This window comes from Melospiza melodia, chromosome 15 (genome assembly GCF_035770615.1).
Source record: "Melospiza melodia melodia isolate bMelMel2 chromosome 15, bMelMel2.pri, whole genome shotgun sequence".
Taxonomy (NCBI): Eukaryota; Metazoa; Chordata; class Aves; order Passeriformes; family Passerellidae; genus Melospiza; species Melospiza melodia.
Window position 1 is genome coordinate 20242573 of NC_086208.1, and position 121896 is coordinate 20364468.

At 58.2% G+C, this 121896-nt stretch overlaps 5 protein-coding genes across 8 annotated transcripts; 1 reads left to right on the top strand and 4 right to left on the bottom strand.

Moving 5' to 3' along the window:
• The first annotated feature begins 9438 nt into the window (after nt 1-9438).
• On the top strand, nt 9439-60006 carry FRMD5 (FERM domain containing 5). Its single transcript, XM_063170056.1, has 14 exons — nt 9439-9591; nt 43964-44068; nt 44691-44733; nt 45132-45210; nt 47031-47128; nt 47593-47716; nt 48357-48444; nt 51631-51719; nt 51846-51909; nt 52459-52550; nt 53412-53486; nt 54295-54363; nt 54546-54652; nt 57210-60006. Exons 1-14 carry the CDS (start codon nt 9490-9492, stop codon nt 57782-57784), a joined length of 1710 nt encoding a protein of 569 aa, XP_063026126.1. The 5' UTR covers nt 9439-9489; the 3' UTR covers nt 57785-60006.
• A 320-nt stretch (nt 60007-60326) lies between these two features.
• On the bottom strand, nt 60327-69311 carry WDR76 (WD repeat domain 76). The gene is made up of 13 exons (XM_063170055.1): nt 69237-69311; nt 68197-69045; nt 67683-67775; nt 67228-67283; nt 66665-66785; nt 65859-65960; nt 65729-65772; nt 64189-64342; nt 63349-63501; nt 62547-62761; nt 62004-62159; nt 61130-61183; nt 60327-60715 (listed from the first exon to the last, which is right to left on the bottom strand). The coding sequence occupies exons 1-13, from the start codon at nt 69303-69305 to the stop codon at nt 60463-60465; spliced, it is 2319 nt and encodes a 772-aa protein (XP_063026125.1). The 5' UTR covers nt 69306-69311; the 3' UTR covers nt 60327-60462.
• An 809-nt stretch (nt 69312-70120) lies between these two features.
• BLM (BLM RecQ like helicase) lies at nt 70121-84398 on the bottom strand. 3 transcript variants are annotated; one of them, XM_063170060.1, is made up of 20 exons: nt 84307-84398; nt 82717-82885; nt 82195-82307; nt 81713-81845; nt 80124-80824; nt 79251-79427; nt 78815-78933; nt 78055-78168; nt 77217-77315; nt 76981-77129; nt 76578-76684; nt 75664-75824; nt 74992-75187; nt 74067-74257; nt 73378-73525; nt 72844-73043; nt 72034-72226; nt 71771-71893; nt 71259-71460; nt 70121-70453 (listed from the first exon to the last, which is right to left on the bottom strand). In XM_063170060.1, exons 4-20 carry the CDS (start codon nt 81805-81807, stop codon nt 70270-70272), a joined length of 3159 nt encoding a protein of 1052 aa, XP_063026130.1. In that variant the 5' UTR covers nt 81808-81845; nt 82195-82307; nt 82717-82885; nt 84307-84398; the 3' UTR covers nt 70121-70269. The 3 variants fall into 3 exon arrangements, with proteins under 3 accessions (XP_063026130.1, XP_063026128.1, XP_063026127.1); XM_063170058.1 differs by lacking the exon at nt 84307-84398 and having other exon boundaries at nt 82195-82304; nt 82717-83973; XM_063170057.1 differs by lacking the exon at nt 84307-84398 and having other exon boundaries at nt 82717-83973.
• A 1343-nt stretch (nt 84399-85741) lies between these two features.
• On the bottom strand, nt 85742-92110 carry CTSH (cathepsin H). The gene is made up of 12 exons (XM_063170063.1): nt 92038-92110; nt 91875-91906; nt 91701-91806; nt 91542-91612; nt 90963-91067; nt 90619-90705; nt 90013-90068; nt 88914-88995; nt 88765-88833; nt 88276-88382; nt 87158-87283; nt 85742-86517 (listed from the first exon to the last, which is right to left on the bottom strand). Exons 1-12 carry the CDS (start codon nt 92108-92110, stop codon nt 86442-86444), a joined length of 990 nt encoding a protein of 329 aa, XP_063026133.1. The 3' UTR covers nt 85742-86441.
• Nucleotides 92111-92353: 243 nt separating this feature from the next.
• On the bottom strand, nt 92354-120802 carry RASGRF1 (Ras protein specific guanine nucleotide releasing factor 1). Of its 2 annotated transcripts, none has more exons than XM_063170062.1 (27): nt 120473-120802; nt 112532-112638; nt 111414-111561; nt 108846-108938; nt 107897-108150; nt 107232-107311; nt 106650-106843; nt 105900-106009; nt 105181-105299; nt 104610-104770; nt 103768-103831; nt 103378-103514; nt 103041-103123; nt 102175-102384; nt 101468-101838; nt 101037-101162; nt 100759-100929; nt 100375-100487; nt 99748-99860; nt 99168-99228; nt 97378-97481; nt 96934-97018; nt 95776-95973; nt 94950-95029; nt 94178-94295; nt 93858-93926; nt 92354-93441 (listed from the first exon to the last, which is right to left on the bottom strand). In XM_063170062.1, the coding sequence occupies exons 1-27, from the start codon at nt 120746-120748 to the stop codon at nt 93349-93351; spliced, it is 3738 nt and encodes a 1245-aa protein (XP_063026132.1). In that variant the 5' UTR covers nt 120749-120802; the 3' UTR covers nt 92354-93348. The 2 variants fall into 2 exon arrangements, with proteins under 2 accessions (XP_063026132.1, XP_063026131.1); XM_063170061.1 differs by having other exon boundaries at nt 102175-102423.
• Nucleotides 120803-121896: the final 1094 nt, after the last annotated feature.

Sequence of the window (121896 nt, forward strand, 5' to 3'; positions counted from 1 at the left end):
GTGTCCTCCAGCCCATCCCAGCAGGGCTGTGCCATCCCTGGTGCCATCCTGGTGCCATCCTGGTGCCATCCCCAGTGCCATCCTGGTACTATCCCCAGTGCCATCCTGGTGCCATCCCCAGTGCCATCCCCGGTGCCATCCTGGTGCCATCCCCAGTGCCATCCCCGGTGCCATCCTGGTGCCATCCCCGGTGCCATCCCCGGTGCCTCTCCAGCCCATTCCAGCCGCAGCAGGGGCCGCTCCCCTCCCAGTGCAATGTTCCAAGCTCTGGAGCCAGGATTTCAGAGCAGGAGGGTTAATTGCTATTTGCTTTCCCAGCCTTCATCTCCCGTTTAACTCCTCTCACTTTCATCTTCCCCTCTGCCTTTTGAAGAAGCGCTTTCAGAGAAGTGTTCCAGGCTCCGCAGCAGCTGCAGGCTCAGGCTCGGGCCAGGGAGAATCGGCAGAGGAGGCTCCTCTGCAGGCTGGGCTGCTCCGTGGGCAGGCTCCTGTGCTGCTGACAGTCACACGTGTAGGAGCAGCATTTAGGGGAGTCACTGATCCCAGGGTGGCCTGGCCTGTGAGCCCCAGCCCCAGCTCCCTGCTGGCCCCGTCTCTGCCTTTCTGTGAGAAACAAAAGCACCATCAGGTGCTTTCCTTACCATAAAGATATTTACACACTTCAATAAAGGCGGCTCTCAGCATTGCATCAAGTCAAGCAGATGGAGCTCGTGGGGTGTTTTTGCAGCCTCTCAGGGGTTTTACTCATTCTCTCTGCACTTGCTGCACATCTCTGCTGAGCACTCAAACTCCAAACCTGAGTGCAGATCTCCAGGGCAAGCCTAAACACTGGGTAATTGAATTTTCCATGGGCAAGTTCACTGCCCTGCTCTCCTGGCTGCCGGCCTGGTTTGCCAGGGCACACCCTGGATGCCCCTGGTGCGTTGTTTCTGCCCCCATGCTCTGCCAGGGCTCTCCTCCAGCCCCCAGCATGGCCCAGGGCCTGGGCATGGCCGGGGTCCTGCCCTGCCCTCTCCAGCCGGATCCCAGGCCCGCTGCAGCCTCTCTGCTTGGATGAGGGCAGCGTTTGGGGGCACTGTGTGCCTCAGCTGCTCTTCCTTGTTAGTGCCGCTCCTGCCAGGCTCTTAATCACCCATATGTTTTATCAGCAGCGATCTTGCATTTGCTAACAATCTGCAGATTAGGAAAAAATTATCCCCAGTCCCTGGCGAGCCCCTGCACAGGCTGAGAGCGCTGGTGGTGCTGTGGCACGGGCATGGCACAGCCCTGCCAGCTGCCAGTGCCACCCACCCCAGCCCGGGGCTGCTCTCGTCCTGCCAGCCCGTGCTGGGGCACACCTGCGCCACACACTGCCACGGGGCAGGGTGAGATGGATGCTGGGTGTGTGATATGGGATCAGATTCCTCCCTGGCAGGGTGTGAGGCCCTGGCACAGCTGGGGCTGCCCCTGAGCCCTGGCAGTGCCCAGGGCCAGGTTGGACGTTGGGGTGGGAGCAGCCTGGGACAGTGGAAGGTGTCCCTGCCATGACAAGGGTGGAACTGGACAGGCTTTAAATCCCTTCCAGCCTGAACTATTCTGGGTTTCCTTGGTTCTATGAATTGCACTGACCTGTGATCTTATCAAGCAGTGGAAGCACATTTATTTGACAGACTCTACTGTCTATAAAGCTGTATTAGCAACAGCTGTATTTTTGTCCCTTAACTCTGTCTCAGTTTTTCCATTACTTTTCCTGTCTGGAAATCTGCCAGTCTGCTTGATTCTCGCTACAGCATCAGCGCTTTCTTTCTGATTTCCCCCTGCATTCAAAGGTGTATTCAAAATCAACAGCACAGGGTCAACTCCCTCTTTTTAGATTCTGGTGCTCCTGATTGTGGCTCTTTCACATCAATGGCTTTTTTCATCAGTTTTCCTCTCCCCCTGTTTTCTCCCCAGTCTCTCTGTGCCCAATTCAGCTCGTTAGAAACAAGAAGTGAATAAAAGCCTGACCCGTGTTAACGAACCTGCCCAGTGAATACCTGTGTTTGCTGGTGGGTTTGGAGGGGCTGCCTTCCTTCCAGCTCATACAGATGCCAGTTGCTTTCCTAAATGTGCTTCCCCCAGGGTGCTTTGGGCTCCAGGAGCTCTCGCAGTTCTCCTGCACATCCCCACTTTTTAATTTCTTCTCTGCAGCTCGACGGAGGCTCCGGCTCCCAGACAGCTCTCGGGGCTCCACGGGGATGAGAGGATTTCATATTGACTCTAAATGAAGGGTAGTGCTGCACAGAGGAACAGGCATATCCAAACAGAGCAGCAGCCATTGCCCGCAAGTCTGGATGCACAATGAAGATAATGGAGCAGTAAATATCCAGCCCAGGCTCTGCAAGTCGTAGCTGCAGCAGGGTCCTGGGAGTCCATTGCTCAGACAACAGGGTTCTGCGAGAAATGTTTGGAAGAAAGTAATTTTAAACATATTTAAGAGAAAAATAAAAGCAATCTAAGGAAAGCGATGCCCATTGCCTGGAACACCTCCAGGAAAATGCATTTCCTGTGGTGCCCGAGCGCTGGGTTTGGGATGCTGAGGGTGATGGGCCTCCCCCATCAAACATGGCTCAGATGTGAGCAACGAGGCTTCCCTGGGGTAAAATGGGTGCCCTGTGCTCTGGCGGGTCGGTGGGGCAGCGCTGTCCCCCAGTCCTGCCCCGCCCTGCCCCGCCCTGCCCCGCCCAGTCCTGCCCAGTCCTGCCCCGCCCAGTCCTGCCCCACCCAGTGATGCCCCACCCAGTCCTGCCCCGCCCAGTCCTGCCCCACCCAGTGATGCCCCACCCAGTCCTGCCCTGCCCAGTCCCGCCCCACCCAGTGATGCCCCACCCAGTCCTGCCCCGCCCAGTCCTGCCCCACCCAGTCCTGCCCCACCCAGTCCTGCCCCACCCAGTCCTGCCCCACCCAGTGATGCCCCACCCAGTCCTGCCCCACCCAGTCCTGCCCCACCCAGTGATGCCCCACCCAGTCCTGCCCCACCCAGTCCTGCCCCGCCCAGTCCTGCCCCACCCTGCCCCGGGCAGCTCCGTGTGCCAGGGAGCCAGGGCTGCTCACCCCCAGCCCCTCCAACCACGGCAGGCATCGAGCAGAGGCCAAGGCTGAGATGCCAGGAGTGGTTTAGATTAAATACAAATTAAATCCAAATTAAATCCGAATTAAATCCAAGGCTTGTCACTTGCGGCCACCTTCCCCTGCATGAAATGCCACCTGGATTCCTGCAGTGCCTGCGGCCTCACATCACCCTCCCACTCGTTTTGGGCTGTTTGGATGCTGGCTGTAGCTGGCAGGGCTTTTCTGGTGCCCACTGGTGCCCCAGGAGGTGCCAGGACAGGAGCCCTGCACACACAAGGGTTACCATGGGCACTTAAAGGAGGGGGCTTCAGCAGAGCTGAACAGACCTGGGGCCCAGATCTTGTAGGACTGGGGGCCCAGATCTTGTAGGATTGGGGCCCAGATCTTGTAGGATTGGGTGCCCAAGTCCTTCAAGCATCCTTCAAGCATCGATGTAAATGAAGTCTTTATTTACAGTTAGATTCCTGCACACACATCAGGGCCAGCATGAGCAAATCCAAGCCTGCAAATCAGGAGCCAGGGGTGCAATGCCTGGGATGGAGAGTGAGAACCCCAGGGCTGCTGCTCCTGCTGTCTTATCTGTGAGCCCTGCTGAGCACCCTCTGGGCCATCTGCCTCTCACAATTTCCAGCCTCCTTTGACAATCAGCAGAGAGATTTTTATTTTTATTGTTTTTAACAGAGTCTGTGATTACTTTTCATGAAGAGCAGGAAGTGGGACTTTGAGGAAAACACCACTAAATGTCACGAGAATGGTGAAGGAAGCGCAAGTGCTGGATGCTGGTGCCCAGCTGTGGGTCGTGGCAGAGCTTCCCTGGCTGTGCTGGGCACACACAGCCCCATTAATGTGCTTTTATGACCCCCCAGTCCCCAGCAGAGTCCCCAGAGGCAGAGAAATACAAAGATACCCTCCTCTCAGCCTGTTACAACATTTACAGAAACAGTCTGAAAATAGAATTATGGGAGTGTTTTAAATGGATTTCTGAGCTGGATTCAGAACTATTCCCTGGTTGCATTCCCTAAATATAAACCAGAGCTTATCTTGCAGGCACAAAACTGCCGAGAGCGTCTTTCAGCCTTACCTCTGTGAGCACCCGAGGGGGCTGGGAGCTGGATCTGCACTTTTTAGGGACTGCTGGGGTACAACTGCAACTCAGGGAGGGACTCAGGGAGAGGAGAAGGCCCTGTGCCCCATCCAGGCAGGAACAGGGATGGAGCATCCAAAGGGGAGAGTGCTGTGAGCACATGGAGCAGAGCTGGTCCTGCACCCCTGAAAAACACACTGAGCAGAGCTGGTCCTGCACCCTGATCAGCACATGGAGCAGAGCCTGTCCTGCACCCCTGATCAGCTCTGCCAGCAGGAAAAAGGGCTGGAGTGAAGAATTCCTGACCTGAACAGTAACACTGTCTGTGTCCTGCGTCTAAGTGTCTCTGCTGTATTTCAGAGTAAAACCAGACAACTACAAACCTTAGTCTGGAGTTATTTGGTGCAATGATGGAATGATAGAATCCTGGAATGATTTGTGTTGGAAGAGACCTTGAGGCTCATCCAGTGCCACCCTGCCATGGCAGGGACACCTTCCTCTGTCCCAGGTGCTCCAGCCCTGTCCAGCCTGGCCTTGGGCACTGCCAGGGATCCAGGGGCAGCCACAGCTGCTCTGGGCTCCTGTGCCAGGGCTGCCCACCCTCACAGGGAACAATTCCCAATTCCCAATCTCCCACCCATCCCTGCCCTCCGACAGTGGAAACCATCCCTGTGTCCTGCCCCTCCAGGCCCTGAGCTCTGTCCCTGCTCCTTGCTGGGCTGTCCCCAGCCCTTCCCCATCCCGAGAGCCTCTCTGGTGCCTGCAGCTGCAGGGCAGTGCAGGGGTGGATGTGGTCAGCTCCTCTGACCTGCCCAGCAGCACAGGCTCTGTAATTACTGCCTGGAATATCTGCCTCGAGCCACAAGTTGTGTGCTGGAACTGGAGGAGCCTGTGTCTAATGAGCCTGTCCCTGGACGTCAGCAGTAATTAATGTGCATCGCCCTGCAGGTTCCCACCTCCTCTTAATAGGCTGAAATTTTATCCTCTGGTTATAATTGCAAATTATGGTTAAAATTTTACATGGCTGGCAGTCAAGAAGCTGGATGCTCCAGCTCATTCCCCTGTGGGTACACGTGGGGATGTTGCTGAGAGGGTTCCAGCCCCTCCCTTCACTCCTGGCCCTCTTACACTTCCATCCTCATCAGCCTCTTCTCCTCTCATTCCTCTTCTCTCTTCTCTTCTCTTCTCTTCTCTTCTCTTCTCTTCTCTTCTCTTCTCTTCTCTTCTCTTCTCTTCTCTTCTCTTCTCTTCTCTTCTCTTCTCTTCTCTTCTCTTCTCTTCTCTTCTCTTCTCTTCTCCTCTCCTCTCCTCTCCTCTCCTCTCCTCTCCTCTCCTCTCCTCTCCTCTCCTCTCCTCTCCTCTCCTCTCCTCTCCTCTCCTCTCCTCTCCTCTCCTCTCCTCTCCTCTCCTCTCCTCTCTTCTCTTCTCTTCTCTTCTCTTCTCTTCTCTTCTCTTCTCTTCTCTTCTCTTCTCTTCTCTTCTCTTCTCTTCTCTTCTCTTCTCTCTCTCCCTTTGTCTCCTCCTTTCCTTGCCTCCTTTTCTGTGTCTGAGGGGCAGCGTTTGAGCCCAAATCACTGCAGCTTGCTGACCTCATTTGGCAGGAGGAGACAGCTCAGCTGCTGGTCCAGGCGCTCCCTGTGGCCATCAGGGCCCAGCTGAGGGTGAAGATGCACAAACCCTCACTGAGGGGCTCCCCTCTGCCCAAACACCAGCTGGTGGCACAGCTCCTGCTGCTGCACCCCTGGAAGGATCTCCTGTCTGGAACCAGGCTGCAGGGCTAACCTGGCCTGGGGCCAGTGCCGAGTGCCTCGACTGTTGCCATGGCGTTATAACTGTTCATTATTGTAGGGAAATATTGCACAGAGAGGGGACAGGCATTGAGCCACACCCGGGGCAGGTACGTGGGGAGGAGCTCAGGGGCTGGCTGCTGTAGCCAGGTGAGCCTCTCTCAATAGGAGGTTCACTCTTCTTTTCCAAACCTTTTCACCAAAAAAAAAAGTAATTAAGGACTAAGAGAGAATTTGGGCTTTGTTCCTGCCGATCCTCAGTGCACAGGAAGCTGAGAGCAAACGTGAGGTGGTGAATGATGGGTGAGGCAGCCTGGAGAGCTGCCCAGGGATGAGCCCAGCTGCTCTGGAAGGCTGATGGCAATGCTGACAGCACTGTTGGCCATTGAATTACGGGCGGGCCCTGAGAGCTGGGCCCCACTGGGACATCTCCTGCAGCCCTGTGCCGGAGCTCAGAGCTGAGAACAGGGTGTTTATGTAATTTCAGCTGCAGGTAGCGGTGGAAGGCAGAGCAGAGCTGACAGCCCTGCTCCCAGCCCCAGGAAATGCTGCATGTGCCCAAGCGAAGCAGGCTGCACTCAGACAGGAGCAGAGGGCTGTACTTTGGCCGTTTCAGCACGGGGAGCAGTTATTGCCCACAACATTTGCACCATTCAAAGATGAACAGGCAGCCTGCACCCCTGTGCCTGCTGCTGGGGTCTCCAGCCAGCCCCAAGCCAGCACTCAGCATCCCCAGGCCCTGCTCCAGCCCAGCCCACGCCTTGTTCTGCCCACCTCAGACAGAGCTGCTCTGCTCTCAGAGCCCCAGCTACCTGTGGGTGACGTGTTGTAATGGATGGGAAGTGCATGGATTATGTACAGAATAGAAAATGAGCAATATTTTCTATTGAAAGCACAGAATCCTGGAAGGGTTTGGGTTCAAAGGGACCTTAAATCTCATCTCATTCCACCCCCTGCCATGGGCAGGGACACCTTCCACTATCCAAGGTTTCTCCAAGCCCCATCCAGGAGCTGGAACATTTAAAGGAATCTGGCAGACAGAACTTCCCTGGGCAGCCTGTTCTTAGTGAAGTTTAACCTGCTGGAAAACAAACAGCTAAGAATTCACTTTACATTTGGAAAGCTGCATTTTGATTTTTTTTTAGCTGAAAACTGCAAGTACCAGAGAATCCAAATCGGGCGAATTTGTAGGATTTACAGTATAAATTATTAAAGGGGAAAGAAGAAGACGTTACTCATGAAAAGCGCATTTTTTCTTGTCGATCAAAGCTGCAAACAGAGAGTACTTTTATAAAGGCATCTGCCAGCCTTTGATACGCTCTGTGGAAGCCTTGTCAGGTATTTTGAGAGTGGAGCGTGGAGCTGTCGGGCTGCAGAGCCGTTCCCTGTTCCGAGGACAGGGGCAGAGAGGGGGGAGAGCTCAGCCGGGGTGCCTGGGCGGCCTCGGGAAAAGGCAGAAAACGGCAGAAAACCTCAACAAAACCTTCCCCGGGTGCAGGAACAAAGTTCCAGCGGGGCCGGGCTGCCTTGAGCGTGAGCTGATTGAGCGCTCAGCTGGCTCAGCCCTGCTGCTCGCTGAAAGCAGCACCTGCCAGCCCCCGGTCCCATTCTTCAGCAGCGCTCAGCTGGCCAGAGGGGAGCTGCGAGGCAGATGAACAATTTATGCAGAGTGGGATCCGTGACAAAGTGGCAGCTACTTTGGTGAATACAAGCATCTTTGTACAAGTGCCCAGATGGTTGAGGAGCGGGGCCGTGGCTGTGAAAAGCGCCCTTGTTGTTGGGGCTCGGCAGCACGCCCCTGACAACGTGCTGGGCACAGCCCCTGGGCCCGGGAGCTGCGGGATCCAGCCTCCAGCTGAGCCACACAGGCCAGGGCCTGCCTCTGCTGGCATGTTTGCTGCAGGGTAACGTCCTCCCCGGGGCTGCAGCACGCCCTGTCCTCTGCCCCAACTGGACCTTTGCATCTGGGGCCTGTTGGACACCGAGATAACCAAGCCTTGGGGGTCCCTCCACGGGCACAAGGGTCACAGGGGTGCCCAGCCTGACAGGCAGCCTGGCTGGGGATGGGGCAGCAGCTGGGAGAGACTCACCTCTCATCACCCATCACGGGGTAACCCTTGAACCATCCTGGAGGATCCCAGCCCCACACACGGGAGGGTCAGGGATGGAAGGGCCTGGAGAGCCACTGCCCTGAGAGCAGCTGTGCAGGGAGACACTGCCCTGCAGGCAGCAGTGACCTGGAAGGGCTGCTGGGAACAGCTGGGGAAGGTGAGGGGTTTGGCTCTGGCTGGGAGTGCAGGGAAGAGGCAAAGCTGGGGCACAGGAGTGTGGGGAGAGGCTCACAGCTGTGGTCCGTGGAGGCTGGTGCTCCTGGGGGAGACTGGGAGCTGCCCTGCAGCCTGGGAATGCAGCAGGAGGACAAAGGTGGTGCTCGAGGCAAAGGGGAGCTGAGCCAGGAAGGCGCAAAGGGAGCAGGGCCTGTGGTGCAGGGAGAGCTTAACAAGGGTTCTCACTGTGGCCTGTTTGATCTGGGTGTTGGTGGGTGCTGTGGGGAGCACTGCTGAACCTCTCCGTGGGGCCCTGGGGAGTGTGACACCCAGGCAGGGGCACGGCTGGGGACGCAGGATGCCCATCCTCCCTGGGTGATGCTGATGCTGCCACCAGGTATTGACTGCTCCAGGACAGCACCAGCTGCTTCCCATCAGCACTGATGGCTCTTGGAGTCCATTTTGTCTAAAAGCCAGAGATTTAAAGGTTCCCTTCCATGACAAATGAGCACCAAGGGACAAGCTCACGTCCTGGGGGCCGCGTTGGCACTTTGGCTGGCTCTGCTGGAAGGACCAGGGCAGCTGCCAGCCCTCCAAGGGGATTCCAACCGAGTAATGAAATTGCGCTCTGACAAGAGAGCTGGGCACAGGTTGGTCCTTTGGCAGGGACCGGCTGGGTCACGCCCAGTCCCCTGCTGTCCTTGGGGAGCCCCTGGAGCAGCCCCCGCCCCTCTGCCCGGGGCTCTGAGTTGCGGGTACCCCCTGCCCCATGCCCGACCCCGCTGGCCATCGCGGCAACGCTCGGTGCCACCGAGCTGGGGGCACCCCGCTCCGTCCCGACCCGCTGCCCCGCGGCGGGGGAGCCCTCGGTGGGCGCCAGGCTGCGGGCAGCGGTGCGGAGCCCCCGGGGCCGCGTTCCCCCCGCGCGGGGCTCCGGCGGAGGCGGCGGGGCCGCGCCGCCCGTGCCGCATTGGTTTGCGGCGGAGCCCGTCACGGCCGCCGCGCCGAGATTGGCCCCGCAGCGGCGCCGAGCGACCCCCGGGCCCGGCCCGCTCCGCCCGCCGAGCGCCGCGGCCCGGGCAGGGCACGGGCACCGCGCTCCGCTCGCTCCCTCCGCGCCGCCCGCAGCGGGGGCCGGGCCGGGCCGGGCCGAGCCGGGCGGGGGGCGCGGCCACAGCCCCGCCCCGCGCCGCCCCGCGCCGCCCCGTAGCGCGATGTGAGCCCGGGCTCGGCAGCGCCCGCCGCCCCGCGCCCAGGGAAGATGCTGAGCAGGTGGATGAGTGGCAGCAGCAGGAACCTGGACCGCGAGTACAACTGCACCGTGCGGCTGCTGGACGACAGCGAGTACACCTGCACCATCCAGGTCAGCCCCCGGCGCCGGCGCCGCCACCGCGCCCGCGCTGCCCCCGCAGCCGCCGCCGCCGCCGCCGGCCCCGGCAGACAAAAGGAGCGGAGCGGAGCGGAGCGGAGCGGCGGGGGCGGCCGGTGCTGCCCCGCGCCGCCAACAAAGGCGCCCCCCCGCTCCCGCCGCCCGCCTCCCCCCGGCCCTCGGCGGCCACCGGAGCCGCGGCTGCCGGCGGCGGGAGAGCCCCGGGGCTGAGCCCCACCGCACGGGCAGCGGTGCGGGGATGGCGCGGAGAGCCGCCCGCTGCCCCCGGCGCGGGGATGCCCGCAGCACCGGAGCGGAGCGGGGCAGGGGCAGCCCGGCACGGCCGCCCCGGGGCCGGGGAGCCGCGGCCGTGCCCGCCGAGCCGCTCGGGGCGAGCCCTCCGTGCCGGGCGCGGGGGCTGCGCGCAGCGCGGGGAGGACGTGGGTGCCGAGCGGAGTACGGGGGATGCTGCGGGGCAGGGATGCTGCGGGGCACGGATGCTGCGGGGCACGGATGCTGCGGGGCACGGATGCGCGGGGTGCTGCTGCCGGCGGGGGGAACAGACCCTGCCGGCCCCGCCGCGGCCGGGGGCCCGCTCTGCCTCCCCCGTTAGCGCCCGGCTCGCCGTGATGAGCGCTCGGGTTTTGTAATCGTCCGGAGCGGCGGGGACGGGCGCCCATCCGCGCCCCCGTGCCGGGAGGGACCGGGACCGGGACAAGGACCGGGACCCGTGGTCGGGGCCGTCGCCCCTCAGCCGGTCGGTCGGTCTCCCTGTGCTGCCAGGGCTGCGAGAGATTTGTGTCGTATTGCTGAAAACTAGGGAAACGCACTCCCGGGCTCCGCTGGAGCGAGTCCGGGACCGGGACCGTGTGACCGGGGGCTGAGAGAGGCGTCCCTGGCTCCGGCTGCTCCTGCGCTCCGCTCCTGCCGTCAGCATCATCCTCGCAAGGGAGCTCACGAAAACCTGAGCGGAGCCGCACGCGCGGGGATTGCTGCTGGAGGCGGCTGGCCCCGGCCCAGCCCGTGGGCGATGGAAAATTCGGGGCAGAGTTTTGAGTAAAGGTGACTCAACGCGTCAATGGCAACGGCTCCCCCCGCCCAGCCTCGGGGGCCCCCAGCTCTCCCCGGCCTGTGATGCCAAGGAGGGGCGAACATCCTTTCATTTCCAGGCACCAACCTGCTCCTGGTGATAATGCCAAAGGACGGTTACCAAGGGTGCTGCAGGCTATGACAGGCACCGTCATTTTGGCTTAAGGAGCCTAAAATCGATAAATAGGGTGATTTGTGCAAATACCACTGAAGAACGGTGGTAGTGCTGCCGGTCCCCGACCACCTCCCCCGCCGAGGTTGTAAAGTGTGACCCAGTAAACGGCTGGAGCAGCAGCCCAGTTTATTTTGCATAAGCCAAACTAATTCGTCTCTCAGAGGTTGTTTTTAATACTAATGAAACGGGGAACTGTAGTTTGGGAGAGAAAGTGTGGGCAGAGCAGTTCAGAAAAATCTGGATTTTCTGCCCTTAAGACAATTTGACAAGGTGTCGTCATTTCGCATGTCAGTTTTTTTTAAGGAGAAAATATGACTCGGTCCCATATTCCGGTTTATTTTACGTGTAGCATAGTAAACAGGGATTCCTGGCATTTAGCATGAGCGACCTGAGGGATGGAGAATTTGCTCCTGCTACCCTGACAAGCAAGGTTACCCCACTTAAATGTTTGCTCTCGCTCGCTTTCATGCTGCCTTATGAGCCAAGTATTTATAGTCCATGCGAAATTAGGGAGAACATAGCAGGAATGTGTAATGTCTCGCAAGTGAGGAGCCGTCACCGCGCAGGCTGCGAGCGCTGAATGAGTTTTGAAGGTCATTCCCTCACGAGCGCGGAGATTTCACATCTCGCCCGGATCCACGGTGTCTCCTCACCCCGGCTGGTTCTGCGCCTGTTGGATGGAATTTATGTCTTTCTATTTTTGCTGGGATCCGGGGAACCTGGCCGGAGCGGCTCTCGGCAGTGCCGGGTGCGTCTGGGGCTGGAGTTTGTGCCTGTGCCTGCTCTGCTGCTGTGCCCCAGTGTCCTCCCTGGCAGCAGGGATGGGGAGGGCTCGCTGCCCTCCTGGAGCCTGGCCTGTCTGCTGGGTCAGCTGGCTGCGCTGCTGGGCAGGAGGGAGCAGCGCTGGAGGCAGGGCTGCTTTTTGAGAAGGTTTATTTACATTTCTGATAATGGCACCGGTTAAATCTGTCATGAAATTAACCTCTGGCTGTGCCTGATGAAGGTGTGTGAGTAGGGGTTTGCTGCTGCCAGATAATACCTGAGCGCTCTGCTTCTAAATAAAGCCTTTTTTTATTTGATTTTCCAAGGTTTGCTTTGTTCATATTCCCATGCAGAACGAGCAGCTCATTGTCTGAGCTGGGATGAATCCTTCCTCTTTTTTTTCCCTGAATTTTCACTCCTGAACAGCCCATCCAAGCAGGCAGAGGAGCCTGGAGGACTCATCCCTGGGGCTGTTGGGGGGACAGAGATGCCACGGGCACAGTGAGTGGGGCGCCATGAGTTGGGATAGCAGGGTTGGCACCTCCATGAACCTTTTGTCATGAGGTTTTTTGGTGAATTTCAGTGTTTGCTGGTTTGGGGAAGCTGCTGTCACAGCATCTGTCAGGGTTGGTCCGTGTCTGCCAGCAGCAGGGCTGGGCCCTCAGGGACTCACAGCAGCTGCCTGAGCAGGGAGATGTTGGGCTCCTGCCTGGGAAGAGCTGATGTCTGACAGTGCCACAGGCCACAGGGCCCCTCCTCAGGCAGCAGAGGTGGTGATTTGTGCGTGGGGCCCACCAGGCGTGGGAAGGCAGCGATGCCATCCCTGCCCCATGCCCTGGCAGGTGCTGGCTGCCACCTGTGGGCGTGGGCACCCTGCTCACGGGTGTCGCTGTCCCCAGACGTGTCCCCGAGGAGAGGGGGCTCCCAGCGAGGGGCAGCCATTCCTGAAGGCGTCTGGCTGGTCTCCGTGGTGAGGGGCCGGCGTAGCCGAGTGTTTAATTGGAGTTTCACCCCTCGTGCTCCGCGGTGCAGGCTGCTGGCCGGGCTCCTCGGCATGAAAAGGGCTCTGAGACTCCCAGCAAGGCTGTGGTTTGCTGTCAGTGAGTTGCTTGTCTGAGGAAATGTTTTAAATTCTTCGCTGTGGTGTCAGTGGTGGCATAAAAGGCTCGAAATAATTAATGATTTGCCGTTGCTCGATGCATCAAGCGTTTTCCTGAAAAGACAGTGGTGTTTTGTTTCAAACCCCAGTAGAACGACAGGAACGCGGAGATGTGAGAAAATAAATACATGGTTTCTTAGATGCAGAATGTAAGAACTTTCTTGCCCGAGATTGGGAAGAAATGAAAGCGAGCTCCTGGCTGCACTGTGGGACAAACCCCCTGCTCGCCACTTGGAGCACGGAGTTCTTTGGGAGCCCTGACAGGATCATTAATATCAGGCAGCAGCACAAAGGGGAGCTGGGGGTTTGTGGCAGTGAAGGTTATTTGTTCATTATCTTTTTATCTGCTGAGAGTTTCCAATTGCCTTTCCCGGGAAGTGGGTTAGGAGACCGCAGCTTCTGCAGGGGCGGCTCTGCCCGGAGCCCCGAGCACAGGGGCACAGCTGAGGGGACAGGGCCACAGCCAGAGCTCTGCGCCCAGCAGCGCTGGCTGTCTGTCTGTCTGTCTATCTGTCTGTCCCAGAGCCCTCCCTGCCCTCCACAGCTGGAGCCCGAGTGCGGGGACAGGGACCGGGGCCAAAGCCACTGACAGAAATGCGGCGTGTGGTGGGCTGGGGATTCCAGGCTGAGGGTCCCTGGCTGAGGGTCTCAGGATGAGGGTCTCAGGATGAGGGTCCCTGGGCTGGGGGTCCCAAGCTGAGGGTCCCGGGCTGGGGGTCCCTGGCTGAGAGTTCTGGACTGAAAATCCCCGGCTGAGGGTCCCAGGCTGAGTCCTGGGCTGAGGGTCCCAGGCTGAGGGTCCCAAGCTGGGGGTCCCTGGCTGAGAGTCCTGGGCTGAAGATCCTGGGCTGAGGGTCCCAGGCTGAGGGTCCCGGGCTGGGGGTCCCTGGCTGAGAGTCCTGGGCTGAAGATCCTGGGCTGAGGGTCCCAGGCTGGGGGTCCCAAGCTGAGGGTTCGAGGCTGAGGGCCAGCACCAGGATGGGTGCCCCGAGCATCCCCTGCTCTCCTGATCCTCCAGAGCCCCCGAGCAGCCCCAGCACAGAGCAGGGAGGGACCCCCAGGCTGGGGCAGCGGGCACGGGGTGCTCCGGCCGGCGGGCCCCAGGGAGGGTGAAGGCGTCGGCACGGCGTTGCTGCTGGCTGCTCAAAGCCATGTTTTTATTCATAGCCTTTCATAGGAAGCGTGTTTGCAGCAGAAAGCCGTCGCTGTGGCTCAGCTGTGGCTCTGTGAGTGGTGCTGGCGGGGCAGCTCCTTTGCCCCTGGCTCCAGCATTTGCATCCACTCGGTTTTGTAGGCTCGGGAGGGAACTGCCTGAAATGCACAATGAGTTTGAAGGGAAAGCAGCAGAAGCTGCTGAGATGAAGGAAGCATTTCATCTCCTTTTCCTCTCCAATTTATGTCCAAAAGATACAGAAGGCAGCTGAGGAAAGCATCCACTAAATGTCCACTGAAAATGAGGGACAATATTCACCCACAATTCAGTGGGAGCAAAACCCCAAGTTGTTTTGCAAACCCGTGGAAAACATTTCTATTGTTGCTCTTTCCCTGTGAGCCGAAATGTCTGTTTTCTGTTCACTTTTCATACCTGTTTTACAACGTTACCTGCTGTGAACCCGCCGGCTATTCCCCTCTCAGGAGCCAATTTCCTGACAGAACTACTTTGCTTATCACTTTCCCGTGGAAGATGCTGAAGGCAAATATAGACACAGAGGCAGATAGAGATGTAGATGTCCACACGCACAGAGGTGCCATTGCAGAGGGGTGTGCGGCGCAGCACCAGCAGAAAGGGATTTGCTCCCTCTGTCGTGTCAGGATTAGGTAATGTGCAGCAGGAGGCTTTTGCTGAGGCGTCTGGGGAATGCTGAGAGTGCCGTGAGCAGCCCGCTTATTTCTGGATTTTGAGCCAGCCTGGGAGCCCAGCGGGGCCGTGGCCGTGGGGATGACGTTGGTGGCCACGCGCTGGCAGTGCCAGGACTCACTCCGTGCTCGGTGTGCCCTGCACAGCCCAGGGGCACTGGCAGCCCCTGAGAGCCCTCTGTGACCTGGCACAGCGCTGGCACCTCCGAGCTGGCTGCTCTGGGGGCGTGTGTGGGGGGGACAGGGACGGTGTGGGGATGAGACCCTCCCGAGGTGCCACCAGGGCGGTGGGCAGGCCCTGCTGGAGGTGCCCCCAGCCTGTGGAAACTCCCCCCAGCCGTGCAGGGGTGGGGTCCCTGCAGCGTGGGTGGCATCACGGGATCCTGGAGTGCTGTGGGCAGGGAGGGACCCCAAATCCCATCAGTGCCACCCCTGCCATGGCAGGGACACCTCACACTGTCCCCAGCCCCAGTGTCCAGCCTGGCCTGGGCACTTCCAGGGCTCCAGGGGCAGCTTCTCTGGGCATCTGTGCCAGGGTTTTGCCCCTTGGCTCGGGGGGTGGCTCCTTGACGGGCCCTTGGTGTTCCAGGATGGCTTGTGCTCATTTTTGTCTCGAGTCATGTGCCACTGAGAACGCCAGGAAGAAGCCAGACCAGGGTTTGCTGTGGGGAAGTGCTGGGGTTTATTTGCCATCAGTTTTGTGAGAGCAGACAATCCCTCCTTAGCCTGGGGTCAGGCTGGGGACTGTGGCAGAGCCCTGAATGCTGCCACTGCCATCAGCCACTTGTTAGTGGGCAGAAAACCCAATTATTGTTTGGTTACAGCAAGCTCTGGACTTGTTTCCGCAAATAAGGAGGTTTCAGGTCAAATTCTTCTCTTTGAAATGTTTCCAGGGTAAATGATTCCAGCAGTAGGGGAGCACTGATGATCTGGAATTGCTGTGAGGCTGGTGTGTCCGCAGTGAGTGTCTGCAGGGACTGTGGCTCCTGCACAGCACAGGAGATGGCAGCAGGTTCTGATGGACACTGGGCTGCCCTGGGCCACAGTTTGTCATGCCAGGGCTGGGGGTGGCTGCAAGGGATCACTCAATCACAGAATCATTAAATGCTTTGGGTTGGAAGGGACCTGAAATCTCATCTTGTTCCAAGCCCTTGCCATGGGCTGGGACGCCTCCCACTAGAGCAGGTGGCTCCAAGGGTTGGGCTAAGTACCCTCCTCTGACAGGGTCAGTGGTTACTGAGTTTTGGCTATTCCTCTTCAGAACTCAGGAAAATAAATCCTATCCTGATTTGTGGGCTCTCCCCTTGTATTGCCGTCAGTGTTGCACCCACTGTGGCATTTGGTCCCTCCGTAAAATCTGATTTATGTGGCACCTTTGTCACCACAAGAGGCGTCTCCCTTGTGCTCAGCCCACGCCAGCGGAGCTCTGCCAGCTGCTGCCCAGCCCCAGCACAAAGGCAGACACACTGCCTGGTCACAGAGGCAGGAGCACATTCTGGAGCGTTTCTGGGGCTGCCACCAGAGGCAGGAACACACAGCGACACAGTGCAGCGTTTTGGGGCTCACAGGGACAGGAACACACAGTGCAGCGTTTCGGGGCTCACAGAGGCAGGAATCCACTCTGGAGCGTTTCTGGGCTGCCATCCCTGGTCACAGAGGCAGGAACACACAGTGCAGCGTTTCGGGGCTCACAGATGCAGGAACACACAGTGCAGCGTTTCGGGGATGCCATCCCTGGTCACAGGGACAGGAACACACAGTGCAGCGTTTCTGGGCTCACAGGGAGCAGCAGCAGCAGCAGCACCTGGGGCGGGCAGGCTCCGTGCCCAGGGCAGGAGCAGCAGGAGCAGCTCGGCCCTGCAGAGCCCTGCGCTGCCACAGCTCCTCTGCTCCGTGAGGAAGAGGAGCGTGAAGGGCAGCGGGCCGGGAGCACGCGAGCTCCGTGAGGGAACCCCGTGCTCGCTGGGGCTCAGGGACACCAAATGTGTGTGTCACCGTGCTGGGCTGGGCACTGGGCAGGGACGGGCACAGGGAACGTCCCCCCCGAGCTCCGTCAGCGTGTGCAGCACGGGCACTCCTGGCAAACAGAAATAAAAACTGAAAATAAGATGAAACCGTATGAAATGTGTCACCCAGCAGCGTGTGTGTGCCTGCATGGTTTGTGTCAGGGTGCCACGGGGTGCTGGGGCAGAGATGCGCCCGCTCTTCTGCCCAGATCCTGGAGACCGGCTCCTTTCTCCCCAAAATAAATCCTTTGTAAGGGTGTTTCCTTCCAGAGGGCAGGGATAGGTGAGATATTGGGCAGGAATTTTCCCTGGGAGGTTGCTGTGAATGGAAACAGCTCTGTGCAGCCTGCAAACCTCCCTGTTCTTTGTCATGTGCCTCGTGCTGGGACAATGGAGAGGTTGGGAAGCTCCTCCTGGGGACGTGCAGGCATTGCTGGCTCTGATGGTTTTATCAGGATAATTTTGCCATGATAATTTTACCATCCTTTCTTTGGCTGTTTGAGCTGGGAGCCTCCCTCCATTCCCCCAGTCCCACCACAGCCAAGCCAAGGCTGGGTCACATTCTCCTGTCCTGGCAGTGCCAGGTCTCTGCACTGGGCAGCTCACTGGAAACTCAAGGCTCACACATGTTTTAACCTTTATTTTAATCTTACACATATGTCAATCACATATTTTAATCTTTCCTGCCTCACAAAGCACACGAGCCCTGGGCTGCTGAGCAGGGACAAACCCTTGGGCTGGCTCGGGGGGATGCAGGTGGGCCTGGCAGGTGCTGGTGTCTCACCACACAGTCCAGGTGGTTTTTCTCCACGTTGATTAACAGCAGCTTGCACAGCCAGCAAGGCCCCAGCTCGTTAATGTGTGATGTCAGGATCTGATCAATGCTGCAGCCCAAAATAGAATATTTTGGCTGCATAATGGCTGTTGCCAAAGACGTTGATTCTAGTGGCATATCTGTCACATCGATGAGGGGCTTGTGTTTTTCAGAGGGTTTACAGTGGCTGTTTCGTGCTGGCTCTCACCCTGGAACACAGGCTGGGGTCCCAAAGGAAATATCCATCCAGCTGCCTGTGGGGGATTTTTCTTTAATAAAAAAATGACAGAAATTGAGTCAGCCATTCTGGAGCTGGAAAGAGGCTTTAAGAATACATGGATCAGGTAGCAATTGCAGCCATCCCTTATACACTTAACTCATGGAATGGGCAGTGTTTTGGGACTGGGGGGAAAAAGCTGGAATCCAATAGACTTATGTTTGGAAAATAATAAATTTGCTGAGCAGGTAGTTTTCACGAATCGATCTAGTTCTCATTAGCCTTGCACTGTACAGTTTGCTGACTAATATTTCTGGCTTGCAAGTAAAAATGGCTTTCCAAAGGAAATGTGGACTGAGAACAGAGTGTTTTTGGGACCTGAAAGCCTGGAGCTCCTGGGGAAGGGAAGGGAAGGGAAGAGCTGTGGGGCAGCAGAGGAGAGGCTGGGCTGCAGCGGGGCAGCAGAGGGCACGGAGGTGTGGAGGGCACCGGGGCCATTCCTGCCGTGCCAGCCCGTGCGCCTCCACCCGCACAGGGACACTGGGGCCCCTGGCACTGTGGCACTGAGCCTTGGCTCTGGCCCTCGCCCTGGTCCTGTCAGAGCTCCCTCCTGTCCAGAGCTCTCCTGGACCAAGATCCTGCTGAGATCCTGGTGATCCTGGGCTCCTTCTCACCATTCAGGCTCTTCTCCTAACCCCAAGCGGACTTTTCTCCCTGTGGCCATTGTCACTGCTGTCCCTCCTTTCTCCCCAGCATTTATTGCCTGTGTGGTCTCAGGCTGGCCCCGTTCCCATGTGCAGGTTGGTACAAACCCCAAAGCAGCAGGGGATGATTCCCCAGCCTGCTGAGACTCCTGGAGCACATGATGGGGCTTTTGTCTGCCCGTGATTTCTGCTTTGCTGACAGATTTCTGCACTTCCAGGCCGAATCTGCACATCCAGGCAGGAGCAAACCCCTCCATGGAGCCCCAGCTCCACGCCTGGGCATTGTTCTGGGCAGGGGCAAGGTGCTGACACAAGATTGATCCAGTGGGGCAATAATGGAGCTGTGCCATGCCCAGTGTGCTCTGGGGGTGCTGGGGTCTCAGAGCCCCCACAGGAGCTGTGCCATCCCCATTCCCATTCCCAGGGTGTGGTCTTGGGGCGCTGGGGACCCACAGGAGCTGTTCCCATCCCCAGGCTGTGCTCTGGGGTCCAGCAGAGGAATTACAGCCCTCTGGCTGCTGCACTCTTCCAGGTGAGCAGCCTGGCAGTGCAGGAGCCTGGCACGGAGCGGGCATGGCAGGGCTGAGTGCTGCTGGCTCCTTTCAGGTGTGCTCGGGAATGAAATCCCTCTGATAAACTGCAGAGGCCCCGCCACAGCACTCCTGTAAGTGCTGCAATTACCCTGGTCTTTATTTGGACACCAGGGAGCCACAGGGATTGGCATCCTGGCCAAGGGAAGGGCCGGGGGGCACTGGAGCTTGCACAGCGCTAGAACAGACTCACTCAGCCCCTTCAAATATTTATGGCCTTGCAATCCATACACATTTCCAGCGTGTTTGACATCCTCCTGCTCTGCTCCTGCTGCTGGGGAGGCTCTGGGAGCATCTGCCCGGCCGTGGGGGTGCCCAGGGGCCATGGGGAGCACGTTTATGGCTGGGATTTGGGAAGAACCCATGGGATCTGTTCCTGGAGGCTCTGCACAGCAGCCAGGAGCTGCAGCCCAGGGCTGGGATGCAGGATCCCCGTGGATGCAGGGGTCACCCCGTGCTCGCCCACACAGCTGGAATTGTGGCAGGATGCCCCAAGGCACCGCTGGACCCGCGGCCAGGCCGGCAGGGGTGTCCCACCCACTCAGAAAGGACAGGAATGGCTTTTTTAGCAATAAAAAAAGTCATTTATAGCGAGCCCGTTGCCTTCCTGCCGGAGGGACAGCTCTTGTCAATCTGCCCCGTTTTACTCTGAGGGATAAAAATAGAGGCTGATTCCAGGCAGCACCGCACATCCTGCGGCCCTAATGAGCTCTTAAGGTAATTACCTCTGGTGGGAAGGGCTGGAGAGGGCGTGCTGGGCTGACAGGGAGCACGGCTGAGAAACGGCTCTGTGCCCTGGCAAAGGGCTGAGGGACCCCTGAGAAATGGCTCTGTGCTCTGACCAAGGGCTGAGGGACACCCGAGAAACGGCTCTGTGCACCCTCCTTGGTGCCCATCCTCAGCCCATCCTCTCCTTGGAGCCCACCCTGTGCCCACCCTGTGCCCACCCTGTGCCCACCCTCTCCCTGGCGCTGGGGGCTGCTGGGGCAGGCTGCACCCACCTTTCCCCCCCTGTGTCTTTGCCCTCTCTGTGGTCCATAAATAATCTCTGGGAGCACTGCGTTGCCTCCCTGCTCCGTAAATCAATTTGCCCTGCTGCAGAATATCCAGGGTTTGTATGGAATAGGTAAATTGCATCTCCTGCTGTTCCGTCTTCCTAACGAACTCGATACCATCTTAAGAATATAAACCAGGAGAGCGCTTTTGTCTGGCTCAATTTGCCTTTGTGCAGCAGAGGGCTGATCTCCTGAGCTGGGCCTTTCCCCTCTGATCCTGGGGCTCCTCCTTATCACAGCCTGAAAATTGTCCCCAAAACTACAGCCAGGTGTGTGCGCCTGTACCAGGTGTGTGTACCTGCAGCCAGGTGTGTGCCCCTGCAGCCAGGTATTTACCTGAACCCAGGTGTGCCCCTGCAGCCAGGCACTGCTGCTCTCAAGGTGAAGAAAAGGGAAGTTTATTTTCTGACTCCAAAATTTATTGATTTCCAAGAGTGACAGTGGATTGGAGGGTGACAGTGCCACCTCTCCAATGTCACTGCACAAACCAACAGTCCATCAAATTTCTCCTCCTCCATAAAAGAATGCAAAACAATCAGTTATTTACAGAAAGCGTGTGAGAGAGTTCGCTACAAGAATGCCAACATCAGAAGGGTTAGAAAATCTTAAAGGATCAGGGTGACAGTGTGCAATGGCAGTGCCAGGGGTGCAGGTGACACCAGAGCCTGGTGTCCCTGTGCTGTGGGACCTGGGATCTGTGTTCCCTCTGCCCGTTCCACACACGGGTCTGAGCCCCTTCGTGGTTTTGGTAGGACAAATAACACATCAGAGTGTTCATTTGGGCTTAAAATATTCAGAGAATCATGGAATGGCTGGAGTTGGGAGGGTCCTTGAAGCTCACCCCATCCCACCCGTGCCATGGCAGGGACACCTTCCACCACCCCACGTTGCTCCAAGCCCTGTTCAGCCTGGCCTGGGACACGGCCGGGGATGGAAGGGGCAGCCACAAACCTGTGCAACAAATCAGTGTGCAGCCACAAACCTGTGCAGCCACAAGCCTGTGCTACAAACCAGTGTGCACACAGACCCGTGCCAGTTGCACAGCTTTCCCTAGGCCCACAGGTATCCCAGAGGTTTAATTCCATGTGTGTTCCTGCAGCTCTCCCGGAGCATCCCTTTCCTTTAGCAGGGCTGCACTAATCCCTGGTGAAACCCACTGGGATGTGAGTAACTGGAACAGACAGGCAGAACCTTTCCTGCACTCATCTGGAGACAGGGAAACTTGTGCACGCACAGGGCGTGATCCCTGACATGATCCTGGTTACACACACAGGGTGTGATCCCTGACATGATCCTGGTTACACACAAGGTGTGATCCCTGACACGATCCTGGTTACACACACACAGGGTGTGATCCCTGACACGATCCTGGCTGCACACACAGGGTGTGATCCCTGACATGATCCCTGTCACCCCCAGTGTGATCCCAGACCTGCTCCCTGGGTGTTGCACACCTGGAGCTCCCTCCCTGCCCTCTCTGGCTGCCTTCAGAGGGGCAGCATGAGACAAGGAGCTCGCACAGCAGCAACTTCTCCATCACCGGCAGCAGCTTGGATCATTAGGCCTGAAATAGTTTTAATTGGATGCAGAACTTGCAAGAGATTTTTTTGTGCAGTTCCTCATCCACCACCAGGCATGAGAGCAGGGGAGAGGGGAGAGGCCCTGCTTGGCTTCAGGTGCCTCTGGATCGGGGGCTGTTGGGTCTGTCTCAGCACCAAACTGGGTTAAAGATGGAGAGATAAATATTTTCTTTGCCTTGGCATGGATTGCCCCCCTGGGAAAGCCCAGAGTGGTTGACTGAAGTCCTTGACAGGAATTCTCCAGCTCATTGCAGTGACAAGCTGCTGACTCCTGCTGCCGTGGGTGGGGATGTGGGGAGGAGCACCCCCAGCTCCGTGGGTGCTTGGGGGGTCAGAATGCAGTTAACCATTCTGTGTGTCCCCATTAAAAATGAGGTGCTTGTCAGTGCAAATGGGTGCTGGGTCTGTGCCCCTCGCCCACACGGGCTTTCCAGGCAATGTGGACAGCAACAACACATGGGCTCTTCCAAACGAGCCAGGAATTAATCACACTGAGGTGATTCAGTGCAGCCACTGCGCAGAGAGGCGAGCTGAAACATAAACATCAAAATTTCAGATTAAATAGAGAGCCCTGGTGGCATTTGCAGCCCATCCCCATCCCCTGGCTGAGGAGAGGCAGGAGGAGGCTGCAGAATTCCTGGGGATTACAGCAGGACAGGGAATTCCTCTGGGGATGGTTTGCTGCCAGCACAGGAGTAACCAGGGCGTGTTTTAAATCGTGGACAGAAAAGTCCCAGAGGGCACCAGAGATTTAACTGTGTTTGAGGAGGATTCAGGTGCACAAACAGCCCTTGGTATTTGCTCCATGGTCTGAATTCCTTGCTGAGATTGGATGGTGGTTATAGAGCCCTGGAAGGGTTTGGAGGGGACCCGGTGCTCCAAGCTCAGCCCTGGGCACTGCCAGGGATCCAGAGCAGCCCCAGCTGTGCCAGGGCTGCCCACCCTGCCAGGGCAGGATCCATGTCCTGACACAGGCACAGGTACAGGCAGTGCCCTGCAAGGTGGAACCGAGGTGCTCTGTGCCGTGTGAGGTTTGGAGCTGGGCAGGGAGGGAGCCAGGAGCGATTCCAGAGGGGCACAGGGGCTGCAGGAGGGGCAGGAGGGCTGGGCTGGCACAGGAGCGGGCATGCAGTGCCAGGCTGAGCGTGGTGCCAGCCCCAGCCCTGCCCTCATGCCAGGCCCTCTCTGTGGGCGTGTGGCGAGCGGCTTTCGAGGAATCGCTGCCACACCTGCAGTGCCACACCTGTGCTGCCACACCTGTGCTGCCACACCTGCAGTGCCACACCTGTGCTGCCACACCTGTGCTGCCACACCTGCACAAGGAACAGTGCCCGGTGTGACAATGGTGCCATTTGTCCCCAAGAGCCCCAGTGCCCCCAGCCAGCCCTGCCAGCCTGCCCTGCCCTCGGGAGGGCTCTGTCTGTGCTGCTGCATCCCCAGCCTGCCTGGGCACTGGGGTGTGATGGTGTTCACAGGAGTCCTTGGGCTGGGGAAGAGACGAGCATCTGACTCCATGTTTCAGAATAAATTTATTATCATTAGATTTATTATTTTATGATATATATTGCATTAAAGCTATACTAAAAGAGTAGAAGAAAAGGCTTCATCAGAAGGCTGGCTAAGAATAGAATAGCAAAGAATGATAACAAAGGTTTGTGTCTCAGACAGAGTCCAAGCCAGCTGACTGTGATTGGTCATTAATTGCAAACAGCCAATCCCAGATGCACCTGTTGCATCCCACAGCAGCAGATAACCATTGTTTGCATTCTGCTCCTGAGGCCTCCCAGCTTCTCAGGAGGAGAAACCCCAAGGAAAGGCTCTCCATGAACGATGCCTGTGCCACGGGGGGAGCTGGGGTCCCCTGGCACTGGGAGCAAGGCCGGGCTCAGGCAGCTGTGCAGCTGCAGAGCTGCTGCTGACGCCGCTGCCCCCGCACCATGAGCTCAATGCTTAACGAGATGCTTCAATAATTAACGCACGCTGCTCTGGGGCTGAGTGCCTCGGGGATGGGCACTGCTGGCACGGGGAGGCAGGGATTGTTCTGCTCCAGGAGGGACCCGAGGGGGCACAGAGCCCTGGCGGAGCTCACCAAGGGAGCCGAGGCTGCTCCTCCACGGGAGTGCCCCTCCTGCCAGGCCCCCGTGCCACGGAGCCCCACAGGGGCTGTGCCAGGCCCTGCCCTGCTCCAGGATGAGGGCTGGCGCTGCTGGCCAGCTCCCCAGGCTGTTTGTCCCCACGTAAGCCAGACCCCTTCATGCACTGGGGCCGGGGTTTGCTGTGGGAGCTGTCACCACAGCTGGGCTGGCAGCTGATCCCAAAAACAGGGCAAAAACAGGACAAAAACAGGACAAAAACAGGACAAAAACAGCGACCACATCCAGAAAGTTACAGATGGCCTGGCGTGGGGAGTGCTGGAGAGAGGAGCTGCTCCCTGCTGGCGTCCAGCTGCAGAGAGCTCCGGGCTCCCAGCACAGCTCCCAGCACAGCCTGTCCTGCCCGGGCTGGGCATGGAGGCACCACGGGAGGGGGCACCCCTGGGGGCACAGAATGGCACTTGGGGCATGGAGGGAATGGGGAGCACCACAGGACTCGGGGAAGAGAAGCTAAAGGGGCTTTGCAAACCAGGCCAGCAAAGGGAAACGATGTGGGTAAATGGAAATGGGGGTCTGGATTCGCAGGGTCCCATTCCTGGGGATGAGGGTGGTGAGTGTGTGGAGAAGAAGAAGAAGGAGGAGGAAGCATTCCTGGGTTTGCATGCTGGACCCCTTCCCAGTGCCCCGGGGTGCTGGACGTGAGCAGGCTCTGCTCAGCTGCCAAGCAGCAGTGCCAGCCCCCAGGCCAGGCCGGGCTGCTGCGAGCCCAGATCAGAGCAGGAGGGCCCTTCAGCTGCTTTATTTTCCTAGGATTAGTAATCACCATCTTCATTATGAAATACTAACACTCACAAAATAAAAACTCCCAAGGCTGGGCTCCTCCATGCCAATCCCATCGGTGCCAGTGCTCCCGGCTGGCAGCTCCTGCAGAGCCTTATCTCCAGGAGCAATCGTTACACAATCCTCATTCTCATGCTGCAAGCGGCTCCTGTGGAACCCGCACTTCAAAGCAGACCCAGAAACAGCCAAGTTTCTGTTCAGAATCCAGGATGTTCGGGGAGGATCGGGATTTGGGCTTTGCAAGCTGCTCCGGACAGCAGGTTGGGCTCCATCCTGAGCATGGCAAGCACCTCTTGTGTTTGTGAGGGGAGAGGAATGTGAAAATCCTTTAGTGACCCAGGAGGTGCAGGGGATTAACCAGGAGTGAAGGTGAACGGTGTGGAACAAGTGAGCAAAGAGTCTCCATTCTGCTGCCTGGGCAGCGGGGAGGAGCTGGGCTGGCAGAGCGGGTACTGGAGTGGGATGCTAGATTGGGGTATGGGAATGGGATTCTGGAGTGGGTACTGAGCAGGATGCTGGGGCGGGATGCTGGAGCAGGATGCTGGAGCAGGATGCGGGAGTGGGATTCTGGAGTGGGATTTCAGAGCAGGATGCTGGAGTGGGGAGAGTGCTCCCTTTGTGTCTCTCTGCCTGCATTCCTCCCTCCAATGCCCAGAGGGCTGTCCCAGGGCCAGAGAGCCCCACAGCTGTGATCCGTGGGAGGCTGCAGGGTGCAGTGGTGCCGTGCCAGGGGGAGGCTTTGCCAGGCTGCCCCAGGGCTGCCCAGGGCTGTGCCTCAGGAGGTGTCTCCGTGCTCCAGCACCCACCCTGCATCACCCTGCTGTAAGGAGCTGCTCCCCCGGTGCATGCACAGACTGATTTGGCTCTGTCTCCCGGGAATGAGCAGGGAATGGGGCAGTGGCCCGTGACCCTGCTGGCTCCTGAGCTGCTGGGAGGCCGCTGTGGCTCGGCCAGGGTGACCACATCGTTATCCCTGCCGTGCCATTAGCCCTGATGGGAGAGAATGGCTCTGTAGCTTCCCATTAGAGCTAATGGGCATCAGCAGAGTGCCCGGCTGGCACAGGGAAGCTGTGCCTGGCACGGGGAAGCCGTGCCCAGCACACAGAGGCCGTGCCATGCCATGCTGTGCCGTGCCGTGCTGTGCCATGGGGAGCAGGAGCAGGGATAGCCCTGCAGGGACCTGCCACACGTGGGCAGGGGTTGATCCCCACTGAGGGGGATGAGGAAGGGACACAGCTTCCCTGAGATGCAGGTCCCAAAGCTCCTGGGCAGTGGGGCTGCACCAGACCCTGCGGGAATGGGTCACAGCCATCAGATCCCCACAGTGACCACAACCATTCCAGAATTGTCAAAGCAGCTTTTCATTTCGGGGGATCCATGATAGAAGAGCCAAGGCCACAGGTCCTGCCAGGCCTGTAATCTTCACACCAGCATCAGCACCTCAGCTGCTGGATTAACCTTTGTTTCCTGCTTTTCCCTGAGCAGCAGGCAGGGATGCAGTGCAAGCACAAAATGCAGCTACCTTTTCCTCCAAAATTCAGCATTTTTGATGAAGCAGGAGCCCAATCAAGGTCAGCCTTGACTGGTTTTAGCAAAATAATTTCCTTCAGATTTGGATGAGGCTCAGAATTTTGGAATTGCACAGTGGATCCAACATAAGTACTAATGATTTGATGTGTGCTCCCTGGCAGAGGGTGGGCTTAAGTGGGATACTGGGAAGAAATTGTTCCTTGTGAGGGGGATAAGGCCCTGGCACAGGTGCCCAGAGCAGCTGTGGCTGCCCCTGGATCCCTGGCAGTGTCCAAAGCCTGGCTTTGGATGAGACTTGGAGAAGCTTGGGATGGTGAGAGGTGGGATGGGAGCTCAGGGCTGGGATGAGAGGGGCTTTGAGGCCCCTTCCAACCCAAATCTGTGGTTACTCAGTCTCCATCATTTCTTCTCTTGCCCAGTGGGGCTGGTGAGGTGAGCAGGGCTGAGGGCATTGGCAGGGTGAGCCTGGCTGTGTTGCTGGCACAGCAGCCCATGCCCAGCAGGGCAGATCTCCCGGGCACGGCTGCGGACAATGCCCACGGTGTGCCCGCCACAAAGGGGCTGTTCTTGCCCAGAGCACACCCGGGCACTCGGTTCAGCTCCTCCTGCACCCAGACAGCGGCAGGGCACCCTTCCCTCGTGCTGGAATTCCCTCAGCTGCCTGGGGCTGTGCTGAGCTCACACCCGGGGGGCTCAAACCCTCTAAACCCCACCGGGTGCTGGTGGCTTTCCCACCATTGCACATGTAATGACAGCAATTAACAAAACCTTTCCATGGTAGAGCCACCACTGTTACCTCCCTGAGCCCCTCGTGGCCCAGCCCATCCCCAGCACAGGGAGCTGGGCTGGTGTCCCACAGCTGCTGCTCCTGCTTGGTCATTCCGCTCAGGAGCTCGGCACTGCAGCCTTTGACAGTCTCCATCTTTATGGCTTATTTCATGTTTTGAAAGATTTATTTGAATAAATTGCCAGATGAAATACTGCTTTCAGCTGGCTGACCTGCTGGGCTGCTGTAGCCTCCCAGCAGTGCCATCAGGGAAAATTCCAGCCTCAGAAGTTCTCCCGGTGTAAACGAATTGCCTCGGAGGTGTTTTGATGCAGAGCTGCGTTAAGCAGAAAGGGGGTTTAGTGACAGTGCTTGTTGGTTAAAGAAGAAAAGAGAACTTCTGTGTGTGTTTGAAGGGCCGGGTTGTTTGCCATGGCTGGCACGGGCCCCTCAGGGATGGGGAGCTGGGAATGCTGAGCAGGGATGGCACTCAATGGAAACTGAATGGAAACCAGGGCTGCTGCCTGGCTCCTGTGCCGGGAGAGTCACACTGCAGTGTGTCATTGCTGGGATGGGGAGCTGCTCTGAACACGATGAAATCTGACAGAACAAGAGGACGCAGCCTGAGGCTGTGCCAGGGGAGATCCAGGAGGAATTTCTTCCTGGAGAGGGCAGCTCTGCCCTGGCAGAGGGGCAAACCCCAGATTTGGGAGCAGCTGGGCTGCACAGAGGGCGAGAGGCTGCAGAGCTGGGCCTGGCAGCCCCTGCTCCCTGCGGGTGTGGATGGCTGATCCCTCATCCTCAGGGATGCAGCAGCCTCTGGGGTCTAAAGCGGCAGCACAGAGACCTCAGCTCAGCCAGGACGGGGTGGCAGGGAGGGAAGGGGGGTGAAAGCACCTCCAGGTCAGCAGCAGCACAGACCTGAGGATGCTTTCACCCCAGTTCACTCCCTCCCATCTCCCCACACACTGGGAGATGCTGTGAGCGGCAGATCTGCAGGGAAAAGTGACACAGGGAAAAATGACAAAGGGAAAAATGACAAAGGGAAAATGGACATGGGGAAAATGGACATGGGGAAAACTGACCCAGGGAAAACTGACACCCATCCAGGAACAGCTTCCTCCTCTGAACAGGGCTGGGCACATTTCCCGCTGCACGGTGACATTTGTGCTCCTGCCCAAGCACTGAAGACAAGGCCCTGGCCACGTCCATCCAACAGAATGAGCTCTGGAACAGCCCAGGACCACAACAAACACCATCCAGTGTTGCTGCTGTGCTCAGACACTCAGAGCTGCCCAAGTGCTGCTGAATCCTCACCTTTGCCTGCGTGGGGCTGTTCTGGGCTCCCAGGCACCTTGGAGCTCCCTGGCAGATTTCAGCAGCTGTAGGAGCACAGGGATGCTGAGGGGACAAGGGATTGGATTCCCTGGAGCCAGACCTTGCTGGGGAAAGGTTTCCTTCTATGCAGGAAATAATTTAACAGCTCGGTAATAATATCAAGGTGTTTCACAGAATCACGGGGTTGTTTCTGTGGGAATAGACATCCAAGATCATTGAGCCCAACCCTCTGTTAGTAGGAAGGTAATTCCAGGCTTTACTCACGTGGCTGTGGCATTACCCTGGGGGGCACTGGGCAAATTTGTGTGCACACACAGCCATGCCCTGTCATCCATCATCATCATCATCATCCACCTCAGCTGATCCTCCCCCAAACCGCAGCACTGTGCAGCTCCAGGGCAGCAGGCAGTGCCAGGACAGGGCACAGTGGGCAGGCTGGGGGTGCCCATGGTGTGTCCCACCCTGGCAGGGTGAGGAGCATCCCCACAGCCACAGCGAGAGCTCCGGGGGCGCCAGTGGCACAAAGTGGGGCAGAAGGTGTGGTTTCAGTGCCCTGTTGTTAATAGTTAATCAGGCTGCCGTGCGTTTCAGAGCGTGCGGGCATTGCAGGGAATTGCCGGCGAAGCAAACCACTCCACTCGGAGTCGCGTTTCTGGCGCGGCGCCTCCGAGGAAACGCTCTCCAGGAAAACCTGGAGAGCTCAGGGCGGGCACCACGAGGGCCCGGGATAGACGGGATGCCACCGTCATTAGCCGCAGTCCCCGGGATCGGGGCTGTGCAATCCCGGGCATTTGGACAATGGAATCCGTCCCCGATCCGCGGGGCGTGCTCTCCCGTTGCCATGGCAGGGGCATCCTCCAGCCATGCTCCGGCTGCTCCTCAGGCCTGGGCCATCGGCCTCGCTGCCACAGCCCGTCCCTGTCACAGGGTCCCCACTCATCCCTGCCTCCTTTCCCACACGGCGGGATCCGCGAGCGGAGCGCCCTGCCCCAAGGCAAACCCGTGGAGAGCTGGCTCCAGAGGGAGAATTTACTGCAAATTGCATCCTTTGGCTTTGTTTAGAAATCTGTGTCCGTGGAAATCAGTGGTGGAGAGGGCTGGGTGCCGTGGGCCACCTCCCCAGCTTTTCACCTCTCCCCCTTTGCACAGAAGCCAGGTGTGTCACCGCCTGTGCTCATGGAATCCTGGAATGGTCTGGGCTGGAAGGGACCCTAAAGCTCATCCAGTTCCACGAGGGAGCCTCATGGGGGCAGGGACACCTTGCACTGTCCCGGGGTGCTCCAGGCCCAGCCCGGCCCTGGACACTGCCAGGGAAGGGGCAGTGGGTGACAATGGCAGCTCGCTCAGAGTCTGCTGCAGATCAGGACGCTGAGCCCAGGGCCGGGCACAGGGAGGTATCCTGGGTCTGTGCTGTGCCAGGGACCATCCTGGTGGGGCTCCCAGAGCCCTCGCAGGAGCTGGCAGTGCTGCGGAGGCACCCCGGGCTGTGAGCAGGGCTCCTCTCCATGGCACTGCCAGCTGTGGCATCCACCACCCCAGGCCAGTTTATTCCGCCACTTAATCGCTCTTGTCGTTAAAAACTGCATCTTGTTCCTCATCCAGGCGCGGCTGCTGCAGCCCCCGGGGGCTGGGCCTGCGCTGCCTCTCTCCACCTGATTGAAGAGCCCTGTAGCAGCTGATATTTTCTCTCTGTGAAGGCATTTGGGGATGATGGCCGTGTCACCTCTCACTCTGCTCTCTGAGGGATGAGAGGCTGAGCTCCTGGCGCGCCCTGGCAGGTGTCTGCTCCCATCCCATCCCATCCCATCCCATCATCCCATCCCATCCCATCCCATCATCCCATCCCATCCCATCCCATCCCATCCCATCCCATCCCATCCCATCCCATCCCATTACCCCATCCCATCCCATCCCATTATCCCATCCCATCCCATCCCATTACCCCATCCCATCCCATCCCATTATCCCATCCCATCCCATCCCATTATCCCATCCCATCCCATCCCATTATCCCATCCCATCCCATCCCATCCCATCCCATCCCATCATCCCATCCCACCCTGCAGATTTCCTGACTGCCTGAGCCCTTTGGTGCCCGAGGGAGCTGCCCAGAGCCTGCCTTGAGCCTTGAATCAATCCCCTTTATTACCTGAGTGCCAGAGCTCAGTGTAAAGCACAATCTGGTGTCAGTATTTCCTCTGTGCTGGAGAACAGAGAGGAGCTCACAGACCCAGCTCCTTCAGCACAGCCCCCAAAGATTTACCTTCAAACCATGAGGAGAAAATAGCAATGGGGTAAATTGAATAAATGAGGAGTGAAAAGGGGGGAGAGCATCGTTGCTGTGGGTGCTTCCACGGCAGAAGTGACCTTAAAGCCCATCTCACCCACCCCTTCCATGGGCAGGGACACCTTGGAGCCAGAGCAGGGCTCCAAGCCCCATCCAGCCCACCTGGAGCACTTCCCTGGGGCAGGGAGGAGGTGCCCTGGGTGCTGGGGTGCTCCTGCAGTCAGCAAGGAGGTGTCAGGGCTGGCAGCAGCACTGTGGATCCAGCCCCTGGGCCCCTGCAGGATTTCTCAGCTCCTTGCTCACCCGATGGGTTTCGGCTGGGGAAATCAGTGGAGGTGAAAATTTAAATGCAAACACGAAGCAAGGCTTTGGAGTGAGCAAATTGGAAACCCAAGGCAGTGGAAGAAGGGGAAGAGGCCGTGACATGAAAGAGATTTTGTGGTCAGAAGCAGCTCAGCCAAAAATGAGCTCGTTGTGGTTTTTTGCCTCAGGACAATTAATGGATGGTTAATTCCCCTGTTTTTGTGGGATTTCTGCGTTACTCTGCCCACGCTGCTCCCTCTGAATCTGATTTTGAGGTTTTGATTGTAGCAGGGCTGCCCTGGCAGGTCTGGGCTGGGGCTGTGCCCGGATCCCTGCGGTGTCCCAGGCCAGGCTGGACAGGGAATAGAGCACCTGGGACAGTGGGAGGTGTCCCTGCCCTGGCAGGGGTGGCGCTGGGTGGGCTCCAATGTCCCTTCCCACCCGGCCCAAGCCATCCTGTGATTCTGTGATTGTGACATCCCCGTCCCATCCCACCCCTGGAGCCAAACCCTCCTCTGGGCCTCCTGCTGCCCAGGCCTGTGCTGCACCTTCCCCCTGCTTTCCCCTGCCCCTGGGGCATTTTGGGACGGGTGCAGTAAATGATGTCGCTGGTGGGCGCTGCAGGGGCTGAGTTAATCCTTGCAGGCACCGCTGGAGTCTGAAGGGGCACCATTTCCTCTCAGACGTGTCTCTGTTTCACTCTTGCAGAGGCTGAATAATTCCCTCTGACAGCTTTTTGCTTTTTATAGCAGCAATTAGTCAAAAGGCATCGGCGTGATGAGCGCTGCCCTGGCGCTGCTGCTGCAGGCACGGGCTGGGGAGGGCACTGCTGCAGAGCCGGGGCTGGGACGGGCCGGGGGCGAGCTCTGATGCTGAAATGGGCAAACCTTGGCCCTTTCTCCTGCCGAAATTTGCACTTGTGTTCCAAGGCACCTGGAGGGATCTGGGACGGCGGCTGGGGCCAGGCTGCCCATCCAGCCTGGAGTGGCTGCTGCACAGAGCAACAGAAAGTGCAAAACAGAGGACTAGGAACGGGGATTTCACGAGTTCAGTCGAGGTGGAAGGGGGCAGAGGGATCTGGGGGAGAAACCAGGCGCTCACTGTGGTTTGATCCCAGCTGTGCCCAAAATGCCACCAGGTCTGGTCACAGGGGTGACGTTGGTGTAACGCTGGCGGGACTCGGTGTCACCTCAGCAGCGAGTGTCGGAGGTGTGGGAAGCATTTACTGCGGGAAAGGATGGAGTTTGTGTGTCTGTGTCTCACTGAGGCTCCCAGAGCCACGGGCCTGGTTTATCACACGCTGTGGGAGTGCACGGTGTCATTTGGTGGGGGTCCTTGCCTTGTTCTATTCCAAAGATAAAACTGGAAGTCAGAGTTATCTGGTGGCTTCAAAATAGCAGAGTCTGGGTGGAACTGGCGTGGTCTGTGGCTCTCTGCAGAAAGCCAGGATGGAAATAATCAGCTGAATGCTGCTTGTGCAGCGTGGAGCTCTGGAAGGGGCAGCCACCGCAACATTCCCATGCAATATTCCCACACAATACTCCCAGAGACAATATTTCCATACAGTATTCCCATACAATATTGCCTTACAACATTTCCATACAATATTCCAGAGACCAAATTCCCATACAATACTCCCAGACACAACATTCCCATGCAATATTCCCATGCAACGTTCCCATACAGTATTCCCATGCAATGTTCCAGAGAGGTGAAAGGCAGGAGCAGAGCAGGCCCCTGGCTGTCCCCACAGTCCTGCAGCTGTGCCACAGAGGGGTTTGAAGCCATGGGGCTGTGGCACCTGGGGACGCTTGGGGCTGGTGGTGGCACCTGGGGACGCTTGGGGCTGGTGGTGGCACCTGGGACAGGCCTGGAGGTGGCCCTGGCAGTGCTGGGGGAGCACTGGGACAGGAGGATCTCAGAGGGCATCTCAAGCATAAACCATTCTGTGATCCCACGTCCAGCCTGGCCTGGAACATTCCAGGAGATGCTGATGAACATTCCAGCTTGGACACTGATTTTTAACCTGCATTTAGTTCACAATTCCAGTTGCTCTGTACCAGTCACCTGGCACCTCCCTGCTCTCTGCCAACTGCACAGCACTGCCTTGGCTTCTTGAGGCTTTTTGCTCAAAACCTTGGGAGCTGGAGCTGTTTTCCCTGTTGAGGATGCCTGTTAAACCACCCAGCATTGCAGCATCCTAATTGTGCTGCAGCCAGCCTTTAATCCTGTTAGCGCGTGTCATGTTGCTCTTGTATCACTCTAATTTTTAATCAAAATGTCATGCCATACCAGGTTAAGTGTCTGCCAGAGTCTAAATCTATTACATTGGCACGGTTGCCTTTATTAACCAATTTTTAAACTCATCAAAAGCTCAAACAGATTTGACAGGGTTCATTTTTCACCAATTTTGGTGCCTGCTCTCTGCTATCAGTGGATCGGGGTCAGGGGATGAGTTTGCCCATGAAGACACTCATCCTTTTTATTTATTGCCAGAATCCTGTTTTCCATCAGATTTTGGAGCCCTTTCCTGTAGAGGTGTAAAATAAAATCAGTTTCTGCATAACCCTGAAGTGCCAAAGTCCCTGTCCCAAAGAAATTCTCATTCAAATGCTCAAACCTGGACTTTGCCAAGAGTTTTGTCTTCCCGAATGCAAATATCTGAATCCTGCCTTCGGATGCTGACTGGGAGCTGGGTCCTTGCTCCACAGGGCAGGGGAAAGCTAATTAGGCACTGACTAATTATTGCAGGTTTGGCCACATTGAGAGCCACAACTGAGAGTGGGATTGGGAGGGAGAGGTGTTTATTGTTATTTATTGTTATTTATTGTTATTTATTGTTATTTATTGTTATTTATTGTTATCTATTGTTATTTATTGTTATTTATTGTTATTTATTGTTATTTATTGTGTTGGAAGGGGTGCCAGTGCTGGGCTCTCCTGTCAGATGGAGCAGATATAAGCTAGGTTTGTGGCTTTTCCTGCAGAACCTGTGGGAAAGCTCCTTCCCCCCATCCAGAGCCTTCCAATCTAGCCGGGCCTAATTCATGATAATTATTTTTCATATTGCTTTTATGTGGCCGTACATTGTCTGAATTCCACAACAATGCAGCAGCAGAGTTTCCAGGCTGGCTCTGGGCTCCCCGAGGCAGCATTTATTAAAACCTCCTTTTGTCCATATTTCATGTTTATTGCTGCCATCTTTAATTAAGGGAGGTAAATATTGCCGAGGGGGGCTGAGGGCCCTTTTTAGCGTGAATAATCAGAAATAATCCGTGGCACAGGATGGTGAGGGAGGGGGAAGGAGCTCCGGGGTGCCCCTGCTGCTCTGGGATGGGGCAGCTGGGCAGGGTCTCTGCCCCAGGGACCGGTGATGTTTACAGTGAGCAATGGGGGAGGAGTTGAATTCAGCTGGAATTGGAATTTTTACAGATGCACAAAGGACATTGCGGCAGCAGGGGCTGGGCTGGGAGCAGGGGGCTGCAAAAAGGACATTTCTGCTGGGAGAAGGTGGCTGCCCCTGGGGGCACAGGGAGCAAAGGGATGTCCCAGTGGAACGGCGAGCCCAGCAGGGCCCAGGCTGTCCTGGCAGTGATGGTGGTGATGGGCACTGCTGGCCCTGGCAGTGATGGTGGTGGGCACTGCTGGCCCTGGCACTGCCCAGGCTGTCCTGGCAGCGATGGTGCTGAGGGTCTGCTGGCCCTGGCAGTGATGGTGCTGAGGGGCACTGCTGGCCCTGGCAGTGATGGTGATGGGCACTGCTGGCCCTGGCAGTGATGGTGGTGATGGGCACTGCTGGCCCTGGCACTGCCCAGGCTGTCCTGGCAGCACTCCTGACTCGCTGAGCAAAGGGAGACTTTTCCTCGGGGACTCATCTTCTGTCAGCCCTGAGATAATCCGATGTGATAGTGCAGGCACGATGACTTCATTACTGTAATTATTTTTATTGCCTCTGCAGGCCTCTGCTTTAAAATAAACTCGAGAGCCAGAGCATTCAGTTCCATCCCAGTGCTGGGGGCAGGCTTGGATGCTCGTGGAGGGCATTTCCAACGTAAATGTTTGCATGGTTCTACCACCTTCACCTCCTTCCTTTCACTGTACTGAGGGCCTGAGTGCTCAGTTTTGCCCAGTGCACCCAGCTTTGCTGCTCTTTGCCCTCTCCAGGTGCCTGGGTGGGCCCAGGCGCTGCCACACAGGGCACACCCAAACCAGGGGGTTCAGATTGGGGTACAGGGTGGGGAATGTCCCCTGTGGCCCTGGCAGGATGGGCAGTACCCGTGGCTGGGTCACCTCAGGCCTGGCACCAGCCCTGGCTTCTCCTGATCCCAGCTGCCCCCCTGGCTCCGCAGGGCTCACCTCAGCTGGGCTCCAGCTCATCCCAGAGCGTCTGTAGGGAACGTTGGGCTCACAGACAGCGGAGCTGGCTCCTCAGAGCGTGCCCTGCTGCAGGGAGCTGCTCTGGGTGCAGGGCAGGAGGAGCTGTGGCGTGTGCAGTGTGTGTGTGCAGGTGTGTGCAGTGTGTGTGCAGGTGTGTGCAGTGTGTGTGCAGGTGTGCAGTGTGTGTGCAGTGTGTGTGTGCAGGTGTGCAGTGTGTGTGTGTGCAGGTGTGCAGTGTGTGTGCAGGTGTGCCGTGTGTGTGTGTGTGCAGGTGTGTGCAGTGTGTGTGTGCAGGTGTGCAGTGTGTGTGTGTGCAGGTGTGCAGTGTGTGTGCAGGTGTGCCGTGTGTGTGTGTGTGCAGGTGTGTGCAGTGTGTGTGCAGTGTGTGTGTGCAGGTGTGCAGTGTGTGTGTGCAGTGTGTGTGTGCAGGTGTGCAGTGTGTGCAGTGTGTGTGCAGTGTGTGTGCAGTGTTTGTGCAGTGTGTGTGTGCAGGTGTGTGCAGGTGTGCAGTGTGTGTGCAGGTGTACAGTGTGTGTGCAGGTGTGTGCAGTGTGTGTGCAGGTGTGTGCAGGTGTGCAGTGTGTGCAGTGTGTGCAGGATGTGCAGGTGTGCAGTGTGTGTGTGCAGTGTGTGTGTGTGCAGGTGTGCTCCCTTTGGGATGCTCAGCCCCATCAGCTCAGCCCGTGCCCAGCACAGCCTGTGCCCAATATCCCATCCATCCCCGTGCCCTTTCCAGGCTGGCACAGCCCCTGCCCTGTGCCCTTTCCAGGCTGGCACAGCCCCTGCCCTGTGCCCAGCCCAGCCTGGCACAGGCTCGGGGAGCTTAGGGCCCATCTGGGCAGGGAACAGAGGCTTTGCCCATCAACACGAGTAATCCCTGCCTGTAATCCAGGCTGCTCTGCGCTGCTGCCCAGCGGCTCCTGGTGCCAAGGGACAGCCCGTGGGGCTGTGGGGGCGCTGGGCACAGCCCCTGCCCCGCTCTGGGCTCACGGGATGGGGCTGGGGGCTGCAGCAGGGCCGGGAGCTGCTGCTGTCAGCACAGATCTGTCCTGGAACTCAGGCTGTGAGCGAGCTCAGCTGCTCCTGGGCCCCTGGGAGAGCCCTGGGCCGTGTTTCTGGGGATTATTTTTATCTCTAAATATGAAATTCTCTCGGAGCAGCATTTAGAGCCGTGTCACTGCCCTGGCTGTGGTGGCTGTCTGGGACACTGACACAGACGGGGAATTCAGACAGTTCCTTCTCATGCCTCTGATTTTAGCGTTGCCAGGAGCTGGTTCTCAGCAGTGATGAAGGAATTTGAGCTGGCTGGGGTCTGTTTGATGAGCTGGCAGAGCTGGTGGCGCTCTGTCCTCTGCAACCCCACATTCTTTCCAGGAGCAGAAACGCTCCAAGGCTTTGGGGCCCTGGAGCACTCCCTGCCTGCCACCCACAGGTCTGGGCAGTGGGAATGGTTTGGATTGCGTGTGGAACGGAGCCCAGTGGGAGCTGCGTGTGCTGTGCCCGTTGGCAGCATCCCCTGGCTGCCCTGGGGAGAGCAAGGGAGGCTGTGGGGTGAGCCACACCTGCAGGGCAAGGGCTGAGCCCTGGGATGGGCCCAGGTGGGGCAGAGAGGGCAGGTTTAAACTGAATAGAAAGGGATGGGGATGGGCACGGGCACGGGCATGGGCACGGGCACGGGCACGGGCACGGGCACGGGCACGGGCACGGGCATGGGCAGGCGCTGTGCTGGTCAGGGGGCAGCTGCTGCCCTGCAGGGACCCTGCCCTGCCTCGCCCACCACCCTTGCTTTGGGGAGGGGTCACAATGGGCTGCCCGGGCCTCCGGAGCTCCTGGACCTGCTGCCTTTGTCCTGTGTGCCACCGGAGCGTGGCATTGCCCCCGGTTCCTGTGTGTGCGGCAGGGGATGGGTTTGGCACACGTGTGTGATGTCTACGGGGGCCCTGGTGATGGCTGTCCCTTGGGGACACCCCTGGCTCCGTCCCCTCTTTTGGGGACACCCCTGGCTCCATCCCCTGCCCGGGACACCCCCGGCCCCTCTCCGGGTGCCCGCCCAGCCCCAGCCGCGGTGCTCTGTCAAACACGCTCCCGTGGAGGGGAGCCGCGATCCTTTATTCTGGGTTTGATGTGCAAAGCAAACACGTTAACATCAAGGCAGCTTCCCCGCGGCGCCGGGGATTTGGGATTTGGGATTTGGCTCCTGCTCCGCGTTGGGGGGGCTGCTCCTGGGGAATGGGGGTGCTCAGAGTGATGGGGGGGCGTTTGGGGGCTTTTCTGTGAAAACTGAGCTGAGCAGAGCCCATCCCATGGCCCTGCTGGGGCTGTCCTGGGCTCTCTGCCCCTGCACACCCGGCCCTGCCAGGGCTGCCCATCCTCGGGAAGGACACGGGGGCAGCAGGAGTGTGACAGTGTCACAGGGGCCTCAGGGTGAGGGAGGAGACGAGGGTCTGACTCCATGTTTCAGAAGCATGATTTATTATTTTATGATATATATTACATTAAAACTATACTAAAAGAGTAGAAAAAAAGATTTCATCAGAAGGCTGGCTAAGAATAGAATAGGAAAGAATGATAACAAAAGTCTGTAACTCCGGCTCTCTGTCTGAGCCAGCTGACTGTGATTGGCCATTAATTAGAAATCACAGATGCACCTGTTGCATTCCACAGCAGCAGATAATCACTGTTTACATTTTGTTCCTGAGGCCTCCCAGCTTCTCAGGAGGAACAATCCTAAGGAAAGGCTTTTTCATGAAAAGATATCCGTGGCAGCATTCCGTGGCCAGCGCTGTTGGGTCCCTGCTGCTGCTCAGGGTGTGTCCCATTCATTGGGAAGGTTGTGCTCCCTGCCCCTGTCTCAGCGAGCATCATTCCCACCTGGCCGGGCTCTCCTGGCAGTCGCCCCTGTGGCAGGAGCCCTCTCCCGGCTGGGCTGGCCCCGGCTGCCCCAGCCCAGCGCTGCTGTTAATATTCAGGGAGCAGCACCGCCTCTCCCAGGACAGAGATCCTGCCGTGGCTGGGCAAATCAGAGTTCATTATCGTGTTAATCTGACTGATTGCGGCCTCCCAGAAGGGTTCCACATATGGTCATTGCTGCAGCACAGATAAAGCTGCTGTGCCTGGCTCACAGGCTCCAGCTCTGCTCTCGGTGCTCTTTATCCTTGAGGTGCAGTTCTGGGAAATGGAAATGTGAATTATTTTTTAACCTGCGCTTAGTTTTGAGTCTGAATTGGGGTTTTGAGCATCTGCCCTTTGTTTGCAGTCAGGTTTTTCCCTTATTTTGTTGTCTTATTTTGGCTCTGGTTTTAAACGTGAAGCACGAACTGAGCGCCCTGCACAATCTCTTGCAGGGATCCACATCTTTCCTGGGAAATCATTTGGGGCAAGCTGTAATCCTTGGCACTGGCTCTGGTGGAGCCATGGCATGCAGGGCACCCCTCACATGGGATTGACCTGCTTGACCGACACTGCTGGCCCGGGGCTTCAGTCTGGCAGCTCATACTGAGTTATTCCACTGGCTTTTGTCATTCAGGAACAAGGCTGGGGTTGGTCCAGTGTGGCCTGGGGACCCTGGGGCTCTTTGGGGACCCTGGGGCTCTTTGGGGACAGTTTGGGGACCCTGGGGCTCTTTGGGGACCCTGGGGCTCTTTGGGGACAGTCTGTGACAGCAGCCTCCAGGCTGAGCCCCTTCCCAGCTCCCCCAGCCCCTCCTGGCAAAGCGTTCCAGGTTCCCAGCCCAGGCTGAGGGAGCAGAGGTAGGGTAGCCCCAGCAGGCAGGGGAGAGCCATTCATTATTGGCCTCCGAACAATTCACGCCGCCTGTGCCCTGAGCCTTTCACTGCCGATGGCAGGGGAGCGCCAAATTCAACAAGAGCCACATGGAGCCACTCCAGGCTGCACGAATGAAGAAAAGGGAGTTTGAGTTATTGGAAAAACCAATTTGGCTTTATGGAGAGAGGTTTTCTGTGCCTCTCAATTACAGAGTTATAAATTCTAAGTGTAATTCATAAAAGCTGCACGGCAGCAGAGTGAAGGTGGCGTGTCATCAGTCACTGGGAGGGAAGGGCTGGAGAATATTCAGAATATTCCCTGCATCCTCTGTGAGTCCGTGCAGGATCCAGGCTGGGGCCAGCCCTGTCCAGCTTCCCTTGGTTGAAAACATAAATCCTTGAGGTGATGTTCATCTTCCCTTCTCAAGCTGCTTTTCTCTGTTTTGTTAAGGTGTGAGAGAAGCATATTTCCTTTATATATATCCCAAAGCTATAGTTTCAAGGATACAAGCAATATTCTAAAATTATCCTTCAAAAGGTTATTATTGCAGAGCTCTTTATGGATTAAATGCAAGCAAAAAGCAACATCCTTAACACTTTAATTCCAATGCTCCTAAACAAACCAGGGTTAATTGCAAAGAAAGGATAGGTGCAAAGGCCTTTTTCCATGCTTTATTTTCCTCAGTTATGATTAGAACTCGCAACTGTCCCACTGTTGGTCTCCACACATATCACAATCACAAATACACATGTTTGCACCTGACACGAAACACAGCTTTGTATTTCACATGGGCAAGCCCTGGGGAAAGCACAGAGTAAGTTTTGCAAAGCCCTTGGAAAGCTCAAGACAAAGCCTCTGCAGGTGCTGTGGGAGCTGTGAAATGCTCCTGGCACAAGTTCCTGATTATTAACGGGTTTAAAAGTGCTCAACCGCTGTCCCACTGCAGACTTTGCTAAATGAGGACATCGGGGGCTGAAATCCCATGATGGAGAGCGTGTGGATCCTTCTGCATAGCCAGCACAAAGGGCTGGAGACCTGCTGGGCATTAAGAGGAGAATCGATAATCTGGGGTTTGAGGCTCCGTGGGCCCTTCATTAGGAACTTTCCTCCTCAGGAGCTTTACAAACTTCCACGTCCAGCTGCCCAGATAAGTCTGGAAGGCAGAAATTACTGTGTCAGCGAGGAGGAAGGATTAGAGATAACAGGGAATTAATACTGAAATGCATATGCTATAAATATAACAGGATTACACTGGAGTTATGTAAAAGCCCTTTTCCTTCCCCGAGTCTCCTTGGGTGGGCAGGTGGGCAGCCCCCTGAGCTTCTGCCCTCGCCTGGGGCTGCCAGGGCATCTTTCCTTAGCAGGACACAGGGGATGGCTTCAAACGGGCAGTGTTCAGTGGGATTTGGGGCAGGGGTTTTTCCCTGGCACAGGTGCCCAGAGCAGCTGGGGCTGCCCCTGCATCCCTGGCACTGCCAGGGCCGGGTTGGACACTGGGGTTGGAGCACCTGGGGCAGGGGAAGGTGTCCCTGCCGTGGCTCTGCTCTTTGCAGTGTGTGTTTATTTTGCAGGTTATTGTTTGGCTGTTGTTTGGTAGGTTTTGGGGCTTTTTTCCCCCTGCTTTTGGAGTGACACAGACTTGTCTTTGTTATTCAGCTGGGCCAGGTGTGGGTTTATCTCTTTGCTATTTAGCTTCTTTTCTGCCAGGTTCCAAACCCCTTCCTCCCACATCCAGCTGTTAACCCCTCCTGTCCCGAGCAGTTTTCCTCCCTTGTATCCCCTGCCCTTGTTCCACCCCCAGTTCTCCCGATTAGACTGGGGAGTGCAACAACGAATAAAGTAACCCAGTTATTCCCTGCCTGCAGATGAATATTCTCAGGCCCATTTTGCCCATTTCCTCCTCATTCCAGGGCTTAGCAGAGGCTGGGAGCTGTCAGTGAGGACTCGGCCCTGCCTGCAGAGCCAACATTAACTTTGTCTGAGGGATGATAAATCCCGGGCTCCTGCAGCACGGTGCTGAACTTGGAAAATGAAGCATTTAAACCACAATATTGCAGTCAAATTGCTGGTGAAAATCTCTTCATGTTGGCAGTGGAGCTGGAGGGCCTTTGATCTCTCCCAGCTCAGATGTTGCTGCCAAAGAGACTTAAGCCTAAACTTCACTTTGTAAAATAGACTTTTTTTGACGCTTTCCTTTAAAAAAATAATCTCCTCCTAAGCTCAGGAAGCAGGGACGAGTGGGCAGCCCACAAGGAGATTTTAAACCCAAATAACGCAGGAAGGAGCCACTTTCAGCTGCTTCCATTGCTTCTGTAAATCCTGGGCTTAATCCCTGGAGCAGCTGGGGGGGGACGTGGCATTTGAGCCTGGGAGCTGGAGTGAAACAGCCCCCAGCCCCTCGTGGGGCAGGCAGGGATCCCCTGGAGCACTTGGAGCTTAAATGGTCCATGGTGTTACCCCTGCCATGGCATGGGGTAAATGGTCTGGGAAAAGCTGTGCCTCCCATCCCTGCAGCCAGGACTTGGGACAGGGCTCATCCTCGGTCCCTGGGGTGGGACTGAAGGCTCCTGCCTGAACTGAGCCCTCTGCTCATTTGCAGATCAGCTGCTATTTTTAAATATCCCTTTTTTGTTTGTTTGTTTGTTTATTTTTCTATCTGGATGACCCTAAATTTGGCTGAGGAGCTTAGGAAAGCAAAGAATGCAAGGTTGCTTTAATCTTCTTAAAGTTTGGCACCCTGCTCCGGGCGCCCTGTGCCAGGGCCTGACCACCAGGGAACAGTTCCTAATTCCCAATATCGCACCGTGTGGCGGTGGGCAGCCTTTCCCCTGGTCTGTCACCGATGCAGTTCGTGATGGAGAGTCCCTCCTGGCTGCCTCGGAGGCACCTCCAGACACTGAGAGCCCTTGGCAGGTGCTGGCACTGGGAGCAGGCCCTGGCGCCAGCCTGGCACGGGGCACCCCAGCGTGTGCCAGCGCCTGCCCGAGGTGTCCCATCAGCCTGGGCACCCCAAGGGCTGCCCTCAAATCCTGCGGGCAGACAGCAGTCTCATTTTATGGGAACATGTAAAGATCCAAACATGGACTATTTAAGCCGGTGTTATGCAATGGGAGCTCTTTTAAGTCGTGATTTGTAAAGGCAGTTCAGATAATTTCCTGAAAGACATTCTGCTAATGATTAATTTAGAATATGTTTAATTCAAGTTAGAGAGATCAAAGAGGGAGCATTTTCCCTGTAATGCCATGCATGGTTTCACACTTTCACCAGATCCCAGGCACCGGGGGGTGTCTGCTTTGTCCTTCCCTGCAATTCCTCTGTGGAGATGGCAGAGGAGAGCATTCTGTGCTGGTTTGGGGCAGGGAAGGGAGAGCAGCCTCGAGCACATCCCTGTGAGTTCTGTTCAGAGGAGGGACGGGATGCTGGGGATGCTGGGGATGTGCAATCCCCCCTCAGGATGCTGGGGATGCTGGGGATGTGCAGTCAGCCCCCGGGATGCTGGAGATGCTGGGGATGCTGGGGATGTGCAATCCACGCTCCCCTCCCGTGGCACCGGCCCCAGGTGGGGCTGGCACTCCTTCCTTGAGGTCCAGCTGGGAATTGTTATAAATGATCGAATCGTGAGCCAAAACTATCAAAAATTTAGCAAAGATTTATTAATTTGTCTGCGAGACCGAAGTTCGGTCTTCGAAACCACCACAGCCAAAGGTCCAGCGTCGAGGCCGGGATCGGAGCCGGGTGAGGTCGGATCTGACCTCCGAGTGCCAGAGTCTCCCCCTCGGTTCACGCCCGCTGCTTCTTGCGGCGGGGTTTTATCTCGCAGTTTATTCTGCCCGAGGCAGAGATGACCGAAGGCAGAGATGACCGAATGTTCTTTGTGTCTCTTCACAGAATGATTCAGGAGTTTGAGCTCCCGCATCCTGTGCGGGGCCGGGCTGCAGCAGCAGCAGCTCCTGCTCCTTGCAGGGCGTGCGGCTGCTGCCCCGAGCCCTTTTCCCCCCCCGGTAACGGGGCCCGGCTCCGGGCTGGGGCTGGGTGGGCTCGGTGCTCTCGGGGCCCTTTTCCACCCCCGGTAACGGGGCCCGGCTCCGGGCTGGGGCTGGGTGGGCTCGGTGCTCTCGGGGCCCTTTTCCCCCCCCGGTAACGGGGCCCGGCTCCGGGCTGGGGCCGCTCATCCCGCGGGCGCACCGTGCGAGGCGCGGAACCCTCGTTATTTCCAACACAACCACATTGCTGCGCGGCACCGAGCCCCGGGCACGGGCTCCCGTGGGCTTCCCCCGCCGCAGCGCGCGGCTGCCGATGGCCCGTTTGATCCGATAGCGCGCCCGTTTGATGCGATAACGCGCCCGTTTGATCCGATAGCGCGGGTGCCGTGTATGTGTCAGCAAGCCGTGCGCTCGGGCAGGCAGGCAGGCAGGCAGGCAGGCAGCGGCTGTCGGGAGCAGCCTTTGATCGGCGCGGATGCGGCGGCTCCGCGCACCGGGGCTGCCGGAGCGGGAGGGAATCGCCGGGGGAGCGGGATGGGAGGCGGTGATGGCACAAACCGCGGGCACTGGCACAGCTGCGGCATCTGCAGCCCCCGGCAGAAGGGAGGAGGAGAAGGAGGGGAATTTTGGGGTTGTGGTGGCCAAATCTCTGCACGGAGCGGCCCAGGGCAGAGGGGGCTGAGCACACAAACACACCTTTGTTTGACAGCGGGCTGGGTGTGGAGACAGGTGAGGAGAGGCCGACGCGGAGCAGATCCTGCAGGGGGATAATGGTTTTTATCAGGGCGATGATCTCCCCTACACAGCCGGCTCAGGTGTGGAACTGCCTCCCCGGGATGGTATCGGCACATTCCCGCCTGGGCCTGGGGGTTTTCATCGCTTCTGATGGGGCATGACCGGCTCAGCTGCCCCTCCGGTGGGATGGCAGGAGGGTCCGGAGCCGAAAATGTCCCACCGGGAGCTGTGCGGGGTCTGGGCTGTCCTCGGTGTCACCTCGCCAGCTCCGGAGCCCTCGCACCCATCCCCAGCTCTGCCCCACCGCCCCCGGGCTGCCGCTGACCCTCTTTGTCCTGCAGAGAGATGCCAAGGGCCAGTACCTGTTCGACCTGCTGTGCCACCACCTGAACCTGCTGGAGAAGGATTACTTCGGCATCCGCTTTGTGGACCCCGACAAGCAAAGGGTGAGAGAGAGAGAGAGAGAGAGAGAGCCCCCACAGCGGGCAGGGCGGGCGCAGAACGAGCTCCGGGGCCCTCCAGTCCCTCCTTACCCTTGGAGCCCCGGGCCGTGCACGGGAATGGCAGTGCGGGCACAGCTGTGGATAGCAGTTATCGATAACAGCTATCGGTAACAGCTGTGGGTAACAGTTATCGATAACAGCTATGGATAACAGCTAGGGATAACAGCTATCGATAATACCTATTGATAACAGCTATCGATAACAGCTATGGCTAACAGCTAGGGATAACAGTTATCAATAACAGCTGTGGATAACAGCTATCGATAACAGCTATCGATAACAGCCCCGTGCTGCGCTCTCACAAGGCTCAGGACAGCCGATTGCTGCTCCCGGGGCTCCTCTGCTGTCACAGGGGGCCCCGATGCTGGGCCAGGAGCTGGCACGGAGCTGTTCCCTCACTGTGGATGGGGCCCTCTGAGCCTCCTGCTGCCCCAGCTCCCTTCCAGAGCCGCTCACCCACACTCAGAGGGCTTTTCTCACCCGGAGCGGGACCCTCCTCTCCCTCGTCCTGCCCGCCTTGCCCAGTCACGGCTGTCAGGCGCTAATTGCCTTCTTTTCCTTGCAGCACTGGCTGGAGTTCACCAAGTCGGTTGTGAAGCAGATGCGGGGTGAGTGCTGCTGGAGGTCTGGGCAGCCTCTGCTCATTCCACCCTAGATTTATTCCCATTTTCTCGTGCCTGTCCCCTCGGGGGTCCGTTCCCAGCCCCCGGGCCAGGAGCAGCTCCCCCAGGAGCTGTTGTGGCGGGTTGGAGCAGGGTTATCCCCACCAGCCCCACAGCCAGCACGGGGCAGGTGGATGGGATGGGGAGGGGGCTGACACCGGGCGGGGGGCACAGAGCCACTGGCACTTCCCCAGAGCTCTGTCCGGACCCGCCCTCGCCACGGCCCTGCAGCGAGGAGTGCCTGCCCCTCCTTACCTGGGGGAACAGGGCAGGTGGGACCCGGTGTGACGGGGCTGCAGGGGACAGCCCTGGCCGCTGGTGACACGTGTCCCTGCTCTCTGCAGCCCAGCCCCCCTTCACCATGTGCTTCCGAGTCAAGTTCTACCCCACGGACCCCGCGGCGCTGAAGGAGGAGATCACCAGGTGAGGATGGCACTGCCAGGGGCACACGGGTGGGATCCCTTTGTAGAGCCATTGGGATTTCCCGGTGCTTTGGGATTGTTCCTGCTGAGGGGGAAAAGCACAGGAGTGCCCACCTGAGCTGGGTGAGCGCCTGGAGCAGCACAGGAGTGCCCACCTGAGCTGGTGAGCACCTGGAGCTGCTGTGCCTGGTGGGGAGCCCAGGCTGAGGGTGGGCACAGGGTGCCCAGAGCAGCCGTGGTGCCCCTGGAGCCCTGGCAGTGCCCCAGGCCAGGCTGGACAGGGCTGGGAGCAGCCTGGGATGGTGGAAGGTGTCCCTGCCATGGCAGGGGTGGGATGGGATGTGATTTAAGGTCCTTTCCAGCCTGAGCCATCCCTGGGCTCTGTGATTAAAGCCCCTGGCTTGGTCTTTGGGTGCAGTCAGTTCCAGACCCACACTGCAGGCAGAGCACAGCCCCAGCTCTGGCACAATCCCTGCTGCTCAGGCTGCTCCAGTGCAGGGCAGGCACTGTGCCCTGCCCCAGCTCAGTGTCCTTGCCGTGCTGGGCAGGGTTGGAGCACCTGCAGCCCCCTGGGATCCCGCAGCAGCCAGGCTGGAGCACCTGCAGCCCCCTGGCATCCCGCAGCAGCAGCAGCGTGTCCCTGTGACGTGGGCAGCGCCGCACAGGGCTGGCAGCACGGCAGGGCTGGCACAGCACGGCACGGCACGGCACAGCCTCTCCTCAGTTCTATCTTTAGGGGCTCTTCGTGCTGCTCTTCCTGCCAGCAGGAAGGGCACCAGGACCCCACGGAGCAGCTCTGGAGACTGAGCTGAGGGTCCCCAGCAGCCCTGGGCACTGCCTGGAGCCTGCAGGGAAGGGCTCTGAGCTGGCACCTTCGGTGGGGTGCCCTGAGAGCCCCCAGGGCCAAAGGGTCTCTCCCACGGGACCTGAGGGGCTGCAGTGCCAGCCAGGGGCATGGCTGCCCACTGCCAGGGCCAGGCTGAGGGGGTGTGGGGAGAAATCCTCCTCTGCCAGGGTGGTGGGGCCCTGCCCGTGGCAGGGGTGCCATGCAGAGAAGGATTTCCCCCAGACCCTGGTCTAGCTCTGCCTTCTGCCGCCCGCACAGGTCCAGGGGAGCTGCCCCTGCCTGCTGCCCTCTGAGGTGTGCCTGCAGCTGCAGCTGGAACCTGGGCTTAAATTCACCTTTCCCTGGACTGACCGCACTCTAATAGCAAGATTTCTCTTTAATGTACTTTATCTGTGAAAATTAATGGTTTACCTCATCATAAACTCAGATTTGAGCAATGAGGCGTGACCGAGGACTGCAGAGTGCAAGTCTGGTTATTTAAATTCATTTCTGAGCGCAGCTCCATTTTGCTCCTTCCCTCATGACTTATGTTTTTACCAGCTAAAGGTTTTCCCAAGCGCCACATGACGCAGCCCAAAATGTTACTTAGCTTTAAATTTACTGGAATGTGTAAATTTTTCCGAGATGGTTTGTCCTTTAGCTGGGCCCAGAGACAGGGATGGGGAGCACAGGAGGCAGCTGGCCCTGGGTGGTGCAGCGAGCACGGAGGAGGATGTGGGTGCTTACACCGGGACCCAGAAGGACACAGAAAGTTGGGGAAGGAGGAAATCACATTTTGGGGAAGCTGAACACCCAGGGGGAGTGCAGCAGGCACTGCTGGGCTCCAGATCAGGAGACCCTGGCCAGGGTCAGCCCAGCAGCGCCACGTTGGGCTGCTGGGAGAGAGCGGGTGCCTGGGGGCAGGTATCCCGTGTCCAGATGGGCTGTTTGGTAATCTGAAGTGTGCCTAACCAAGGGCTCTCCCCTGTGCCCAGGTACCTGGTGTTCCTGCAGATCAAGAGGGATCTGTACCACGGCCGGCTGCTGTGCAAGACGTCGGACGCGGCGCTGCTGGCTGCCTACATCCTGCAGGGTGAGGCTCTGGGGCTGCAGGACTGCCTTGTCCTGCCTTGTTCCGCCAGGCCCTGCCAGCATCCTGCACTGGCAGCAGCTCCCTGACCTGCCCTGACCGGGGCACCCACCTGGGCTGGGCTGGGTGGGGATGGGTGGGGATGGGTGCTGGGCGCTCACCTGTCAGGCCACACCTGCACGGGCTGTCCCCAAGAGCAGCCCTGGGCTCATCCAGCCCCTGGGCTCCTGCCTGCCCTCCTGCCTGCTCCTGCAGCTGGAGGAATTCATGAATTTGGGATGGTGACCCTCTGCTGCCGGGTGACAGCCGCACAAACAGCAAAATGAATGGGATGCAGTTAAACCTGGCAAAGGATGCCTCCAGTGGGGAGCAAGGGGTGGGAGGGCGTTCCTGGCGGGGATGGGGATGGGGATGCACGCTGTGCTCTGGTCCTGCCGCTCTCGCCCACTGGATCTGTCTCCCACCAGCTGAGATCGGGGACTACGACCCGGGGAAGCACCCAGAGGGCTACAGCTCCAAGTTCCAGTTCTTCCCCAAGCACTCGGAGAAGCTGGAGAGGAAAATCGCAGAGATCCACAAGTCAGAGCTGAGGTAGGGGAGCTGCGGGGTCAGCGGCACCCAGAGCACCTCTGTGCCCCTTTGGGATTGTCACTCATGTGTCACATCCAGCTGGGACCTGCTCCTGCCTCAGCCAGAATGGCCCAGGGACCCTCGTGGGGACAGGGACCCCTCACAAACCCTGCTGCCCTCACCCCTCTCCAGGGACGTGAGGTGTACAGACCACCAGCCATCCCCATTATCCCATGGCTCTGCTGATGCCTCTGCAGCTGTGTCCTGAGGGGTTCCCAGGGAGGGAGGTGGGTTTATCTTCCCAAAAACCCACCAGAGCTGTGTCCTGAGGGGTTCCCAGGGAGGGAGGTGGGTTTAAGTTCCCATAACCCACCAGAGCTGTGTCCTGACGTGCCAGGGCTGCTGCCCTCTGCCACCAAGCTCCCCGCAGTGTTTGTGCTGCAAGCAGGGAATCCATCCCCGAATTTGGCGGCTGCCTTTTGACCTTGCCAGGGCTGCCAGCTCAGCGTGGCTGCTGTGGATGCAGCTGGCAGAGAGGCTGGGCCAGGCTGATCCTGTGAAAATGCAGTGGGAGCGTGCTGTGGCGATGCTCCCTCGCTACCAGAGCGCCCGCCCTGCCTCTCACCCGCTGCCTGCCATGGAATGTCCTTTTCCCCTGCAGTGGGCAGACACCGGCCACTTCGGAGCTGAACTTCCTCAGGAAAGCCCAGACTCTGGAGACCTACGGGGTTGACCCACACCCGTGCAAGGTAAAGCAGCTCCTGAACCCCTTCCTGAGGCTGTTGCTGGGCTTGGGCTCCTCTCTCACGACCGCTGAGGGGCTGGGCACTGTCCCCAGTGCATTTGCCACCCACCAGCAGCTCTGGGGCTGTGCCCAGGGGCCGTGCTGGGGCCATCAGCCCTGCTCAGCCTCAGCCCATCCCTGGCCAGGGTGGGAGCACGAGGGACAGGGGAGGAGAGTGCTCTGGAACCCCCAGGGCAGCTCCAGGAGAGCGTTCCCAGCACACACAGCCGTGGCAGGGTGGTCGATGCCCTCCTGCAGAAGCAGGAATGGAGACAAGAACGAGGTCAGAGACGTGGCTGGGGAGCCAGCAGGCACTAATCTGGCTGGGACAGCCCATCCCTCTGCCCTGCCCAGCCCATAATCCAGTTTGCTGCTGGAAATGCTCTTTATTGACTGAGGATGTGGCTCTCTGCTCCCTGGTAATCCCATCACATGCAGATGGACGTGGGATGCAGAGCAAACAGAAAATTCTGCGCTGGGCTCTTCCCTGGGGCTTTTCCCTGGATCGTGCCACATAAACACACATTTGCAGTAAATTTGGGGGGGTTTCCCTGTTCATGGGCAGTTTCTGAGTACCCAAGAGGTTGCTTTGCTCTGAATTCCCTCTGAAGCAGTGGTCCTGCCAGCAGCCACCCACCTGTGACCTTTGCTGCTAGATCAAGTAATTGCCATCCTTTACTTCAAGAACCTTTTGAACATATTTGAGCTACGCTAATTAATGTTCCTATGAGGACAAACATACACTCCTGTATGTCTATCAGCAGAATTTGCCTAATTCATCAAGAGCTGCTGTTAATGTGCTTAAAGGACCTGGAAACCAAAGCTAAATGAAGCTAAATTCCTCTGTTCTCTTTTCCCCAGTGGACAAGTTTGGATGAGGGGTTTTTCCCTCAGCAGCCATCCTCAGTTCAGTGTCCCTTGACTCAATCCTGTCTGAGGTTTTCATGGTACTCTCATCGTAGATTTCTCCCCCAAAAAACAAACACAGAGGAAGATCTTCCTCTCTTAAGCAGGGCTGACTGAGTCCTGGGCTGTCCTTGGTGCTTGTTTTGTATGTAAATCCCTGTAGGAATGTGGGATTTGTGTGTTTGTGTGTGAGAGAATAGCAGGGGTCCCTCTGTTTCTCTGTCTCTTGTGATGGACAGAGCTTCTGGCCTGGCCAAAGAGAACCATGGAATGATTTTGCTTGGGAAAGCCCTCAGAGGCCACAGAATGCAGCCATCCCCCAAAGCCACCGCTATCCATGTCCCTGAGTGCCACATCCACACATCCTTTTGAGCCCATGTGGGGGCCTGTGCCCATCTGACACCCCCAGGAGGATAAACCCTTCTGCCAAGACTCTGCTTCCTTCCCTGGAGCTTTTCCCACATTTGGGGGTGAGCCCAAGCCCTTTGGGCAGCCAGGCCTGAGCTGGGGCTGGCTGGGGCACAGGCACTCAGGAATGTCCCTGCTGTGCCAGGCTGGCATGTCCCCGCTGTGCCAGGCTGGCATGTCCTTCCTGTGCCAGCTGGGCATGAGTTTGGGCTGCCCCCTGGGTGTGCAGGTGTGGGGCTGAGGCTCAGCACTCTCTGCCTTCCTTTGGCCATTCAGCCTTGACAGCTGAGATGGATTTTGCTCCTGAGCACCCTCAAAAGCCCTCTGGGGATCTGCTGGCCAAACCCCCCAGGATGGATCCAGCAGTGCTGCTGACCCACAGCTTCTGGGGGTGTCACAGCCCAGCCTGTCCCTGTGCCCCTCCCTGGGAGTCCCTGCCACTGGGCTGAGGGCTGGCGCTGATTGCTGCCTTTGGCTTTGGACTGGGCTGAGGGCTGGCACTGATTGCTGGCTTTGGACTGGCACTGGGCTGAGGGCTGGCACTGATTGCTGCCTTTGGACTGGCACTGGGACTGGGCTGAAGGCTGGCACTGATTGCTGCCTTTGGACTGGGCTAAGGGCTGGCACTGATTGCTGGCTTTGGACTGGCACTGGGCTGAGGGCTGGCACTGATTGCTGGCTTTGGACTGGCACTGGGACTGGGCTAAGGGCTGGCACTGATTGCTGGCTTTGGACTGGCACTGGGACTGGGCTAAGGGCTGGCACTGATTGCTGGCTTTGGACTGGCACTGGGCTGAGGGCTGGCACTGATTGCTGGCTTGGGACTGGGACTGGGCTGAGGGCTGGCACTGATTGCTGCCTTTGGACTGGCACTGGGCTGAGGGCTGGCACTGATTGCTGGCTTGGGACTGGGACTGGGCTGAGGGCTGGCACTGATTGCTGGCTTTGGACTGGGCTAAGGGCTGGCTCTGATTGCTGGCTTTGGACTGGCTCGGTGCCACCTGGGCACTGGCTGGGCAGGGCTCCCAGGGAGCCGAGTACAGCTGGGGGTTATCGTGTTCTGGGCTAATTGCTATATATAATATATATATATTTAGGACTTGGACGTCAGCGATCCTTGTGAGTCCCTTCCGACACGGGATATTCTGTGATAATATAAAAAATAACAAAATTAGACTATATATATTACAGTAATTATAGATACCGAATAAATAGCATATATCTATATAATAACTATATATACTTATATATAATAATTAGATATAGTTACAATATATATAGATATATAAACATGGACATTAATTGCATCAATTATAACATGCTATTATATTAATAGCAGGAATTCTATAAATGTCAATATGACATTTAATGTAGACAATTGCGGATAACTGTGACTCGGGATATTCTGTGATAATATAAATAAATAACCATATTAAAATATAAATATGATAGCAATTATATGTGCCAAATAAATAGCATATATCTACATAATAATTATATGTATCTACACAGAGTAATATAGTTACAATATATATATATATACATAAATAGATACATATACATATATATGTATATAAATATATAAAATATCTATAAATAAATAATAATTATGTTATATAATATATATAAAAATACACACCAATTGCACCAATTATAACATGATACTATATTAATAGCAGGGATTCTATAAATGCCAATATGACATTTAACGCAGACAATCACAGATAGCGGTGGCGCCCAGGGCAGTGCAGTGCCCGGCTGTGGGGCAGAGGGGACGGTGGCGTGCCAGCTGTGCTGGTGGCCAGCAGCTGCTCGAGCCCTGGCTGTTGCCTTGCAGGACGTGTCCGGCAACGCCGCCTTCCTGGCCTTCACCCCCTTCGGCTTCGTCGTGCTGCAGGGCAACAAGAGGGTGCACTTCATCAAGTGGTGAGTTCATTTCCCCAGGTGGTGAGCTCGCTCCCAGTGTGAGTTCACTTCCTCAGGCCCTGGGGGTGCTGGTGGGCTCCGGGCTGGGCTGGCACAGCTCCCACCTGCCTGTCCTTGTCCCTCCAGGAACGAGGTGACCAAGATGAAATTCGAGGGGAAGACTTTCTATCTGTACGTAAGCCAGAAGGAGGTGAGTGCTGCCCCTCCCCAGGACACCCTGGGCACGGTGGGCTCCCCAGAATGGGACAGCAGCACCCCCTGGCCCTGCAGGGCAGGGACGTGGGGACAGCAGCTGCAGCCCTGTGCCCCTGCTGGGGTCAGCTCCTGCTCCTGCTGCTGCCCCAGTGTGGGCACTGGAGCCCACAGCCCCCTGGCCAGGCCACACAGGGCCCCTCAGCTCCTGGCCGTGCCCTCCCTCGGGTTATTCCCGAGGTGCTCCTTCGTTGCCACCATCCCTCATTCAGCCAGAGCTCCTCTGGCTGGGGCTGGCTCCACAGGAGCAGGAATTTTTAACCTCCCCCGTGTTTCTGGCTGTTCCCAAAGGCTGGGAGCAGAGCGGGCACATCTGCCCATCCCTCACGCCAGGCGCCGCACCAGGCTGATCCCTGCACCCCAAGTGGCTCCCGAGCAGGATCTGTCCGTGCCAGTGCCACTCTCCAGCTCTGTCTGCTCCACTCTTTGTCTGTGGGATGAGCACCACTCCCTGCTCTCCCCCTGACTCCCTGTCTGTCCCCTTTAGGAGAAGAAAATTGTTCTCACCTATTTTGCCCCGACACCAGAAGCCTGCAAACACCTCTGGAAGTGTGGGATCGAGAACCAGGCTTTCTACAAGTACGTGCTGCTTGCTTTGTGGGGTGTGCTGCAGCCCCGTGGGTTGGTGCCCACTGTGGGCTCCATCCAGGCACCAGGGCTGGTCACAGGTCGTGTGGCACCTCGTCCCAATGGTCACTCACTGCCCCTTGGCCCAGTGGTCACTCACTGGCCGTGTGGCACCCTGTCCCAGTGGCCCTGGCAGAGCCACCAAAAGCCCCGGTGCCCTGGATGGGCTCTCTGCCCTCCTTTCCCAGCCCCTCTGTGCTCATCCCTCCCCAGCAAACTCCCATCAGGAAATTATAACTAATTATCTGGGACGAAGCTGGGAATGCCAAGCAGCAGCATCCTGTTGATGCCATCCTTAACCCAGGCCACTTTGTGCCTGGTAATGAGTTTTATTTTAATCAGCAAGCTGCGAGACAGAGCATGCGATGCATTCCCACTGGGAATTCTGCAATCAGCAGCTGCAATCAGCAGGTTTCACTCCTCATTACATGAACATGAAATGAAATTGCAATATTGCTTTACAAATCTCTCTGTGATTAATCGTGGCAGTGGATCGCTGCTGGCTCCTGCACCCTGGGCTGGCCTGAGGGGCTGCTGGGCACTGTTGGGGAGAGGGAGCAGCTCCTGTGGGATGGGGAGATGGGATGGTCCCTGTGGGCAGGCTCACCCACCCTGGTGAGTGCCCACCTGCCCAGGTGGGGCCGAGTCTGTCACCCTGCAAGTCCCGGGCCATGGGGGGCTTTCAGATCCTGGAGAGTGCCAGTCCCTGCTGTGGGTGTCACTGCTGGCCCCAGACAGTGCCAGTCCCTGCTGTGGGTGTTCAATGCTCCCAGAGCTCAGCAGGACTCTCACAGCGCTCCTGGGCTGTTGCAGGTTGGAGAAGTCGAGCCAGGTGAGGACGGTGTCCAGCAGCAACCTGTTCTTCAAGGGGAGCCGCTTCCGCTACAGGTAAATCCTGGCACAGGGAAATCCTGGTGAGGTAAATCCTTGCGAGGTAAATCCTGGCACAGGGAAATCCCAGCACAAGGTGAATCCTGGCGCAGGTGAATCCTGGCACAGGGAATTTCTGGTGCAGGTAAATCCCGGCACAGGTAAATCCTGGTGCAGGGAATTTCTGGTGCAGGTAAATCCTGGCAGGAGCAGATGCTGGGTGTGCTGCTGTGTGCTCCTACAGGAGCAGCTTGGGGCTGCAGTGCCCCAGGGACATCTCAGGGTCTTCCAGAGACCCCCCCATTGCAGCACTGACCCCACCAGGCCGCCTCTGCCACTGTCTCTGTGTGACAGAGGCCACCCCTGAGCCCAGGTCACAGGAGAGGGTTTGGAGGGACAGGAGTGGAGGATGGGAGGGTTGAGAACAACGAGGTGTGAAACAAATCACCACTATCCCTAAATTCCTGTGCTGAGCTGCTGGAGTGAGAGCTTGGACTGGGTGCATCCTGTCCGCAGGATGGGACACCCCAGTGTGTCCCCTCACCGAGGTGCACAGGGCTGGCACCCTCCTCGCTGGCACGGCAGGACCTGGCTGCCCGTGTTGTGTCCATCCCAGCTGAGGGGAGGTGACCCCTGGTGTCCAGCGCGCCATGCCAGAGGAAACAGCAAAATATGGAGGCAGAGGTGCCAGCCCAGCCTTCCCCATCGCTCCCGTTCCCCTGAGAAAACATTTCTGCTTTCCCTGGGGCTGAGTGGGGAGGGGCCCGGGCCGTGCACGGGGTGCTGTGCTCCTCTCCTCACTCCGCTGCTCTTCACCCACCTGCAGCGGCCGCGTCGCCAAGGAGGTGATGGAGTCCAGCGCCAAGATCAAGAGGGAGCCCCCCGAGATCCACCGGTGAGAGCCTGGCAGCAGCTCCGGGGTGGGAGCGTGGCCAGGGCACTGCCGCGTGCCCGCAGCGCTGGCAGCGTGGCCAGGGCACTGCCGTGTGCCCAGGCTGGCAGTGTGGCCAGGGCACTGCCGCGTGCCCGCAGCGCTGGCTCTGTCCTGGCCCTCACCCTGTCCCCTGCCGTCCCCAGGGCCGGGCTGGTGCCCAGCAGGAGCTGCCCCTCCATCACGCACGGCCCCAGGCTGAGCAGCGTGCCCCGCACCCGGCGGAGAGCCGTCCACATCTCCATCATGGAAGGTAGGACACGGGGCAGCCCTGCCCGGCATGCTGGGCACGGGGGCACACGGACAGGGGCACACACAGGGACACACGGACAGGGGCACAGGGACACAGTGTGCACAGAAACACAGGTACACAGATGCATGTACACACAATGTGCACGAAGATACACACACGTGCACACACACACAAGTGCACAATGTCCAGCTGAGGCTGCAGCCCTGGCAGCTTGCTGTCAGCAAAGCCGGTGTTCCGCCAGGCTGGAGCAGGGAGGCTGCTCCTGCCCGTGCTGGGGCCGCGTCAGAGGAGGATGCACTGGGAGGAAGGTCTGGCAAAAGCTGTGGCTGTGTTACCTGCTGGTGACAGCAGTCTCCAGCTCCCAGTGACTTGGCTGTTCCCTGCCCCTGGATGGGGCATTCCCTGCCCCAGCACAGCCACCCCGATCCTGGTCCTGGTCCCGGAACGCAGCCAGGGACAGGGACTGTCTGCCCCGTGGGCAGGATTTCATTCCAACAAGGGATCCCTGGGTTGTGGCCGTGCCAGTTCTGGGGATGGAAGCAGACGGGGTCACCTCTGCCACCCAGCTCCATGTGACAGCCTGTGCCCCAGATGCCGCTGGGAAGCAGCCAGTGCATTCAATCACCTCCCACCATAAATCACCCCGGGCTGGTTCCACCCCTTTGCTTCTCCTCACTCTCACCTCAGCTGGGTCCCGTGGGAATGCGGGTGCCCAAAATAGTGCGGAGCCCAGGCAGGGCCGGCGCAGTGCCGCTCCCAGAGCCGTCCCCACGGTCCCGGTGTCCCTGTGCCACCATGGTGAAGTGCCTGGTGAGGATCAGGACGCGGGTCAGCGTGCACCTGTGGCTCATCAACCACTGCTGCCGCGCCGTGCGCGTGCGGGTGCTGGCGCTGGGGCCGCGGCTGCTGTCCCGGGCCCTGGGCATCCTGCCCCTGCTGCCCGCTGCCCCCGGGCACGGCGATCCCTGCGGCCCTGGGCACCCACCTGAGCCAGGTAACGCCGCGCCGCGGGCTCGGGGGCTCCTGGGGCTCCACGGGGTTCCATGGTCTGCGGTGCCGTGGTCAGCTGGGGAGCTGGTGGGTGCAGGAACGTGGGGTGCAGGGTATGCGTGGCAGGGAGTGGGCTGGGGTCTCCTGGACTCCGGTTTGTTGTTATTGTTACCACAGAGCAGCTCTGGTGGTGGGGCTGGACTCGGATTTCCAGGATTTTCCAGCTTCTGCTGCCAGTCCCATGGGAGCAGATGGCAGGAGGGTTTGGGTCTGGGGGCCAGCCCTGCTGTCACCGTGCTGATGGGCAGTGGCTCCCCCTCAGGGGCTGTCCCCCGTGTCGGGGACACAGTGGGTGCCATGGGGAGCGTTCCCATGAGAGGGGAGGGCGCAGAGCTGGCAGGGTGAGAGCATGTTCTCCCCTCACTGCCCGGGAGCACAGCGTGTCTGTGGCACTCACCCGGGCAGCGCTCACGAAGGAGAGGCTGCAAATCCCCGGGAATGCGGCCGGATGAGCTCCGGGTGTTCCCCCTCACCCTCCGGCAGCCAGGCCGTGGTGACAGCATGTCGAGGTGCTTTAGTGCACCGTGCTCTTCCCAGTGACAGCTCCAGCCCTGTCCCTCTCCAGCCGCCTGCAGGGTGGCCCTGGGACCAGCTGGTCCCCACCATGACCTTCAGACACCCTCCCTGGAGCTGGGGCCCCTGCAATGGCAGAGTTCCTTCCTGCCAGAACCACCTGAAACAAGTCCCTTATGTGTGTGGTTTCTCACAATTTGGGCATTTGGAGGAGATGTTGGTAGGGGCAGGAGTTCCTTGGCACAAAGGACCAAAGCTCAGCCTGGTACAGGGCTGGAAGCAGGCACAGGGGCTGGCACGGAGCTCCTGCCACGGCTCCTGCTCGGGTGTGAGCCATGTAAAACATTTGGGTTTTGGTTTGTGGTGAGCTCAGAGCAGCCTCTGTGTGCTGCAGGGGCTCCTGCTTGTGATGGGGACACCTCCCCTGTGTGCTGGGGGACACCCACTCCCAGCAGCCCAGCACGACCTCTGTTCATGCAGCTCTCACCCGGGGCTCTCATCACTGCCACCCTTCCCTGCCCCATCCCACCATGGCTGAGCCCCCAGCCCGTTCCTGTCTGTGTCGCCTGTCCCGGGCAGGTGCCACAGTGCCACGGCTGGCAGTGCCAGCGGCAGAGGGGCCCCAAGCACTGTGGGCAGCTGCAGGGGGACTGTCACTGTCACTGTCACCTCAGGGCAGCTACAGCCCACATGTGCATGTGATTGCCTGTGGAACAGCCTGGACCCTGCTGCGGTCCCGGCTGGCAGCCAGGGGCTGGTGGTGCCAGTGACAAACGAGGCGGGTGTCGAGGCGTCACCACCGCAGTCACAGGTCGCGTTGAAGGGGCCGCAGGTCCCGAAGGGCCAACAATAACCACAGAGCAGCAGCAAGCCAGGGCAGCCGCTGCGCTCTGTCCCGTGGGCACACCGCTGTGGGGCAGCGAGGGCAGCTCCCGGCCGTGGAGAGGAACCCCTGCGCCCCGCTGAGCGTCCCTCGCCCTCCCTGTCTCCCCAGGCCTGGAGTCCCTCCGTGACAGCGCCCACTCGACCCCGGTGCGCTCGGCTTCCCACGGCGACGCCTTCGCGGGCCCGGGGCGCAGCGGCCGCGCCGAGAGCAGCGAGCGGGTGGCCGTGATCGCGGACGAGAGCTACAGCCCCGCCGACAGCGTGCTGCCCACGCCCGTGGCCGAGCACAGCCTGGAGCTGATGCTGCTGTCGCGCCAGGCCAACGGCGCCCCGTGCAGCATCGAGGAGGAGAAGGAGTCGGAGGCGGGCACGCCGGCGGCAGAGGCGGAGGGCGAGCTGCGGGCGCTGTGCCCGGGCGCCGCCGGCCTGGGGCCCGCACAGGCCCAACAGGTGAATAAGTTTCTTTTAAGTGTCCTCCGTTTGCTCCTTGTGACAGTTGGACTCCTCTTTGTTTTGCTCCTCCTCCTGATCGTCCTTACCGAGTCCGACCTTGACACTGCCTTTTTCCGTGATATCCGCCAGACCCCAGAGTTCGAGCAGTTCCATTACCAATACTTTTGTCCCCTCAGGCGATGGTTTGCCTGCAAGCTCCGCGCCGTGGTAAACCTGCTCATTGACACCTGAAGGCAGGAGCCGCCGCGGGGGCCTGGACCTGCCGCCGGCACTCACTAACCCTCCCCTCCCGACCCGGGCCCGGCCGGCCGAGGAGGCGGCTTTCCGGGAGGAAGAGGAGGGTGGGCGCAGCCCCCGGAGCCCCCTCCTCCCCGTGCTCCCAGCCCCGGAGCCCGCACGGCACCTCCCGTCCCGACCCCACGCTCACGACTGGGGAAGCACCGAGCAGAGGGGAATTCTTTGCTCTGCCAGCCCGGCCGGGGCTGGCGGGGCCGTTCCGCAGGAGCTTTAGCAATGGTGCTACTGAGGTTTCATTTAACACTCGTGTACTGTTTCGGTATTCAATCCGCACTGTGCCCGCCGCCCCCGCCCTCCACGAAGCGCTTGGCAGAGCCCTCCCTGCCCACCGGAGCCTCCCAGGAGGTGCCCGAGCTCTCGGGGCGCCCCGTGCCCTCTCCCCGCAGCGCAGCGCAGCGCAGCCATCCGGAGCCCTCGCCCTGCTGCGGACTCGGCCCTTCGCCACTCTTTTAAGCCTTGAAGCATCGGTGCTCCCGAGGGCAGGGGAGCATGGAAGCCAGGGGACGCAAACCTGGCGTGGAGCTGAAGTGACTGTGTCAGATTTATTGGGATGACCTTTACCCTCCGCCAGTTGTACCTGTTTTGTAAAAAAACCAAGCAAAAAGAACAAAAAAAAAAAAACCAAAAAAAAAAAAAAAAAAAAAAAGAGAGACATTTCAAGGTCTATTTTAACAAGGAAATGCTATTTTGTTATCAGATCTAATCCAGTCTTTTTTTACTTTACGGACGGGGTGACCGTGGGTGCCGGTACCGAGCGGTTCCCTGTGAGCAATGGTTTAAGAGCAAACGCCGGGAGCCCAAGGCCGGCCGAGCCCTGCTGGGTTTGGGACACAGGAGGAGCTCTGCTTTTGGGACTCTTCCCAAGAGGACACGAGTTCAGAAGCGCAGGTGACACTGAAGAAGCCAACGGACACCTTTAGCCCCGACCATCGTTGATTGCAAGTCAATAAACCCAACTCATCGTGAGGACCCCCGGACTGGAGCAGCAGCCCATCCACAGGGAGCAATAACAGCCAGTTCTGGTTAGGTTGGGGTGACAAGTTGGACACATCAGCAAAAAAAAAAAAAAAAAAGAAAAAAAAAAAAAAAAAAGAAGGGTAGAAACAGCTGAGCAAGTTTAATTTCATCTCAGGGAGAGATTTTTCCGTAAGCTGGGGCCATAACTGCAGTTTTACAAAGCCTGATGTCCGTGTTGTCTTTGAGCATCCAGCACCCACCGCTGGGCGGGACGGTGACCTTGGGCCGCTCCTTGTCACTGCAATAAGGGGAGAGGTCCCGTGGGGGGCACAGTCCCCCTGCCCGGGTCACAGCCCGCTCACAGCACGAGGCCGAGGAGGGTGGGGTCCAGCCCCGGCTCCGGAGCACGGCAGGAGCCCGGGGAAGTTCCAGGAGCCCCGGGGAAGTTCCAGGAGCCCCGGGGAAGGCTCCAGGAGGCGGAGGAGCAGTTTTTTTACATGATAATCCTGTTTTATGCAACATAGCAGAATTAACTCTTAGTGTAGTGTTCCTACCTCAGCCCATAGCGCTGATGTTTCTATGCAGTTGTGCTCGTCCCGACGCTGACATTTTTTACCCCGGGTTAACGCTGCAGTGTCGTCCTTCCTCCTCCTCCTCCTCTCCTCACTGCAATGTTCTGTGTGACGTGTGACAGCACAGCTCCATCCTTTTCGGACACGTCCTCCGAGCCCCAGCTGGGCCCCTCCACCTTGGCTTTCCTCGGGTGACGCTCTGTGCCAGCCCCAGGTCACCTCTGCTGTTGTCCCCCAGCGTTTTACTGCAGAACCACGAGAACTGGTGATTTTCCGTTGTACGTTTCTCCCGTCGGTCCCAGATCCTGTCGTGTGTTTCAGGCCCTGTTAGTTCTGCCCGTCTTTCTATCAAAATGTTGTTTCCATAGGTTCTGAGAGCAGAAACCCATGAATCTCGTCCTAGCATACTGCATCTTTCAGCAGTAGACAGTAAAATACCTGAAAATGTGAATTTCTTAGTTTTCATAAAGAAAACCTAGAGATTAACCTTTCATGTGCCAAATACTGTAAGTTACATTCTTTTTTCCTTCAAAATGTACCTTTTTCTACATATCCAATACCTTAGTTAGCATAAAATCATTGGTGCCATGAAAAGTATTTTTAAATTTAAATAAATATTTAAATATCATGAAAAGCAGAGTTGGGATGAGCTTTGTTCAGCGATTCTGATTTTTCTTATGAAAACGGCTCAAAGTGTGAGAAATTTGGTCTTTTAGCAGCTTCTCACTGAAGTGAGAGTTCCAGAGCTGCAGGTGAGTCCCTCGCACGTCTCTGCACTCCAGGAGCACAATTTCACAAATTCACCCGGGAGTTTTGGACCCCACACCACAAGGAAGGCACTGAGGGGCTGCAGAATGTCCAGGGAAGGGGCTGGAACCCCAGGAGTGGCTGAGGGAGCTGGGGGCTCAAGGGCCACTTTTATTTCCATGGAAGACATGGGTGCCAAAGGCAGTTTAAACTATTTATTTTAAGACTTTCAAAGTACATTTCTGTCCTGAGAAACAACAGTCAGCTTTGGAACTGCTTAATACAGAATGAACAAAGTCAGTGCAGGGAGGCAAAAAATAAAGACCTAAGGCACTTCTATTTGAACACGTGGAGGCGGCCACTGGAGTTGCCTCCCACCAGGATGCTCTGGCTGGGGTGCACGACGTTGATGGAGCACACGGAGCCGAGGCAGTCCACGTTGTAGAAGGAGTGCAGCAACTTCCCGGTGTCCTGGAACACCTCGATCTGCCTGGGCTGTGCCATGCTGCCCACCACGAAGCAGTGCTCCTGCTTGGGGTCCCAGATGGCCCTGAAGCGGGTCAGCCAGCGGCCTGTGTTGTTGTTGTGCCTGCAGGGCAAGAGGAGCGTTACTCCTTGTGAATCCAGCATTTAAAATCATCATTTATGTCCCATCTGCTCCCTTGCCTTCTAAACCTTCAGCGCTCACACTGCTGTGCTCAGATCCCTGCAGCAGATCCCTGTCCTGGGATGGGCAGGATGGGGCAATACCAGAATGATTTGGGCTGGCAGAGACCATAGAGATGACCCAGTGCCACCCCTGCCATGGGCAGGTACCCCTTCCTCTATCCCAGGGTGCTCCAAGCCCTGTTCAGCCTGGCCTGGGAAATGCCAGGGGTCAATTCCTTCCCCAGATCCCACCCATCCCTGCCCTGTGGCAGCGGGAGCCACTCCCTGTGTCCAGTCCCTCCGGGCCCACAGGAGCAGCCACGGCGCTGCCCTGGCCCAGGTGTGCTGTCCTTACCTGATGGAGCTGAGCAGTGTGACAGTGGATGACAAGGACGTGGTGTCGTAGATCCTGGGCACAGAAGAGCACATTAACACCAAGAACCTGTGCTAGAAAGGCAGTCCTTCCCTCACAGAGCTCCAGCTCCTGGGGCCCAGGAGTGTGCACAGCCAGCCAGCCTGGCCAGGGGCACCAGCACCCCAGCTGGAGCCATCCCAGCTGGAACCACTGCATGTGCTCAGAACTGGATTTGCAGCCCACCTGGCTGGCAGCTCTGCCGGAGGGGCTGCAGAGCCCAAAGGCCAGCCCAGCATCCCACCTGCTCCTCCACCTCATGAACCTGCGGGTCTCACGCCCCGGGGCAAAAACTGCCCAGCCCACACTAAATCAGGTAATCATCTAAATTACAGCCACAAAGTAACCAGAAGAAAAAGAACCTCTAACACAAGCAACTCGCAGCAGCTTAAATGATGAAATGGTAGGCTATTTACAGAAGAGCTGATATCATCATTATTTCAAGTACCAGCTACAAAGAAATTTCATTTCTGAGCATTTTGTGTTTGTGTTCACCAGCCAGGTTTTGGCTGGCTGTTTTTGTGGGCTTTCATTTTGTTTGTTTTTTAAAGATAACAAGTACCTGTATGTTTTTACTTTTAAATATCCTGAGGGAAAACGAGAATTAGGAAAAAAAACAACCAAAGCAAAAATTCATTAAAAACTACATTAAAAATGTTAATGCAAGTAAATCATTATCATTTTTTTAAAGTGATAAAGACAGAAGCTGCTCAGTGATGGGTCATGTGGAGAAGTAATAATAGTAATAATAATAATGACAATAAATCACCCAAACAGTTGGTATTTTCCATGAGGATTCTTCCTTCCACAGCCTTACCTCAGTCGGTCATCAGCACACACTGTCACCACCCTGCTGCCAGTGACAGGTGAGAAATAGGCCGAGGCCACACTTTTGGTGTGTCCTGTCAGAGAGCTCAGGGGCTTGTTCTCCTTGGTGTTCCGAAGGTACCGAACATCAAAAACACAAACATCCCTGCAAAGGTACCACAAACACTTCAGTAATTATCCTTCATTCACCAAAAAAGCTCCAGAGCAGGGCAGGCTGTGTGGGAGTGGGTTCAGAGCTTCAATATCCACTCAAATGGTGGCTCTGAGGGATTTTGGGAGCACCAAAACCACCCTCCCCAACCAGCCCTCCACAGCCCCTCTGTGCCAAAACCCACCAGGGCCCATCTGATTCCTATTTGATCTGGGAAATCAATCCAAATCCCACCTTAAATCCTGCAAATGACTGAAAATTTGTTTTCTAAAAGGACCAAGACAGCTCTGACTGTAAATGGAGGCTGAGCAACTCCTCAGCCCCAGCTGTCCCCAGCACAGAGAGCACTGAAAATCCAGCCTGTTCAGGCTGGGTACGTACAGGGAGCCAGCAGCCAGGAAATACTGTTTGTTCACAGGGTGCACGTGGACTGTCCGTGTCTTCCTGAAGCCAATGTCCACAGAGAGCTCTGGGGACACGCCCGGCGTCCGTCTGTCCACCACAGCCACGGGCCCGTCCCAGCAACTCACTATGGCAGTGCAGGCGTTCTCTTCCAGGAAGTCAAAGCAGGAGAAGTCTTCCTCACTCCTGCAGATCTGAGCCCAGGGAAGGTTAAATGTCACCAGAACTAAAGGGAACAGGCAGTTGTTCCAACACCCAAACACTCCCTGGGCTGTGGGTTCCATCCTTTCCCTCTTTAACTCACTAAAAACCAGGCAGCCCATGTGACAGCTTCATCCAGCTGTGCAGGTAACCCTTCTGTGAAACAAGGATGCTTTCCACAGGGGAAATAATTAGGAGATAATTAACCATTCAAACCAGACCAGCGACAGCACACTCCAAATTCCCTGTCAGAGCTCCTACAAGGCACTATTACCTCTGTGTTCCAGCAATCAAAGAGTTGCTGGCCTTGAGCACACACTGAGCAAGGATTAAGGATATCTTTCCCTTCTCCAGTGCTCCAGAAGCTTTTAATCATGTGCAGAAATGTAAACTTGGAAAGTGGGAGAACGCAGGCTGTCTCTGGGTTTTGGTGAGGAGGAAACATCTCCCTATTTATGTGATGTTAATTAAATGTTGATCCATATGTCCTTGTGGAACTAGAACCTGAACTTTCCCGTTAATAAAACAGCCAAAGAATGAGTTGGTACAAGCAGACCCAACCTTCCCAGCAGTGCCTCACCTCATCAAAGACAGCCCTGGTGACATCGCCACAGCGCAGCGTGTCATTGCTGAGGGACAGCAGGTGAGCAGGGTTGCAGGGGGAGAAGTGCATGCAGCTGACATGGAAGTTGTGAGGGATGAAGGTGTGGGCTCCTTCCTCCGTCCCGCAGCTCTGCAAAACGACAGATCCCACAGACACGGGTGCTGATCACTGCAGTTATCTCTGTTAATGACTACAACTCTTAGAGCCAAATCTCTGGCGTTTGAATGCTTTTTGGAGGAGGCAGAGGGTGCTGGGTGAGAGGAGACAACAGCACAGGCGATATGAACAGTGAGACTGCTTCTGGTCCCTAATTATGGAAAGCTACAACTTCCTGCTGAAATTAGTGCCACTGTAGCCACCACCAGCCCTGGGCCTGGACAGCAGCACCTGGCACACCCGCACAGCTGGTTTCTGCTACCACATCACAATGTGGACACACTGGGCTACTGAGAGCTCAGGCTGAATTAGCAACCCAAACTGCATGAACACAGGATCTCCTGTGTCTTCTCTTCTAACTTTTGCATCATTTTGTTATCTTAAAAGAAACTGAACAGGTCATTTTGGACCAAGTTCTGGTTCAACCCACAAAGATGATTCTGCTTTCAAACTTCAGAAAAATCCAAGGGAGAGCAAAAGGGAAAGCCGCTCTGGCAACTCTGACAATCACTCTTGACAACCACCGAGGATTATCCCTAAGAATGGAAAAAACCTAGAACACTCTCAAGAGCCTGACAATATGCCACCCCAGGCTGTGCCCCACCTGCAGCTGTCCTGAACCACACACCTGTTCAGGTGAGGAGCACATGAAGCACTCACCACATTCCAGAGGCCAACGTGCCCCAACTTGTCTCCAGCTGCCACAAGGATGGTGCTCTCGGAAGGGTGGATGGCCATGGAACACACCCGGGACTTCACCACCTTCCTGATGTTCTCCTCTCTCAGCACCATGCTGCTCAGGCTCTCCTGGTACCTGGAAAACCAAAATGACAACCATCACCAAAACATTCATTAGGGAAGGAAGGAAGTGTCGGAAGGAAGGAAGTGTCGGAAGGAAGTGTCGGAAGGAAGTGTCGGAAGGAAGGAAGGAAGTGTCGGAAGGAAGGAAGGAAGTGTCGGAAGGAAGTGTCGGAAGGAAGTGTCGGAAGGAAGTGTCGGAAGGAAGTGTCGGAAGGAAGTGTCGGAAGGAAGGAAGGAAGGAAGGAAGGAAGGAAGGAAGGAAGGAAGGAAGGAAGGAAGGAAGGAAGGAAGGAAGGAAGGAAGGAAGTGTCGGAAGGAAGGAAGGAAGTGTCGGAAGGAAGGAAGTGTCGGAAGGAAGGAAGTGTCGGAAGGAAGGAAGTGTCGGAAGGAAGGAAGTGTCGGAAGGAAGGAAGTGTCGGAAGGAAGGAAGGAAGGAAGGAAGGAAGGAAGGAAGGAAGGAAGGAAGGAAGGAAGGAAGGAAGGAAGGAAGGAAGGAAGGAAGGAAGGAAGGAAGGAAGGAAGGAAGGAAGGAAGGAAGGAAGGAAGGAAGGAAGTGTCGGAAGGAAGGAAGTGTCGGAAGGAAGGAAGTGTCGGAAGGAAGGAAGTGTCGGAAGGAAGGAAGTGTCGGAAGGAAGTGTCGGAAGGAAGGAAGTGTCGGAAGGAAGGAAGGAAGTGTCGGAAGGAAGTGTCGGAAGGAAGTGTCGGAAGGAAGTGTCGGAAGGAAGGAAGGAAGGAAGGAAGGAAGGAAGGAAGGAAGGAAGGAAGGAAGGAAGGAAGGAAGGAAGGAAGGAAGGAAGGAAGGAAGGAAGGAAGGAAGGAAGTGTCGGAAGGAAGGAAGTGTCGGAAGGAAGTGTCGGAAGGAAGGAAGTGTCGGAAGGAAGTGTCGGAAGGAAGTGTCGGAAGGAAGTGTCGGAAGGAAGTGTCGGAAGGAAGGAAGTGTCGGAAGGAAGGAAGTGTCGGAAGGAAGGAAGTGTCGGAAGGAAGTGTCGGAAGGAAGTGTCGGAAGGAAGTGTCGGAAGGAAGTGTCGGAAGGAAGTGTCGGAAGGAAGGAAGTGTCGGAAGGAAGGAAGTGTCGGAAGGAAGTGTCGGAAGGAAGTGTCGGAAGGAAGTGTCGGAAGGAAGTGTCGGAAGGAAGTGTCGGAAGGAAGTGTCGGAAGGAAGTGTCGGAAGGAAGTGTCGGAAGGAAGGAAGGAAGGAAGGAAGGAAGGAAGGAAGGAAGGAAGGAAGGAAGGAAGGAAGGAAGGAAGGAAGGAAGGAAGGAAGGAAGGAAGGAAGGAAGGAAGGAAGGAAGGAAGGAAGGAAGGAAGGAAGGAAGGAAGGAAGGAAGGAAGGAAGGAAGGAAGGAAGGAAGGAAGGGGGGCCAGACAATCCCCAGTTTTGGCGGCTGTTTTCACATTACCTCTTTATGTCAGGCGTGTCCCGCTCAGCATCTTCTGCTTTCATCTACACACAGAAAGGAGATATCTAATCAAAATCAGAGCCCAAGTGAAATTACATTATTCAAAAATAATAAATAAAACCAGTAATACCTCACTTATCCTCATCCACGTGCTCAGTAAGGCCTCTGTCCATTTACTGCTCTCTGTCTGGTACTCTGGAACCATGGGCAAAGGTCCGCCTGGAACCTGAGGCTGGGAGGACATTGGCAATTTTTGTAACTCAAACCAACTAAACCACAAACAAGGTGAATTGGTACTTTCCCCACCAGACATTCTGAGAACACACCTACACTAGGACAGGAAATAAACAGTAAAAACAGAAGGTGAGATCATAACCTTATTAAAAAATAAAGAGAATTTCACTGGCAGCACAGAACAACTGCCTCCCTGGATTTCTTCCTCTCCTGATACTGCAGCAAGACCTTTACTACAGATTCAAATCTATTCTACAGCTCCATGGAAGATTTAAATTCCCATTTCTCAGAACAGCATGCCTTTTACTTGTTGCTCCATCACTGCTCCAAAGAGATGGTAAATATTACCCAGGAAAATAAAACCAGTTCAGAAGTTACAGCGAAATAAAAACTAGAGTAATAAACCTTTGGATTTAAGGCTGCTCAGCTCCATGGGCTGTTGATGTGGAACATTCTACATCAGGACCCTTCTGCGGATCCCAACTGCACCATGCCATCAGCCTGGGCCACAGAGCACTGCCTGGCTCATGGTGAGACCACGGCACCTGCTCAGGGTGACAGAACTGAGCCTTCCATCCCGTCCCTGTGTCACAGCTCCCAAACACCTCAGTGCAGTGCCCAGTGCCACCCATCAGTGTCACCAGCGGCGGCTTCAGAAAGCTGCTGTGCACCCACCCCTCCTGCAGCCCCTCCCCATCTCACATATTCCTCTGCCTCTGGCCGGGCAAACGTGTCCAGCAAGGGAACGTCCAGCGGCGGCTCCCTGAGCAGGCGCATGGATCGCCGCCGCGCCGGCTCATCCTCCGCCTTCTTAGGCTTGGCCCTGCAACAACCACAGCATCTCAGGCACAGAGCAGAGCTAGGGACAGACCCACGGGCACAGCTGGCGGACACCAGCCCCTCCTGGCCCTGCTCTTCCATCCATGACACTGAGACAAACCACGAGCACTCTGCACTGCACAGCAGGTGCCGCCCCTGCTTCCCCGGGATGCATCCCTTCCCAGCTCTCCTCATTCCTTACCCACCCAGCCATTCCCACCTTCTCCCATCACACAGCTGACTGCTTATTTGGGCTTCAGCTCATTTTCTGCTCCACCTGGCACTGTTCTGGCATGGCCAATGTCTTCTCCTCCACATTTACTGGTTACCCTCTCCCTGGCACCTTGTCCACGCCCTCTCTTTTTTTCCCCCTCACCTTTTCCCAATATTTTTTTCCTCCCACAATGAAGAATCAAGGATATAAATCTCATCTACTGGTACTGTACCTTTTAGTGACCCGAGATTGCCTTTTAGTGGTAAGTTGGTTAAGCCTTGCAGCTGACTTAAAGAGAAAAAAAGAGACTAATTATATATAATGAGCATAAAGCATTAACCAGTATAAAATATAAACCAGTATAAATTATCTCACGGCAGTGATAAACTTACTGCCATTACTTATAATAAGAAGAAAGGAACTGTGGTTGCCCCATCCCTGTAAGTGTTCCAGGCCAGGATGGGGCTTGGAGCACCCTAGTCTATGGAAGGTGTCCCTGCCCGCAGCTGGAGGTGGAATGAGAAGGGCTTTAAGGTCCTTTCCAAACATTCCAGGATTCTGTGATTTTCATGGCTTTCCTAATATACAACTACCCCAGTGAGGAAAGGGTTTCACACCAGGACGGATGACAGTGCAATTATGACACTTGGAAAGAGCATTTTGATGCTATTTAGACCAAATACAAACCTCATGCAGCTTTAGAGCAGCAAAGAATTTAGCATTTTCTGTGATGTTCTTTAGTCTTTTCCTTTCATAGGCTGATAGGTGGGAGTGTCCATCCTACAGAACGAGAAGACAGTCACTCTTCATCATACAGTTACATGGCTGCAAGAGTGGTCCCGGGCTCAGAGAAGTGAGCCCTGAACCGATTAAATTATTTTTAACAAATGTAGTAACAAATGTAAGACCATACAAATTGGGGTGGTCATGTATCAACAACAAAACTGTCCATACGGGTCCAGTTTGCTTTACAAAACTTACTCTGGCATAAACTCTGTGAAGTGAACCGTAACAAAACTTTTAATAATGAAAGCAATAATGAAGAGACTCAATAAAGAATTTAAAACTTCAGTGAAAGGGTAAAATGAAGTGGGACACTGCTAGCCAGAGGTTAAAAAGGGGGAATAAAACCCACTTACAGAAGAAAAACACTTAAAAGCTTTATTTCTGTAAATATAATAACCGGGGGCCGGTCACTCACCGGAGCCGCGTCTCCCCCGTCGCTGCCGTCGCTGTCCACATCCCGCAGCCCGTCCTGGCCGCGGGCAGCCGAGCTGGGCCCGGGCGGGGAGCCGGGGGCGGCTCCGGGGCCGCTCTCGGGCTCCCGGCACAGCCTCTTGCGGGCCGGGGAGCGGGCCCTCCGCAGCCGCTTCTGGGGCCAGGCCGCCGCGGGCAGCGGCGTCAGCACCACCCGCAGCTGCCGGCCCAGGCCCGCGGCCGCGCTCGGCCCCAGCTCGGCGGGACCCGCCGGGGGCGACTCCTGAGGGGAAGACTCCTGAGGGGAAGACTCCTGAGGGGAAGACTCCTGAGGGGAAGACTCCTGAGGGGGCGAACGGGGCTCGGCGGGGCCCGCCGGGGGCGACTCCTGAGGGGGCGAACGGGGCTCGGCGGGGCCCGCCGGGAGCGACTCCTGAGGGGGCGAACGGGGCTCGGAAGGGCCCGCCGGGGGCGACTCCTGAGGGGGCGAACGGGGCTCGGAAGGGCCCGCCGGGAGCGACTCCTGAGGGGGCGAACGGGGCTCGGAAGGGCCCGCCGGGGGCGGCTCCTGCGGGGGCGAACGGGGCTCGGCGGGACCCTCCGGGAGGGACTCCTGCGGAGGCGAACGGGGCTCGGCCGGGCCTGCCGGGGGCGACTCCTGAGGGGGCGACACCTGCGGAGGCGAACGGGGCTCGGCGGGACCCTCCGGGAGGGACTCCTGCGGGGGCGAACGGGGCTCGGAAGGGCCCGCCGGGGGCGACTCCTGATGGGGCGAACGCGGCTCGGCGGGGCCCGGAGAGGACGACTCCTGATGGGGTGAACAGGGCTCGACGGGGCCCGGCGAGGAGGACTCCTGCGGAGACGAACGGGAGTCGGCGGGGACCCGCGGGCGGACCCCCGGCACCGGCGGGCCCTGAACCCGGCCCGCCCCGCTCCTCACCTCCCCCGCTTTCTCCCCTCACAGTCCAGCTCCTCTCGTGTCCCCTCTCCCGGCAGCCCCCGGTCCCCTCCCATGCCAGCGCCTCTCCTCCCGCGTTCCCGGACCTGCAGCTGCTGCCGGCGGTGCGCTGCCGGCTCCTCGGGCTGCCGCGGCCCGGGCTGGGACAGCGCCATGGCGCGCGCGGGGCGGAGCGGCGCTTCCCGCCCGCGCAGGGCCGGCCGGGCCCGCCCTCAGCGCCCTCAGCGCCGGCACCGCCCGGCTCCCGCTGGGCACGGAGCGCTGGGCAGTGCGAAATTCCTCCCTGTGGAATGAGGGCGGGCAGGCCCTGGCACAGCGTGCCCAGAGCAGCTGGGACTGCCCCTGGAGCCCTGGCAGTGCCCAAGGCCAGGTTGCACACTGGGGCTGGGAGCAGCCTGGGACAGTGGAAGGTGTCCCTGCCGTGGCAGGGATGAGCTTTAGGGTCCCTCCCAAGCCCAGGCGTGCGGACTCGGTGCCCAGGCAGAGCGGATGCAATGCTGGGCTCCAGGCACGCAGGGGCGGCCCGTCCTGCCCTGCCCTGCCCGGGGCACAGCAGCCCTCACACCCACACCGCCGTGCCCGGCCAAGGGCAGGCCCGCGCCCTGCGCCACGGCACCGACAAGATCTTGGCTAAAAAAGAAAGCAGTAACTGAAAAAACGCACACCCAGGGCAGGGTTAGACACTCCCAGTTCCAGGATGTGGGGAATCAAATAGATAACTTAAAACCATTCATTACCTTTCTCCTTCCCAACCTGTTCTTTCCAGAGGAGCAGCCCAGCTCCCAGCTCCGGAGCACTGAGACAGGAGCAAGCGAGGATAGAGGCAGCCACAGCCTTGGGGACATGCAGCCCCCAGCATCTGTGGTCATGATCATGTCCCTGAGGGGGCTGTACAGCAGCAGCACAGGCAGGAGTCACCAGCAGGGGAGAGTTTCTAGAACTACTCACAAGCAAAAAGGCCCAAAAATACTGACAAGTTAAAAAATACTTATTTAATGTGAGCTTTTGTACTCAACAAATACACAAGTCCCAAAAGGTTCAGCAGCAGCAAACGAAACAAAAATTTAATAAACAGTGATTCCATCTTCGGGAAATTCATCCAGTAATTGCATTTCCCAGCTAAAATATGGAATATGAAGGCTGAAGGAAGCTCCTAGATTTGGGTTTGGGCAGTGCCATCATGGCCAGCTTCCCAGCAGCTCCCTGTGTGCCACCAACGCTGTAGGACCCGGAGCTGGCACCGGAGGAGGCTGAAGCCTTCGAACTGGGCAGCTTCTTGGTCCTTCTGTACCTGCTGTAGCCACTGCAAAAATCAGAGAAGGCGTGTGTGAGACACCTGTGGCACCTGCCCTGGCCCCTGCACCAGCCTGCGCTCACACAGGCACCACCACTGCATTTTCTGGAGGACTACACACTCATTTTGTGATTTTTTTTTTTTTTAACACACATGGCTGCAAAACGACCTCTGAAATGCAAACAGTACAGCTGTTGCTCTGGGATGTACGCAAGGGTCAGCAGCAACCACAAGTCACACTTCCAAGGCAGCAGAGCTAATGACAGATATTCCAGTAGATGGGAAAGTGCCAAGGGTGGGACAAAACCTGCTGGGCTGGGAAAACCATTTGCTACAAAAAACAGGGAGCAGAATTATGAGAATTGGGGGAGGGAAGGGGAAATCCTTGGGAAGTGGGAGATCTGCCTGAGAAGCTCAAGACCAACCAACAGCAGATGCAGGTGTTGCTTTGCATGATACAATCAGAAGGAGAATATGAATTAACAAGGGGCTGAAGTTCAAATATTCCATCAAGTGTTCAAAGTTTTAAGACCTGTTTGTGATTTCAAGCAAGGAACCTGGTGAGCTGCTAATGCTAACTATGGCAGAACACTGAAATGGTGTTCCCTGCTTAGCCTGCAACAGTCAAGTGTGAGGACAACTGGTAAATATCCTTCCTCATCAGCTTTCAAAAGCAAATATGCAGAAAAGCAGAGCGGAGCAGCTCTGACCAGGCACCTGGATAGTTTTAACACCATTATTTAAGCCCATGCAGTGGGGTAACTGCAGTTCTGGGACCATCACTGTGCAGAGAGAAGTGACCTCAGGCACGTACCCTCTGGGGTGGAACTGCTGGCTGCCACCAGCACCCGTCCTTTTCCTCTTGGAGTCCCTGGAGGTGGGCGCCCGCTTCCTCTTCCTCCTCTGGTTTGTGTTATTGCCAAAATAGCTGGAGGTTGTGCCTGCATCCTCTGCCTCCCCATCGCTCCCCAGCGAGCCCGTGCTCCCCGTGTCCCCGCCCGGGCGGGCGGCATCTTCTACACAGGCAGAGAGGGAAAACCAACTCAGTCAGGGAGCACCCAGGCCAGTCAGGACACTCTGCTGGTGTCAGAACATCTGTCCTGGCCGTTCCTCGCCTCCTCTGCACTGCCCCACCCCCGAATTTATCTCTAGTGGGAAGGCAGAAAGACTTGGGTGTGTTCCGAAAGTGATTGCTCCCTTTTGGAATTATTGAACTGCAAAAATTAGTTATTTGTGATTAAATCATGGTAATTTTTGAATCAACCATCTGCTAGAGGAGGAGAGAAAGGCACTGAACAGAAGTACATGTTGAGGTACAAAGCACACCTGGGATGGAGCATTCTGAGTACTTATCCATCACTTTAATTATTTCTGCACCATACTTCTCCAGTTTGTCTTCTGTGACACCATCAATCTGCAGCAACACCTCCACGTCTGAGGACAAGGTTTCTGCAGCACAAAAGTAACCCTCAGACATGTCAAACAAATAACTTTTTATAAAGATACCTCTTTATAAAGAAAGAAATAAATTTCTTTCCATGCCCTTCCATGCAGAAGCCCCAAAAGACTTCTGAGAAACCTGGCCTTACCTGCTATTTTCTTTAGGGTGGAAGTACTGAAGATATTGAAGTAATGCACGTCAAAGACTTTGCCCAGGGTTTTGCAGGTGTCTGTAAGTTCACTGAGGCACTGTTTCACCATCTCTTCCCGCTGGGACATCTTTGCCATGGAAGCCCTTTGCTTTCTGATGGCACTGGCACTCTCTGTCTCGTGGAACTCCACCTGTTAAAATGAGCCATCTGTAACTGCTGCCAGGGAGTTCCTGCACACCCTGACTGATAACACAGGGACACAGCACAGGAAACTGAGATATCCTCTGATGGACCAAAAAAAGCTGTTCACCCAGCATATATTTTTAAAGTAAGTTTTTACAGGTTACTCAGCCCCACCCCAGTTTCCTCAACAAAGGGCTGGAAGAGTTTAGAGAGAAGGAAAACCTCCAAGAGCCCAGTTCCCGGCTGGCTTCAAACAGAGGTCACTGGGGTAATGCTCAGGGCTCTGTCCTCCTCCAAACACAGCACTAATGCAGAGGAGGTGTTGCCTCAAGAAACCTGGGACTGTTCCACGACCTTCATGAAGTGCCTATTCCACCAGATCCCACCAATGACTAGGAAAAAATAGAGTAGAAAACAAAGAAGGGAGTGCTGGTTCTTCTTCTTTCTCTTCTTAGTCATCTTTCTGTGGAGGTCAGAACTTTCCTTCACTGTCCAGCAGGAATTAGATGGGTGGGGAAGAAGAGAAAGATTTAGACCTCTCCAAGCCTCTCAAACTCACTTTTTGCCCCACAATATTATTACTGGAATACTGGGCTAGGAATCACACGTGTTGGATTTACACACCTGGAGTGACCCATCCAGCACAGCCTGAGCTCTCTCTCCCAGAATGACATATGCCACTGCCTGGTCATTAGCTGTGATGTACAGATCCTCATCCAGGATCTTGTCCAGGACCAGTTTTCTGAACAGCCTTTCAGCATTGTGCCTGGAATAGGCAGCCCCCTTCCCAAATATTCCAGACTGAATCTTGGCACTCGTTGAACCTGTGCAACAGAAAGCATAGGATGAGCCTGTACTCACAAAGACCATGTACACGCATTTACAGATGTGTGGGAGATTCCCAAGGCAGTCTGTTCACATTCAAAAAAGCCTTTAAACACTGGAAAACCAATATTATCACTATAGCAACCTGAAATGGATTAAATCTTCAGTTTCATTTATTTTGGATCACTTACCACCAAGAGATTCCTGGGAAAATTAACTTTGCAAAATACACGTTTTTTTTTTTAAACACCTGCTGGCATTGCACAACCCTCTTGATTCCTGGTCAGGGATTTGTGCAGCAGGTCATTGAGGAGTTTCTGGGAGAACACTCACCTAGGAAAATGTCCACCATCATGTTGAGGGTGTACCTGCCAGAGCCTGGGTTCCTGTTGCCGTTCACCCGCCCCGCCTGCGCGCAGTGCTCGCGCACAAACCGCACAATGCTCTTCACATCCTCGGTCACATTCCGTGATTTATAATCCTGTGAAGTCACACCCCATCAGGACATGCCATTACGTGTTCCTGCCCTAATCCAGGCTGTTACTGACAACCTCAGTTTCCATGATTGAGCTTTTCTCAGCTGTGAATTGAGTTTGCTCCAAATAAAGAAACCGTGACTTCCTAGTTAGAAACCTTCAGTGATACAGTCACAGAGATTCTGGATGTGATAACACAAAACCAGTCCAACTGACTGTATATAATCCTCTCAGGGTTATTTGTGTAGAGTGAGGTGCAAGATTGCTGGGTAAATACTGGCAATCAAGGTAAATCATTTGGGAAGCATTCCTGTAATTATCCTGCTGCGCTCTAGAACATTAGAATGAGACTAAATAGGCATTATCCTCATCAAATTTGGTTCCAATCACAGCTGTATAAGGAAATGTTTCAAACACAGAGCTGAGACACAATATCCACAGGTACAAAACTGATCAGGATCCCTTCCCTGTCGTGTAACCGCTTATAGATGCAACTAAATACAAATTCAGTTTAACACCACTACAAATAAAACCTTTGGGGTTTACCTTCTTTCTACTGCAGTTGTCACAAATCACCTCTGGGTGATCTTTGCAGAAGGTGGGGTTGAAGTTGGTCTCCCCGAAGTAGGCGAGCAGCTGGACGCGGCGGCACTCGACCACGTTCTCGCAGTAGTGCACCATGCTGTACAGGTTGTTGAAGTGGGTCTGCCTCGTGTGGCTGTTCCCATCCTTCTCCACTGAAACACAGCAAATTCAGTGGTGTTTGTTAAAGCTGCACCTCTGCCCTTTCATGGAATGCGAATAAAAACTGGCTTTGCTTAAAAAACCCGCAATACTGCCTTTGTTTAAAACGCAATATTGGCTTTGCTCAAGAAAAGATGAGTGGGTTAGTACAGAACAGATGTAGGACAGATTTTATCTCTCAAGTTTTAGAGAACTGGAGAAGGAAAATAAGGCTAGAATGACAAAAATCAAGAGAAGGGTAAGCATGACAGCATGAGAGAAAGTGGCCTCAAGTTGTGTCAGGAGAGATTTAGATAAGATATCAAGAACAGTTTCTACATAGAAAGGGTAGCAAAGCCCTGGCACAGGATGCCCTAAATGGAGTCAGTATGTTTGGAAGTGCTCAAAAAGTATCTGGATGTGTCACTTGAGGACATGTTTTAGTGGTGAACAGGGGGGTGGAGCTGGTCTGACAGTTGGATTTGATGATATTAAAGGTTTTTCCACCCTTAACAATTCCATGATTCTGTGAAGCAAAATGGTTTTAACTAAAATTAAGTACAAGTGACAAAAATCCTGCTCCTGGCACCTGAATGAAAACCATCCAGGTAAGGATTCCCAGTTCTTCCCTCCCTGCAATACTGAACTATCCATGGCATTTGTAAAAGGAAAGTAACACAGGCTAAAATGAGACCAGCAACAATGTGATGCTGTAATGTCATCTCCAAGTCCCCAGAGGAGAACTCACTCAGGATGAGCCTTCTCAGCCTGGTGACATCACTGTAGCTGTAGAAGAGCAGGCAGTGGGACATCTCTCCATCCCTGCCAGCTCTGCCAGACTCCTGGTAGTAGCCCTCGATGGATTTGGGAAGGGACGCGTGGATAACGTAGCGCACGTCGGGCTTGTCGATGCCCATTCCAAAGGCAATTGTTGCACATATCACCTGGGAAGGAGATCATAATGCTCTAGACACACATTATGGAAATCACTCCTGCAGCACTGCACGGAAAGCAGACCTTTCCATGAGGGACCTGGATTGGCAAACCTGGAGGACTCAGAATTTCAGCTGTAACAGTGCAGAACAAGCACAAAACAGCAACAACCTCCCCTCCTGTTGGAGGAGCCACTCCAGACACAAAACCCAAACCCCAGGCTCTGCAGAGCAGTGCGCCAGGAGCTGTTTCTGAAGCCCTGCCCTGCTCAGGTCCTCCCTGCTGGAGTAGCACACCTCGGGGTGCAGTGCTACAACCTTTCAATCACAGAATTCCCAGTGGAAGGTGGGAGCTGTGCCCCAGCAGGTCTGCTGGGATCAGCTATTCAATACTGCATTCGGTGATAACAACTTCCCTATTATTTCCCAGGCCAACAGGGATAAAAGTGCCCGGATTTTCTTCCCTTTTCCTCCCATTTTTTCTTCACCTGGCATCCCTCCTGATTAACCCACTTCTGCTGCACCAGATCCCTGTTGGAATCGGTGAGGCCGGCGTGGTAGGCCAGGGCAGCCAGCCCCTCCTTCTGCAGGATGGCTGCTGTGGTGTCACACTCGTGCCGGGAAAGGCAATAGATTATCCCAGAGTCATCTGCAAAGAGATGGGAAAAGAAATCTGGACTACAGTACAGTTTTAGTTGCTTTCCCTGCTCAGCCTGCCAAGCAGACACCGACCTCTCCCCAGAGGAATAAAGATAAGAGTAAAGATATAACTGCTTCACTATAGAACTTATTTTATTAGTACAGATAGTCTTGACAGTCTTTCCTACACAGTCTTTTTGGGCTTTTGATAAAGTTGAATGAAGAAATGTTTTCCTCATCAGTATTTCACAATCTCAGGATTTAGCATATATGAACGAAACCTATATAATTCAAGAGTTAGAAAAGTCCAGTAAATGCTCTCTCTGAGGGTACAGCATGGGAGAATCTCTGAGGGAGCTTGGTAATCCAGTTACAGCAGCAGGAGCTGCAGGACTCCAAAGTGAGTCTAGAAAGATGGGAATCTCTGAAGATAGCTTCAAGGGGAATTACAGATAAGCAGACCAATGCAATTAAACAATTAAGATATTGGGTGACCTTTTTTCTGTGAAGACATGATCCTAAAAGCTCTGGCAGGCTCCAGAAGGGTCATTCAAGAGCATCACCATAATTGACTTTTCCATCTTAACTTAAATTCTCAACTTTAGAATGCACAAAAATCTGATTCCCATTTTCAGTAACATCACTTTACCCCCATCTTGCTTTTCTGGTAAATATATCACTATTATAGCATTATAAAAGCTTTTACTGCCTTGAGAAGTGGTTCATGAAAAGGCCTGTGGGCATCATGCTGCTGAATACTCACGGGGGTGATATTTTTTAATCCATTCCAAGCAATCCATCGCCACCTTCTTTGGCTTCTTGGGCAACACATCATATTTCAAGTTATGCCTGTTGAAGCTCATTGTAAACCTGAAATGCGACAGTTCATGGTGCTCGTCAGCCTTATGGATACAGCTATGTTGTGTTAAACAGCTTCCTTCATCATGCAAGGAGGGGCTTGGTGAGTTTTTTGCTTCTTATGTTAATATTTTAAATCTACCTCCTATTAAATGCCATGCATGCGTTTAATTTAATTTAATTTCATCAGATATAGCCACGTAAGGATTTTAGATGGACCTGTGAGGCTTTTTCTACTTCACTAAGTTTTCCACTCAGAAATTCTGTGGCACAAAAAAAGGGTTCCAGAAGCCTGCTGAGCAACTCACACTTGTGGCTTGAGCATCTCGAGCTGGTTGAGGATGTCCTTCTGCACGCGGGGGTTGGCGGTGGCAGTCAGGGCCATCATGGGCACGGAGCGGAACTTCCTGCGCAGCGTGTTCAGCCGCTTGTAATCCTGGCGGAAGTCATGGCCCCACTGGGTGGAAAACACAATTTCAGTGCAACTCAGCACAACGCTCCAGCCGAGTCCTCTGGCACTCCTGAAAACAAGGGGAGGTTTTACCTGGCTGACACAGTGGGCCTCGTCAATGACAAAACGTGCCAGGAGTTTCCTGTCGTAGAGGTTCTCCAGGGCGGACATCAGGCGGCTGCTGGCACACACCTGGGACACGCCACCAGTGGCAATGGAAAGCAAAATACCTGGGCTACAAGTGTCAGCTGGGCTGGCTGAGAGCACACAAAGCACTGTCCTGCGCTGCAGAATCACCCTGCACTGCCCAGCTGAGTGCTCAAGGCACAGAGATGATCCCAGCCAGCTGCATTCTAACCAAGCAGCTGCTGTGGGAATTCCCACCAGGTTCTGGGATCACCCACCCCAAGGCCCCTTATTCTGAGGAAATTTCAGTAAATTTAAATTACTTATGTCAGGAAACAGGGAAAAATAATGCTGAAGAGAGAAACACAATCAGCACACTAACCAGCTCCCTCTTACAAAGCTTTTGTGCAATAACATATTTTTAAGGAGGCATATAATGCAGCCCAAGGCAAGCTCTGACAATTCCCTATCACCCTGACAATGCTGCATTTTCCCTGTATCACCCTATTCAGAGCAGTCTGGATTTAGTAGCTACAGGACAGTGATTAACACTAATGTGCATCAAGATAGATTGAAACAGCTGGGCATGGGAGCTTGTTGCAGGAGTTTACATTTTACAGACATACTCAGTTCTTATTCTTGGCTAATTACTGACTGAAATTAGCTACATCCATATAGATTCTTAATGAGTTACCCAAAACCTAGCATTTTTTCCCCAGAAGCCTTCTCTGAGTGCAGATTTTCAGCACCTCACATCTCCCCCTTGTAGCCCCTATGGTTTTACAATTGAAGATGAAGTACAGACCTTCTCAGGGGTGACATACAGCAGCTTTATCACAGGGTCTTTCTTTGACAACTGCATGTAGATTTTTGAGGCATCAGCATCTGTTCTGTCACCAGTCAGGTATGTTGCAGCAATCTATATTAAAAAAAAATTATAAATACATATATTGAGCTTTATTACATGCAAAACAGAACCTCCAAATGAAGAAGCTCCCAACCTCTCATTACAAACCATTTCCTAAGCAGTCAGCCTTGGGAACACACATTTGGAACACACATCTGACCAGCCTGGGCCAGGGGAAGGTGTCCCTGCCCATGGTGAGGGGTGAAACAAGGTGAACTTTAAGATCCCTTCCAACCCAAGCCATCCTGGGATCCTGTGATCTCCTGCACATGCATTTCTGCTCTGTATATCATGTTTGCAAAGACGTTTGGCACCTCCAGAATCCCCCCAGCCCAGGAGCCCCTGGGGCTCATTCCCACTGCAGGGCCAGGCTGCTCCTGTGTAGGCGAGTGATCACAAATCTCAGAACCAGCCCCTGCTCTGCAAAACGCAGCTGCAACACCCAACACCAGGAGCAGCAATAAATCCAGCGGTCACACTGCCAAGATATTCGAGTTCATCCAATTTAGCTGTTCCCAGGCAACTTCCTGTGCCGTTCACAGTGTCCACCTAATCTATTTATGCAGTCTATATCCGGGAGACACAAGATTTGCTGTAAAATTTCAGATTTCTAATCCAGTTACCTGCAGCTTCACTCAATAAAGCTGCTGGAACTTACATCTAAAGTCTTGAGCTTCTGAACCTGATCGATGATGAGCGACCTGAGCGGAGAAATAACGATGGTGACCCCGGCAGAGACACAGGCTGGTAACTGGTAGCACAGGCTCTTCCCACCTCCTGTGAGGATGAGACAACACAGCAAGGGTTGGCTATCGAGAAAAGGGATGGACACCTACTCCTTATTTCCCACTTTACAGCACTTCTGGAAACAACACGTTTCGACCAGTGCCTGCCACTAAGTGACACCTGTAGGATAAGGAAGAGTTACTGTGTGAATTACTAAGGAAAGCAGAAATTCAATCCCCTCACTCAAAATACCCCAGTGCAACAATAGTCCTGAAATCCTACAGTCACAGAATTCCAGCAGCTCAAAGACACAGAGGAAAAGCTTGTCCCAAAGCTTGCAAAAGGAGCTGCATGTTGGTACCCTGTACCTGTGGGCATGAGGATGAAACAATCCTCCCCCAGCAGGGCAGCATTGATGGCCTCCAGCTGGTTTGTCCGGAAACAGTGCAACCCAAACTTCTTGTGGAATATATTCATCATTTCTGCAGAATGGGGAAATTTCATGCCCCTGAAACGCTCCAGTGCAGGGTTATGAACCACTGGATCTGGAAGACAAAAAAATGTAATTAGAGCAAGTTATGACATGAAGTTACAGAAGGAATTGTTCCCTGTGAGGGTGGGCAGGCCCTGGCACAGGGTGCCCAGAGCAGCTGTGGCTGCCCCTGGATCCCTGGCAGTGCCCAAGGCCAGGCTGGACAGGGCTTGGAGCACCCTGGGATAGTGGAAGGTGTCCCTGCCATGGCAGGAGGGGCACTGGATGGGTTTTAAGGTCTCGTCCACCCCAAACCATTCTGTGACTCTGATTTTCACCTCCCCTTTTGCCAGCTTGTCCCTATATTAACCTGAAATGACACTGACCAACCCTGGGCCCTGAAGGGACTAAGTTTGCTTCCACAAACCCATTCTGGAACATCTTGCAGTGAAAACCATTGTACAGCTTTGAATCAAAAGCTGCAGAATCATTATTTAACTAAAACATAGAAATACTCTCATTTCCAATTTTAGCAGCTTCATCTTCCAGCAGACTGAAACCAGCACGGGAAGGGAATATTCAAGATTAGCATCATTTAGAGGAAAAAAATACTCCAAGACGACTTTGCAAAAAAGGAACCAAAAGAAACTTCCACAGAAACAAAAGGCATGGATGTGATCTGTAGTAGTTACTTGGTATTAGATTCAAAAAGAAATAAATAAGAATTTAAAAATGGAAAACCCCAATAACCCTCGGGAGTGCAGTTCACCTGGATGGTTCTTTGCTGCCATGGGGAGGGCTGGCTTTGGAGCAGCAGGAGTGGAGCCCACAGCCGACCCCTTGGCCCTGGACATGATCTTGGACAGGAGGGACCGGGCAGGCGGCCCCTGCGGGCAGGGCAGGCACGGCGGCGTGGGTGGCACTGCAGGGGCGGGCACGGGCACCGCACTGTCCCAGTCCTCCTCCTCCAGGTCATCGATGTCAAACGCATCCAGCTCCAGATCGTCGGTGCCCAGGCTGTGCCCTGCAGCGGGGGCTGTGCTCTGGGCTCTCGGGGCCGTGCTGGTCAGGGGCTGCACCCCGCTCCTCGGCCCAGGACTGCTGGCCCAGCTGCTGTCGCAGGACTGCAGGCTCAGCCTGAGGGAAGCTCCCTCCCTGGCACCTGCCCTGGCACCAGGCAGCTCTGCAGGGCCTGGGCAGGGCCCCTCCTCAGCACCCTGCCTTGAAGCACAAGAGCTGTCCAGGGTTTGGTTGGCTTTGGCAGAAGAGCCGCTGGAATGAACAGAAAGCACCGACGGGAGGTTTGTGGATTTGGGGGAGTTTCTGTCAGAACTGAAGCTCCAGCTTGGGCCAGAGCCTGCACCAGGACACACACGAGGGCTCTGCTCCATGGGAGACTTCCAGCTTCTAGGAACAGTGGTGTTGATGCCATTCTGTTTCAAACTGACAGAATTAGCCAGCAGTTTTCTCCTGGGAGAGACAGCAAGGGAAGGAGGAATGAAAAAAATATATATTTAGTCACAAGCGATAATTTACCAAGTTCTACAACATTCATTAAACAGTTTTGTCTCACTGCTATTAAACATATAACATATGGTTCTGAGTCACCATGTTTGAAAATGATTTCAAACAAATCTAGGGAAGAGAAAATACCACCAGAAGAAACTAATGACAAAACTGTGATATCATCTCTACAGACACAATATAAAATAATTTCTAAAAGCAAGGAACAGATCCAGGCAAGGTAGAATACAAAAAATAAATCCTTAAGAAGCAAAACCTAAAGTTAAAAGTATGCCTGAACCAAATCATGTTTTTAGGTACTTTCTAAAGACTATGTCTGACTACAGCAATGAGAAATAAAACAAGTTGCTGTACTGAGAACATTTACAGAAGCTCAATGATTCCAGTCCAGGAAGAATCTAACCAAAACCCCAAATCCCAATACTTTGTCCATGCATTGTGCCTCAGGTGAGGCAGCAGACAGAGCAGCAGGTTGTGGCAGCAATAATTCCACTGGAAGACGACACATTCAGGGGTATTAAGAGAAATCCCCATCCCTGCAGTCAGCGAGGAAGGAGACAACACTGAGCTGAATGCCGTGGCAGGAGAACTGAGGAGGACACCTGGCAGGTTACAGCACATCCCCTGCGGGTGCAGAAGCACCTGGTGCCAGGCAGCTCCTCAGGCTGCCCGTGGAGCTGGTTCCTCCCTCTGGCAGCACACGGGGACCCCAGCGCTTGCAGCACTTTGGGGTACTCTGTTCCCAGCTTCCCAAAGCCCTCCGGGCTCGTTCTCCAGAGTGCTGGGGACACCTGCAGGCAGCTCCCTGCTGCACACGGAGCTGCTCCCGCCTACCTGAGGTCCCGGTGCTGCAGCAGGGCGCGGGCACAGCGCAGGGCCTGCAGCTCCTGCAGGGGGATGGCATCCACCAGCTCGCAGATGGCCTCCATGACCGCCAGCAGCCGCGGCGCCACCGGCACGGCCTCACCTGCCACGGGGAGGGAGCTCAGCACAGGCATTTTCATCACAACGGGTGCCCACGGGATACCACCCTCCAGAGGACAGTGATTGCAGTCAATCAGTCTGAACAATTTACTTCCAACATACTTTGAGTCCATGTGCACAAAGAAACTGTTTCTGTGTGCAGGAACTCCATGAATCTACATATTTTTGCCCTTGTCTTTCATTATCTGTCTGTAATCCAACCATTTATGTCAACTCTCCATCTACAGATGTTCATTCTCCATCTGTTAATGTTCTTGGATTACACAGGATAATAAAGAGTTACAGACTATCCCCAAAATCAGAGATATGAATTTCCAAAGCATTTTGTGTACCTGAATCTCCTGCATTGGCATCACCAGGATGTGCTGAGGGAACTTTCTCCTGCCTGGCCTCGGAGCTGCCAGGTGTGCACCTTCCTCCAGTGGGAGAGTCTCTGAAAACGCTGCTAACACCAAAAGGAAAAGCCACGAAAATACACATCTCTGTAAACTGAGGCACTTCCACAGAACAGTGGGATTTAAGATGTGTGAAAATGATGAATTCCTGAAGGCCCAGGCAGAACCCAAGAGCTGAGCAGTCACTCATCCTGGGTGCCAACATGTGGAATTTTCTCCCATCCCACTACAGAAGTCACTCTGCTTTTGTTTGAAGTGAAAGCCAGCTAAAACTAATTTTATCAGCCATAAAATTAGTATTTGATAAAGCATGAATTGCAGCCACCAGCCATCAACCTGGCAAGCAGCAAAGAGACAGAGCTCAACCTGTGCCTCGTTAACAAGCAGGAGTTTGGGCTGTTTTTGGTACTTTTGTGCTCCTGCACCAGACAGATGGTTTCAGCAGCGAGCTCGGGTTACCTGGCACTCTGTGCAGAGAGGGAGAAGGGCGGCAGCTCCTCCTCCTCAGGGGAGGGAGGGATGATGTCCGGGTCATCCTCCTCGATGTCAGCACCTGCCCACGGCCAGGCGGCCTCATCCAGTGCTGGGGAGCTGCTCCCAGCCCGCTGTGGCTCCTGGCCCCCCTCAGCTGCAGGAGAAGGGCATTGGTACTGCTGGGCAGCACTGCACACTGAGTCAGCCTGCCACAGACAGAGGGGAAAACAGCAGCCAGATTCCAAAACACTCGTTTGATCCAGCTTCTGACTTCCAGAGGATAAAACCTGCTGCTCCCTTGTCTCCCCAGTAAAACAGACAGACAAATCCCCACAAACCCTCATTGAAGTGGGAAAGTGATACGAATAAACCTACAGTCACCTGTCCCTGGCAGAAGTGAAACACTGAAGAGATCTATTTTTCTGCAATACTTTTCTATAAAAACGATTTATATAAAAACCTGTTTCTATTAAAAGCTCCTATTATATGAAATCCTAGCCTTAAAAGAGTGCAGACTCATTAGCTGGCACAATCCCTGTACTGGAACTGGAAGGTAAATGTACATGTATTGTGTCTTAAAAGACAAATCCTACAAAGAGAGGTCAATATCATTAACTTATTGAAATTAATTTCACAGAGAAAGGAAAAGACAAGAAAATATTAAAAACAGAAATGCAGTTCACAAATGTTTTCACCACTCAGTGTAAGGGCAGCATCCCAGAACATTCTTTGATGTTTTCAGTGGCATAAACATGTTAATTTTCCAAATAAAGGTCCAAAGTTTCAAAACACAGGAGGTAAGGAATCTAAAATAAAGCAGTTCTGTGGGACAGAGCTGCCAAAGCAATGACAGGCAGGAATTTTGTGATCATAACTGAGAGTTGGAGTTCTTTTGTGTTTATACTTGTGTTAAAAATGGAGAGCAATCACTTTTTCTGGTTTATTTCATTCAGGTCTGTTCAGGTCTCTTCTGCATGAAATTTCTGAGTGTTTTTCTCTCCATAGCATCCCTATAGATTATCGATCATTTCAGGAATGCCATACATTTGTAACTGCAGCACACGAGCAGCTGCTGCTCCTGCACGGGCAGGACGCTGCCCTGCTTCCAGGCTGGGGGTACCGAGCACACAGCTCCCCGTGACTCCTGAGCAGCCAAGCCAAGCCAAGCCCCGGGGTGCAAACCCAGCCGTTCTTCCAGCCCAGTGCCCGCAGACCCAGCTGTTCCTCCAGCCCGGTACCCGCACACCCAGCGGTTCCTCCAGCCCGGTACCCGCACACCCAGCTGTTCCTCCAGCCCGGTACCCGCACACCCAGCTGTTCTTCCAGCCCAGTGCCTGCACACCCAGCGGTTCCTCCAGCCCGGTACCCGCACACCCAGCTGTTCCTCCAGCCCGGTACCCGCACACCCAGCGGTTCCTCCAGCCCGGTGCCCGCACACCCAGCTGTTCCTCCAGCCCGGTACCCGCACACCCAGCTGTTCCTCCAGCCCGGTACCCGCACACCCAGCTGTTCCTCCAGCCCGGTACCCGCACACCCAGCGGTTCCTCCAGCCCGGTACCTGCGCACAGCCCTTACCTGGGCGAGCCCCGGCGCTGCCCGCATCCCGGCGCGGCTCAGCAGCATCCCGCTCCCCGCAGGCGGGCCCCGCAGCCGAGTCCTCCAGGCAGATCACGGAGCGCTGCGAGCAGGGCCGCGGCTCGGCCTCCGCCGCTGCCTCCCCGCCGCCGCCGGGCCCCGGGGTCCCGGGAGAGCCGCGCGGGGCCGGGCCGGGGCCGGGCCGCGGGGGCTCCTTAACGGGGGCTCGCAGCCCCTTGGGGGACACCAGCGGCGGCCGACAGAACTTCTTTTCGATTCCCGACAGGTCGAAGTCATCGATGTCATCCCACTCATCGCCGATGGTGATAACGGGGCCCGCAGCGGAGCCGGGGCCGGGGCCGGGAGCGGAGCCGGCCTTCCCGGCGGGAGCGGGCCCGGCTTTCCCGGCGGGAGCGGCGCTGGCCGGCCTGGCCGCGGGAGCCGCGGGGGAGGCACAGGCCGGAACACAGCCCCGCGGCGGAGCCGAGGCGGGCAGGGCCAGCGAGATGTTCACGTCCTTGTCCCTCAGCACGGCGGCGGCGCCGAGGCCCCGCGGCGCCTTCTTGAAGGTGAAGCCCCTGCAAGGAGAGGAGCCCCGGTGACTCCCCGGCCGCGGCGGCCGCCCCGCCCCGCCGCCCCGGGCCCCGGTACTCACGGCGGGCGGTCCCGCGCCGGCGGCGGCGCGGCGCGCAGGGCCCCGCGGGCCGAGTGCCGCTGCAGCTGCTCCCGCAGGTTGTTCTGCGGCACGGCCGCCATCGCGGCACCGCCCCGCCGCCAGGGGGCGCCCGCCGCAGCCTCCCGCCCGCGCTTCGCATTCGCCGCCAAAACCGCCCCCGGCTCCCCATTGGCCGGAGGCGACGGGACGGAAGTGACGCACGGCTGCGGGGAGCACGGCGGCGGAAATTGAAGTGTTTCCGGAAATGGCGGCACCGCCCTCAGGCCGGGCCCGCTCCCTCCCGGCTCGGACCCGCCTTGGACCCGCCTCAGCCCCGCTCCCTCCCGCCTTGGACCCGCCTTAGCCCCGCTCCCTCCCGGCTCGGACCCGCCTTGGACCCGCCTTAGCCCCGCTCCCTCCCGCCTTGGACCCGCCTCAGCCCCGCTCCCTCCTGCCTTGAACCCGCCTCAGCCCCGCTCCCTCCCGGCTCGGACCCGCCTCAGCCCCGCTCCCTCCCGGCTCGGACCCGCCTCAGCCCCGCTCCCTCCCGCCTTGGACCCGCCTTGGACCCGCCTCAGCCCCGCTCCCTCCCGGCTCGGACCCGCCTCAGCCCCGCTCCCTCCCGCCTTGGACCCGCCTCAGCCCCGCTCCCTCCCGGCTCGGACCCGCCTTAGCCCCGCTCCCTCCCGCCTCGGACCCGCTCGGCGCCCCGCACGGCCTTGGCCCGCGCCGGGAGGCCGGAGCCCCTCAGCCCCCCGCTCAGAGTTCACAGCACAGCGCTCGGGTGACGAGGCAGCTTTATTGTCAGTGAGAGATTTCATTGTGAAACAACATAGACGTGCCCCTGCTCACACGCGGCTTCATTTCCTCAGCACCGAGGTTCTGGGCTCTTCGCTGGTGGGTTAAAGAAAAATCACCCGTTTCTTCTCTATGTGCATCAAAATACCCTGGTTTTTAATACAAAATATAGCAAGCATTTCATCAAAATTGGTAAAAGTGTACAAATCACAGCACTCATTCATCCTTCCTATAAAGAACAGGGAAATTGCCTTCAAGGAAAATTTTAAAATCCCTACAATTTACACCTGGTGATTGCAGGAAAGCCACCCGAGGGGCTGGGGGAACTCTGTGTGGCCTCAATCTGTTCCTGTGGGGTTTCCCTGCACCCAGGCAGGCCCTTCTGCCCCCGGGGTGGATGGAGGCACACCTGGGCACACCTGGGCACGGCAGGAGGAGGGAACCTGGCAGGGACAGGGCAGGCTCAGCTCGGGCTGCTGCTGCAGGAGAACCCGGCTGCTGTGTGTGACAGCCAGGCTGCCTGCAGGTGACACTCCAGCAGGTCACACTCCAGCAGGTCACACTCCAGCAGGTGATACTGCCAGCAGGCAGGCCTGGCACCGGTTCTGCCCCTCTGGTGCCAGCCTCAGCCCTGGAGCACATCAGGCACTGCAGCCCCGTGCCCCGGGCCAGCCTGCCCCTGCTACACCCGAGGAACGGGGTAGGAGGCACAGGCAGCCAGCCCACACATGTTCTTGCCTCGCTCGATAAGGAAATACCTGAAAGAGACAGAAATGGCTGTGAGTGAGCGTTCCCTCCTGTGGCAGGTGAGCGTGGGCAGGCCCTGGCACAGGTGGCCAGAGCTGCTGTGGCTGCCCCTGCTCCCTGGCCAGGCTGGATGGCGTTGGGAGTACCCAGGGCAGTGGCAGGTGTCCCTGCCGTGGCAGGGGTGGCACTGGACAGCCTGTGAGGTCCCTTCCCCCTCAGCTCTCCAGGCAATGCCATCCCCTGCCCCTTACACCCTGAATGAACCAGAATTTGCATCTCACTCCCAAGAATCCCACTTGTGAAGCTGGGATCTCACTCCTGGCACAAGCTGCTCTCACTGGCTGTGTGACCAGCAGGGAGAAGCCATGGAACCAGCGGCTCTGGCAGCCTGGCTGTGCCTTGGGCACTATGGGGAACCAGCGGCTCTGGCAGCCTGGCTGTGCCCTGGGCACCTCAGCAGCTCCACTGGGCCGAGGCTGTGCTGGGCAGGGAGCCCAGGCCAGGCTTGGTGAGCCATGCCACCGCCCAGCCTGGCACCATTGCCCGCGCCCTCCCAGCTGCCAGAGCTCAGTGCAGGGCTCAGGGCGGGCAGGGGCTGAGGCGGTGCCACCCCAGCAGGCAGGGTGCGTGCCCAGCCGCAGGCAGCCTTACCCCTGCATGCCCCACAGGCGGCCCCAGGAGTTCTTGACGATCCAGTAGGGAGTGCCGTCCTCCTCCCCGTAGCCCACGGCCAGCACGGCGTGGTTCACCTTGTCAGGGGTGTGCTCGCAGCGGGGGCTGTGGGGAGACAACACGGGGGCTCTGAGCAGCAGCCTGCAATTGGCCAGGGACTGCTCAGGCAGCAGTGCTGGCCACACTGCACACACAGCTGGGCATGCTGTGTTTTGCATAGGAACAGCAAACTCTTGGGTCTAAATATGTGTTTCCTCTAAATTTTCAACCTTTAAACTTCACTTGCTGAAAGCTGCTGCCTGTGGTGTGAAACAAGACAGCTCATGCTACATGCTCCCATCTCAAGAGCATCTATTTTTAAACATTTTCAAACTGCATCACAGGAAAAGATCAATAATCCACCTCAGATTTTCTTTTTTTTTGATCTGTTAACAGCTGCTCTGTGCTGAAAGCACTGGAGCATCAATTATTCCATGCACTCTGACTTCAAATCCACCTTAGACTGTAAATCCACAGGATAACTGCTGCTGGTGTGTTCCTCTGACCATGTCCCTGCCCTCACAGCTCACACCTGCCCAGGGCTGGCACTGAGCTGTGGCATCACTGGCTCTTGGCCCAGCAAAGCCTCTGGAATCACCACCCGCTCCTCCCTGAGAGCCCCCTGGGGCAGATGCCCCAGGCTCAGCCTCTCCCTCGCACTTTCCCTGCAGTTCTGCGTGACTGAGGGTTCATTACTCCCCAATATTTTTCTGTTTCTCCAAACACACACTTTTCCCTGCTGGGACAGCCCCAGCCCCGTGGGGAGCTGCAGAGTCCCCCAAGCTGCCTGACTCGCTGACCTTCATTCCACCACAACCTGGTCTCCAGGCTGGACAGGTTCCTAGCCTGTAGCCCTCCTCCCTGTGCTGCACCCTCATCCCCTCAGGAACCAGTACATCAAGGCTCTCTTTACTCTTTTTTTCCCTATTTTCTACTTAAAAGAAGTGTGAGAACGCAGTGCAGTGTTCCTGCATGCAGCAGGATAAACAGGGATGCACGTGACTCCAGCCCTACACGCTCCCCTTGCCCTCACCTCACCAAACGAGGGTCACACTCACTTGGAATACACTCCTTTCCTGTAGTGCATGAAGTCACTTGTCACCTCAAAGGCAAAGCTCACTGGGTTGTGCTTCCCCACAGCCTCCACCATGCCATCCTCGTCATACTGCAAGAGAGGATCCGGGGTCATCATCTCATCATCCTCATCATCTCCTGGCTGTGCTGGCCAGGGCACGGGGCATGGATAACCCTGCTGTCCTGCAGGACAAGCAATCCGTTGCTGAGCTGTAACAGGAGAACCGGGACTCTGTGCCAGCCTGGAGGGGCACCCCAGGGAAGCAGGCAGGACCCCAGGGCCTGTGTTTTGGCTCCAGCACCTCCTTGATGCCACTTCCAAAAGGTGTGCAGGACAGCAGGAGTGTGCCCTGCAGCTCTGTCTCTCCAGGAGCACACAGGCTGCAGCTGTGAGCCCAGCACACCTTGGGCACCCCAGGACCTCCCCTTGGCACAGCCCTGGCAGTCTGGAATCTCAGCCCTCGGGGCCTCACCTGTGTGATATTGATCACGTCCTTGACAAAGGCGATGGCTTTCTCAGGCTGGAACTTGCAGGTGCCATTCTGTGGGGACAGAGGTGCTGTGGGGGCTGTGCCAGCCCTGCTGTGCCCCCGCGGTGGTGGCCGGGGCCATGCTGCAGTACCTTGGCCCGGTAGGGGTAGCTGTCCTCCCCCATGAGCCCCTTGTTGTACAGGATGTACTCGAAGGCTTGGCTGGGCAGGCCCCTGCGAGACAACAACAGGGCTCCGTTAGGATGCTAACAGCTAATTAGGATGGTAATGATGAACTCTGTAATGCTGCAGCCTCTGCAGAGCAAAGCCATGACATTCCCCACTGTGCAGCCCAATCCCACCAGCCAGGGAGGGGCAGTGTCTATCCCAGAGCCTCACAAACTCCAGTCTGTGCCGGCAGCATCTCCCTGCCTGGACTGCCTGGCATGGCCATTCTCCAGCTGCCAGATCCCCGGAGAGCACCAGGAGCCCTGAGGGTGTGAGGTCAGCTGCCCACACAGCACTAGCCTCACATACTGAATGAAAGGTGTTTTTTGGTGCCCTCTGCGCAGCCTGGCTGGGGGACATTGAGACACCCACAGCTCCAGCAAGCAGCTGCTCCCTTCCCTGGCCACCTTCCAGAAGCACATCTCAGGAGGGAAGAAAAGAGAGATGATCAGGGAGTGCCGATGTGGAAACGCCTAAGGAGGAGTCACAAGAGAGATAAAAAGCACCAAGAGTGGCTTTGCTCAGCTCTGAGCGTCCATCTAGGACCGCTTATCTCACAGAAAACAGAAGCTGTCAGAAAGCTCTACTCTCTGCCTTCTCTAGCAAGGCCAGGAGGAACTTCCCAAAGAGGAAGTTAAAGTTTCTGTGGGTTCCTCAGGGTGCCAAGAGACGCGCGTGACTCGGGGCAGAACAACAGCCAGAAGTCCCCTTGCTGTCCCAGGGCCCACCAGAGCCCAGCCTCCAGCTGCTGTGTGAAAATACCTCAGATAAAAACCAACAAAAGAGGAACAGCAGAGGTTGGGAAATGCTGGAGATTTAGTGAAACATCCTAACCTCTACAGAGGGTGAAATTAAAACAAGCAACCAAATCCAAAGTTGCTTCCCCTGACACATTGCAGCCGTGGGAAGACAAAAGCCATTCCGTAATGTGGAAGGAGCCTGACACTAGATCTGGAGGAAGGCTGTCCATCACAGGATGTAAGAGCCTCTAATTTTTGCTCTTTCTGACCCTCTGTGACTTACCCACTGCAGCCGTGGTTGTTGAAGGCCTGGGCGCAATCAACCAACTGCTGCTCTGCCTGCAGAGAAGGGTTTTGAGTCAGTGCTTGACAGTTTTGAGTCAGTGATTGTCCCACACCTGTGCTCAGAGTCAGTGACTCAAAAAGCACCTGCACAGCAGGAACTGAGAGCTGGTTTATCTGTGCAGCTGGCTGCAACCACCACCACAGCACTGCCTTACCCCTGGGAGTCCCCTGGAAATGGCTCCATGTCCCAGGGAGGCAGACAAGGAAGACCTGGAGCAGCAGCCTGGGGTGCCCTGGCTGCCAGAGGCATTCCTCCTCACGCCTGCCAGGAATCCATCCCCCCCAGAAGCACTGGCTGAGATCTTTTCCAAAGGTCAGGTTTGTTTGTAACACGCCCAGCCCTTAGTTATTCTGCTAAGCTGTGTAAGCGGCTACTGTCTTTCTAGTTCTTCAGGAATATAAATCCTCCGGGAGCTGAAAAACCAACATTTCCCAATGTGCTGCCTGCAGTGAGGCTGGCAGGCAGGGCCAGGCACAGCTTCTGTCCCCACACCTCTGGCTGCATCCTGCTCCTCAAAGGGCTCTGAGCCAGAACACCTCTCACCAGAGAGAGCAGCTTTCCCGTGGCAATGGCAATAGCAGACTCCAAACAGCCCGTGGTGGAAAAGGTCCAGCAGCTCCCACAGGGACCCTACACGAAGAACAGGAGAGGAACGGCTCCAGGAGGTGCTGCAGGCTCACCAGCCTCCCCAAAACACGGGCAGGGGGGCATGGCAGCAGTGCAGAGCCTCCACTCCGTGCTGGCAGCTGGGCCTGGCCTTCAGCTCAGCCCCAGGCATGGCACAGCTCTGGGGGAGCTCCCCTGGCACAGGCACCCAGCCCTGCTCCTCGGGCATGGCGCCTGCCCGCAGCCTTCAGCCCCCTCTGGCCGTGTCACACACCCCTCACCTGGTTTTTCACGGGTGTCACGAAATTCCCCTTCTTCCTCCAGTCGATGGAGTCGGGATGTGGCCCAGAGCTGCGCAGGAGGTTCCCCTTGGTGGCTGAGCAGTTCTGCAGGTGGGGCAGGAGGGCTGTGGTGTGCCACCAGGCCAGTGGGGCACGACAGCCACCCTGCCCGGGTGACCAGCCCACACACAGGCCACTGCATCAGGGAGCTCTGCCAGCCTGCACCCCTGCCAGCCTGCACCCCTACAGCCCTGGCTGCAGTGCCCCGGCTGCTCAGGGAGCTGCCAGCAGAACAGACAGCTGGGCTGGAGTCAGGGCCGAGGCACTGAAAGCCATGAAGGTGGGGAACAGGGCTCACCTGGCTCTTGCCCTGGTGCTGGGGGCACAGGATGTGACCTGAGCACAGGGGACTGCAGGCAGCACAGCGAGGGATGCTGGCCCTGCAGTGGGTGTGGGTCATGCAGAACCCCCTCATGGGGATGCAGGTCATGCAGAACCCCTCACAGGGGTGCAGATCACTACAGAACCCTCTCATAGGCGCACTGGACCCCCTCCTTCTCTTACCCAGCCAGCATTTACCTGCGGCTCGCTCCACAGGTAGAGCTTTTTGAACTCCGCGAAGGTCAGATCCGAGAACTGGTTGAGGCCCACTAGAGGGAGGAAAAGAGGACACTGCTCAGCGATGGGTGCTGCCCAGGGCCGGCCGCGGCCGGGCGGGCTCGGGGCTCGGGCTCCTACTCTGGAAGCTGTGGTTGCCGGCGTTGTGCTCCTCCACGCGCCGTTTGTTGCCCAGGAAGATGCGCAGCCGCCGCGGGTACTCCTCGGGGCCGTAGCGCCGCTCGTTCTGCGGGGAACCGGCACGTCAGGGCCCCGAACCCGGCCCGGCTCGGCCCGGCCCGGCCCCGAGCTCACCTGCAGCATCCAGGCCTTGAACAGCTGCTCCTCTGCGGGAGAGAACGGGCCCGTCAGCGGCACCGCCACGGCTCTGCCGCACCGGGGGCCGGCCCGAACCGAGCCGAGCCGAGCCGGGCCGGGCCGTGCCAAGCCGCCTCCTGCCCTCCCGGTGCCCCCGTACCTTCGGCCGAGGGCTCCCAGGCGGCGGCGGCGGCCAACAGCGCGGCCGCGCTCAGCAGTGCGGGCCAGCCCATGGCCGAACCGCGCCGGGCCGAACCGGGACGGGCGGGACGCAGCGGAGCCAAACCGCGCCGAGCCGAGCCGAGCGCGGCCGAATTGGGTCGAGCCGCTGCCAGGGGGCGGGACAAGGGGCGGGACATTGGGTGGGCGTGGCACCGGCCCTGGGCGGGGCCCTGGGCGGGGCACCGGCTCTGGGCGTGGCCTGCGGCCCGGCGGGTCCGGCGTTATCCCGCCCGTAAAACTATCACAAACCCCGGTTCACCCTGAGATAGAATAGATTTATTAGCAAGAGGTAATCAGGAAACATATATTTTTACAAAAAAAATGGAAATATCTTTTTTTTTCCCAAACAAGCTGTAAGTTGAAATAGTTTTAGGGCTTGAAAGAGAATTCCCATACCACGAGGTATTGCTTACAGCAAGTGTTGTGTGAGTGGAGCATGCCTGCCACTGCCGGGGAACCGTGTCAGGGACTGTACAATGTAAAAAACCCAGGTACTATTCACAGAATAAGCACTACATTACTATATCCTGCTAGCGGGTGGTTAGCCAGGATTACAGTAGATGTAATAAAAACACTCGTCATCTCTAACTCTACGTCATGGTACTCAGAGTGGGCACAAGGGCACGGATCTACAGCATATCAACAGGAGCCGGATGCAGCGAGGAGAGGAGAGGCGAGGGGATGCTTCCATCTTCCCAGCTTCGGGGGCACCAGGGCAGCAGCCAGGGCCCCCCGTGCCCGGCCAGCACCAGGGCGGCACACACACAGAGGGCAGCTCACACCGAGGGACAACCTTTAATGCGCTCCCTTCTGCCACCTTACAGAGTTGGGATGTAACCGCCAGCACTGCCCGAGGGAGAGCTGCTCTGTGCCGCCCCAGAGCCCCGCGGGGACACGGAGCTCACCTGCCCCAGGGGGACTCGCCTGCCCCAGGTGGACTCCCCTGCCCCGCGGGGACACAGGGACTCACCTGCCCCACAGGTCTCACCTGCCCCACAGGGACCCACCTGCCCGACCACCAGCCCCCCAAGAGGAACAAATGACAAAAGTAACATCATGGAAAAGAGCCCGGGACTCCAGCGAAGTGTCGGCGCGTTAAACCGAGACGGGGCGGGGAATCCTACACGAGCGCGGCGGGGCCGGGCCGGGCCGGGCCGGGGCGGGGGAAGCACGGACGGGGGTCGCTCCCGGGCGCCCGTGGAGCGGGGCTATGTACAGGGGTACAGCGAGAGTCCGGCGGCCGCGCCGCTCACGAAGGCAGCTTGGGCTCTATCCGCAGAGAAGCTTCGTACAGGGACTCCTCGTCCATCACGCCCGACTGGTCCAGCAGGTACTGCGTCACCTGGGGACGGAGCGGGCCGTGAGGGCACAGCCCGACAGCGGGGGCACCAACCCTGCCGCAGGGAGGGTGAGAGCCGCCAGCCCGTCTCGCGGTGGGGCCAGCACGGGCACAGGGGCGGCAGGGACGCTGCTCCCTGCGGAGGGCGTGCTGCCCCCACACCGCTGCTCCTCAGCGGGTCCGGGTGCCCCCCCGAGCACTCCGGGGCTGTCCATCGATGCTGCCCTCTGCAGCAACGTCTCTGCTGCAGCTGCCTGGGGCCCACGGGGGAGCCTGCTGAGCCCCCACAGCCTCCCTCCATCCCCCGATCCCCCCAACAGACTCCAGCAGGGAGCTGCCAGGTTAGAAGGCTTAGATGCTGTGATGGAAGAGGGAGATGAGGGGCAGAGCCTGCCCGAGGCTCTGGGACAGGGCTGTACCTTGGGCTGGTGCTCGATCTTGTAGGAGGTTTGCTGGAACTGGCGGATCTCCCTTATGATGTGTGAGATCTGTACAGGGGTAAAACACAGGAGGCGCTCATGGCTCAGCCATCCCCCAGAGAACCCGTCCCAGGGCCCAGGAGGGCAGGGGCGCCCAGCACAGCACAATGCAGATGCCTTTTGTCCCTTCCAGACACTGGGAACAGCCCCAGGTGTGTGCAGGGGACACGTGTGGCCTCCTGGTGCTGTGCAGGTGGAGGCTGAGGGGACACAGACCTGGCCACAGCCACGTCACCCCAGCCCAGCCCCGGAGCACTCACCATCCTCATTTTGGAGAAATTCACCAGGCCATCCTCAGTGTAGTTGGGGGTGCCCTCTTCGATGAAGGCCAGGTCCGTCAGGTACATGCCCAGGTAGGGGACACACGGGGGGTCACAACTTCAGGAGTGAACCGGAAAGGAATGAGGAGCAAAACTCCCTCACTTTGGAGCTTGGGGCAGGGCAGGGGAGAAGGGGACAGCTCTGCAGCTGTGCAGCAGAGGTGGAAGGATTCTCTCTGATATAGGAGGGCTCTCCCAGGGAAGGCTCCTGGTGTCCTGGGCCTCATCCCCACCAGCACAGCAGGACAGGCAGGAGCCGTGGCTGCGCCCCTCACAAAGCCATGGGATACAGGAGATGGGCTGGGGCAGCTTAGACAGCACAGAGGGTCAGGAAGACCTTTAGAAGCTCCCATGGGCAACCTGGTCTAGTGGAAGGGGGCCCTGCCCACAGAGAGGAATGGAACAGGATGAGCTTTAAGGTCCCTTCCAACCTAAACCATTCTGGGATTTGATGATTCTGTGACAGTGATGGGGAAAATTGTTGTCTGGTGCCTGGCAGTGATTTTCCCCTTGCAGTCCCTTTTATTCCCATCTTTCCCCATGCTGCCCAAAGGAGCAGCTCAGTCCTGGGCATCGCTGCCAGGCACTGTGCTGGCTCCACAGGGCAGCCTTCAGTCAGGCTCTGAGTGATCCTGGGAGCAGAGCTCAGCTCCCCCCGCCCTGCAGGCCCCAGAGCAGCCCTGGGGCAGGAGGAGAAGCACCACTCACTCACTTTTTCAGTGCCTCCCTCAGGTTCTTGAACCTGCCCTCCGACGACACCAGCTTCTGGAGCTTATCAATCAGAGCCTTGGTCTGCAAGAAACCAGAGTGCTGCTGGCAGGGCCCCTGGGAGAACCCCCACGCCCTGTGGCTGGAGGGCAGCCTGCAGAGCCACGGGGGCACTTCCAGCCCACCCCAGCAGCTGTTCCTGCACCTCCGCAGTGCGGCGTGCCCTGGCTGTCACACCTGGCTGCAGGTGAGCAGGCTGTGCACTCACTGCCTCCCCTGCTCCCACCTCTGCCCTCGCCTGTTTTCATTCACAGGTTTCTCATTTTATAGCAAAAACGACTGCTCCTGGCTGCTGGGAGCCCACAGTGGTGCCAGCTCAGAGAGGTTTAACTGCACCTCTGCCTTGCAGCTGGGGACAATGTCTTCTCACAGGTAATTAGTGACGAGACAAGGGGAGAGGAGTTGTGTCAGGAAAGGTTTAGATTTAATACTAGGAAAATTTCGTAATGGCTGCCCAGCCCGGGCACAGCTGCCCCGGGCAGTGGTGGAGTCAGTGGAGGGATTTAACAGCTAGGTGGATGTGGCACTTGGGGCCAGGGGTTAGTGGTGGTCTTGGCAGTGCTGAAGAAACAGCTGGACTTGCACAGTCTCAGAGAGCTTTTCTAACCCAAACAATCCTGTGATTCCATGAATAACCCGACTCCAAGGCAGGCTCTGCCTGTCCACCCACCACCTCCCTCCTGAGAACAACCTGAAACCCCTTTCCCCATTTCCTGACTCCTGCCCCAACGCCCCGCAGCAAGCCCAGCTCCCCGGCGGGGCCGGCCTACCTGCTTGGAGACCTTGAGCCACGTTTTCTTGAGGCGGAAGATGGCACTGCGGTTGAGGGAGGAGGTGATCTCCAGCACGGCGTTGTAGTTGTGCAGGCAGCGGCAGATGTCGGCCACCGCCACCCACTTCTCGATGGCGCTGGCGCGCGCCGCGATGTCCTCGTTGCGGATGATCTCCGAGGCGATCAGGTTGCTGACCTTGGGGAGACACAGCCCCAGCCTGGCCCTCAGCGTGGCTCTGGGCACCCCATCCCAGCCCTCAGCGTGGCTCTGGGCACCCCATCCTGGCCCTCAGCGTGGCTCTGGGCACCCCATCCTGGCCCTCAGCATGGCTCTGGGCACCGCAGCCTTCAGCATGGCTCTGGGCACCCCATCCTGGCCCTCAGCGTGGCTCTGGGCACCCCATCCTGGCCCTCAGCGTGGCTCTGGGCACCCCATCCCAGCCCTCAGCGTGGCTCTGGGCACCCCATCCCAGCCTTCAGCATGGCTCTGGGCACCCCATCCCAGCCCTCAGCGTGGCTCTGGGCACCCCAGCCCGGCCCTCAGCGTGGCTCTGGGCACCCCAGCCCAGCCCTAAGTGTGGCTCTGGGCACCCCAGCCCAGCCCTAAGCGTGGCTCTGGGCACCCCAGCCCGGCCCTCAGCGTGGCTCTGGGCACCCCAGCCCTCAGCATGGCTCTGGGCACCCCAGCCCTCAGCATGGCTCTGGGCACCCCAGCCCAGCCCTCAGCGTGGCTCTGGGCACCCCATCCTGGCCCTAAGCGTGGCTCTGGGCTCCCCAGCCCTCAGCATGGCTCTGGGCACCCCAGCCCAGCCCTCAGCGTGGCTCTGGGCACCCCAGCCCGGCCCTCAGCGTGGCTCTGGGCACCGCAGCCTCACAGCAGGGTGAGATCTCCCCGTGCTGCTGCAGCCCCACCAGCAGCACAGCAGCTGCACCAGGACTGGCTCCCCCTGCACTGGCTGCCCGGGGCCCGTGGGGCACGCAGGGCCCGTGGGGCAGGTGTAGCATTGCGTGTTCAGGCAGGCAGGGCCATGGGGCAGGGACAGCCTGTGGGACAGGCAGGGCCATGGGGCAGGTGACCCTCCCTCACCCAGCCCTGGGCAGGGGGCAGAGCTGCCTCCCCCGTGCCCACCCGCCTGTGCCCTGCAGCTGCACCTACATCATTGAAGTGCTTTGTGTTCTTCATGATGTATGGAGTCCTCTCGTTCTTCTCCAGCTTCATCCAGCCTTGCCCAAAGAATTCCCTGCAAACCACAGTGCTCAGGTCAACTTTCATTCCCCAGTTCTGTGGGATGTCCAAGCCCTGCAAGCTCCACTGCATCCGCACAGGGTGGAGATCCCGGGGTCTGCCCCACACTGCTGGAAAGGAACCATGGATGTGGCTGGAGGTGTGCTGGTTGTGGGAGGGTGTCCCTGAGCCGATTACCTTGGGACATCCCACAAAAGCAGAGAAGCCACAGAGCTCCAAATCTGCCCTTGAGCCAAGGCTGGGCTACTGGCAAAGCCCAGGAAGGCTCTGGACTCTCTGGGGTCAGCCCAGCCAGGCTGCCCATGGCGCCCTCCGTGACCAGAGCCACCTTTCCTGACCCACAGGATCACTCACTCATATGGGATCTTCTTGAAGACCAGGTGGTCCAGCAGCGTCAGCTGTTCTGCGATCTCCAGGGCTGAATGGTTCTCAAAGGGCTCTGCTTTGACCCCCTCGGCCTGTGGGACAGAGAACAGTGGGGCTCAGCAGGCAGGAGAGCAGTGAGGATCCCTCACACCATGGACACAGACCCAGAGCCAAGCCAGGCTGCCAGGCCAAAGGCTTTCCCCAGCAGAGCTGGGCGTGCTGCTCCAGAGGCACCCCAGCCCACACTGTGCTCCTGCCAGCCTCGAGAACCCCGGGGGTTTAATCATGCAGCCTTTGGCTGTCTAATTAGCAAAGCAGCCAGGGATCCCAGCTGGAGCACCGCTGCTCCTGCCCAGGAGGGCAAGGTGGGCCTGCCAAGGGATTTCCAGGAAAGCAGGGGAGCAGGGATGGGCCCTGTCCCACTCCCTGGCTCTGGCCAAGCAGCACTGCAGGGCTCAGGGTGCCTCCACATGGAGCCAAGGCCTGAGGTTCCGACTGCATGGAGCCACTGGTGACTGTCCTAAACCATCACAGAGACATGGTCACTGAGACCAGTCCTCGGGCACAGCTCAGGGCCACCCAACATCCCCCACAACACCGCCACAAACAGGGCTTGGATGGGGCTGGTGCCACTCCTGCAGCACCACCAGGGACTGGTGCCACCAGGGGCTGGTGCATTCCCTGCAGCACCACCAGGGGCTGGTGCCACCAGGAGCTGGTGCATTCCCTGCAACACCACCAGGGGCTGGTGCCACCAGGGGCTGGTGCATTCCCTGCAGCACCACCAGGGGCTGGTGCTACTCCCTGCAACAGCTCCACCCTGCTGCCTCCAGGGAGATCAGCCACCAAACACAACAAACCCCACCGGCATCCCGCCCAAATAAACCCCAAACTGCCCTGGTGACACAGGAGAACCCCGCAGGATCAACACACACACACACACACACAAGAGCACAGCACAGGGCAAGAGCCCCTCGCACAACCCCTTGGGACAGGGCTTGGGAAAGCTCCAGCAAACAACGCAGCCCCCTGCTCGTGATGTGCACCCCAAAGCCCAGGGCACCCTCACATCCCAGCAGCCTTGGACTGCAGGTGCTGCTGCCCAGCCTGAGGGGCAGGGCAAAGCCTCGGGGCTCTTATGTCCTCTCCTCCTCAGAGGAAGTTTCCAGAACACACAGTTATGGGAACAGCTCAGACAAAGCCCAGGAGGGAGTGCCCCCTCCAGAAGGCACCAGCAGAGCCAGGGGACAGAGTCATGGGTGTTTCAGGCGCTCCAGGCCGGTTTCAAGTGGCTCTTGTGTTCTTCTGGGAACAGGTTTGGTTGGGTTTTTTCAGTGCAGAAGGGCAGCAAGCACTCTGCAGCCACCCTGGGGGCTCTAAATCCATGCACATTCCCAGGGCTCCTGTTCAGGGAGCAGCAGTGATGCTGGCTGAGCCAGAGCCCCTCACTTGGAACTGGAACAGCTTTGGGGGCACGATGGGAGCCCCTGGGGCACAGGCAGCAGCAGGCAGGTGTCTCTGTGCCCTCTGCAGCCATTCTGCTGACTGCAGGGGGAATGATGTGCCTGTGGGCTGGCTGGTGCTGCCTCTGCCCTAACAGATCCAGCTGTGCTCACAGCTGGCCCCTCCCAGAAAGCCTTTCCTGCTGTGCAGCTGCACCCCTGGCACTGCCCCTGGGGCTGGCTGTGCCCTGAGTGAGCACCAGGACCTTTGGCTGCTCCCCTTCCACCACCCCAAGGCACCAGGGGCAGGCAGGGAGAGAAGGAAGGAGCATTTACCATCTGCACCACCTCCTCCAGGGTTATCTGGTTGTCTCCTGGATCCTCCTGTGTCAAGGTCCTGTGGCACAGAAAGAGAGGATTACTGCAGCTGGGAGAGCAGCAGACCCACACAGCTCCAGCAGGACAGCACAGCCCTGAGGAACACTCAGCCTGTGTGTCAGGAGACCCCCTCAGTGCCATTCCTCATTTTACAGAGAAAAACACTCCTTAGCCGTGGCCAGTGTCCCCACAAGCGTCAGCCCTGCTGCAAGACAAGAGTCCTGCCCTCAGTGAGGGGTGGGCACACCCTGAGTGCCAGCACAGCCCGGCCCAGCACAGCCTGGGAGCCACGGTGCCACACCAGCACCCGGCAGCAGCAGGGCCAGCACGCTCTGGGCTCAGCACTGAACCTCAGCAGGGCACCAAGGGGCTCACACCCACCCTGCCCTGCGGCTGAGCACCGCCCTGCCTCCTCCTCACCTTCCTCCCTGGCTGCTCCCAGCCCCTGCTGAGCCTGCTGTGCTCGCGGGGGAGAGCAGGAGCAGCCAGCAGCTGGCAGTGCCAGGGCAAGCCTGGCGCAAAACCTGCAGCCCCTCACCTGATGATGTTGGCAGCTGCCTTCCTCTCCTGCGTCAGGAGCTCGGGGTCGTGGATCACCTCCTCCAGGAAGCCAATCACCCGGAACTTCAGCTCCTCGTTGGTCTCAAAGTCCTGCCAAGGCCAGCACAGCCTGGGGTTACTGTGCTGGAGTGACCCTGATCCAGCAGAGCTGCTTCCTTTCCGTCTGGGCAAGGGGCTGCCTCTTCCAGCACAATCCCAGCACGGGAGGGCAGCAGGCTGGCTCAGTCCCATTGCATCAGCATCCCCAGCCTGGGAGAGCTGTGTGTTCCCAGTGACAACCAGTATGGCACTGGGCCACTGCCCCGTCACCAGCGCAGGAGGGACAGCACAGCAGGGACAGCTCCCAGTGCCCTGACCCCATCCTGGGCATCCCAACAGGCACCAAGCCCAGACTCCCCTTGCTCTGCACCAGCCAGGGGTGCTGGCAGGCCCAGCTCCCCTCCTCTGCACCCCAGCTGTGCAAACCCTGATGTGCCCCCTGTTCCCTGCCCCAGGCCCCTGCCCCTCACCATCTGCCCTGCCCCATCAGGCCCTCAGTGCCAGACTGCCCTCTCAGCAGTGCTGGCTGAGCTGCCCAGCACGCGGGGAAGGCGGCGCTGCCCACCTGGGAGTGCTTGGACACCCAGTGCCGCAGCACGTTCAGCACGCGGTTGGTGGCGGCTCTGCGGATCACAAACTCCTTGTCCCCGTTCCGCTGGTCCGTCGGGAACCCTGAAACTGCCAGGAGCCCTCAGCACAGCACGGCCCCTCGGGAAGGGCTCACAGCCCCTCTGGGGCTGCCAGAGGAGCACCCCCTTCCCTGAGCTTCTGTGTCAGCAGGCAGGGGGACACCTGAGGACCTGCACAGCCCTTGGGCAGTGCCATGCCCAGAGCCCAGGGCACAGCTGGAGCAGGCTCTGGGGGCTTTGGGGGCTCTGGGCTCCCTCAGCCCACAGTGTGCCTGCAGGGAAACCCCTGTGGTGGCAGTGGGTGCCCCTGGGGCAGGTACCTGCGCTGGCCAGGGACATCCTGCGGTACTTCTCCTTGGTGGGGGTGCCCTCGTTGGCCCCTGCCGTGGCGATGGCGAAGGCGGAGGTGGCAGACAGGGCGCTGCGGGTGCTGTCCAGGTCCCGGCAGGACGTCATCACCATGCCATTGTTGTAGGAAAACAGCGAGAAATCTGCGGGAGAGGAAATCCAGCACCCCTGTGGGCACCGCTGCTGCCAGACAGGGCCCCACACGTGCCAGCCCCCCGAGACACGGGCATCCCCAGACCTCACTCGTTACCTGATGAATTTTTGCACTTGACGGACTTGGGAGTCGTTGGAGATTTTGTTGGGGAAGCTTCAGCTTCTGCCTCATCGCTGTGGTTGGGATCTGTGTCCGACTCTTCCCTGACAGACACCTCTGAGCCTGGGAGGACAGGGAACCCCTTTACACCCGCTGCACACAAACACAGCCACCTTTTAGTTCTTCCCCATTTTCCTCAAGTCTGCCCCGTTCCAGCTGGCGACAAAGCTACCACGTGTGGGAAAGGTACAGAGCTCTGCCGTTTCTGTGGGATACTTTGGAACAAGTTTTTTCCTTGAGGTGGAGGGATTTGGGTGGATTTTTTGCTTTGTTATTAAAAATTACTGAGTTTTCAGGAGGCAGGAGCTCTCTGTGCGTGCGCCTAAACCAGGCCCTGTGTGCCAGAGCCCAAACCCACAGGGACTCACTCTGCTTGCCTGGCAGGGACTCCTCTTGCTTCTCCGCGGCCGCTTCTCCCTCGTCGGGGATCTTGTTGGGATAGGCACTGGACACGTAGAGCTTGTTGATGTCCAGCGTGGTCTTGCTGAAGGGGGCCATGGAGGAGTAGACGCCGGCGTAGCCGTTGGAGGAGCAGCTGAGCGCGGCCAGGTCGAGTGCCTTGCCGCCGGTGATGATGGGGATGTTGAGGGACAGCTTCCTGCGCCGGCTGGGCGACGACGACTTGCTCAGCGACAGCGGCGGCGGCGACGAGAACTTGCGGTTGGCCCGGGGCGACTTGGGGGGCTCCCCGTAGAGCAGCTTGTTGTTCTGGCTGTTTGCAAACAGCAGCTCCAGCGACCTGGCAGGGACACAGACGGGCTGAGATGGCACCTGCCAGGAGGTCATAGGGAACCCCCCATGGCACTGGGACGCCAGGGTGCACAGCAGCAGAGCCAGCGTGAGCCCCATCACCCTCTGGGCAGCACTGGGACACCAGGGTGTCCCTCCAGGCACAGCAGCAGAGCCAACGTGAGCCCCATCACCCTGTGGGCAGCTCCTGGCCTTCCCAGGAGCGGGGACACCCACAGAGCTTAGATTCATCTCCCTCCCCTGTTTGGGGGTAGCTCAGCTCACGAGGCACAGTGACAGTCCCAGCGTGGCAGCGGGGACAGGACAGGTCCCCCCGCAGCCTCACCGTGCAGGGATGGCACTGATGGGCTTCTTGTAGATGGTGATGAGCTTGTCGAGCACGACGAGGGCGGTGGTGAAGACGCGGTAGGAGTGCAGGAAGGTGTTGAGGAAGTCAATGCTCAGGAAGCGCAGGTCCGTCAGCCTCTCCAGCAGCCGCTCCACGCTGGCATAGCGGATCTGCAGGACCTTGCAGGAATTCATCGTTTTACTGAACCTAATGTCAACATCATCACAATACAAGCTGGCATCAGACCTGCAGAGAAACGAGATTTCTGTGGCTCCAGCCTGGAACGAAACCAAGAGACCATGGGAAGCAGTGCAGGAGGGAGCCCTGTTCCTATGGGTGTCCCCATGGGAAATGGGTGGGAGTGCTCCTAGGGGAAAACCCAGGAACCCACACCCTGGAATGGGCTCCTGGAATGGTGGAGGGCTCAGCAGGCAGAGGGATGTGGATGGGCCATCCCCAGGTGCACACAAGCCAAGCCCCCTCCCCTGTGTGGCAGCAGGGAATGGGGCAGGAACTCCCCGTGCTGCCCCGTCCCCCCAGCTGGGAACAGCCCCCCTCGTCCCACACATGTCCCAGCACAGCCTTTGCACCCCAGGACCTACAGGGAGGACAGCCTCCCTGCCCCTCCCTTCTGGCACTTTTACCCCCTCTTTACCGTTGTTATTTTTCCCTGAACTCTCCCCCTTGGCATTCCCACCTCCCCAGCAGGCACAAATCCCTCAGCAGCCAATTAACGCTGCTAATCACCACACTGGGACAGCCCACGGAGCACACAGGTGAGGTCCCAGGGGGTCCCAGTGCTCCCGAGGCTCCTGGCAGTGTCCGGCTGCCCCAGGAGCCGTGTCCTGGCCCTGCACACTCACTTGATCATCTGGGGCACGGTGACCTTGGAGTTCTCCTCGAAGGCGTTCATCATCAGCCCGTTGCAGCGGATGTTGTCCACGCACTGGAGAGACACGGGCAGCAGGTGGAGGAGCTCAGGGCTTGGCTTTCCCCAGAGCAGTGCCATCCCTGCTCCCTGCAGGTCCCCACACCCCAGGGGCACCAGGAAAGCTCCAGGGTGCAAACCCAGGCTCAGGGTGGGCAGTGGGGCCACGGGCACACAGCAAACCTGGTGGTACCCGCGTGCCCCAACCCAGCAGGGACCCCGTGGCAGCTCCTCGTGCTGGGAGCCCCACAGCCCTCCCTGCCGGGTCCTACCTGGCTGATGTCACTGGTCCATGCAGCCTTCTCCTGCCTGGATGAGGCCACCAGGATAACGGTGAAAGATGAGGAATCCTTCGGCTCCACCACGATTTTGAAGTCAAGGTGGTCAATGTCTTGTCCTGATGTTTTGGCTTTGGAACAGAAAAAGCCCACACAGTGATTGGGAGAGCCTTTCCCATCCCCTCTCTCCCAGCCAGCTTTCAAGGAAGGTTTATTCAGGTTTTTGTGGGTTGTTGGCTCCCCCAGGTCGGTCTAAGTGTGGGTCTGCTTGGTTCACAGTAATTAATTAATCTAATTAAACCTGAATTATGGATTCCTCGACTCTACTGGCACCTGGATGCGACCCCCTGCCCAAGCACACCCAGCCAGCTCCCCAGCACCCACCGTCCTCGTCGGTGCTCTCGGGCTCCTCCACCAGCGTGCAGTCGATGAGGGAGATGACCCCGTTCTGCAGGCACAAAGGGGGCTCAGCCCTGCCAGCCTGGGGCTGGGCATCCCCAGCACAGCCCCACCAGGCCGGGAGTCAGGGTCCAGCAGTGGGCACCCCCCCAGGGTTCCTCTGTCCTTGTCCCCCACCCCAGGGCTGGGGACAGGTCAGTGTCCCCAGGGGACAGCCCAGGGGAGAGGACACACACACAGCCCCTGCTTGCACTGGGAAAAAGATCTGTGCCTGCTGGGATCTCTGGGCTTTCCTTGTCAAATTGATCAACTAATTCGTTTATAAAATATTTAATAGGAGCTTTAAATTTAATTTTCCCAAAGTCTGTTGTTGCAATTATCAGCTCTTTGCCACGGACTGTAATTCTTCAAACTGATAATTTAATGCCAGTAACAAGCAATTTCTGTAAGATTCTTGCTCAATTAACTGCCAAACTTCCCCAAATAAACACGGGAACGCAGGGAGCAACCAGAGGAGCTGGGAGTGCTACAGACAGCCCGGGCTGTGATTCCAGCTTCTTCCAGAACAGACTGTCAACATTCTTCTGCAAGCCAGGGTGAATTCTTTTATCAAGATCGTGTAGTTTCTCATCCCTCCCATGACTCAGCTCCGACAAGGACCACGTGAAATAAACCCAGGTGGGCGCAGGCTCCCAGGCCAGCATCCCCGGGGCTGTGCCAGGGGAGGCCAAGGTGGTCCCGGACCCCTGTGTCACCAGCTGGGGCCACAGCAGGGCCACCCTGTGTCCCCCCACGGGCAGGGAGCAGCAGCAGCCCCAGCCGCTCACCTTGGTGAGGTGCAGCTTGCCCCCGGAGCCGCGGGTGCAGATGATGAGGTGCTTGGAGAAGAGGAAGCACTGGCGCTCGCCCTCCTTGCGGAGCGACAGCGAGCCCAGCCGGCCCCGCGTGATCTTCCCTTTCTCCGACATGGGCACCTGGATCAGGGAGCCTGCGGGGACACGGTGTCAGCCCCGCATGGCACAGCACAGCCCCCGTGTGCCCCAGGGCTGCCCCCAGCCCCAGCCCCAGCAGCCGGGGGGCACCAGGCATGGCCAGCCCACCCTGCACCCCCAGCCCAGGGTGCTGCTCCGGGCCCAGAGCTCAGCGTGGTGCTGTGCCTCCCCAGCGGGGCACCAGCAACAGCCAAGGTGCACCTCCCGTGCCCTGATGGGGAAAGCGCAAGGACAAAACTGCCCAAAAGTGCCACAACTCCCCGAACTGATGTGCCTCTGAGCAGTGAAAATGCATAACTGAGTTGTATTTTTAAATTTCACAGGCCACCAGGGCACACAGGGCAGGGCCAGGGCCGTGGGGCTCACGTTCACCACAGAGGGGAGGGACGCTGGCACTGACACAGACCTTGTCTGACGAAGGTCTGGCTGGTGTCCAGCAGGATCTCACAGCCCTCGATGATCATCCTCTCTATTGCCAGGTTTTTCCGAATGTTTTCAGTCTCACTCACTTCATCGTGCATTATCCTGAAGGATGGAGAGGAGAAAATCAGAGCTGGGCTGGGATCGGCACAAGTTTTCCCTTTGGACACATGGTGGGGCTGCAGCAGGTAAAACCAAAACTGAAGGAATGTCAAGGCAATTGCAGCAGGATCCACCCCGGAGCTCCAGAGGTGACCTGTACGTCTGCCCAGGCTGTGCCGTGCCTCCAGGCTGATAAATACTGAAATGGGAGTGCTTGGAAATCACAAAATTCACATTCAGGGCAGACAGATTCCCCCCTCACCAGCCCCCTCTGAGGAGTGGGAAAAGGGATGGAAACTCTTTACAGGACTTAAAGTGTGCAGGTGGGTTTGGCACCAACATCCAGAGCACTCCAGAACTGTCCACGGTCCAGGGAGGAAGAGGATAAAAAGCAGGGAATTATGGCCAATTATGGCCAATATGTGGAGATCTCAGAGGCACCCGGTGCCTTCCCAGCCCTGAGCAGAGGACAGAACCAGACACTCACACCATCCCAGCCCTCCAAAGCCCTCATTCCATCCTCCAGGAGCCCAGGGAAGCCCTGCCCCTGGCCAGAGCAGCCAGCAGCCATCCACAGCGCAGGGACGGATCAGCAGCTCTCACCTGGACAGCTCCTCCAGCTTGGACTTGGCGTAATCCAGGCTGTTCCTCTCCACGTGCTCGTGGGGCGTGTGGGCCAGCAGCTCGTGCAGGGTCAGGATGTACCTGGGGATCTGCAGCACGAGGGACAGAGCTGAGGTCAGTGGGGCACAGGGGACAGCAGGGCCCACCCTGGGCTGCTCCTGCCATGCCTGGGGACACCCCGGCCTGAGTGGTTAAAGCTCCAAAGCTCCTTGTGCCAAAGCTGAATGAAGAGGGGGCACAACTGGGGCCGTGCCCAGGACCCTGCTGGTCCCAGTCCCAGAGGATAACTGGGGAGGCAGCAGCACCCAGAGTCCCCCCACAGAGATGGCCCAAGCAGGCCCAGGAGCCGTGTGGGACCACCAGGGTGCAGCCCCAGGGCAGCCTCACCTGGGCTCTGCCTCCACCATACAGTGCCAGCCGTGGGCACGGGGTGTGCTCTGCCAGCTGTGGGCATGGGTGGGCACAGCCAGCTGTGGGCATGGGTGGGCACTGCCAGCTGTGGGCACGGGGTGAGCACTGCCAGCCGTGGGCATGGGTGAGCACTGCCAGCTGTGGGCATGGGGTGTGCACTGCCAGCCGTGGGCACGGGGTGTGCACTGCCAGCCGTGGGCATGGGTGGGCACTGCCAGCCGTGGGCACGGGGTGTGCACTGCCAGCCGTGGGCATGGGTGGGCACTGCCCATCCCACCTGCCCAGCCCCCCGGGGCCAGCCCTGGCCGCAGGGCTCACCTGGAACATGGGGTAGGTGAGGAAGGTCTCCAGGGTCCTCTCCTCGCAGTCGGGCTTGGCCTCGTAGTGCTTGAGCAGCTTGTCGAAGTCGCGGTTCTGCTTGCAGTGGGCCAGGATCTGCAGGCTGTACTGGTGGTTCCGCACAAACTCCTGGTAGATGTTCAGCATGGGCAGCAGGATGTCAAACAGGTCGGCTGCAGGCAGAGCAGGGGCGTGGGTGGCTGGCTGGGTGGGCTGCTGCAGCCCCTCCTGGGACCCAGAGCAGCCCCGGGGTGTCCTGCTCCTTGTGCCCCCCAGCCCTGCTGAGCTCAGGAGGGTCTGATGGGAGCCAGCAATGCTCTCCAGCATCAGCCCCCCTGTGCACACTCCAGCCACACCTCCCATCAGAACCAGGAACACCAGAATTTGGTCGCTCTGCGGTTGGTACTCTGTGGCTGTGAACTCCTGGCTCGTGACCGAGCCAGGACATGGTGTGCAGTGTTCTGCTGCTCGTTAGCAAATTCCTGTGAAGCTGCAGAAGGAGAAGGAGCAGCAGCAGCAGGAGGATGAGGAGGAGGATGAGGAGGGGGCAGCAGCACTCACCCAGCACCAGCGTGGGCCAGCTGGAGATCCGCGCCTTCAGGCCTTGGTAGAAAATTTGGTGCAAAAACATGATTGTTTCACTGGAAGAGGAACCAAGAGAGGACTCAGCCAGACCAAGAACAGATAGGTGTACAGTGAGTAAGAGGTAAATAAGGAGGAATTAGACAAATTCCCCAGCCCAGGGGGAGCAGGGAGCCCTTGTGCTGGCTGGGGACAGCTGCTTGAGGCAGTGCAGAGGGTGCCTGGGGGCTCGGGGAGAGTGACGGAGCTGCAGACCCCCAGCACCAGGGAATGGTGGAGCTGCAGACTCCAGCACCAGGGAATGGTGGAGTGCAGACCCCCAGCACCGGGGAATGGTGGAGTGCAGACCCCCAGCACCAGGGAATGGTGGAGCCACAGACCCCCAGCACCAGGGAATGGTGGAGTGCAGACCCCCAGCACCACGGAATGGTGGAGTGCAGACCCCCAGCACCAGGGAATGGTGGAGTGCAGACTCCAGCACCAGGGAATGGTGGAGTGCAGACCCCCAGCACCAGGGAATGGTGGAGTGCAGACCCCCAGCACCAGGGAATGGTGGAGCTGCAGACTCCAGCACCAGGGAGGGCAGTGGTTGTGCAGAGCTGCCGGGACACCACAGAGCTCCCGGAGCCCAGGACAGAGCTCACCTGTTGAGGAAGATGCTGCTGACATCGTCGTGGGTGATGGGTGGCTTCTTGGAGCTGGCGGCCATGCGCAGGGGCCGCAGGAAGTTGTTGACCAGGATGTGGAGCTGCTGCACGTACTCGGCCTCGGCCTCCAGCATGCTGAACACCACCTGGTTCCTCTTGCGCATGCTGTCGGCGTGGGGGGACCTGATGTAGTCCTGGATGATGGTCTTCCACTTCCTGCGGCACAGCCAGCCCCGCAGGAAGCTCTGCACCTGGGGGAGCAGGGCTGGGGCTTAGGGACGGGGCTGGGGCCAGGCAGGGACCCTCACTCAACACAATGAGGTCCCAGGCTCTGTACCCAGGCGTGTGTGCTGCTGCCTCTTCCCAGTGCTGCTCTGAGCCCTCCAGGCTGGGGATCCAACAGCTCATCCAAACTCCCGGCACAGGCTGCCCACACAGCTGCGCCTGCCCCATCCCTGACATGGTCAGGGGAAGGTTGGATGGGGCTTGGTGCAGCCTGGGGACAGTGAAAGGTGTGCCTTCCACAGGGAGCACAAGGAGATGAGGTTTCAGATCCCTTCCTGGTGTAGCTGGGCACCTGCAGCACGTCCTGCTCTGTGCCCAGGGCTCCCAGCCCAGCACAGGGGGTGCCTGGGGCTGTTGCTCCCTGGGGAATGCTGCCAGGTGATGATGGCTTTTCCTTGGCCACAATAAAAGCAGTGACAGACATGGGAGCAGAACTCAGAGGGGCTGGAGGTGCAGGAGCCAGCACTGGCTGGGAAGCCTCGTGCTCCCAGCAATGCTGGGAGTGCCCTGCCAACAGATGGGCTCCCGCCTGGGCAGAACACATTTTCCTCCTAAACCCTGCTGACAGCAGCACTGGCTCAGACACCTCCTCCAGCCCCCGGGGCCCCCGTCTGCCTTGCCTGCTGGGCCCCCAGTGCCAGCCCTCGCCACCACCACCCACCTTCTTGATCTTCTTGATGTCACTGTCGTCGTCGCTGGGCGCGCTGCTCTGGCTGGCCTGGATGCGCTCGTGGTCCTTGAGCAGGGACGCGATCTGCGGGCACAGGGGTGGGTGAGCAGGGGCCCTGCACTGCCCGGGGCTGGGGGCATCCCGGGCTATCCCAGGGGCTGGGGGCATCCCAGGGGCCCTGCTCTTCCCGGGGCTGGGGGCATCCCGGGCTATCCCAGGGGCTGGGGGCATCCCAGGGGCTGGGGGCATCCCAGGGGCCCTGCTCTGCCTGGGGCTGGGGGCATCCCAGGCTATCCCAGGGGCTGGGGGCATCCCAGGGGCTGGGGGCATCCCAGGGGCCCTGCTCTGCCTGGGGCTGGGGGCATCCCGGGCTATCCCAGGGGCTGAGGGCATCCTGGGGGCCAAGGGCATCCCAGGAGCTGAGCACATCCCAGGAGCCGAGGGCATTCCAGGGGTGTCCCAGGGGCTGAGGGCATCCCGGGCTGCCCCTGTGCCAGGGAGCAGTGTGAGCCTCTGGGTTAATGACAGACACAGGCACACCTTGTGCTGGGTCTGTCCTAATGGCCATCACACACTCACAGAGCCACCGAGTGCTTCAGGCTGGAAAAGCCCTCTGAGATCATCAAGCCCACCCGGTCACAACAGTGCCACTAACCCAGCAATGTCCCCAAGTGCCACATGCACACGGCTTTTAAACCTCTCCGGGGTGGGACCCAATTGGTGGATGAAGCAGGTGAGGAAAGGTGACAGAGCTGTCCGGGCTGCTCGAGCTGTCACCAGCTCCTCAGTACCTCTGAACCCTGCCAGGACCAGCACCTGGGAATCCTCATGGGTGCCCGATCCAAACCCCATCCCTGCCTCCCAAAAAACCCTTCACAGCAACTCAGCAAACACAGCTTGGGGAGAAAATGGCAGAAAAATCCAATGAGCATTTGGAGCCCAAGATGTGCAGGCGGGCAGCAGCCCCCAGGCGCTCCCTCCCATGTGGGATCAGAGCCATCAGCTCCCGGGTTTGCTTCCACTGTTTCTCCCTGTGCTTTCTCTCCCTCCTCTGCTCATCGCCTGTCCCGGCCCCCACGGCCAAAACCACTTGGAAAGTGACAGGAAAAGGCAAGAAACAGCACATGTGCCATCCAGAACGTGGGAAATTGGGAAAATGTGATCTGGGTTTGGATTTTGAAGGAAACAACTTGGAAAGACTGCTTTCCTGGGGGGGAGGGGGAAGATGTCCCATTTTGGACAGAAAGGAGGAAAAAGGTGGAGTTTGGACTGGTGGAAAAAGCAGAAATACACCAGAACTGGTGGCCACAGGCTCGTGGTCACTGATCCAGCTTCCACACATCTGTTTCACCCCATTTCATTATATGGATCTGATGTTAGAGGAGATTTTAGAGCTTGTTGCACACCCCAACACATGGTCGGGGATTGACCCGCACATTTGAACCCAAAAATTGAAATTTTTACGAAAAGCCCACCATTAGGGCAGATGAAACCTCACTGCCTCCTCAGATGCCCCTTCTGGGGCGATGTTGGGGTTCTGAGAGATCTGGGGTCGAGGTCCCAGCCCTGCCAGCCCAGTCCTGGCTGCCTCCACCCCACGGCTGGTTCCCAATGCCGTGCCTGGCATGAGGAGAGCCCGGCAGAGCACAGGGTGCCCCACACTCGCTGTGCCCACTGCCCACCCACTGCGGCAGGGCCAGCGCCCACCCCGGGCACAGCCCAGGCAGGGAGGGGGCACAGTGCTGCAGGCAGGGGCAGGCAGCACGGGATGGCCAGGGATGGGGATGCCCACTGCCAGCCCCTCTGCCAGGGGCACCCCGACAGCCCCCCGAGCACTCGGGGCTCTGCCCCGCGCTCAGGAGCGTCACCCCCGCTGCCGGGCATCTCCTGAGCCTCCTCCTCCTCCTCCGGATGCCTCAGGGACACGCGTGTCCCTGCTGAGTCATCTGCGCACCTCGCTGCTGCCGTCTGCCTTTCCTGGCCCCGTGTCACCCTTCCCACCCCGAGCCCGACGGAGGAATCGCTGCGGAGCTCTGGGGCGGGCGGCAGGCAGGGGCTGACCCCGCAGGGAGCACGGGGAGCACCGCGATCCCGGGATCGGGGAGCGCCCGGTGCCGTCTGCAGGGAGCACCGCGATATCGGGGAGCGCCCGGTGCCCTCTGCCCGAGGGGACACGGACAGAGAGGGCACGGTGGGACAGGGAGGTTTGGGGGATCCCTTCCAACCCCTTCTGGCATTCCGGGACACAGTCCCTGCTGTCCCCTCCCGCCAGAGGCAGTGCCCGGCTCCCCAGCCCGCTCCAGTGCTCCTGGCTGAGCGAACCCCTCGGTGTTCCAGCAGCTTCCAGGGCTCCTCCCGAGCCCCCGCAGGCTCCGTGCTGGGGGGCACAGCCACAGCCCCTCGCTGCACCCCTCCTGCCAGGGAAATCCCCAAGGGAGGCAGGGCCAGCGCCGTGTCGCTAAAAGCGGCAGAACCCGGGCGGTGACACCCCTGCCCACACGGGGATGGCACCCGTCCCCACGGTCACCCGGGGCGCCAGAGCATCCGCGGGCGCTTCACCTCGGCCTTGAGGCGCTCGATCTCGATCTCCCCGTCCTCGATCTGCTGCCGGAGTTGCTTGGCAACAGTCTTCTCGGTCTCCACGATCTGCAGGAGATGGAGGTACTTCTGCATCAGCGCCTCGTGCTCCGTCGCCAGGTTCCTGTAGCTGCAGAGACGCGGCCGTGAGCATCCCTGCCCCGGAGCCTGCCCTGCAGAGCCCGGCCCCAGCACCGGGGAGGGGGCTTTGGGATCCCCCTGCTCCCCCTGCTCACGGCCCCGGGGCAGCTCCTGCGGCTGCGAGTGCTGCTGCTCCCGAAGGGCCCCGTGGGCCGGGCGTGGGCTCCCGCAAGGGGCACGCAGAAAGGACAGAGCAAACGGTAATGAAACCGCAGGAGTCACAAAGGACCCCAAACACCCGTGGCCAAACCTCTGCAACCGGCCGTGTTCCAGGAGTTTAAGAAGGACACGTGTGGCACAAGCTTCTATAAGGCCCTGCTCCTGGCAAGGGCTGCAGGGATGGTGTTTGGTTTATCCCATTCCCTGCTCCTGGCCTGGCCTCAGGGATGGCGTTTGTTGGTGTTTGTCCCATTCCCTGCTCCTGGCAGGGCCTGCAGGGATGGTGTTTGTTGGTGTTTGTCCCATTCCCCGCTCCTGGCAGGGCCTGCAGGGGATGGTGTTTGGTTTATCCCATTCCCTGCTCCTGGCCTGGCCTCAGGGATGGTGTTTCTCCCATTCCCTGCACACAGCTCCCACCTGCTCCCACACCTCATTTCCTTCCCCAGAGGCAGCTGCACTGCGCTGGCTCCTCACTGCTCTCCTTGGCATCTGGGCTGTGCCAGCACTGCCAGGGCACAGACAGGAGCCTGGACAATCCCTGTCCCCACCAGGTTTGCCATCCCTTCCCCACTGGCTTTCAGCCTGAGGGTGAGTCCCTCTGGCTGCAGGCTGGGACGGGCAGTGCCAGCGTGCCAGGGAGTCTGGTGCCACGGCACCGGGATGGGAACAGCTGAGCACAGCCCCCGCTCAGCATCAGGGGGGCAGAAGTGTCCTGCTCTGCCTGCTGGCAGTGCCCAGCTCACCCTGCTCCCCAGGCACCCTCAGCACGGCTTCACCTCACCCTCACCCACGGGGCACACCTGGCGTGAGCTATGGCTGCCACCCACTCGTCGCAGTCCTTGGCATCCTCCGTGCGCAGCTCCAGCGTCTTCTGGTTCTCATGGTTGAAGTTCACCGTGAAGTAGTGCTGTGGGGGGAGCACAGGGGGCACGGTCACAGTGACAAACTGCACAGAGGGCACAGTCACACCCTGCATTGGGGTCACAGTGACAACCCACAGGGACACAGTCACAGTGACACCCTGCACAGGGGACACGGTCACACCCCGCACAGGGCTGGCAGAAAGCGTTTCCAGACCCACCTGATTTCCTGACCCACCCTAGGCTGTGTCATTGAAAAGAAACAGCTTTGATGTTTATTTTATCCCAAAATGCAGCTTCGGGAGCACCAGGAGCCCAGCCACGATGTGCCCTCAGCACAGCCATGCCACCGGTGAGGAAAATCAGAGGGGAAATCCTGCTGGGCAAAGCCCCAGCTGCAGGAAAATCCACCAAGCCCACCCGAGGCCAGGGCGCTGCAGTCCTGAACCTGTGGCCACCCACTGCTCACCTGGGGAGCGGGCAGAGGAGCAGGGATGCCGAGCTGCACCTGCACCCCACACCGCAGTTCATGCTGGCCCCAGAGGGATTTTCCATCCCCAGCTGCCCTGGCTGCGCTCCCTGCTGCAGCCCGGCCGTGTGGCACTGAGCCCCCGGAGCCCCCGGAGCCCCCCGGAGCCCCCCGGAGCACAGCCGGGTCCCCGCGTCCCCTCCCCGGCTCGGGGGAAGGTGGCCGCGGTGCGGGGCTATTTTTAGGCTCCCTTGACATTTCCCGTGTTTGTGCCGATTGTGTGCGGTGCCGCCGCCGCCGGGTTTGTGCCGCTGCTCTGCTTCCCCGCAGTCTCCAAGGAAACAGGTACCACGCTGCAGTGCCGGATGCTGCCCGGAATAACTGGGCTAAACCGAGCCCGCTGGAACGAGCTCATCCTGACATCATCTGCTGGCCTTCACCAGGGACCTGGATTCACGGGTAAAACCTGCCTCAAACCCAGGAGCGCAGCCTGGGCAGCCCCCGTGTGTGCCGTGGAAACACCCGTGGGCACCACAATGCCCTTCCCCTCCTGTCCCCAGCAGGCCCAGGGGTGCTGGGCACAAGGACCCCCAGAGGGCACAGCAGGATGATGGGGAGACAGGGCACAGACAGAGCCAGCAGCCCCAGCCCGTGCCTATCCAGGGCTCTGGGCTCAGGGGCACCCTCGGAGCTCAGCCAGCCCCTCCAGGTCCAGCAGAGGAGGAGAGGGGGCCAAGAGCCCACGCTGCCCATGGGCACAGCAGGGCCTTCCTCCAGAAACAGCTTTCACCTTTGGGCAGCAGCTGCAGGGCCCTGGGGAATGCAGCTCCTTCACTCCTGCCACGCACGGATCCTCCGAGTGCAGCATCCTTTCCTGCTGCTCCTGCGGCCCAGCTTTTACCTTACAGAGCCATGCCCAACGTCAAACACCCCATCCATCACACACCCCGGTGTCAGACACCACCACCCACTGCCCACCCCTTCCACTGCCATGCTCAGGTGCCCAGAGCTCTGCGGCTGCCTGCAGGACACCTCTGGGGCTGCAGCAGCTCCCCAGCCTTGGCATCCCACCCCCTTCCCCTCCGTCCCACTCCCAAAGGCTTCTATTGGCAAAGACACAGCTCCGAGGGAAAACTCACCAAAAACCTGAGATCCCCATAGGGAGGGTTCTGTACCCCAGCCCTACACCCACCTGACATCCCTTCCCTTGCAGCTGCAGCTGGGGAGGGTGGGAGCCCCAGGGCAGAGCCCATGGGAGGGTGGGAGCCCCAGGGCAGAGCCCATGGGAGGGTGGGAGCCCCAGGGCAGGGCTGGGGAGGGTGGGAGCCCCAGGGCAGGGCTGGGGAGGGTGGGAGCCCCAGGGCAGAGCCCATGGGAGGGTGGGAGCCCCAGGGCAGGGCCCATGGGAGGGTGGGAGCCCCAGGGCAGAGCCCATGGGAGGGTGGGAGCCCCAGGGCAGGGCCCATGGGAGGGTGGGAGCCCCAGGGCAGGGCCCATGGGAGGGTGGGAGCCCCCAGGACAGGGCTGTGGCCAGGGCGCTGCTCTGTCCCAGGCTGGGAGCCCAGCCCGGCTCCTGCCAGCACACACCCCCTCCATGCGCTGCTCCCGTTGATCCCCACACAATTCCCAGGAAGTGCAGCGTGCTGGGAAGGAGGAAGTTATTTTATATTTGAATAATAGAACTCCCACCACCTTTTATCTCCGCCTAAACGACGATCCCTCTCTGCCATCGCAGCGACACACGGCACCAACAGCCCGGGAGCGCGTCCTGGCACTCGCCGCCCCCTGAGCCTCGGACCCACGGACGGGGCCTGACCCACGGACGGGGCCTGACCCACGGACGGGCCAGCCCAGCACCAGCCACTGTGCTGGGAGTACCAGTGTGAGCCCCCAGCCCCAGCATGGCATCCCCAGGGCAGTTTGTGCTGCCCACAGCGTCACTTTGCTTCTCCTTGCACCCAGTTTCTGTTCATTTATCACCTCAACAACCCCAGCCCGGGGACCGGACCCCTCTCATCCCACCCCCTGGCTCTGCTCTCCAGAATGAGCACATTTGGCTCCTGGAGGATCCCTCTTGTGGGGTTCTCCATCCTCCCGTTTCCATGGTGCCCGCACAGCCCCCGGGCTGTGGCCGTGTGTCCGTGTGTCCGTCTGGCCCCGCCGGACACACAGCCCCTGGAACCACCCCTGGGGATGCCCAGCTACCCAGACCTCACGGATTTCACAGCAATTCACAGCAATTCTGCCCCAAACAATGCTGGGGGAGCGTTCCAGGTCACCAAGGGAAAGATGAGAGCATCTCCGGGGACACCCACAGCCCCGTGACCCCAGCAGGTGACAGTCACCCGGCTCCCCAGGCCACCCCAGCCCTGTTCCCAAGGTCCCTGGTGTGCACAAAGGCTCCAAAATAACCTCAAATAAGCTTTAAAGCGACACATTATTTCCAAAGCAGAGAATCAGACTCTCACAGAATTTTTTAGAATTTGCAGAAGGGCATTCTCCAGCCTGAAGAACCCACCAGACCCCTTGGGTGGCTGTGGCTGGGTGCTCTCCCAGCGCCCCCACAACAGTCAGTGCATGTGTGACCACGGGAGAGGCACCCCAGCAACAGCAGAGCAGGGACTGCCCCCCTGTCCTGGCTTTGTGGTGCCATCTCTGGGGCTCTGCCCACAGGGATGCCCCAGCACCCCGGGAGCTGCCCGCCCTGCGGAGCCACGGCCGCCTGCTCGTGAAGCTGATGGTTATTCCAGCTGACACAAAGGGCAAGAGGAGGAGAATTTTCCTGCTCTGGATGGATGAGTCTAAAAATCCACAGCCAGCCATGGCAGCTTTTAACATCCCTGACCTACATACCATGTGCTCTGGGAAAACAGGACCTCAGAGTTGGATGCTCCAGCAGCTCATTTCCGTGCTGACAATAAGGAAAAATATCCCAGAGGCTGCAATTTCCCCTCTTTGTTTCACTACGGGCTGTCAGGATATTTGGAAATGGATACTAGAGGTGAGCATCACCCTTGTGGAGCAGGCTCAGAGTCATGCACAGAAATATTTGTAAAAGAATTAAAATAAATCAATTTTCCCCCTGATTTTATCCGGTGATGCTGGCAGGCAGGCATGGCTGGGACCAACACAGTGAACATCCCCTCACTCAGAAACCCCCACACGGCACCACTCATTACACTAATTAATTAAAAACCCAGTGTCACCCCCACACTGAGGAACAGTTCAGGTTTAAGTCCACAAATTATGATTTACAGTCTCCAAATATCAGATTGCCTGGAACGACATTCAGGTAGAAGAATTCTCACAGGCCCTGACGGAGCGCTGGCACCTGGGGATGCAGAGCGTGGAGCACCAGTCCTGAAGCTGGGAACAGCCTGGGCACTGCCCTGCTCAGGGTGCCCATGGTGCCTTGCCCTGCTCAGGATGCCCACGGTGACCCCCCTGCCCAGCTCAGGATGCCCATGGTGCCTTGCCCAGCTCAGGATGCCCATGGTGCCTTTACCAGCTCAGGATGCCCACGGTGCCTTGCCCAGCTCAGGATGCCCATGGTGCCTTGCCCAGCTCAGGATGCCCATGGTGCCTTTACCAGCTCAGGATGCCCACGGTGCCTTGCCCAGCTCAGGATGCCCATGGTGCCTTGCCCAGCTCAGGATGCCCATGGTGCCTTTACCAGCTCAGGATGCCCACGGTGACCCCCCTGCCCAGCTCAGGATGCCCATGGTGCCTTGCCCAGCTCAGGGTGCCCACGGTGCCCTGCCCAGCTCAGGGTGCCCACGGTGGCCTGCCCAGCCCTGCCCCACTGGCGGGGTCTGGCCCCCGAGCACCCTGCAGGGCTCTCCTGGGGTACCCGGGAGCCCCGTGCAGGGCTGGGCACGGCTGGGCCCCACTGCTGCACCCCACAGAGCTGCCCAGGCCCTGGCACTGCAGGAACGGCCCCAGCAGGGCTGGGACTGGGACAGCTGGGCCGGCAGGGGCTGCTGCACGGCCTCAGGGCACCCAGATATCCCAGAGTGACGGGAATGGGGGCCACAGCACAGGCTGAACTCGGTGCTCCGTGGCCCCATCCCTGGAAAAGGCTCTGGAGAGGGGAGGGAAATCCCATCCACGGCAGTGGGAGCTCAGGAGCAGCCCCAGCCGGGGACACAGCCCAATCCTGGGCCTGACTCGGCTCCACGCTGGCTCTGACTGAGGGCTCCTGCCCAGGACAGCCCGGGGCACTGGGAAATGGCCCTGGACACCGGCCCAGGCTGCCCAGGCACTGTGCGGTGCCCGTCCCTGGAGCTGCCCAAAGCTGTGTGTGGGTGCAGCCCCGGGGGCACGAGCAGGGCTCTGCAGGGCAATGGCTGGCTCAGGGGGCTTGCCCAGCCCCAGTGATGCTGGACTGTAAATCCAGCCCCAGGCTGGATCCTGGGAGCAAACCCAGCCGTGATTGCTGCTGCCCAGCTGGCAAAGCAGAGCCCTCACCCCACACTGGGGCATCTCTGGCCTTGGTGGGATCAGCTCTGCACCCTGCACCTGCTCAGCTCCTCCACCAGGACCTCACCTGGGCCGTGCCCTCCCACCTGGGGACCCTCATCCTGCCCAGGGAGGGGACAGTGACCCATGAGAGCACATCCCAACACCTCAGGGGCCGGGGGCAGCAGGGCTGGGGTCAGACACCACAGCAGGGAAAGGGGGCCCGCTCCAGCCTGGCTCCCCCAGCACTGCTGGCACTGCTGGCACCGCTGGCACTGCCGGCACTGCTGGCACCGCTGCCCTGAGCAGCCAGATCACAGCTCCCCTCCCAACCCCATGGACCCTTCCCAGGCCACAGCCTGACCTCACCCAGCAGGAAATTATCTTCCCCATCCAACTGGTTGGAAGGAAAATCCATTTCTGGAAAAACAGAACAAAGTTTCCAGAGGCAGCAAATTCCTCTTTGGTGCTCCAGTTTTCCACATGTCTTTGCTCCTTCATTCTCACATATACCAATGCTAAAATTCACTGTGTTCCAGGGAAAAAATCCCCCCAAAGCATAACATTAGTACATTAAAAGGGAGGGGGTTGAAAGCTGCATCTCCTAAAGTTCCTCCTTTGCAGGGAAGTGGGAACCTGTCAGGCTGCACTCCAGCCAGGAAGGAATGCAGAGCTGGAGCTCCTGTGCTGCAAGGAGCAGTGTCCTCAGAGCCGGAATGCACGGATAGATAAATACCACAGCACACGGCTAATTGGGAACACGGACAGTGCTGGAAATTTCCTCAGCACCTTCCCCAGAGGCTGCTGGCTCTCAGGTGAGCCTGAGCCGAGGCTCTCCTGGCGTGGGGGCACGGGCCCTGCCCGAGCACGGCCCTGCGGACCTGCACCATCAATATTCGCCGCTTATCTCATCCCCGGGCCGTCAATTAGCTTGCAGAGCAGCGGGCACCCAGCGCTGGGGCTGGCAGTGCCTCCGCTTTGGCCCGAGGAATTCCACAGCATTCCAGGCCAGGCGCTGAACCGCGGCAAATCCACGAGAGGCAGGGGATGTGTGTGCCATGGCAGGAGCTCCCTGTGCCAGCAGCCCCTCACTCACAGCGAGCACCAACACTCCGGGTGCATCTGGAGCTGGAGAGGGGATGTGCCAGCCTCCCCCAATGGGGTTTGAGGGTGCAAACACCGGGACCCAGGGCATCTGGAGCTGGAGAGGGGATGTGCCAGCCTCCCCATGGTGTCTGAGAGTGCAAACCCCTCCTGCACAAACACCGGGACGCAGAGCCTGGATTCCCAGCTGGATTCCAGCCTGGCAGGAGGGCTGATGGCAGCCTGGCTGCTGAACTTCATGGAGGCTGAGCTGGGAGCACACAGCGTCTGTTCTGAAGGGACAGCAGTGACAGCCACGGCAGTGTGACCCCTGCCACTGCAGATCCCCCTCGCTGCCACAGCCCCCGAGGTGCTGCCCCCCACAGCTGGGCTGAAAGGAGCCCAGCCGGGCAAAACCCACAGCCTTTTCCTGTTGGCAAGGGAATATTCTGTGCTCCAAGCCAGGCGGGAGGGATGTGCCAGGGAGCAGTGGTGCCGCATGCCTGGCTCTCTGGGCAGGGTTTCCAGGTGCCGGAACAGCCAGAATCAGGGGCTGGTTTCCTCCCCGGCTGTCCGTGCCCCGCGGTGCCGGGTGTGCCCCGGGCCCATCCTGCAGTCTCCGGCAGCACTCTCGGCACTCCCTAGCCCGCCGGGCAGAATTATGCAAGCCCTGCAGAGCCGGACCCGAACGCGCGGTGCCTGCCCGGGATGGGGGCCCGGGACCCCCCGCTGCCCCACGGAGGGGCCCCGGTGCCGCTGTGCCGCCCGCAGGGCACCCGGCCGCGCCGCACACACCGCCAGGCGGTCACAGGGTGACTCCAGCCGGCTCCCGTCCGCGCTGGTGGGACCGGGGGTGGCTCTGGAGGCGACGCAGGGGATTTGCCCCCGCAGCTGGAATCCGGCCCCTCTCCCCCTGCCGGGCACCATCCCCTCTCTCCCGGCTGCTGCGGCGCACCCCAGCTCCGGCCAAGCGCCCCGAAAACACGCCAGGGGCTGCCAGCGTCCCTGCCGGGCTGCTCCGGGATGCCCTGCCCGGCCCGGGGAAAGGCACAGCCGGTGCGAGAAACCCGCCCGGGCCCGCCGGGGGCTGCGGCGCTCACGGCGGGGACCGCAGCAGCCCCGGGGCCGGGGGACGCCCGGATGACCCCGGCTCTCCCAAGGTGTGTCCGCGCTGATCGCCCGCGGCCATCAGCGGGGCCAAAGGACGCTGGAGCCAGCACGGGGGGCTCGGGGACCCGCGCTCTGCCTTTCCCCGCCAGGGATGGGGATGCAGGCGCAAACCGCACACGTGGCGAGCGGAGCAGGGTGAAATCCGCCTGGAAACAAGGCCTGAGCTGCCCCCGCCGAGCAGCGCGCACCCACCGCAGGCTGCTCGCACCGCCGGGCCGGGGGCGGCCCGCGCACCGCGGGGCACGGAGGGGGCGCGGAGGGGCACACGGGGGCTGGCGAGCAGCGGGGCCGCGCACCGGGGCCGCCCCACGGGAGCTCTGCCGTGCCCCCGCCCCAAACCCCGAACCCCGAACCCGCCGGGTCGGGGGGGACGCGCGGGGGGCGCGGGGCTCTGCAGCGCCCAGCGCGGCCGCTGGGAGGCGCCCCGCAGCCCCGCGCTAATTACCGGCGGTTAATTGGACGGGAGGGGGAGCGGGGGTGCCCCGGGCAGAGCCCGACACCCCCACAGCGAGCCCGCCCGCTGCTCCGGCACTGCAGCCCCGGGGATCGTCCCCTTCCCCCGCATGGACCGGCCTCTTCCTCACCTCCCCATCGCGGTCACGCGTGGCGCCGGGCACGGGCGCCGCAAGCTCCGGGGGCGAAGGACCCGGACCCCCGCGGGGCACCCTCCCTCCCCCTCCGCGGGACCCCCGCGTCCCCACCTGCTTCTCCAGGGAGTCCTTGGCCGAGAGGGGCGGCTTGGGGGAGGGCGCGCGGTCGCAGACGCAGCCCTCGAGCAGGTAGAGCCCCGAGGGCCGGGAGCTGGAGTCGGTCTCGAAGTAGAAGAGCATGTTCTGGAGCAGCGCGAACCACTTGGTGTGCCATTTCGTGTTGTCGGCGCTCCGCTTGCTCAGGTATCCGCGCCGGGCCCCGTCCTTCTTCGCCAGCAGCCCCAGGTGGGCGACGTGCCCGTCATTGAGCCGCATCCCCTTCTGCATCCTGCCGGCTCCGCGCTCACATGGCCCCCGCCGCGGGCGGGGCCGCGCCGAGCCACCCCCGCCGCCCCCGCAGAGCCCGCGGGCCCCGCAGCATCAGCGGCCCCCGCTGCCCCCGGGGAGCCGCCGGGCGCTCATCCCGCGGCCCGGCTGTGCCGCCGAGCCCGCTCCCGCTCCCGGTCCCGCACCCGCCGCGCCGAACCGCGCACGGGCGGGGCGAGTGACGGCGGCGGCACCGGGGACCGTCAGCGCCGAGCGGAGCCGCGCCGAGCGGAGCCGCGCCGAGCGGAGCCGCGCCGAGCGGAGCAGAGCCGAGCGGAGCCGAGCGGAGCCGCGGCCCTCCTTCGCTGCCGCTCTCCCGAGCCTCCCTCCCTGCCGCCGGCTGCGGGGGTGGTCGCGCCGCGCTGCGCTCGCCGGGGCCGCCCCCGGGCCGCGGGATGCCGGGGCCGCCGCCAGCACCGTCACCGGCAGCTCCGCACCGCCAGGGATCCCCGCACCGAGACCCCCGGGCCGAGAGAGCCCCGGGCTGAGAGGGACCCCCAGGCGCAGCCAGAGCTGAGACAGCTCCCGATACACAGAACCCCGAGAGCAAGGGGGATCCCTGGGCACGAGAGACCCCAGGAACAGCCAGAGCCTTGGCCGGGAGGGACCCCAGACCAGATGGGAGCCCTGGGGAGGTGAATACCAGGCCAAGAGGGACCCTTGGGCAGGGGAGGACCTCGAGAGAAGTGGCACCAGCAGGCAGAGCACAGGGACCAGTTTCTCCATTTATTTCTGTTTGTCTCACTCCTGATCCCTCTTCTCCATCCTGCCTTGTGTGCTCTGCCGAGCAGGGCGAAACTGGGAAGCGTGGGCACTGGAGAGCTGGCCCTGGCTGCAGCTGAAGCCCGTGCAGGGAGGGAGTGCCCTGGTGCCCCTGTACCCCAGGGCCCTGCACTGCCAGGAGCGCTGGGTCAGCCGGATGCCACAGCCGTGGCACCGAGGGTGGCTCCTGCAATGTGGCGCCTCGGCCCCGCAGCAGGGCCAGCCCCGAGCCGAGCCCCGCGTGTGACAGAGCCCCACAGACAGGGGGACAGCGGGCCAGCCCCGGTCACTGGCTCCATTCTGCTGGAAACGCCGGCGGAGCTCCGGGGAGCCCGCTGAGGTCACCG

Coding starts and splice junctions, on each gene's coding strand:
- FRMD5 (XM_063170056.1), top strand. CDS start 9,490: ATGCTGAGCAGGTGGATGAGTGGCAGCAGCAGGAACCTGGACCGCGAG. Junction 52,551..53,411: donor GAGAACCAGGCTTTCTACAA/GTACGTGCTGCT, acceptor GGGCTGTTGCAG/GTTGGAGAAGTCGAGCCAGG. Junction 54,364..54,545: donor GAGCCCCCCGAGATCCACCG/GTGAGAGCCTGG, acceptor TGCCGTCCCCAG/GGCCGGGCTGGTGCCCAGCA.
- WDR76 (XM_063170055.1), bottom strand. CDS start 69,305: ATGGCGCTGTCCCAGCCCGGGCCGCGGCAGCCCGAGGAGCCGGCAGCG. Junction 65,773..65,858: donor CGTGGATGAGGATAAGTGAG/GTATTACTGGTT, acceptor TTCTGTGTGTAG/ATGAAAGCAGAAGATGCTGA. Junction 64,343..65,728: donor GACACGCCTGACATAAAGAG/GTAATGTGAAAA, acceptor TTGGTTTTCCAG/GTACCAGGAGAGCCTGAGCA.
- BLM (XM_063170057.1), bottom strand. CDS start 83,075: ATGAGGGTTTGTGGGGATTTGTCTGTCTGTTTTACTGGGGAGACAAGG. Junction 81,846..82,194: donor TGCCAATGCAGGAGATTCAG/GTACACAAAATG, acceptor TCCCCGTGGCAG/GTGAGGCCGTGCCGGTGGCG. Junction 71,461..71,770: donor CTCAGAATGCTCCATCCCAG/GTGTGCTTTGTA, acceptor CTGCCTGTGTAG/AAGATGCCGCCCGCCCGGGC.
- CTSH (XM_063170063.1), bottom strand. CDS start 92,110: ATGGGCTGGCCCGCACTGCTGAGCGCGGCCGCGCTGTTGGCCGCCGCC. Junction 91,807..91,874: donor TCAAGGCCTGGATGCTGCAG/GTGAGCTCGGGG, acceptor GGTTCCCCGCAG/AACGAGCGGCGCTACGGCCC. Junction 90,069..90,618: donor CGGGAAAGCTGCTCTCTCTG/GTGAGAGGTGTT, acceptor CCTTCTCTGCAG/GCAGAGCAGCAGTTGGTTGA.
- RASGRF1 (XM_063170061.1), bottom strand. CDS start 120,748: ATGCAGAAGGGGATGCGGCTCAATGACGGGCACGTCGCCCACCTGGGG. Junction 101,839..102,174: donor ATCAGTGCCATCCCTGCACG/GTGAGGCTGCGG, acceptor TGTCCCTGCCAG/GTCGCTGGAGCTGCTGTTTG. Junction 99,229..99,747: donor GCAGCTGCCAACATCATCAG/GTGAGGGGCTGC, acceptor TCTGTGCCACAG/GACCTTGACACAGGAGGATC.